At 44.3% G+C, this 144,179-nt stretch overlaps 1 protein-coding gene, 2 long non-coding RNA genes and 2 pseudogenes across 5 annotated transcripts; 4 read left to right on the forward strand and 1 right to left on the reverse strand.

Annotated features, from left to right (window-relative positions):
- Positions 1–10,581: 10,581 nt before the first annotated feature.
- LOC116579902 lies at positions 10,582–56,107 on the reverse strand. Of its 2 annotated transcripts, none has more exons than XR_004281447.1 (3): positions 56,024–56,107; positions 11,791–11,887; positions 10,582–10,746 (listed from the first exon to the last, which is right to left on the reverse strand). It is a non-coding gene; the product is annotated as an uncharacterized LOC116579902 (long non-coding RNA). The 2 variants fall into 2 exon arrangements; XR_004281448.1 differs by lacking the exon at positions 56,024–56,107 and adding an exon at positions 20,675–20,715.
- On the forward strand, positions 45,043–45,138 carry LOC116581375 (annotated as a pseudogene).
- Positions 53,383–59,477, forward strand: BHLHE40 (basic helix-loop-helix family member e40). The gene is made up of 6 exons (XM_032325834.1): positions 53,383–53,488; positions 55,229–55,572; positions 55,741–55,810; positions 56,066–56,173; positions 57,121–57,244; positions 58,555–59,477. Exons 2-6 carry the CDS (start codon positions 55,493–55,495, stop codon positions 59,409–59,411), a joined length of 1,239 nt encoding a protein of 412 aa, XP_032181725.1. The 5' UTR covers positions 53,383–53,488; positions 55,229–55,492; the 3' UTR covers positions 59,412–59,477.
- Positions 59,478–97,520: 38,043 nt separating this feature from the next.
- On the forward strand, positions 97,521–103,554 carry LOC116579906. Of its 2 annotated transcripts, XR_004281451.1 has the most exons (4): positions 97,521–97,935; positions 98,670–98,770; positions 102,297–102,464; positions 102,654–103,554. It is a non-coding gene; the product is annotated as an uncharacterized LOC116579906 (long non-coding RNA). The 2 variants fall into 2 exon arrangements; XR_004281454.1 differs by lacking the exon at positions 102,654–103,554 and having other exon boundaries at positions 102,297–102,575.
- An 889-nt stretch (positions 103,555–104,443) lies between these two features.
- LOC116589000 lies at positions 104,444–125,641 on the forward strand (annotated as a pseudogene).
- The last annotated feature ends 18,538 nt before the right edge of the window (positions 125,642–144,179 follow it).

The following is a 144,179-nucleotide window of genomic DNA, read 5'->3' on the forward strand; positions in this document are numbered from 1 at the left end:
TTCCATGAGCCTAGGTGAAGGCAGTATTTTAGACTGATAGTGTCAAAGTCCTTTGGGCTTGTAGGAGTTCATTTCCGTTTTCATTTGTCTGTCTTTGTAACACTGAATCCTAAGAGAAAAATCTGAAGTCTCCATTCTTTTTATCCCACCATAGAAGTTGAGTGCTGTGTATAATGTCTGGATGATGACTTTTCACTCCAAACTGTGCACCTGAGAAAACCATTCTAATTTTAGTCACAAGTGTGAGGGTTTTGCTGTGGCTGTGGGACATCTATCTACACGTGTCCACATATACACATGTACCTATGCGCAACACCTAGCAAAGACACAATGACAGCAAAGGACCCCATGGACAATTTGGGAGGTGTGTCTAGCCCGAGGCAGAATTTGCAAAAAAAAGGAAAAATAGATATTCTTGATCTGATTACAGTTCTAACATACATACCACAAGAGAAAGCCTGTCTTTCTTTTTTTTTTTAACTTTCCCTACAGTCAATCCTATTTCCTCAAGTTCATTACCAGATTGGGGAAACCACAGTTGCCTTTAGGATGAACACACATTCTTCCTTCATCACCAGCCACTTTATCTTATGCAAAACAGAACTGCTTTAAAACCTTAAGTTTTGCAAGGTGATATTCTTTTCAGACAGACGAGTACATTCTGCCTACCCTTACACAGGACTTTCAGTGTAGACATGCAGATATATGTGAATTTTGACTCATCAATAAGTACAAAAGTCCTATTATTGTCCCTCTTTTATTCATTATCTATCAACTCTCTGGTTAAGGACTCTTTTCTTACCACTGTACATAATCAAAGACACAGGCAGTTAAAATTTTTATAACAAAAGCTAGGCTCGTTTGTTCAGTTTGCAAGCTTATGTCAGAACGTCAACCTTGAAAGGCCACATTTGAAAAACCCATGCTAACACCAACTCTTTTATGCCATTATTTATAAGAGGCTGATGGCATTTTATAAGTGGAAGGACCATAGTGATCACCAGGGCACAGTGGAGGCAATTCTTCCAAAGCATAACAAATTCTACTATTAGAACAGATAAAGCAAGCAATGCTTAAAACAACAACAACAACAACAACAACAACAACAACAACAACAACCAAAACCCACTAGGTCCATGTAGTTTTCTGAAGCCACTCATCTGAACCAAACAAAAGCATTTCTACATCTGTGTGCCTTGTAAACGACTTACTGAACTATGACATGTATTGAGAGCTCTCCATTCTAAGATTATGGCAAAGCCTAGAAATAAATGAAAATTTTTAGCAGATCATCTGTATTCTCCAGAGGTCTTTTCTACTTAGCTGGGACCCTTATCTCTATGGCTGAAATCCTTCTGTATATCCAGAGAGGAAGTGTGAGCAATTATTAAAATTTTCACTCAAAAAAGTCTGACTATAATTTTTTTGGTATGGTAGATGTGACCATATGTATGCTAAAACAACGAAGATATTTAAATTCTGTTCTAGTCTGTCTCCTTGGTATCAAAAGTCGAAATCTGTTGAAAGGATGAGGTTAGCACTCACATTATACATACGTGCCTGAGCACATACACATGCCCACGTACATACGCACAAAGCTTACCAGAGACACAATAACAACAAAGTGTTCCACGAGCAGTTCAGAAGATGTGTCTGGCCTGAGACAGAATTTGGGGGGGGGGGAAAAAAAAAGAACTTCTCAACCTGCTCGGGGCTCTGACGTGCACATAAGAGAAAGCCTGTGACTTCTTTACTTTCCATATAGACTATTATACTTCCTCATGGAATCATTCCCAGATCAGGGATAGCAAGTGTATTAGCTTGCTAGGGCTTCTGGAATGAAAACCTGAGTGACTTAGACAACAAAAATTTACTGTCTCACAGTTTTTGGAGGCTACAAGCCTAGGTCTAGGTCGTAGCAGGGATGGTTCCTTCTGAAAGCTATGAGGGAAAATTTGTTCCAGGCCTCTCTCCTAACGTCTGGAGGCTTACTGGCAATCCGGCATCCCTTGGCTTGTATATACATCACCTCAGTCTCTGCCTTCACCTTCCCATGGGATTCTCCCCGCGTGTCTGTGTGTGTGTGTGTGTGTGTGTGTGTGTGAGAGAGAGAGAGAGAGAGAGAGAGAGAGAGCGCGCGAATGCACACATCTGTATCTGTGTCCAAATTTCTCCCTTTCAACCAATCATATGGGTTCAGGCCCACCCTAACGACTTCATTTTAACTTGATTAATTAGATCCATGATGACCCTGTTTCCAAACAAGCTCACATTCTGAGGTCTTGGGGGTTAGGACTTCGACATAGGAATCGGGGGGAGAGTGGGAAAGGAGAGATACAATTCAAGCCACAGGACTGAGAAAAAGTAACCCAGCTGCCCAACAATTTTCTCCAGTGATGGAGAATAAAGGGAAACAATAAAAAATAACATAAAACATATTGATAAAAGCAAAATAAATGTCCACTCATCACAACTAGTGTCCTGGTTCACAGGAATACTTACTGAGCGCCCACATGGAGTAGGCACTCTCTAATTATGAGATTAACTGAAATCCCAGTGTTGTGATTTTTAAGAGAAATAAAAGCGCCCACATGATATAGCTAATAAGTGTGATCTAGTATTTTTCACTAAATGAAAAGGAGTGAAACCACAGAATCATAAACTATGATTCTGTGAACTGAAGGGGACTCTAAAAACCATCTTTGAGTCATGGATGGCAGATCAGAAACTGAAATTTTGATCCCGGATTTTGATTTCTTTTTTTTTTTAGATTTATTTATCTTTTTTAGAGAGAGGATGAGAGAGAGCATGTGCGTGGGGGGGGGGGGAGGAGGCTAAGGGAGAGGGAGAGAACCTCAAGCAGCCTTCCTGTTGAGCACAGAGCCCAACGTGGGCATCACCACCACCCCAGCCAAAACCAAGTGCTTGATACTCAACCAACTGAGCTACCTAGTCACCCCCCTGATTTTGATTTCTAATGCAATGACCTTTTCACTGATCCCAGAGTAAGAAGCTGACTGTGACTCCAAGTTATAGCATATCACGTGATCTATTGCAAGCTTGCTTCTATATTTCTATTTGTACCAAAAAGTCGTCCAAACCACTAGTTGAAATTGGGATGTATAAGGAAGAAAAAAAGCAAACAGTGGTCTACCCCCCTCTCCTCCAAATCTAAGTCTTCACTATTTTCTCATGGTTAAAGGAGTGGCTGTTTCAGAGCTTGAAAGGGGAAAATGTACTTTTTCAAAGGACATTTCTGATGGACACCTCTTAAGTGATCAAATTTAATATCACAAGTAAGTGAAGGACTTGATATCATATGCCCACTGAGAGATATAACAAGCATATAGAATCACCTACTAAATATCCTTCCAAAAGTGTTCAACCTGGATCTAATCAAACCCTTAGATTTAACTTTCAAATTTACAGAAAACACTGAGAATAAAAGAACAGAGTAAACAATACCATGAGGAAACAAATCTAGTCTGAGAAACAAATCTGAGAGTTTGGGTCACTCTCAAAGTCAAGTAACCTAGTACCTTCAAAAAGTCAATATTACAAATATATATTTTATTATTTGTGTATTATTTCTATAAAATTTATATGGTAAAATGTATACAACAATGTTCTAGATAAAAGATATTTAAGAGAGATTAACAACCAAAATGCAGTATGTAGATCCTAACTTCATCGAATCAAGATCTATGCCTTGCATCTAACAGTTACATTAAGATACCTTTTCTTATATATGAATAAACCACCCCTTGGAGGAACACATCCAAACCTCCTGCTGTAGCTATGAAAAACCAACAGCTAACACTATTCTTTTTTTTTTTTTTTTTTAGATTTTATTTACTTATTTGACAGAGAGAGAGATCACAAGTAGGCAGAGAGTGAGGGGGAAGAAGGCTCCCCACTGAGCAGAGAGCCAACGCAGGGTTCCATCCCAGGACCCCGAGATCATGACCTGAGCCGAAGGCAGCGGCTAAATGCACCGAGCCACCCAGGTGCCCCTACACTATTCTTAATGGTGAAAGAAAGCTTTCCTCTTAAGATGAGGGAAAAGGGGGGCACCTGGTTGGCTCAGTGGGCTAAAGCCTCTGCCTTCAGCTCAGGTCATGATCCCGGAGTCCTGGAATCGAGTACCACATTGGACTCTCTGCTCAGTAGGGAGCCTGCTTCCTCCTCTCTCTCTCTCTGCCTGCCTCTCTGCCTACTTGTGATCACTGTCTGTCAAATAAATAAAGTCTTTAAAAAAAAAAAAAGATGAGGGAAAAGGTAAGGATGTTTGTTCTTACCACTTCTCTTCAATACTGCACTGGAAGTTCTAGTACAATTAGGCAATAAAAAGAAATAAAAGACAGATTGGAAGGGAACAAGTAAAACTTGTCTCTATTCATGGGTAACATGACTTATATATGGAAAACCCTTAAAAATTCATCAGAAACCCTATTAGAGCTGATAAACCAGTTCAGCAAAGTTGCATTACACAAAATCAATATACAATGATCAGTTGTATTTCCACCCCCGAGCAATAAACACTCACTAGGAAGGCTATTTAAAAAACAAACAAACAAAAAAAAAACAAAAAAAAACCAAAAAAACAAAAATAAAAGCAGAGAATAACAAGTTTGGGAGAGGATGCAGAGATATCAGAGCCTTCGTTCATTGCTGGTTGGAATGTGAAATGGAGCAGCCACTGTGGAAAACATCTTCACAGCTTCTCAACTAGTTCAACCTAGAGCTATCCCATAACCCAGCAACTCCACTCCTAGGAGAATCAATGGTTTATTACTTCTAACAGTCCTGTGGGGCATAGTTTCTCTCCAGTCTTTGTCCTATGACAAAAGCACCTTTATGAGTCCCAATGTATTAATGAAAACCAGGCTAAGGGAAGCTTAAGTGAGTTGTTCAAGGTCACCGGCGTTGGTGATGGCAGAGTGGTCATTCACACCCACATAGGCTGGCCCAGCTCCCGCTCTTCACCCTGACACCACCCTGCATTTATAAATGTCTGTTGTTGGTGATGGGAATGCAGATGATGATTGCTTTGTTCTTTCAAAAACCAAGACATACAATGGTTTTCATTCTATTTCTTGAAAAGTAATGACTGTGTAAAGAGAACAAAAAAGTCCAAATCAATCAACACTGCACAAACCATTACCAATGGCATTTTCCAAGGGAATATAAAAAAATTACAACAAGCACTATGGGGTGCTTCCTAGTTGGCAGTCGCTGTTCTAGGTCTTCCATATGTTGCCACGGTACAGATGAGAAAAGAGAGGAAATAGAGGTAATTAGACTTATCCAAGGTCACGCCGCAGGCCTTTGTTTTTGGACTCTTTCTAACGTGCTACTTCACAGAAGGAATTTAGTAAAAGAGCCACCCTTTTCCTACCATACCCTGTGAAACTAAAAATATTCTGAAGATGGTTTTCAAAACCAGCCAAGCACACGATTTTGGCAAACATCAGCCAAGTGCTCCTGTGAAGTCTTTCTCTCTCCCACCATATCTGTCACAACTTTTTAGCCTTCTGAGGAACAAATGCTTCTCTGAAAGTTTAAAAAACAAATTCCTCAAACCCTTTGTATCACCAACAGTGAAATCTTCAACAGTAATCTTTGGGATAACCAATTTTCATGGAAGCAGACAGAACAGTTCAGGGGACAGAAACTATTTCAGATTCTAAACCCTAGTCAGGAAAAACTGAAAGAAGTAAGAACAGTTTTGGGTAAAGCTGAAATAATTACATCATTTTAAAAATGGCCTGAGAGACTTTAATTCTTTTTAAAATAGAGACATTGATGGGACACCTGGGTGGCTCAATCAGTTAAGTGTCTGACTCTTGATTTCAGCTCAGAGCACAATCTCAGGGTCGTGAGATGGAGTCCTGCATCTGGCTCCATGCTGGGCGTGGAACCTGCTAGGGATTCTCTCTTTCCCTCTCCTTGTGTCCCTCTCCCTACCCCCACTTGTGTGCTCTCATAAAAATAAAGAAAAAGAAAGAAAGAAAGAGAAAGAAAGAAAGAGGTTCAGAGCCTTTCCAAATACAGTCATCACAGATAAAGCAAGGCATCAGCAGTATTAGGACAGGTTTTCCCTCCCACTCTGCTCCATAAAAAGGTTTCAACATTGGTCCAGCAGAAGAACTTTTATCTTCCAGAGAGCATTAAGTATTAAACTACATGCATAAAACTCACCCATATCTGATGCAACATGGGGGCTTAAGTGGGTAGGAGAAGAATAAATGAAACAAGATGGGATTGGGAGGGAGATAAACCATAAGTGACTCTTAATCTCACAAAACAAACTGAGGGTTGCTGGGGGGAGGGGGGTTTGGAGAAGGGGGTGGGGTTATGGACACTGGGGAGGGTATGTGCTTTGGTGAGTGCTGTGAAGTGTGTAAACCTGGCGATTCACAGACCTGTACCCCTGGGGATAAAAATATATGTTTATTAAATAAATAAATAAAAATAATAAAACTCACTCATATCAAGTGTACCAATGATTTTTATTTAAAATTTTTTTTAAAGATTTTATTTATTCATTTGACAGAGAGAGAGAGAGAGAGCACAAGCAGGGGGAGCAGCAGACAGAGGAGAGGAAAAAGCGGTTTCCCTACTGAGCAAGGAGCCCAACTTGGGGCTCTATCCCAGGACCAACAACTGAGCCATCCAGGTGCTCTGACCAATGATTTTTAGTAATTTTAGCAAGTGGTACAACCATAATCATATACCAGTTTAAGCATAGTTTCATCTTCCTAATAAGATAGATCTTTATGCCCATTTACCTATGATCTGCTCCTGGTTCTAACCCCAGGAAACCACTAATCCAGTTTCTGTCTTTATAAATTTGCCTTAAAAAAAAATATTTTATGTATTTATTTGTCAGAGAGAGATAGAGAAGGACAACAAGCAGGAGGGGAGCTGCGGGCAGAAGGAGAAACAGGCTCCCTGGTGAGCAGGGAGCCCAACATGGGGCTGGATCCCAGCACTCTGGGATCATGACCTGAGCCGAAGACAGATGCTTAACTGACTGAGCACCCAGGCACCCTGCAAATTTGCCTTTTCTGGATATTTCATACAAATACAATATGTGCTTTTTGCATGTGGCTTCATGTTTCTGAGCTTCATCCATGATGGGACGTGTGTCGGTAGTTGGATCCTGAAAAGTATTCCATTGCATGAATATGCCACATTGGGTCCATCCATTCATTGGTTGATGGATATTCAGGTTGTTTCCTTCCGGGCCTATTATGAATAAAGCTTCTGTGAACATTCACATGCAAGTCTTTGTGGGGCCACAAGTTTTCATTTCTCTTGGGTAGATACCTAGAAGTGGAATGGTTAGTCATATGATCATTTTATGTCTTAACATTTTGGAAAATTGCCACACCATTTTCCAAAGTAGTGTAGCTGATTTTCGACACGAGAAAGATTATTTGCTTGGAATTGGTCTAAAATCCAGCTGCTACTTCCTACACACCCCCAACCACAAACATAAGACTACAGGTACGAGGACAAGATGTAGGGACAAAACTCCTGTAGTCATCATCATAGCTTTCCCTGAGTTCAACGACATCCACCTAGGAAGAGCCTAAAACAAAGTCATCATGGGTATACAAAACTTAAAAGAACCAAAAATGATTCTCAAATTAGGTAGCCTAAAGTAACTGTTTAATGGGTACAGAAGTTTCCATTTGGGATAATGAAAACGTTCTGGAAGTGAATAGTGGTGGTAGCTGTACAACATTATGAACAGACTTAATGCCACTGAATTACACAGTTAAAGTGGTTAAAATCGTAAAATTTACGATATGTATATTTTGCCACAATCTTTTTAAAAAGAGAAGAAGAGCATCTGGTCACCGCATTCCTTTGCAGAGTCTCTTTGTGGTCTTGCCATCATACTCAGAATAAAACCCGAATTCCTTCCCAAGGCGTACACATCCTGCACCATCTGGCTCCCACCCCTCTTTGCAGCCCGTCTTGTGCCTCTGTCATCCCTAGGCACTTCACGGCAGCCGTTCTAGCCTCCTTTCTGTTTCTGGAACATGAAACCTTTCTTGCCTCTAGGCCTTTGGTCCTGCCGGGCCCTCTGTCTGGGAGGCTTCTCGTAGTTCTCCTGACAGCCTTGACCTCATCTTCAGGACTCCACTCACCGTCATCTTTCTTGGAGAGGCCTTTTTTGCAAGCAGCCACCACGGTCTTCTGTGTGTCTACCTTTCTCGCTCTCTCCCTCCCCCCCACACCTCTCTGTTGATTTCCTTCCTAGCACTTATTACAAGTAGTAATTATTTTTACTGTTTCATTGTCTGCCTTCCCCACTAGAATTAAGCACCATGGTAGCAAGCTTTTTCTCTGTTTTGTCTGTACTCTATCCCCAGCACAAACATGCTACCTGGCACAAAGCAAGCCTTCGATAAATACTGTTGAAAATGATGAATAAATAAAACAGCGCTTTCAAGTGTCAAGGGATGAGACTTAATTACATTATTAACTATGTTAAGCTTGCCTTTAAACATTCATTTTGCAATTGATTTTCTAATAAAAAATAATAGCTCCCATTGGCCTAGTTAGTTTCACATTAATGATTTTTACAAGACTCTTTCCCACATATAAGTACAATATGGGAAAATATAACCTAGGAAGACTTATTTCCCCTGTATCAGTTATTATTTTTTAAAAAACATTTATAAGAGGGAAACCTGGGTGACTCAGTTGATTTTGGCTCTTGATTTTGGCTCGAGTCATGATCTCAGGGCCGTGAGATTGACCCCCACATCCGGCTCCCTGCTCAGTGGGAAGTCTGCTGGAGATTCTCTCTATCTCCCTCTGTCTCTCCCTCTCTCAAAAATTATAAATAAATGAATCTCTAAAAATACTTATAAGACTTAGAAAAGACTAAGATATTTCTTAAGCTCCTTTACAAATTATAAAAAAAAAAAAAAAGATGACCATGGAAAAAGGCAGCATACACCCTTCTAACTAAATATTTTCCAGAACAAAACTGGTTCCTCTGCTGAAAGTCAAAAGAATGAATGCTAAATTCTAAAATTATAATGGGGAGTGGACAAAAAAATTCCTGTGAGAGATGGTAGAAAATTAAATTCACAAATTAAAAGTCTGTGATATATATGGAGCCTAACTCTTGCTGGCTATGTGATAAATGTACCATTTGTAACACAAGTGACAATTTCAGAATTACGTGTCTTCACAATACCCAGTGGCAGTGCCCCTGTTGGGAAAAACTGCAAAATGTAGAGAATTCCCTTCGTAGTTCCATCCTCTCTCCTCAGTGCATTTAGTTCCCCCCAATATGGCACCTTGCCCTGAACTGTCTCCTAAAACAGTATTCCATCATCTTATCCCAATTAAAACCCACCTATCCCAAGTCTAATCCTTCATGCCACCATCACAGGCAGAACATCTGATAAACTAAACCATAATGATGTGTTAATGGAAGCCAAAGCATTTATAGGCCAGCAAAGATTGTTCACTAACATATGTGTTAGCAGTGGCCTCTTAAAGAGAATGCCTTAATAAGAAGGTGTGGCTGCACGGCTTTAGTGGTGAAGTAGAGGAAGCCTGAAAGGAGACAAAGGTTTTAGTGGAACAATAGAGCCAGAGGTGCCTGGAGAACACTGGGAGAGGAGATGGCCAGGAGGCCTTCACATATTTGAGTCCGAAAAAGACAAGGTCCTAACAATGGGTTACAAGACCCTACAGGACCTGGAGTCCATTCATTCTCTGACCTCATCTCCTATTGTTTGCTCCTTCCCACCACAGGGGCATCCTTCCTGTTCTCAAACACTGCAGGCACATTCCTTGCCAAAGTGTCTGCACTGCTGCTCCCTCTGCCTGGAATGTTCTTTATACCACATGTCTCCACATGTCTCCTTCCTTAACTTTTTTTTGGGGGGGGGGGGGCTTTGTTCAAATGTCAAGGAGATGATTTCTGATTCAGATGATTCAGATTTTTTTCTGACCACCTTACTTTAAACCCTCCCCCCTACCTCATACTTGCTAACCTGTTTTATTTTCTTTTCTAAGACACATATTAAATTCAAGATATTATATATACATTTAAAAATTTCCCCAAGGGGAGGGAATTTTTGTTCACTAACGTATGCCATGAATCTAGAACAATGCCCAGATATCTATTAGTTGAATGCTGAATGAAATCTAAGAGAGAATCCTGAGGAACTCTAACATTATGTGTTAGGCAGAAGATCAATTCCCCCGAAGAGAAATTGACAAAGAACCTCCTAGAAGACAAAAGAAAGTGAGGAGGTTATGATTTAAACAAACAAGAGGGGGAAATGTTTGAAGACCAAAGAAATGGTCAACAGTGTCAAAGGCTGACCAATACTCAAATGAAATGAAGATTGAAAAACATCCAATGGATTTAGTAACAAGGAGTGCATTGATCTTGGTCAGACAAGTTTCAGTGACACGTGACTAAGACAAGTTAGAAAAATCTCAATAAACCTACTAAAAGTTAAGAGAAAAGAAGGTAAAAATTTAAGCCATGAAATCATCAAGTTTATAAAATACAGATATCAGATTTTATAATTTCTTTCAATTGTTGCTGCGTAATAATCCATCTCAAAACTTAATGATTTAAGACAGCAAACTATTTGATTATTGCTCAGGATTCTGTGGGTTGATTTGCTTCAGCTGGGCATTCTGCTTCCTGGATGTCGGCTGGGACTGTAGCCATCTTGGACAGGTCAGCAAACTTTCCTGTCAAGGGCCAAACAGTAAATATTTCAGGCTTTGCAGGCTGTAAAGTTTCTGTCATGACTATCTAACACTGCCACGCTAGTGAGAAAACAGCCACAGATGATATATAAATGAACATACATGGCTGTGTTCCAATAAAACCTTATTTATAAACTCAGATGGTAGGCTACATTTGACTGAAAGCCATAATTTTCTCACTCTAGATTTTGGACGCAACTAGGTAGTACATCTAAGATGGCTCACTCTTAAGAGTAATTTGGTATTCCTCTATGTTCCTAAATCCCTTCCACCATATTCTACAGGCTAAAGTGAGTCCCAAGGCCTGCTCAGATTCAAGGAAGAGGGCTATTCAAGGGTGTAAATACCAGGAGGCATGGTTCACTGGAGGCTATCAAATGTAAGACTACCACATAATTTTAAGAGTTTTGCTTATTAAAACTATGTTCCAGGGGTGCCTGGTTGGCTAAGTCAGTAGAGCATGCATCTCAGGGTCATGAGGTTAAGCCCCATGTTGGACATGGTGCCTACTTTAAAATAAAATAAAATAAAATTTAAAAATAAAATAAAATTCTTCCATAAAAAATAAAATAAAATAATAAAATAAAACTATGTTCTATTCCACATTCTGTTTAGAGACCCTTACCTAGGGAAAAGATTGAGTGACTTACAAAGTCATCCTTTCTCTCCAACAGTGATCCTTTCAGGAGTTGTTTTTGTATCATCAATTGAAAGAGTGTATGATTTGTTATTTTAAGACAGCCTGAGAAATTAGTTCCTTCCCATTAGCCTGAGAAAACTCTAGTCTTCTTGTACCCACCCTTGGAAATGCTCTTTCAATGCACTGTACTTAAGCTGTAAGGCATCCAACCCATTAAACTTAGATTATAAGCATGATAGAAAAGGAGTTATTAGCAGTAAGATTAAAGCATTCATACTTAACAACCTGAAGATCTATCAGAGTGATGTTATTTTGCACAAGTAAGGGAATTATAATCTATATGTAGTATATTTATTCATTTGCTCATCAATGTTTAAAGTACTTACTGAACACACTAATGGTGAGGCCATGTGCCAGGTTGTGGTGTACATAGCCATCTGTTTGTCTTTAATGTAGACTGTAACCCCTTATGTGATCATGACCCTACAGAAAAAACACTGCATGAGATCAAATATTTTCAGTGAGCTGAGAAAAAAGTGGAGGGATTTAGTTATCATTAAAGTATTGAATAGAAAGAAAATGAGTATATATACATATTTTAGGTTGACATTCTAATGAACCCCTATAGTTTAATTTATCCAGAGTATTTTAACCAAATACTATCTTTTACTGAAAAGAACGTAATACCAGAACATATGAAAAGAACTGATTCTATCCTTAAAAAGCGTGACAAAAAGTACTAAATGTGCTATCAGGGATATGCGGTAATATGCCAGGGCTACATGATGTCACCAGATAAATATAGCACACCTTATTCATATTAATTTTAATTTATTATTTTCAGAGTAAAAAGTTTAAACTTAGAAGTACTTTAAAACATAATTGTGATCTCAATACAATAAAACTACAACATATTTTGGGGTGCCTGCGTGGCTCAGTTGATTAAGTGTCTGCCTTTGGCTCAGGTCATGATCCCAGGGTCCTGCCTCAAGTCCCACATCGGGCTCCCTCCTCAATGGAAAGTCTGCTTTTCCCTCTGCCCCTCCCCCGTTCATGTTCTCTCACACACACTCTCTTTCTCAAGTAAATAAGTAAAATTGTCAAAAAACAAAACAAAACAAAAACAGGATGCCTGGGTGGCTCAGTGGGTTAAGCTTCTGCCTTCAGTTCAGGTTGTGCTCTCAGGGTCCTGGGATCAAGCTCTCTGCTCAGTGGGGAGCCTGTCTCCCCGCTCTCTCTGCCTGCCTCTCTACCTACTTGTGATCTCTCTCTCTCTGTGAAATAAACAAATAAAAATCTTAAACCACAACAACAACAATATATTTTAAAGGCCTTCAGAGGTGAAAATGAAAACACTCTGTTACACAACACTTAGGTGAAAGTGGAAGCAAAAATCACAAAAGCAGGATTGCCAAAAAATTGTAATAATGACAGCATTATATATAAGAAGTTATGAGATGCATCAGAGCAGTGGTCAGAGGAAAATTCATAGTCTTAAATACTTATATAAACAATAAAAGATGGAAAACAAGTGAACAAAACTCCAACTCATAACAGCTAGAAAACCAACAACTAAGTCAACCAAAAGAAAGTGTAAGGAAAGAAGTCATGCATATTATTTAGGATTAAAAACTCCAGAAAAACAATATAACTAATTGGTAAATGAAAATAACAGTTCCTTGAAATGAAGGAAAATGCTAGCTAACCTAATCAAAAAGACAAAAAAGCACAAATACATTAAAAAAAATGAAAAGTTTTAAAGTGAAGGAAAATTTTTAAATCACGAAGAGACTATGCTCACAATCCTTCAAAAATAAAATTGAAAATTTAGATGAAATGGATAACTTCCTAGAAATAAAATTTTACAAAACTGACCTCAGTAGGGAGAGAATTCTCAAGCAAATTTCCAAAGAAGTATTAAAGACTATTTCAGAGAACTACCCCATAAAAAAACCATCACACTCAGATGGTTTCACAGGGGATTTCTACCAAAATTTCGCATTTGAATAATCCCAATGCTATATGAATTATTCCAAAGCACAGAAAATAGAAACTTCTAAAAAAAAATAAACTTCTAAATTTTTTATAAAGTTTAACATTTATACTTAAACCTAATAAATATAGCTCACACCAAAAACCTAAAGATCAGTCTTACTTATGAATATTGATGCAAAAAGCCCCCACAAAACACCTCATTTAAAAATACTTCACGATCAAGTGGATTTATTTCAGGAATGCAAAAATGGTTTGATGTTTGGAAATCCTTTAACATAATTCACCATATTAGTATAAGAAAAAAGTTATATGATTGTTTCTATAAATGCCACAAAAGCTTTTGAGAAAATTCAAAATTCATTCCAATATACAATAAAATAGGAAGACAGATATTTCTTTAAAAGATAAAACATACTTAAGACCAAAAGCCAGCTTTTTATTTAGTTGGAAACACTAGAGATGTTATCACTACAGTAAGGTATAATATTGCAAGGATGCCAACTATCTCTACCACTATTTAATTCATTATTGGAGGTATCAGCCAATGTAATTAGACAGGTAGAAGCAACTTGATGTATAAGAATTGGAAAAGCAGAAATAAAATGATCTATATTTGCAGATGGTCTAATATCAATTAGACCTGCAAAACCCAAGAGGCTTAAAGATAAAACTTAAACAATAAAATAATTCAGTGATATAGCAGGATATAAAACTAACTCACAGAACTCAATAGATTCATACACACAAATAATAACCAGTTAGAATTTTTTTTAAAAACCCAACAATTAGAAGGGGTAATGAATACAAAAGCCTCACTGACAATAGTAATGACAACAAAGATAAAATACTTAGGTATTAATAAGAAATGTATAAAAGTTATAGGAGGAAATCCTTAAAATACTCCTGAAAGATGTAAAAGTATATTTTATGGAAAGATATCCCTCTTTTGGAAAGTATGACCCATCATAAAAATGTCATTTATCCTTAAATTATAAATGTAATTCATCCAATAAAAATACCAGTGAGTTTTTGTTTCTGGAGCTAGATAAGTTACTTTTATATTTCACATGTATTTTAAAATATTAAGCACGTGAGGAAGCAAGATGGCAGAGGAGTAGGAAACTGAAATATAATTAGGTCCCAGGACTTCAGCTAGATAGTTATCAAACCATTCTGAACACCTAAAAACTCAACAGGAGATAGAAGAGAAGAAAAGCAGCAATTCTAGGAACAAAAAATTGACCACTTTCTGGAAGGTAGGATGTGCAGAGAAGTGGATCTTAAGCAACGGGAAGATAGACTGCTTGGGGAAGGGCCAACTCCTGGCAAGTGGTGGAACTGCTGAGCACAAAATTCGAACTTTAAAAAGTCTGCTCCACTGAGGGACATCGCTCCAAAGGCTAAGCAGGGGTGGAGCCCATGACAGGACAGTGTAGTCTCATGATCCGTGGTGTCACAGAAAGACTACGGGTGTGTAAATGTGGCAGAGCCTCCAGGTATCAGAGTGGGGAAGCTGACTGCAGAGATGGAGCTGAAGAGGGGGCTCTCAGCTCAGGGCTACCTTAAACTGTAATCCAAGGCACAGGGCCACTGCTCTTTGGGCAGGGAACCCAAGGTGGCAGATTCAGAGAGATCCTCTCTTTCCTCCTCCAGGGGGAGTGACCCGGGAGTGTGGGGCAGAAATCTGCTGGGTTTGGAGACTCCAAACAGGGCCATGCGACAGAGATAGAAACACTCAGTCACAGGCCAGGTGAGCATGGAGTGCGGCGGGAGACCAGGGATAGACTGCCTGTCTCCGAGGGTGCAGTGAGGAGTGGGGCCCTGAGCTCTCAACTCCTCCAGGCTGGAGACTGGGAGGCTGCCATTTTCATTCTTGTCCCCCAAAGCTGTATGGAAAGCATTCAGGGAAAAAGAGCTCTCGAGAGTGAACCTGAGCAGATTACTTAGACTGTCCCCTGGCAAGGACGGTGCAATTCTGCCTCAGATAAAGACATTTGAGAATCACAGCACCAGGCCCCTCCCCCAGATCAGCAAGAACATCCAGCAAAGACCAAGTTCATTGATCAATGAGAACTGTGGAACTCCAGAGCTAGAGGAAAGCAACACATAGAATTCATGGCTTTTTTCCCATGTTCCTTTATTCTTGCAAAGTTAATTTTTTATTTTATTTTATTTTTTTCTTACTCCATTTTTTAACTTGTTCTCATTCTTCTTTTAAGATTTTTAAACTATTTTATCTTATTAATACCTTTTAAAAATATTTTTAAATTCTCATTTTTATACTCATATTTTATCCCTTCATTGTATTTAAGCTTACTTTTAGTACACATATAGGTTTTTTTTTTCTTTAAAATTTTGGGATACAATTTCTCCTAATAGATCAAAATATTTTCTAAATCTAGCACATGGCTTTGTTCTAGTCTCCAGCCTGATCACATTCTCTCCTCTTTTTTTTTTTTCAATGAACTAATCTTATCAATTCCTTTTTTAGAATCTTTTTAAATTTTCACCTTAACAGTCATATTCCATCCCTTCATTGTGTTTACCCTTATTTTTGTATATATATATAAGTTTTTCCTTCATTAAAATTTTGGGAGGTAGAGTCTTCTAAGAGATCAGAATACACCCATAATCAAGCTGGTGCCTCTGTTCTATTCACCAGTCATATATACATATATGACTGGTGAATAGATTATATATATATATATATATATATATATATATATATATAATTTTTTTTTACCCTTTCTTTTCCCTCTTGTTTCAGGTCTCTTCTGCTTTGGTTAGCATATATTTTTCTGGGGTCTTTGCCACCCATTTAGTATATTGTTCTCTCATTCATCTATTCTTATCTAGATAAAATGACAAGATGCAAAAACTCACCATAAAAAAAAAAAAAACAAACAAAAAAACAAGAGGCAGTACTGACAGCTAGGGACCTAATCCATACAGACATTGGTAATATGTCAGAACTAGAGTTCAGAATGATGATTGTCAAGGTGCTGGCTGGGCTAGAAAAGGGCATGGAAGTTATTAGAGAATCCCTTCCTGGAGAAATAAAAGAACTAAAATCTAACCAAGTTGAAATTTAAAAAGCTATTAATGAGATGCAATAAAAATGGAGGTTCTTGGGGTGCCTGGGTGGCTCAGTGGGTTAAAGTCTCTGCCTTCAGCTCGGGTCATGATCCCCGGGTCCTGGGATCGAGCCCCACATCCAGCTTTCTTCACAGTGGGGAGCCTGCTTTATCCTCCCTCTCTCTCTGTCTCTCTCTCTCTGCCTGCCTCTCTGCCTACTTGTGATCTCTGTCTGTCAAATAAATAATTTTTTTAAAAATGTTTTTAAAAAATGGAGCTCTTACTGCTAGGATAAATGAGGCAGAAAAGAGAATTAGTGATATAGAAGACTAAATTAAGGAGAATAAAGAAGCTGAGCAAAAGAGAGACAACTACTGGACCACAAGGGATCATTTACCATACTAATGAACGTCAAAAGAAAGTGGATCAAAAGAAAGCAATCCTTCTAACAGATAGGTTAGATTTTAAGCCAAAGACTATAATAAGAGATGAGGAAGGACACTATATCATACTTAAATGATCTGGACCACAAGGGGAGAATTTGAGAGATAAGTGATACCATAAGGTGAAACAATATTAGAATAATTGAGATCCCAGAAAAAGAAGAAAGAGAGAGGGGGCAGAAGGTATATTGGAGCAAATTATAGTAGGGAATTTCCCTAATATAGCAAAGGGAACAAGCATCAAAATCCAAGAGGCACAGAGAATCCCCCTCAAAATCAATAAAAATAGGACCACACCCCGTCATCTAATAGTAAAACTTACAAGTTCTTAGTAACAAAGAGAAAATCCTGAAAGCAGCTCAGGACAAGAGGTCAGTAATATACAATGGGAGAAATATTAGAATGGCAGCAGACCTATCCACAGAGACCTGGCAGGCCAGAAAGAACTGGCATGATATATTCAGAGCACTAAACAAGAAAAACGTGCAGCCAAGAATACTATATCCAGCTAGGCTATCATTGAAAATAGAAGCAGAGATAAAAAGTTTCCAGGACAAACAAAAATTAAAAGAATTTGTTAACACCAAACAAGCCTTACAGGAAATATTGAAAGGGGTCCTCTAAGTAAAGAGAGAGCCTGAAAGTAGTAGACCAGAAAGGAACAGAGATAATACACAGTAATAGTCACCTTACAGGCAATACAACGGCACTAAATTCATATCTCTCAAGAGTTACCCTGAATGTAAGTGGGATAAATGCCCCCAATCAAAAGACACAGGGTATCAGAATGGATAAAAACCCAAGACCCATCGATATGCTGTCCACAACAAACTCATTTAAGACCCAAAGACATCTCCAGATTTAAAGTGAGGGGTGGAAAACAATTTACCATACTAATGAACGTCAAAAGAAAGTGGATCAAAAGAAAGCAATCCTTCTGACAGATAGGTTAGATTTTAAGCCAAAGACTATAATAAGAGATGAGGAAGGACACTATATCATACTTAAATGATCTGTACAACAAGAATATCTAACAGTTTTAAATATCTATGCCCCTAACATGGAAGCAGCCAACTACGTAAACCAATTAATGACAAAATCAAAGAAACACATCAACAATAATACAATAATAATACTTTAACACCCTGCTCACTGAAATGGACAGATCATCTAAGCAAAACATCAACAAGGAAATAAAGGCCTTAAATGACACACTGGGGCACATGGACATCTCACATATATTCAGAACATTCCATCTCAAAGCAACAGAATACACATTCTTCTCTAGTGCAGATGGAACGTTCTCCAGAATATATCACATCCTGGGTCACAAATCAGGTGTCAACCGGTACCAAAAGACTGGGATCACTCCCTGCATATTTTCAGACCACAATACTCTGAAGCTAGAACTCAATCACAAGAGGAAATTTGGAAATAACTCAAATACATGGAGGCTAGAGAGCATCCTACTAAAAAATGAATGGGTCAACCAGGAACTTAAGAATTTAAGAATCCATGGAAACAAATGAAAATGAACACAACTGTTCAAAATCTTGGGATGGAGAAGAGGCAGTCTTAAGAGGAAAGTATATAGCAATACAAGCCTTTCTCAGGTCTCAAGTTCACAACCTAACCCTACACCTAAAGGAGCTAGAGAAAGAACAGCAAAAAAAGCCTAAACCCAGAAGGAGAAGAGAAGTAATAAAGATCAGAGCAGAACTCAATGAAATAGAAACCAAAAGAACAGTAGAACAGATCAATGAAACTAGGAGCTGGTTCTTTGAAAGAATTAATAAGATTGATAAACCCCTGGCCAGACTTATCAAAAAGAAAAGAGAAAGGGCCCCAATTAATAAAATCACGAATGAAAGAGGAGAGATCACAACCAACACCAAAGAAGTATAAACAATTATAAGCAACTATACGGCAGCAAATTTGACAATATGGAAGAAATAGATGCATTCCTAAAGACGTATAAACTACCAAAACTGAACCAGGAATAAATAGAAAACCTGAACAAACCCATAACCAGTAAGGAGATTGAAGCAGTCATCAAAAATCTCCCAACAAACAAGAGCCATGGCCAGACAGCTTCCCAGGGGAATTCTACCAAACATTTAAAGAAGAATTAATACCCCTTCTCTGAAAGTATTCCAAAAATAGAAATTGAGGCAATCTTCCAAACTCATTTTATGAGGCCAGCATTACCTTGATCCAAAAACCAGACAAAGTCCCCATCAAAAAGGAGAATTACAGACCAATATCCTTGATGAACATGGATGCAAAAATTCTCACCAAAATACTAGCCAATAGGATCCAACAGTACATTAAAAGGATTATTCACCATGACCAAGTGGGATTTATTCCAAGGCTGCAAGGTTGGTTTAACAACCACAAATCAATCAATGTGATATAATACATTAATAAAAGAACAAGAACCATATGATACTTTCAATAGATGCTGAAAAAGCATTTGACAAAGTACCGCATCCTTTCTTTTTTTAAAAAATATTTTATTTATTTATTTGACAGGGAGAAAGATCACAAGTAGGCAGAGAGGCAGGCAGAGAGAGAGGAGGAAGCAGGCTCCCTGTGGAGCAGAGAGCCCAATGCAGGGCTCGATCCCAGAACCCTGGGATCATGACCTGAGCTGAAGGCAGAGGCTTTAACCCACTGAGCCAACCAGGTGCCCCTACAGCATCCTTTCTTGATCAAAACTCTTCAGACTGGAGATAGAGGGTACATACCTCAATATCACTAAAACCATCTAAGAACAACCCACAGTGAATATCATTCTCAATGGGGGAAAATGGAGACCTCTTCCCCTAAGGTCAGGAACATGGCACGGATGTCCACTATCACCACTGCTATTCAACATAGTTCTAGAAGTGCTAGCCTCAGCAATCAGACAACAAAAAGAAATAAAAGGCATCCAAATAGGCAAGGAAGAAGTCAAACTCTCACTCTTTGCAGATGATATGAGACTTTACATGGAAAACCCAAAAGACTCCACTACAAATCTGCTAGAATTTGTACAGGAATTTGGTAAAGTGTCAGAATATACAATCAATGCACAGAAATCAGTTGCAATTCTATACACCAAAAGCAAGACAGGAGAAAAAAAAAGAGGAGTTGATCCCATCTACAACTGCACCCAAAACCATGAGATACCTAGGAATAAACCTAACCAAAGAGGCAAAGAATCTATACTCAGAAAACTATAAAGTAGTCATGAAAGAAATTGAGGAAGACACAAAGAAATGAAAAAACGTTCCATGCTCATGGATTGGAAGAATATTGTGAAACTCTATGCTACCTAGAGCAATCTACACATTTAATGGAGTCCCTATCAAAATACCATCAACTTTTTTAAAAGAAATGGAACAAGTAATCCTAAAATTTACATGGAACCAGAAAAGACCCCAAATGGTCAGAGGAATGTTGAAAAAGAAAGCCAAAGTTGGTGGCATCACAATTGTGGACTTCAAGCTTTATAACAAAGCTGTCATCCTCAAGACGTATGGTACTGGAACAAAAACAGACACATAGATCAATGGAACAGAACAGAGATCCCAGAAATAGACCCTCAACTCTATGGTCAACTAATCTTCGACAAAGCATGAAAGAATGTCCAATGGAAAAAGATAGTCTCTTCAACAAACGGTGTTGGGAAAATTGGACAGCCACATGCAGAAGAATGAAACTGGACCATTTCCTTACACCACACACAAAAACATACTCAAAATGGATGAAGGACCTCAATGGGAGATAGGAATCCATCAAAATTCTTGAGGAGAACACAGGTAGCAACCTCTTCCACCTCAGCCACAACAACTTCTTCCTAGGAACATCGCCAAAGGCAAGGGAAATAAGGGCAAAAATGAACAATCAGGACTTTGTCAAGATCAAAAGCTTTTGCACAGCAAAGGAAACAGTCAACAAAACCAAAAGACAACCAACAGAATGAAAGAAGATATACTCAAACAACATATCAGATTAAGGGCTAGTATCCAAAATCTATAAAGAAATTATCAAGCTCAACATCCAAAGAACAAATAATCCAATCAAGAAATGGGCAGAGGACATGAACAGACATTCTTGCAAAGAAGACACCCAGATGGCCAACAGACACATGAAAAGTGCTCCACATCACTCGGCACTGGGAAAATACAAATCAAAACCACAATGAGGGGGCGCCTGGGTGGCTCAGTGGGTTAAGTCTTAACCTTCGGCTCAGGTCATGATCTCAGGGTCCTGGGATCGAGCCCCGTATCAGGCTCTCTGCTTAGCAGGGAGCCTGCTTCTCCCTCTCTCTGCCTGCCTTTCTGCCTACACATGAGCTCTCTCTTTGTCAAATAAATAAATAAAATCTTAAAAAAAAAAAAAAAACACAATGAGATACCACCTCACACCAGTAAGAATGGCTCAAATTAATAAGTCAGGAAATGACAGATGTTGGCAAGGATGCAGAGAAAGAAGAACCATCCTACACTGTTGGTGGGAATGCAAGCTGGTGCAGCCACTCTGGAAACAGCATGGAGGTTCCTCAAAAAGTTGAAAATAGAGTTACCCTATGACCCAGCAATCACAATACTGGGAATTTATCCTAAAGATACAAATGTAGTGATCCGAAGGGGCACATGCACCTGAATGTTTATAGCAGCAATGTCCACAACAGTCAAACTATGGAAAGAATCAAACTATGTCCATCAACAGATGAATGAATAAAGAAGATGTAGTATATATGTATAATGGACTACTATGCAACCATCAAAAGAAATGAAATCTTGCCAGTTTCAATGACATGGATGGAACTAGAAGGTATAGTGCTGAGCGAAATAAGTCAATCAGAGAAAGACAATTATCATATTATCTCTCTGATATGAGGAATCTGAGAGGCAGGGCAGGAGGTTGTGGGGGGTAGGGAAAGAAAAAATGAAACAAGATAGGATTGGGAGGGAGACAAACCATAAGAGACTCTTAATCTCAGGAAACAAACTGAGGGTTGCTGGAGGGTGGAGGGTAGAGATAGGGTGGCTGGGTAATGGACATGGGGAGGGTATGTGCTATGGTGAGTGCTGTAAAATGTGTAAGCCTGATGATTAACAGACATGTACCCCTTTGGCAAATAATACATTATATGTTAATAAAAATAATTAAAAAATATATATAAAGCACATAAGAATACCTAGAAAAACTGAAAAAGAAAGGCAAGGAGGGTGGACTAGCTCTAGTGAACATTAAAACATGTTATAAAACCCCTATAATTAAGACCGTATGGTATTAGATCATAAATAGACTGGCAGATAAGAATAGGAAATCCAGAAATAGACCTCACTCCATAAGGAAATTTAGCATTAGATTATATATTCAGGATAAATTCACAGAAGTGAGATTTATGGAGCAAAGGGTAAATATAGCTATTTAAAAATATTTTAGGTACTTTTAGATATTTAGATACTTTTAGATATTATTGCCTAATTTACCATGGTCTCACCAACAGTGTGTGTTATCAAGTTTTCTACTTTTTTAAGATTTTATTTATTTATTAGAGAGAGAGAGAGTGAGAGAGAGAGCACAAACTAGGAGAGAGGCAGATGGAGAGCGATAGGCAGACTCCCCACCGATCAGAGAGCCCAATGCAGGGCTCTATCCCAGGACCCTGGGATTATGACTTGAGCTGAAGGCAGATGCTTAACCAACTGAGCCACCCAAGTGCCCACGTTTTCTATTTTTGGCATTTCAGTAAGTGAATGTAGCCTCTCAGTGCAGTTTTAATTTGCATTCTCTTATTATGAGTGAAATTTCATCTTTTCATTTAAGAGCTATTTTTCAAATTTTTTAAAATGTTATTTTAAATTCAATTAATTAACATTTGATGTATTATTAGTTTCAGAGGTTAGAGTTCAGTAATTCATCAGTTAGTTGCATATCACACCCAGCGCTCATTACATCACATGCCCTCCCTAATGCACATCACCCAGCTATCTCATCCCTCCGCCTCCCCTATTTCCCATATTTTTATATTTTTCTTTTTAAAGATAATTTAGATACATTAAAATGTACAGATCTTAAGTGTTCAGTTCAATGAATTTTGACAGTTGAATACACCTGTGTAACCACCACTCAGAACAAGATCTAGAACATTTCCATCACCCTAGAAAGTTCCCTTGTGTTTCTTTCAAGTCAGTTCTCTCACTACCTCCAGAAGCAACCCCTTTTTCTGATTTCTATCACCATAAATTAGCTTTGCTTGTTCTTGGACTTTATATAAACAAAATATACAATATACACGATATGAGTATCTAATTTTTGTTTGTGTCCGATTCTTTTGCTCAATGTATTTTTTGATTCAGCTGTTAATTCATGTTGAGCATTAGTTCATTCCTCTTTATTACAGAGCAGAATTCCATTCTATGAATATAACACAGTTTGCAAGATTAAACTTTATCTTCTATATGGTATCTCACTGTTGAATAGAATTGCAAATATGGAAAGGTAGAAGAATAGAATGAATCCTGTGGTGTTTAACTGCTACTGTGGTCCACAGAATGACCTCCTAGTTTCTAAAATGTATAGATAGATAGACATAGAAATAGCTCTAGGTATGTGTGGGCATACGTGTGAATGTGCATATATATACATACATGTATTCCTGGGTTCTCTCTACTGATAGAGGGAAGCAGTGTCATTCTAAATACTGACAAAAAAGAATCAGGGCATCTCGGAGAAATGCCCATTTCTAGGGCTAAGCAGAGAAAATACAAGGCCATTCTGGACTATCTTCTGACAGACAGTAAGGACACTGTCAAAAACTGATATGCTATCTCAAAAGGATAGTGAATCCACCATGAAGGGACTTTCACTGGCCAAATTTCAGACAATATGAGCATCACAATGAATAAAAACATGAATGGATTATAACACATGGAATTTTTAAAATCCACTACTCCATACAGTTACTAAAACTAAAAATTAATATTGGGTATAGAGAAAACTTTTTTTAAAAAAATATCTTATTTATTTATTTATTTGAGAGAGAGGAGGAGGAGGGGCAGAGGGAGAGGAGAAGCAAACTGTGCCAGCACAGGGCTCTATCCCATGACCATGAGATCATGACCTTGAACTGAAATCAAGAGTAGGATGCTGGGGCGCCTGGGTGTCTCAGTGGGTTAAAGCCTCTGTCTCCAGCTCTGGTCATACCCCAGGGTCCTGGGATCGAGCCCTCACCGGGCTCTCTGCTCAGCAGGGAGCCTGCTTCCCCCCCATCTCTACCTGCCTCTGCCTACTTGTGATCTGTCAAATAAATAAATAAAATCTAAAAAAAAAAAAAAAAAAGAATAGGATGCTTAACGGAGCCACCCAGCTGCCCCAAGAAAGCTTCTTTTTTATCAGAATAATACCAACTAATAAGTGTGGGAGAAATAACAGAAATCACCATTTTGCCATCACCATAGTAATAGCTGATTTAGACAAAAATCACCATAAGGTGGAAGGTTGCTGGAAAACAGGGTATTCACATGACTGCATGTGAATTACTCATTAATTATACACGGAAATGTACTGTTATAATGATAGACTTGGCAGGTACTGTATTAACCAAGTGATCAAAGAGAACATTGCCAATAATTGCACACACTGATATTGTGTGCCCCTTGAGGGGATGCACTGAGAAGTACATGGTATTCCATCCAAAAATGTTGCATCTCATCATAAGGAAAGACTCAAAGTTCCAAATTAAGGTACATTTTGCCACTGGAGCTTGGGCTCCAAAAATATCAATGGCATGAAAGATAAAAGAGAAGGAGTCTTCATGCTTGACGAGATCCCAGAGGCAGGGGAAACATGCTATAGGACATTACTGAGACACTTGGGGAAATCTGAATATGAACTATATGTTAGATAATAATATCACACCCATGTTAAACTTCTTGAGTATAATAATCAGCTGTGGTTGTGTAGGAGAATGTATCCGTTCTGTGAGGGATTAAGGACATCATATCTGCAACCAACTCTTAACTGGTGAAGAGGGGAAAAGGAAGCATTTTTATTTGTGTGTGTGTCTCTACCTTTCCATATGTACGTGTGCAGGGAGAGAGAATCAAGTGGGATGTGGAAAAATATTAACGAGTTCATCTGAAGGAAAATGGATGTCGGTTATACTGTTTTCTCAACTTTTCTGCAGGTTTGAAATTTTTGAAAATAAGAATTGGGAGAAGAAACATTACTTTTGCATCACATGGGTATAATACAGTTCACAAAACTCTTTGCATTTGAACCAGGGGACTTCCAAAAGTTTCTTAAACTGAGTATACCCGCTTTGAGCATACTAGATGCCAGGAAATAAAAACTCATTATCTCGAGGTTATTTTAAGGTGAAAGGTCCTGCAACAGTGAGGTTTCAGAGCTTTGCCTGCGGGGTAGGCTGCATCCCTCTGGGGCTAGCTGGCTCCCTGGATCTTAGAACAGATCAGGGTCATGGCTGGGAACAGACATGGATTTCAACCCCACAGCCATCCCTTCCAGGCCTTCTGGAACTGCTGGAGGCCTTCTGGAGTCACCGTGCCTTCGAGGAACCCTGCTTCCCACTTCATGTGCTTCCGGTAGCTTGGTGGATCACAGGATTCTGTCCCTACCCAAAGGTGGATTGGCAACAATACACTCCAGCCCTGGGGCCACAGTGATAGCCCAAGGAAGGGTAGGTGACTGAGCTGGGCTAATCAGGCTCCTACCTGATATTTTCTTTGTGAATGTTGGGGAAGAAAATCTCTTACTCTCTTGGGATCCTCTGGACAAGACAATATAAGCCTGGTGCTGTCTGTAATCAGCAAGAAAAAGAGTGCAGCCTATTAGGGTCAGGAGCTACCGGTTCTACAGGGAACATGGGAAGGGGTCCACTCGGCTTCGGGCTTCTTCAAGTTACTGCACCCTGTGGTACCAGTCCCCTCAAGGTGATCGTCTGGCTTCTGGGTTACCCGGTCTAGGATACAGGCCACTTCTTATACCACAGACCAATCTCTATATTGTAGACCATGTGGCACCTACGTACATACAAGCGCGTGAGCGCACACACACACACACACACACCACTTTGCATAATGTCTTCTTATTTGCCAATGCCTTGCCCTCTTGGAGGTCATTTATTTTTCCTTTTTCTCAGTAAACATGGAAGCCAAGCACGAGAAAGACGTGGAGCACAGCACCGTGGGGCAGGGCATCCCCGCCAGCGCACTGGTTGTCAAAAATCTCCCCGAAAGCCTATAAACACTGCTCACAGAGTCCATTTCTGGAGATTTTGAAGAGAATCTGTATTTTTAATGACAGAGAGCTGGCTGAGGAACACAGAGCTAACTGGAACTAATGGGACGCGGTGTCATGCTGACAGGAACTCCTGGGGTTTCTCTTCTAGTATTCGTGCCTGCTTTGTGGCTCAAAACAGAGCCCTCAGAGGAAGGACCAAGTTGACTCTCATACGGCACGTTCACAGGGGAGACTGGGGCAATCAGGCTGTTTAGGGAACTGCTGCTGTGTGCCTTTTGAGGGAAGGATGGTAAGTGTGGGGGGGGGGATGCACACGTGGGGGTGTGTGCACTTGCGTGTGTGTGTGGTATGTATTTGGGGGTAGGGCTGGGTGTGTGTTTTGGTGTGTGTATTGTAGAGTCTGTATGTTGTGTGTGTATGGTCTATGTGTTCTGTGAGTATGTGTGGTGCATGTGTGTGTATGTGTGTGTGGTGTGTATTTGGGGGTAGAGCTTTGTATGTGGTTTGGCGTACACATTGTGGAGTCTGTGGCATGTGTGTGGTTATGTATTGTGTTGTATGATTGATGATTGTATGTGTGGTATGTGTGGTGGATGTTTTGCAGGGTATGTGGTGTGTGTGCATTGTCTGTGTGATGTGGTATGTATGCTATCATTTGGGGGTAGTGCTCTGTGTATGGTTTGGTGTGCGTACTGTGGTGTGGGGTAGATGTGTGTCATGTATTGTGTGGTACAAGTCTGTGTGTGGTGTGTTGTATGGGTGTTGTGTGTATAGTATGTGTGTGGTGGGTGTGGTACTGTGTGTGTGTGTGTGTGTGTGTGTGTGTGTGTGTGTAGTCTTAACCCAGGGCTCTAGGCCTACATATGTTCACCCCAACGTTTCAAAACCATGGTCTCAACGAGGAGAGAACATGGATGAAACCGACTGAAGCTCTAGGTGACCTTGGTCGAATCAGTGTGCCATTTCTGGCAACTTTGCAGATAAAAAGCGCACTGAATTGTAGTCATAATAATTGCAGTTTATTGACGTGCCAAGGAACCCAGCTGGTATTTGTACCTTCTCCCTTCATCCTCTCAAGAACCCCATGAAAAGAGGCCTTTATCCTTATTTTACAGATGGGGAAATGGAAACTTACAGGCATTAGTATAACTTTTTGTTCTTTCTTTTAAAGAATGTTTAAGTGATCTCTAATAGATACTATCATCAAGGGTACATCAATTAAGTTGTAAGGCTTTCCCTCAACTATCATTTATTTGACAAACATTTATTGAGCCTCTCTTCTGTGCATAGTCCCTGCTAGGTGTTACAGAAAAGACTGAAAAATATCATCAATAGCTCTTTGCCAAGAAGCAACTAATTTACTCTGGAGGTGTAATCATAAAAGGACATTTTTGTGAGCTACTTTCCTCATTTATCTTACTCCTTTATAGCACTTGTCGAATTATATTTGGACTTATGCCCCCTTCTTAGTCCCTTAGGGGTAAAGAACTCTATTTTATTCACCTTTGTTTCTTGTTTTTCATTTTTTTAAAAGTAGGCTCCATGCCTAGTGTGGTGCCCAACATGGGGCTTGAACTCACAACCCTGAGATCAAGATCTGAGCTGAGATCAAGAGTCAGATGCTTAACCGACTGAGCCATCCAGGCGCCCCTATTTCACTTACCTTTTTTTGTATCCCTAGACCACAGTAGGTGCCTAAACAATCTTGGTTGAATAAATAAACTGATAATCTGGGAACTGGAAGGTCTGAATAAACATTGTCACCTCCCCTTATTTGGATGCTGGAAGATTTAGTGCAGCTTACCAATGAACCCAAACCCAGCATAAAAAATAGGTATTATTCAGCAAAGTTTTCAAAATCAAGTATGTTCCATATGCAACCATTCTGAGGCAGTTCTTAACCAACTTCCAAAAAGTCCCTTGAGATGTTAATAAGTATTTCTTTAAAAAGCAAAAAGAGTGTCACAAATACATTCGGGAAATGCAGGTTAAACAGGCTTACAGGATTTCTTTCCTGCAGGAGAATAAACTATGCACTGAGTACAAACCAGACAATACAGATGGGGAACTGAAGAATACACTGTATATGGTGAGTCATATTTTCTAAACTGATTTGCCAGTGGATTCTTTGGGGAAGGAATGGGGGAAATTAAAAAAGAAAAGACTGATTCACTAGGGTAAGGCAGGTGAGGCACCTGGGTCCAGCAGGTAAGAAGGCACCCGCTTGCACAAAAGCCCTTGGGCAGCCAGGGCTCAGGAGCAAGTGCCTCCTTCAGTTTCATACCCGAGGCACATCGCTTGCCTCAACCCAGCCCCAGACTGGAAATAACACCTGCTACCACCACCAAAACACATCTGCCATGAACACAATCTGGGAAAGTCTCTGTGGCCACTCGTCAATGGCAGGGTTTAATCAGGGGTCAGCATTCTGAATGAGGATGACAAACGTTTCTGGATCTTCTCCTACACATTTTGTAGATTCTGGCTCCCACGTTGGAGTCACGGAGTCTTTTCCTGGCCCAACCCGAGAGCCAGAGCCTTCTCTGGACATCTGGCCAAGGGCACTGGCAGCTGGTTGGTGTTCTGAAAGAGCCAGGCTGCCCCTTTGAGCTAATTCAGGGAAAGGAAGTTCTAACGGGACTCATCTGTTCCACATACCAGAAGTCCCACGTTTTTGTTTCTTTCATTCTTGAAAGCAACAGAAAACAGAAAGTCAGTGAAGGATTCCTTAACGACAGTTCCCAAAGGACAATTTGTGGCACTCAATACATTGAATGAATGAGTGAGCGGATGTATGCGTGGAAGAGATGCCAGGGAAAGAATTTCGGAATTAACGGGTAAGAATCAGATAGGGGCCCCTGACCTCTTCTTAGAGTTCCTCTTCTGAACCAGAACTTCTTCTTCTTTTTTTTTTTTTTTTAAAGATTTATTTATTTATTTGACAGACAGAAATCACAAGGAGGCAGAGAGGCAGGCAGAGAGAGGAGGAAGCAGGCTCCCTGCTAAGCAGAGAGCCTGATACGGGGCTCAATTCCCGGACCCTGGGATCATGACCTGAGCCGAAGGCAGAGGCTTTAACCCACTGAGCCACCCCGGTGTCCCTGAACCAGAACTTCTGCTTAGATCTTTGCTCCTTTCCATTTGTACAGTCTCCATACTGATGTCCCTCCCAGTGGAAAGTCCTATTTCATCTTAGAGCTAATGACTGAAACTGGGTGGGGCAAAAAGCCTAAGCACAAATCATTTGTTCAAGAAAGTGTGTATATTCTACAAAATCACTTTCCTCCCCTCCCCCTTTTTCCTTCCTCCTTTTTCTTTAAATCCATGAAAACAATTGTCTAGAAGGAACATATGCACAAGTGCACTTAGTATACTCCTGAGTTCAGTGTCATCTTAAATCCTGGGCTTTTTTTTTTTTAAGTAAAAACACTTTCAAATAATTATTGAAAAATAGACACCTTTTTTATACTCAGTTAGTCAACATAATACATCATTAGTTTCTGATGCAGTGTTCAATGACCCATTAGTCATATGTAACACCCAGGTCTCATCACATCACATGCCCTCCTTAATACCCATCCCCCCACTCCCCCATTCCCCACCCCCTCCCTTCTGTTTGTTTCCAGGAGTCCAGAGTCTCAGGGTTTGTCACCCTTTCTGATTTCTTCCCATTCAGTTTTCCCTCCCTTCCCCTGTGGTCCTCTGTACTATTCCTTATGTTCCACAAATGAGAGAAACCATACAATATACAACTTTTAAATACCACATTAGGGTGGGGGGGCACCTGGATGGCTCAGTCCATTAAGTGTCTGCCTTCCATTACGGTGTTGGTCTCTGGGTCCCGGATCCCTGCCTCCAACTACCCGCTCAGTGGGGTTTGTTTCTCTCTCTCCCCCTGCCCTTCCCTCCACTCCTGCTCTCTCTCTCTCTTTCAAATAAATGAATAAGAGAGGCGCCTGGGTGGCTCAGTTGGTTGAGCGGCTGCCTTCGGCTCAGGTCATGATCCCAGCGTCCTGGGATCGAGTCCCACATCGGGCTCCTTGCTCAGCAGGGAGCCTGCTTCTCCCTCTGCCTCTGCCTGCCACTCTGTCTGCCTGTGCTTTCTCTCGCTTCTCTCTCTATGACAAATAAATAAATAAAATCTATAAAAAAAAAACAACAAACAAATAAATGAATAAGATCTTTATAAATACATACACACATACATACATACCACATTGGTATGGTAACCATACTCATTCAGACGACATACTGATATATTAGGTAATAAAGTTTCATTTGGTTGTTTATTAATCTACTTAGGCTCTAATACAAATGACTGATAGTAAATAGCTTTACATTATAGGCTAGTTCATGAAAGAATTAAAAAGCAGAAAGGGCTTATTTGTAGAATTAAAATCTTTATTATATTTACTAAATATCTCCATCCTCCCCATGCAATAACTGGGGTTTCCTGAGAGTTGGCACCAGGAGGTTCACACTCTAGGTCCCGACAGCTGAAAGAATCGTGTTTTTCAGGATTTAATCTGAGTGTAAATAGGGTATACATTTGTGTAAATGGGGGCTACCCCTGCATTGTTACAGGAAATGATTGATTTGTCTTGCCTCTCATAAATTCTCAACTATTCTCATAAATTCTCATAAATTCTCTTTTCAGTATTTGCATATTATTAGATCAGTAACAATACACATTCTCCCTTGATGACGACACATTTCAACTAGCACTGCAATGTTAGTAAGACACTCAGTACTTTCGATAATCAAGTGGTTGAATCGACAAGGATCCATGCAATCTTCCCATCCTTTAAAAGTCACTACACCCACAGGGTGCCTGGGTGGCTCAGTGGGTTAAAGCCTCTGCCTTTGGCTTGGGTCATGATCCTGGGGTCCTGGGATGGAGCCCTGCATCCGGCTCTCTGCTCAGCAGGGAGCCTGCTTCCTCCTCTCTCTCTGCCTACTTGTGATCTCTGTCAAATAAATAAATAAAATCTTTAAAAAAAAAGAAAAATAAAAGTCACTACACCTTACCCTCCAGGCTGCAGACAATGGAGGTTAAAAGCTGTCCGTTTTACATGCTGTTTTTTTAATCTTATCATTGCATATTTCTCAGGAATCTTTTCTCTATAACACATAAAGGAAATGCCTTCCTGGGTGAGGAGGAAATGGAATTCTACTCCTGAACACCTGGTGATGTCAGGCAGGGAAAATTATTGAACTTTACCAAAAGGCCAATGAAACAAATATTTTCTACCTCTCAAGGATGTCATCGGCCTAACATCAGAGTTGGAGGCCTCCTTGGGCTCTTGTGCCAAGGCAAAAGATCTTTTGCAACAAATGAGGAGGGAAACATGCCTGTTGGGTAGGTTATAGAGGGAGGCAATAGCTTGGGTTTTAATCATACATGGGCTACTTTGCTGCCTCAGATCTACTGTGTCACACTGCAACTAAACTCCAAGTGAGAGGGTCAGCTTTTAAGTGGTCACACCTTTGTGCATGGCTGCGGATCCCTAGCTATCTCAGCATGGTGTCTAATTTTTTTTAAAATTTATTTATTTGAGAGAGATAGAATGAGAGAGAGAATGCAAGAGTTGGGGGGTAGGGGGAGAGGGAGAGGCAGACTCCCCGCTGAGTAAGGAGCCCAATGTGGGGCCTGATCCCCAGGACCGAGAGATTCATGACCTGAGCCCAAGGCAGACGCTTAACGAACTGAGCCACCCAGGTGCCCCGCATGCTGTCTAATATTTTAAAGATTTGGGTATTACTGCAATAATGAAAACCTGCCTCAGATAACTGATTGGGCTTAACTCATCCCATGCTGGTGATGGCACAGACTATCTTCAGTCTTTCTAAATCACCATAAGAGGTTAGGTGTCTTGGTTTCAGAAGGTATCCCTGTAGGCAAAGTGAACTGAAGAAGCTGAATTATCCACACACATTTACAATATTGTAGGTGACTGGGCTTAGCTCACAACAAGTGACAAGGTACCAATAAACACCTCAGCACTGGTATGAACAAAACCAGAGAAAATCAGATAATCCAGCCCTCAGCTACCACTATAATCCCTTGTGTCTCTCACTGTTCAGTCATGACTCTTAAATCACAATAGCCTTGCATGTGATCTTAGAACATGGCAGCCCTTCCCCAGATCAGGGCCTTTGCCCCTGTAGTCCCTTCTAGGGAACACCTTTCTGCTGGCTGGTCTCTGCTGGCTGGCTCCCTCTCATTGCTTGGTCTCAGCTTCAGTGTTCCACTGCCAGAAGGCCCAGTTACCTCCTCGTCTCTCACTTTGTCATTTTCCTTCTTGAGTCCTGTTCATTTCTTTTATGGCAGTCATCACAGCAGTCATCATGTTCAGAAACCAACTGACTGTTTATTCATTTGTTTCCCCTTCCTCCGGGAGAACAAGGATCATATTTGCATTTCTGGTCCCAAACACAAGAAGGCACTTGCTATGGACTAAATAACGTCCCCTCCAGATTCAAAGGATGAAGCCCTCACCCCCAGCATAACAGTGACTGGAGATGGGGAATTCCAAAGTAACAAGTAATGTTACTTTGGAAGTAACATTAGATAAGATTGTGAGGGGGGTGCCCTCCTGATGGTATTAGTGCCTTTACAAGAAGAAACACCAGAGAGCTTGCTGTCTCCCTCTCTCTGCCCTGTGAGAAGGCAGCTGTCTGGAAGCCAGGAAGAGAGTCCTCACCAGAACCCAATCCATGTTGGCACCCTGATCTCAGACTTCCAGCCTCCAGAACAGTGAAAAAATAAATTCCTGTTGTTTGAGCTGCCCAATCTATGGTATTTTGTTATGGCAGCGCGAGCAGACAAATTCGGAATTTAAGAAAGCTGTGTTGAATGAACAACTATATAATGTCCTATATGTGACCAAGAGTTAACTACATTTTGTAATCTGAATGGTCTTGAATGATTTTTTTAAAGTGTCAGTTGGCCAAGGTTTCATACTCTATTTGTTAAGAGCTTTATTAAACACAACTTGTCTATTTTTCTTTGCTACTCTTATTACAAATCCCTCTTATTGCTAAACTATTTAAAAAGATACATCCAGGCGAAGTCCATCCAGGCACAGCTGGCCACCGGAACGGATGTCTCAACTAACCAGGCTTATCTGTCAAACAGCTTTTATTTTATTTAAGAAAAATACTGGCCAATTGTTTGGATTGTTCAAAAGTTTCACCCCCCTGTAGACAAAACCGCAGAGCTCTGAACACCTTCATGGAACTGCCTGACTCTGTGGAATGAATTTATATAGGCTAATTCTAAAAATTTCCACGACTTTTCTTAGATTCTAAGGGAAGATACTTTTAAAATGGGTCTAATCATTTTTTTCAGACCAGTCGCAGTTCTTATAAACATTAATTCATATTCCTCAGAATCATTTATTTTTTTATACACCAAAATCTAAAACTTAAGATTTCCTTTATTTGGTAACAACAATAACAGAAGCCTATCAGGTTATTCTAGAGACTATCATGCTGGGGAAGGGCAACAGAAGGCGAATGTTACTTTTTATCAGGCAAAAAGTTCAGGACTCCCAAACTGTTACCTTGCTGTTGGTCCCAAAAGCAATGGACAGTTGGAATTCCACTCTTAGAACCCAAGGTCAATGTCAGTACCTTTTGCAGAGAAAATTCTAGTTGAACTGCTAATGTCCAAGTTATAACTATGTGACTAAATGCTCAGATATGCTAAGCAACTATTGGCATTCTACTAATAAAAATAAGTAGTACTAACAAATACTGAGTCATTAGTATGTGCCAAGCACTGTGATAGTCTTTTAAACACATTATTTAATTTGATCCTCACAAGGACCCTGTGAGGTAGATACTATTGTTACTCCATCTTACAGATGAGTAAACTGAGGCTATAAATAACTCCCACAAGTCTCTTACCCTCCTTGGTCTTACTGCACCAAAGCACTGATTCTACCTACTAATAATTTCATTCTGCTTTCTTGAATCTATTAATCTTATTTATTATTTCCCATTTCATTAAGTCCTTCCTCTTTGAGAACACTGTCCTAACTGGCTAGTGGTCAGCCTCAACTTTATCTGTGCCATTGACTGGAAGGGGCATTGTTCAGGAAAAGGAATAGGGTACATTACATCTGAAGAAATTTGATTTAAGTACTTAAGAGAATAAATTATTTACCTGTTAAATTGCCCTTGTTTGTATACAGAAATCATGGTGATTTTGAATAATCTTGTCTACTCATTAAACAGTTGCCCTAAGGGAACTGAATGCAATAATTAGTTACCTAGTCCAAGTTACTTACATGCTTCAAAGTAATAAAATTGCCATCTATGAGATTTGTAAGCACCATAGAGCACATCATGAAAATTTCATTCACGTAGTATGTGTCTGGTACATAGAAAACTCTCAGTAAATATTTTTGATGAAATAAATACTGCAATCCCTTAAAATTTCTTTGACTAGGATGCCATCAAAACTTTAGACTACCTCCCTCCACATTTCTTTGAATGAAGTTTTATTAAACTGAATCTTTATAGTCAGCTGGTTTATTACGATTTTTCAGAGCTCTCCATGCTTTCTTCTAACAAGGCAATCTGGACCATAATCATCTTTTTGAGATTAGTACTGCATTACTAAGTACAGAAAATGAAGGAAATTTTATTTTCTCTTCTATTGGTGCATTGATTAGTCCTGTAAATAATATAGGACCAACAGTTGATATCAGAGCCATGAAATTCCAGTTGGTAAGTCTCTTCTTTGTGAAAACAAATCCATGTGGTTTTGTAAATCATTTGTAACCACTTGATGAATATTCTCTGCAATCCCCACCACTCCATATACAGAGCCAAACTCTTGGCTGGGCTCCTAGAGAGCTACCCTAACCCTCTCCATACATCCTTTCTCCTTCCTTGCAATGCTCTTACTCTAGCTCCCAGGATGGCAGCTTCCCACCAGCCAACAAACTTACATCCCCACCAAAGGAGTCAGTTTGATGACTTGTAGGCTTGCCTCTTGCTGGAGCTCCTCAACAGGAAATGCTTCCTCAACATATATTTTCTCTACATTTGGTGTGTCTGTAAACCGCATTCTATCGACTTCATGGGCATCCTGGACTGTTCATTTTACTTGGTTACTCAATTAAAATCCTTCCCCTGTCCTTTATACTGTAAACTCACCTCAGCACAGACAGTTAAGTTCTATTGCTATTAACCACCTAAAAATGCAGGTATCTGTACTTGAGGACCTCACTATGCCTAGATCATCAGCATGATCTGGGAGCTTGTTAGAAAGGCAGCATCTCAAGCCCAGCCCTGGACCTGCTGAGAGAGAATCAGAACTTTAACAAGAAGCCCCAGTGATTTGCATGCAGAGTAAAATGTGAGAATCACTGCTCCAAGAGAGACAAATGAGGGAGTGGACATTGTCCAAAGAAGACACCAACATAATTATGTGCACTGTCCATTCTCTGAAAGTACCACTTGCTGGCTGCCAAAGCATCTCCTTTTTGCCATAGTCTCCTCTCAGTCTTGTGTGTGTGTGTGTATATGTGTGTTGTGTGTTATGTGTGATTTTATCAGTGCTTGATAGGTTACAATGCCCCTTTGCCCTCCCCTATTTTGTCAGATCCCCACACTGGTGTCATCTTTCAGGTTTTCAATTACTGCCAATCCACTGGGTTCCTTAATATCCCTGACCAGGTTTTCATCTCTGGTAAGAGTTATCCGGGGGAACTTCTGTTTATAGGTCACATAGGTTATAGGAGAATGTCACTGTTACCCTAACAACTAAAAAAGTCAGGAAAGCACAAAACAATCATTGATCTTTCCCTTTCTTTCTTTCTTTCTTTCTTTCTTTCTTTCTTTCTTTCTTTCTTTCTTTCTTCTTTCTTTCTTTTTTTTTTTTTAAGAGAGAGAAGAGCACAAGCAGTGGGGGAAGAGCAGAGGGAGAAAGAGAATCTTAATCAGGCTCCATGCCCAGCCCAGACCCTGAAACAGGTTGTGATCTCATGACCCTGAGATTACGACCTGAGCCAAATCAACAGTCGGATGCTTAACTGACTGAGCCATCCAGGTGCACCAAAAATATCTGATTTTTAAAGATTATTTATTTATTTATTTATTTGACAGAGAGAAATCACAAGTAGACTGAGAGGCAGGCAGAGAGAGAGAGGGAAGCAGGCTCCCTGCCGAGCAGAGAACCCGATGTGGGACTCGATCCCAGGACCCTGAGATCACGACCTGAGCCAAAGGCAGCCACTTAACCCACTGAGCCACCCAGGTGCCCCAAATATCTGATTTTTAAAACCCATCAGAGAACTGATGGAATAAAGAAATCTAACCATACTGAACTCAAAGTGACTAGCTTTACATGGAAGAGAGGAGACCCATGGCCATTGTCAGCTCTAGTGGAATGGCGGAGCAAAGCATGTTTTGTGATCAGCAAGGGTGAAGAGAAATGTTAATAGACTTGTAAAGGCTGTCTGTGGGCTGAGGGGCCATAGTCACAGAGCAAGTCTACAGACCTCTCTAACTCTTCCTCGCCCACATCCTTACAGAGGGATGGAAACAGTTTGCCAAAGTTGGAGGCAGGGAACAAGGGCCAAGGAGTACTCCTTGAGTCATTTTTGTCTTTCACGAAGTCCAGGGATTTGCAAAGGACTGAGAAGGATGAATGGGCTGGGGGAGATCTCTAGAGGGGCAGAAGTAGGGGTTAAATGGCAAAGAGAAATCAGAAAGCTATCAGCCGGGCAATAGAACAGGAAGAGACATCCCCCAGTTCTCATACCTGCTAGCTTGGTTTTGAAGTACAGGTCGGTCTCAAGAACCTCATCAGTGCTCAGATCTCAAGCTCTACTGAAGGGGAAGTCAAATCTCACCCTGAACACAGCAGGGAAAAGATTCCAACTAAATCTATAACAAATCCTGGGCCCAGCTCAACTACAGTTAAGACTGACTCAGCCTCTCATGGAAGAAGAGGATTTCTCTTTTTGAAGGTAAATATTTACGTTGTATTCTACTTTCCTTTCCTTCAAAATATGAAGCACACAATAAAAAAAAAAAATCTAAAATGGTCAGAAAAGTGACAAAATGTATCTTGCAGTTAATACAGGAGGTAAAAAAAAAAGCAACAGAAGCAGATCCAGAAAGAGCCTAAAAGTTGAAATTATTGAGGAGGCATACTAAAATCCAAAATACCTATGATACTAAAAATCTTAAGAGATTGCACGGAAAGGAAGGCAACATGTATGAAGAAATGGGGAATTTCAACACAGCAGTGGAAACTGGAAAAAGAACCATATGGAAATTCTACAAATGAAAAACACAATATCAAAAATAAGTTCATTAGGGAGAGGAGTCAAGATGGTGGAGTAGCAGACTGAAATAACATCAGGTTGCAGGAGTTCAGCTAGACAGTTATCAAACCATTCCGAACACCTACAAACCCAACAGGAGATCGAAGAGAAGAAGGGCAGCAGTTCTAAGAACAGAAAATCGACCACTTTCTGAAAGGTAGGGCGTGTGGAGAAGTGAATCCGAAGCAATGGGAAAATAGCAGGGGGAGGGGCCGGCTCCCAACAAGCGGTGGAGCAGCAGAGCACAAAATTCAAACTCTTAAAAGTCTGCTCCACTGAGGGACATCACTCCAGAGGCTAAGTGGGGGGGGGGGGGAGCCCTCATGGGGATAGTGTGGTCTCAGGTCACACAGAGTCACAGAAGGATCAGGGGTGTCTGAGTGTAGCAAAGCTCACAGGTTTCAGAGTGGGGAAGCCAAATACTGAGATGGAGCTAAGGAGTGAGCTCTTAGCTCGGGGTTACCTTAAACTGTTATCCACAACACAGTCGGACCACTGCTCTTTGAGCAGGGACCCCACAAGTGGCAGATCTGGGGAGACTCACCTGTCTTCTCAGGAGGCAGGAATCTGCTGGGTTTAGAGACTCCAAATGGGGCCATGCGCCAGAGAGAGAAAGGCTTTGGTCACAGACTGGGTGAACACGGAGTGCGGCCAGAGGCCAGGGAGACGGGAGTGGTTGAGCATGTTTCTCCGAGGGTGCATTGAGGAGTGAGGCCCCGAACTCTCAGCTCCTCCGGGCTGGAGATTGGGAGGCCGTCATTTTCATTCCCATCATCCAGGGCTCTACGGAAAGTGTTCAGGGAACAAAAACTCCTGGGAGCGAGCCTGAGCAGATTACTTAGCCTGCCCGTGGCAAGGACAGTGTAATTTCGCCTAGGACAAAGACATTTGAGAATCACTGCAACAGGCCCTTCCCCAAGGAGATCAGCAAAAACATCCAGCCAAGACCAAGCTCATTGACCAAGGAGAACGGCATAATTCTAGAGGAGGGGAAAGCAATGCATGGAATTCATGGCCTTTTCCCCATGGTTCTTTAGTCTTGTGAAATTAATTTGATTTTTTAATTTTATTTTTTCTTATTCTAATTTTTTTAACTTTTCTTCTTTCCTCTTTTAACATTTTTTAACGAGTTTACCCTAACAATACCTTCCTAAAAAAAAAAATCTTTTTAAACCTTCATTGTTACAGTCATATTTTATCCTTCATTGTACCTAACTTTATTTTTTGTATACATATAGTGTTTTTTCTTAAAAAATTTTTCAGATACAATTTCTTCCAATAGATCAAAATATACCCTAAATCTAGCACAGGACTTTGTTCTAGTCTCCAGCCTGAGCAAATTCTCTCCACTTTCTTTTTCCAACCAACTTATCTTATCAATTCCATTTTTAGAATTTTTTCTTTATTTTATTTTCTTTACAGTCATATTCCATCCCTTCATTGTGTTTGCTCTTATTTTGGTGTGTGTAAATATATATACATATATATATGTATGTATATATTATATATAATTATATATTATTATGTATAATAATATATAAATAATAATATAAATATATAACGTATTATATAATAAAATATAATTATACATATTTAATATAATATACTACAATATATTAATATATCATACATATTATAATAATATATAGTATAATAATGTATTTATAATTACAAATAATATATTCATATATAAATATATAAATAATGTGTAATATTACTTATATATTATAATATTAAAATATATTATTTTATATATAAATATAATATATATTATAATGTTATAACATTATACATATTATAATAATATATATAATTATATATTATTTATATATACATATATATACATATATCATATACATATACATACACACACCAAAATAAGAGCATATTATAATATATATTATATATAGAATTATGTATATAATAATATAGAAATATATATATATATGTATACTCCTTCTTTAAAATTTGGAAGGTAGTTTCTTCTAAGAGGCCAAAATACACCCAAAACCAAGTGGGTTCTTCTGTTCTATTCATCAGTCATATATATATAAATTTAAATTATATGTATTTTTTTTAATTTTTAAATTTCTTTCTACCCCCTTTTTTCACCCCACAATTGCGGGTCTCTCTGATTTGGTTAGCGGACATTTTTCTGGGGTCTTTGCCACCCTTTTAGTATTTTTTTTTCTCCTATTCTTATCTGGATAAAATAACAATGTGGAAAAACTCACCACAAAAAAAAGAACAAGAGGCAATACAGAAGGGTAGGGACCTAACCAATAAGGGCATTGGTAATATGTCAGCTCTAGATTTCAGAATGATGATTCTCAAGGTGCTAGCTGGGCTTGAAAAAGGCATGGAAGATATTAGGGAAACCTGTCTGGAGAAATAAAAGCCCATTATGGAGAAATAAAATAACTAAAATCTAACCAAGCTGAAATCAAAAAAGCTATTAATGAGGTGCAGTAAAAAATGTAGGCTCTTACTAGGATAAATGAGGCAGAAGAGAGAATTAGTGATATAGAAGACTAAATTAAGGAGAATAAAGAAGCTGAGCAAAAGAAAGACAAACAACTACTGGACCACCAGGGGAGAATTCAAGAGATAAGTGATACCACTGGATGAAACAATACTAGAATAATTGGGATCCCAAAAGAAGAAGAAAAAGAGGGGGGCAGAAGTTATATTGGGGTGAATTATAGTGGAGAATTTCCCAAATATGACAAAGGGAACAAGCATCAAAATCCAGGAGTCACAGAGAATCCCCCTCAAAATCAATAAAATAGGTCCACACCCCATCATTTAATAGTAAAACTTCAAGTAAGTGACAAAGAGAAAATCCTGAAAGCAGCCAGGGACAATAAGTCTGTAACGTACAATTATAAATATATTAGATTGGCAGCAGACTTATCCACAGAGACCTTTCTGGCAGGCCAGAAAGAACTGGCATGCTATATTCAGAGCACTAAACGAGAAAAACGTGCAGCCAAGAATACTATATCCAGCTAGGCTATCATTGAAAAGAGGAGAGATAAAAAGCTTCCAGAATAAACAAAAACTAAAAGAATTTGTAAACACCAAACCAGTCCTACAAGAATTATTGAAAGGGGTCCTCTAAGCAAAGAGAGGGCCTAAAAGTAGTAGACCAGAAAGGAACAGAGACAATATACAGTAATAGTCACCATACAGGCAATACAATGGCACAAAATTCATATCTTTCAATAGTTACCCTGAATATAAATGGGATAAATGCCCCAATCAAAAGACACAGGGTATCTGAATAGATAAAAAACAAAACCCATCAATATGCTGTCTACTAGAAACTCATTTTAGACCCAAAGACACTTCCAGATTTAAAGTGAGGGGGTGGAAAACAATGTACCATGCTAATGGACATCAAAAGAAGGCTGGGGTGGCAATCCTTTATCAGATAAATTATATTTTAAGCCAAAGACTATAATAAGAAATGAAGAAGGACACTATATCATACTCAAAGAGTCTGTCCAACAAGAAGATCTAACAATTTTACATATTTCTGCCCCTAACATGGGAGCAGCCAATTATATAAACCAATTAATAATAAAATCAAAGAAACACATCAACAATAGCAGAATAATAGTAAGGGACTTTAACACCCCACTCACTGAAAAGGAGAGATCATCTAAGCAAAACATCAACAAGAAAATAAAGGCCTTAAATGACACACTGGGGCACATGGACATCACACATTTATTCAGAACACTCCATCCCCCCAAAAAAGAATACACATTTTTCTCTACTGCACATGGAACTTATTCTCCAGAATAGGTCACATCCTGGGTCACAAATCAGGTCTCAACTGGTCCCAAAAGAGTGGGATCATTCCCTGCATATTGTCAGACCACAATACTCTAAAGCTAGAACTCAATCACAAGCGGAAATTTGGAAAGAACTCAAATACATGGAGGCTAAAGAGCATCCTACCAAAGAATGAATGGGTGGACGAGGAAATTAAAGATTGAAAAAAATTCATGGAATGGGCGCCTGGGTGGCTCAGTGGGTTAAGCCGCTGCCTTCGGCTCAGGTCATGATCTCAGGGTCCTGGGATCGAGTCCCGCATCGGGCTCTCTGCTCAGCGGGGAGCCTGCTTCCCTCTCTCTCTCTCTCTCTGCCTGCCTCTCTGCCTACTTGTGATCTCTGTCTGTCAAATAAATAAATAAAATCTTTAAAAAAAAAAAAAAAGAAAAAAATTCATGGAAACAAATGATAATGAAAACACAACTGTTCAAAATCTGTGGGACACAGCAAAGGCAGTCCTGAGAGGAAAATATATAGTGATTCACGCCTTTCCCAAGAAACAAGAAAGGTCTCAAGTACACAATCTAACCCTACACCTAAAGGACATGGAGGAAGAACTCAAAGAAAGCCTAAACCCAGAAGGAGAAGAGAAATAATAAAGACCAGAGCAGAAATCAATGAAATAGAAACCAAAAAACAGTAGAACAAATCAATGAAACTAGGAGCTGGTTCTTTGAAAGAATTAATAAGATTGATAAACCCCTGGCCAAACTTTTCAAAAAGAAACAAGAAAGGACCCAAATTAATAAAATCATGAATTAAAGAGGAGAGATCACGACCAACACCAAATTAGTATAAATAATTATAAGAACATATTATGAGCAACTATACACCAACAAATTTGACAATCTGGAAGAAATGGATGCATTCCTAGAGATATATAAACTACCACAACTGAACCAGGAAGAAAGAGAAAACCTGAACAGACCCATAACCAGTAAGGAGATTGAAGCAGTCATCAAAAATCTCTCAACAAACAAGAGCCATGGCCAGACAGCTTCCCAGGGGAATTATACTAAATATTTAAAGAACAATTAATTCCTATTCTCCTGAAACTGTTCCAAAAAAATAGAAATGGAAGGCAAACTTCCAAACTCATTTTATGAGGCCGGCATTACCTTGATTCAAAAACCAGACAAAGACCCCATCAAAAGGGAGAATGACAGACCAATATCCTTGACAAACACAGATGAAAAATTCTCACCAAAATACTAGCCAATTGGATCCAACAGTACATTAAAAAGATTATTCACCACGATCAAGCAGGATTTATTCCAGGGCTGCAAGGTTGGTTCAACATTTGCAAATCAATCAATGTGATATAATAGATTAATAAAAGAAAGAACACGAACAATATGATACTTTTAATAGATGCTGAAAAAGCATTTGACAAAGTACAGCATCCTTTCTTGATCAAAACTCTTCACATAGTGGGGATAGAAGGTACCTACCTTAATATCACTAAAACCATCTACGAAAACCCCACAGCGAATATCATTCTCAATGGGGAAAAACTGACATCTTTCCCCCTAAGGTCAGGAACACAGCACGGATGTCCACTATCATCACTGCTATTCAACATAGTTCTAGAAGTCCTAGCCTAAGCAATCAGACAATAAAAAGAAATAAAATGCGTCCAAATAGGCAAAGAATAATTCAAACTCTCACTCTTTGCAGACAATATGGTACTTTATGTGGAAAACACAAAAGACTCCACTACAAATCTGCTAGAACTTGTACAGGAATTCGGTAAAGTGTCAGAATATACAATCAATGCACAGAAAGCAGTTGCATTTCTATACACCAACAGCAAGACAGAAGAAAGAGAAATGAAGGAGTCAATCCCATTTACAACTGCACCCAAAACCATAAGATAACCTAGGAATAAACCTAACCGAAGAGGCAATGAATCTGTACTCAGGAAACTATAAAGCACTCATGAAAGAAACTGAGGAAGACACAAGGAAATGGAAAAACATTCCATGTTCATGGAATGGAAGAACAAATACTGTGAAAATGTCTATGCTACCTAGAGCAATCTACACATTTAATGCAATCCCTATCAAAATCCCACCCATTTTTTTCAAAGAAATGGAACAAATAATTCTAAAATTTATATGGAACCAGAAAAGACCCTGAATAGCTAGAGGAATGTTGAATAAGAAAGCCAAAGTTGGTGGCATCACAATTCCGGACTTCAAGTTCTATAACAAAGCTGTTATTATTGAGACAGTACGGTACTGGCAAAAAAAAAAAAAAAAAAAAAAAAAAGACACAGAGGTCAATGGAACTGAACAGAGAGCCCCAGAAACAGACCCTCAACTCTATGGTCAACTAATCTTTGACAAAGCAGGAAAGAATGTCCAATGGATAAAAGACAGTCTCTTCACAAATGGGGTTGGGAAAATTGGAAAACCACATGCAGAAAAATGAAACTGGACCATTTCCTTACACCACACACAAAAATAGACTCAAAATGGACGAAGTACCTCAACGGGAGACAGGTATCCATCAAAATCCTTGAGGAGAACACAGGCAGCAACCCCTTCCACCTCAGCCACAGCAACTTCTTCCTAGAAACATCACAAGAGGCAAGGGGAACAAGGGCAAAAATGAACAACTGGGACTTTGTCAAGATCAAAAGCTTTTGCACAGCAAAGGAAACAGACAACAAAACTAAAGACAACTGACAGAACGGGAGAAGATATTTGCAAATGACATATCAGATTAAGGGCTAGTATCCAAAATCTATCAAGAATTTATCAAACTCAACACCCAAAGAACAAATAATCCAATCAAGAAATGGGCAGAGGACATGAACAGACATTCCTGCAAAGAAGACACCCAGATGGCCAATAGACACATGAAATAGTGTTCCAAATCACTCAGGAAAATACAAATACAAAATACAGGAAAATACAAATCAAAATCACAATGAGATACCACCTCATGCCAGTCAGAATGGCTCAAATTAACAAGTCAGGAAATAACAGATGTTAGTGAGGATGCGGAGAAAGAGGAACCCTCCTACACTATTGGTGGGAATGCAAACTGGTGCAGCCACTCTGGAAAACAGCATAGAGGTTCCTCAAAAAGCTGAAAATAGAACTACCCTACGGCCCAGCAATCACACTACTGGGTATTTACCCTAAAGATACAAATGTAGTGATCCAAAGGGGTACATGCACCCAAATGTTTATAGCAGCAATGTCCAAAATAGCCAAACTATGGAAAGAACCTAGATGTCCATCAACAGATGAATGAATAAAGAAGATATGGTATATATATACAATGGAATACTAAGGAGCCATCAAAAGAAATTAAATCTCATCATTTGCCACAATGAGATGGAACTAGAGGGTATTATGCTGAGCAAAATAAGTCAATCAGAGAAAGACAATTATCTCATGATCTCCCTGATATGGGGAATTTGAAAGGCAAAGTGCGGGATTTGGGAGTAGGGAAGGAATAAATGAAACAAGATGGGATTGGGAGGGAGACAAACCATAAGAGACTCTTAATCTCACAAAACAAACTGAGGTTTGGGGCAGGAGGGGGTTATGGAGAGGGTGGTTGGGTTATGGACAGTGGAGACGGTATGTGCTATGGTGAGTGCTGTGAAGTGTGTAAGCCTGACGACTCACAGACCTGTACCCCTGGGGTATATGCTAATAAAAAATTTTTTAAAAAATAAGTTCATTATACGATACAGAGAAGATTAGCATGGCCCCTGCGCAAGGATGACACGCAAATTCGTGAAGCGTTCCATATTTTATGCGGTTTCGCCGTGAGCTGCCGCACTTCGCGGAGGAAACGGTATTGCTCAAAGTGAAAAAAATAGTAAAAAAAAAAAATAATAATAAGTTCATTATATGAGCTTAGTAGCAGTCTCAAGAGCAGAGGAAACTGAGAATTTGACCGGGTTGGGGCTAATTTCAAAAACCTAATGTGTAAATTGTGTCTCAGAAATAAGAGATAACATGACAGAAGAAATCATTGAGGCTTTGTCAGCTAAGACTTAGCAAAACTGATGAAAAATATCAACTTACAGAACCAAGAAACTCAGCATACCCCAAGTAGAATAAAAACAGAGAAAGCCACACCTAAATAAATCAGAGCAAAATTGCCGAAAAGCAATGGGAAGTGGTAAATCTGAAAGGGGATAAATAGATAGAAGCTTAAGGGGCTGATGATAGAAATAACTGCTGACTTTTCACTAGAATCAGTGGAGGCCAGAAGACAATAGAATACCCTTAAAGTGCTAAGAAAAACATCATCAAACTAGAATTTCATAACCAGTGAAAATATGCTTCAAAAATGAAGGTGAGATAAATTCATAAATTCATTTTCAGACAGACGAAAGTTGCGAGAATTCATCTGCAGCAGACCAATACTACAAGAAAAGCTAACACGAACATTTTAGAACAGAAAGGATATCAGAAGGAAACTCAGATCTGCAAAAGGTGAAGAGCACCAGAAAGGGTAAATAGATGGGTAAATGTTAAAGACCTTTTTCTTTTTTTTTAAAGATTTTATTTATTTATTTGACAGACAGAGATCACAAGTAGGCAGAGAGGCAGGCAGAGTGGAGGAAGCAGGCTCCCTGCTGAGCAGAAATCCCGATGCGGGGTTCGATTCTAGGACCCTGGGATCATGACCTGAGCCCAAGGCAGAGGCTTTAACCCACTGAGCCACCCAGGCACCCCAAAGGCCTTTTATTTTTAAAAAAATGTTTAAAGATTTATTTATTTTGGGGGAGGAGAGAGCACAAGAGAGATCACAGAGGGAGAGGGAGAAGCAGACTTCCCATTGAGCAGGGATCCCGATGTGAGGTTCAATACCATGACCCTGGGATCATGACCTGAACTGAAGGCAGATGCTTAACCAACTCAGCCACCCAGGCACCCCTTTGAAGCCCTTTTTAAAGTAATATATCTACATCTATATCTTTTTATCCATATGCATGATATTTAAAAATACTATTTAGTGTTTAAAGCTATATATAAATCTTTATAATTTATGCAGAAGTAAAATACAAACAACAAGAGCACCAAGGTTAAGAGGAGGAATAAATAGAATTATACTGCTGTAAGGTTCTTACATATCTGTAAAATTATATAATAGTATTTTTCAGCATATTATTTGAACGTAGATAGAGATAACTTAAAGATATAGAGTATAATCTTTAGGGCAGAGATCACCAAAGTATAGTACCCAGACATACATCATTAATTGCATCTGAGAACTTATCAGACATGCAAGTTTTTGACCTCTGTCACAGACCTATTCAGTAAGAAACTTTGAGGATATGGCCCAGAAAACCATGTTTTAATAAGACTTCCAGCTGCTTTGTAATACATGTAAAGTTTAAGAACCATTGCTCACAAACAGCCACTAGAATATACTACAAAGAAGTATACTTTTAAAAAGGAGATAAAGTGGAATGATTTTAAAATGCAATATACCCAAAAGAAGGTAGGAAAGTAGAAACAGAAACAAAGAATAAATGGGGTATGTAGAAAAAATAGATATCAAGATGGGAGATTTCAACCCAACTATATTAATGATTACCTCAAATATAAATATATTAAACTCTGTGATAAAAAGGCAAAGATTGTCACGATATAAAAGCAAGATCCAACAACATGTGGTTTTATAAGGTACAATTCAATTATAAAGGCATAGGTTGAAAAGCGTAAGAGTAGAAACAAATGTTTCATGCATAAGAGTAGAAACAAATGTATCATGCAAACACGAGTATAAAAAAGCCAGTGTAGAGGTAGCTGGCTGGCTTAGTTGCTAGAGCATGTGATTTGATCTCAGGATTGTGAGTTCAAGTTCCACATCAGGCAAGGAGCCTACTTAAAACACAGCAATAACAACAAAAGCCAGTGTGGCTGTATTATTAATATCAGACAAAGAGAGAAGAAGAATACTGGACTTTAGCATAAGAATAATGCTATAAGGAAAGAGGGAAAAATTTAATGATAAGAGAATAAAATCATCAAGACAGGTCAATCCTAAATGCACTTGCAACTAAGAACAGAGTTCCAAAATGCATAAAGAAAAATGACACAAATGGACAACTCTTCATTCATACTTGGAGAGATTTTAATACTTCTGTCTCTAATTTTAGGATGCAGAGAGGGGAAAAAAATTAGTAAAAGGCATATGTGAACAGCACTGTAACCAACTTGATAAAATACCAACTTAATAAAAATATTGCATCCAACCACAGAATATGCATGATTTCAAACCCACAGAGAACATTCAAGATAGACTATATTCTGGGTAATGAAAGAGATCTTAATAAATTCAAAGAATTAAAATCCAATAGATTATATCTTCTGACCCAATAGTAGTAAATTAGAAACCAGCATGAAAAGATACCTGGCATTATACACTTATCTGGACAAGATCAAGTTAAAAATAGTGACAATAGCTGGGATGCTCCATCAGTTAAGTGTCTGCTTTCATCTCAGGTCATGATCCCAGGGTCCGTGCATGGAGTCCCGCAGGGGGCTCCCTGCTCAGCAGGGAGTTTGCTTCTCCCTCTGCCCCTCCCCGTGTTGGTATTCTCTCTCACACACAAATAAATAAGAATCCTTAAAAAAAAAACAACAGTAACAATAGCAAATGTGGGTACAGATAAAGAGAAACTAGATCTTTCATAAATTGCAATTGTGAAGGTAAAATGGGATAGCCTCTCCTGTAAACAGTTGGTCAGTTTCTTTGCAAATGTACATTATCATATGGTGCAGGATTTATTTCAGAGAAAAAACATGTCCACCCAAAACATGTAGAAAAGTGTTCACAGTAGTTTTATAATCACAGAAACCTAGAACAACTCCACTGCCCTTCAGTGGGTGAATGGGTAAATAAATCATGGCACAGAGACATCAAGGAACACGACTCATCAAAACTTACTATTGATACATGTGACCAGTTGGATAGATCTCAAGAGATTACGGTGAGTGGAAAAAATGTTTCAATCTCGAAAGATTACGACTATATGATTCCATTTTTACAATATGCTTAAAATGATAATATTACAGAGATGGAGAACAGATTACTGGTTGCCAGATATTAGAGATAGGAGAGGGGAAAGGAACTGGTATGATTATAAAGGGGTTTCATGATGGGACTTTGTAGTGTAGGACAGTTCTGCATCTTGATGGTGACAGTAGTTACAGTAATCTACACATGTGATAAAACCGCATACAACTATACATATACAGACACACACAAGTGAGTGCAAGTAAAATGGGTGAAAATCCAAGAACTATCTGGATTGTACCCATATTCATTTCCTTGTTTTAATATTGTATGATAGTCATGGAAAATGGTACCACTGGGGGAAACTGAGTAAAGGGTACATGGAACTTCTATTATTTTTGTAACTTTCTACGATTCTATAGTTATTTCAAAACAAAAAGAAAAAGGGTTTCTAGAAAATTTGCACATATTTGGGAATTAAACAATACCTTCGAAAATAACCCATGAATCAAAGAAAACTGATAATAACTATTAGGACATATTTTGACCTGAATAATAAGTAAAATACAAATACCCCATATTGTGGGGTTCTGTGAAAGCAAGGCTTTCACAGGAAAAATCTTAGCTTTAAATACTTGTAAGAAGAAAGGTTTAAAATCAGTGTTATTACCTTATACCACAAGAAACCAGAAACATCAGAACAAATTAAATGCAAAATAGCTAGAAGAAAGGGAATAAGAAAAATAAGAAAGAAAATTGATCAACTTTAAAATGAACAATTGAGAAAATCAAAACAAAATCAAAATTTGGATATTTGCAAAATGAATACAATTAATATAACTCTTAGCAAGATGATCAAGAAAAAAAACCCACACAAATTAACCAAAGATATTTAAAAGAATAGAAAGTGTTTATATCTTTAGATTATACAGACATTAGAGGGATAAAACTTTTTACCAATATATTAACAAATTTCAATGAAATAGACAAATTCCTTAAAAAACAAAAATTACCAGAACTGAGAAAAGAATAAATATTGTATTTTTATTCTTTTAAAGATTTTATTTAAAAAAAATTTTTTTTAAAGATTTTGTTTATTTATTCATGAGAGACGGAGAGAGGCAGAGGGAAGCTGGCTCCCTGCAGAGTAATGCAGTACTCGATCCCAGGATCCCGGTATCATGACCTGAACCAAAGGCAGACGCTTAACCATCTGAGCCATCCAGGCACCCATGATTTTATTTATTTGAGACAGAGAGAGAGAGGTTGCATGGGGTGGGGAGAGGGGCAGAGGGAGAAAGAGAAGCAGACTCCCTGCTGATCTGGAGCCAGGGCTCCATGCTAGGACCCTGGAATCATGACCTGAGCCAAAGGCAGATGCTTAACCAACTGAGCCACCCAGGCACTTTTTTATTCCCAAAAATAAAAATTTTAAATGTCTAACTTCTGTTACAGAAAATGTATACATAGTAAAAACCTTACCCTGAAGAAAATTCCAGGCCCAGCCAGCTTTTCCTATTGCTTAGGAAAGAAATAGTACCAAATCCTACCTAAGCTCTTTCAGAAAAAAGGAGAAAAATTTCCCAACTTGTTTTATAAGGCCAGCACTGCTGTGACATGGAAACCTAACAAAGACTACAAGAAAAGAAAAACTACAGATGTATACCCTTCACAATCATAGACACAAAAATCCCTAGCAAATACTACCAGATCAAATCTAGCAATAAAAATAAGGATAATACATTGATCAAGATAGGCTTATTTTCAGGAATTCAAGGTTGGTATAACATTGAAAAGACTGTAAGTCATGATGGTAACAAAATGAAAGAAAAAACATGAGTGTTTATTTGATGCAGGAAAAGCATTTGACAACTTTAACATCTTTTCATGATAAACTCTCTCAGAGATCTAACATTAGAAGAAAACATCCTCAGCTAAATGAAGGAACTACATTTCTCCAACATATAACATTATATGTATTGATGAAACTCTGAATATTTTTCTTCTACATTTGAGCATAAGGCAAGGATTAATAGAGACATTAATAACATTGAATTCAACCAGGCCAGCAGTCTTATTTAACTTTTTTTTGAAGATTTTATTTTTTTATTTAACAGACAGAGATCACAAGTAAGCAGAGAGTGAGGCAGTATGGTGGGGGGAAGCAGGCTCCCCACTGAGCAGAGAGCCCGATGTGGGGCTCGGACCCAGGACCCTGGGATCATGACCTGAGCCAACGGCAGAGGCTTAACCAACTAAGCCACCCAGGTGCCCCAGTCTTATTTAACATTTTTATAAGTGATTTTAAAGATCTTCAAGTGTACAAATGCTATTGATTTCTTTCTGGTGGGAACAAGCTAAAAGTACAACACTATCTCTAGTGGAGAGAACACGTTTTCAAATTGTAGGTCAGGATTTACTGGTGGGTTGTAAAATCAATTTATCAAGTAAAGACCAAAATATATATTTTAAGATTTTTATATATTTATTTGAGAGAGAGGGAGAGCATGTGGGCATGCAAGCAGGGGAAGGGGCAGAAGGAGAGGGAGAATGAGAATCCTTAAGCAGTCTCCCCACTGAGCCCAGACCCTGTCCTGGGGCTTGGTCCCAGGACCCTGGGATTATGACCTGAGCCAAAATCCACAGTTGGCCACCCAACCAATTGAGCCACCCAGGAACCCCAAGATCAGAATATTTTTAAATAAAATTGACTAGACTAGAAAATATCAGAATTCACATATCAAGGAGATATTATTTTATAAAAATTTTTTTGAAGATTTTATTTGAGAGAGTGCATGCATGCACTAGAGCAGGAGGGAGGGGCAGAGCGAGAGAGGGAGGAGCAGACTTCCTGCTGATCAGGGTGCCCATGCAGGGAGCCCATACTGGGCTCTGTCCTAGGAACCCAAGATCACAACCTGAGCTGAAGGCAGACATTTAACCAACTGAGCCATCCAGCTCTGTTTTATAAACTTTTTGCCTGAAATGCATTGAGCTGACTTCTTCCTAAAAGGTTTGTTTTTCTTTAAGTGATCAGTGGTTACCCAGGAGTAAGAGAGAGAGGGTAGTGGTGGCTTATTGCTACAACCCCATCAGGACTTGGCTGCCCTATCCTTAAATGCACTTAAATTGTATGTGTTTGTGTGTGTTTGCTGGATCATGATATATAAAAATGTGATATGTGAAATGTGATAAAAAAATTTCCTGAGGATCCATAAATAGGCAAAAAATGCTATCTGAGCAAGAAAGGTATGGGTACATGCAGGGGGCGGTGAGCTCTAACTTCCTACATGGGAAGGCACCAGGTAACACTATAGACTCTCCCCAACACACAGCATCAGACCTTCAAAATCCTGAGTCTCAGTAGGAAAAGAAAAGGAAAATCCTGTCCTTCCTGTACAAAATTATGTTCTCTCTATACTTAAACAAAACACAGAACAGGCTACAAAACATCAGAATTACCCAGTGCAGCGGCTCAGTGCTAAAATGCACAACTCTAGAGGGTGCTCTCACAGACTATGATGTGAATGGCTCCCCCTGGAGTTGAACAGTGCACAACTCATATAACCTTACCAGGCAGCCAAAAGTATAATGATTAAGAGTACCAGCTTAGGAGCCAAATAAACCTAGGGTCTAGTTCCAGATCTAATCTCAGGCTACATAACCTGGGGCAGGTTAGTTAACCTCCCTGAGCCTCAGTTTCCTTAAGAGAACACATATACTCCAAGGACCCAATTCAGCACCTGGCACATAGTGGTTCTCAATAAATGTGTTAAATGATGTAAAAATGACTAATACCTGCCTTATAAGGTGGTGGTGAGGACTAAATGAATTAACATAGACAAAGTTTTTATGGACAATCTAAAAAATAAAACAGCATTAAACAAGTATCTACAAAGATGACAGTGAAATTTTAAGACTCTTCAGGGTGGAAAGATGCAGGTTGGGAAGGAATTATTTTTGTTTAAATTAATGAAAAAATAATCACAAGCTACTGAGAAAAGAAAAATGGACCAGTTGGTATAAAATATATAAAATCTGGAGACAAGAGAACTTTGATAGGGTGGAGATTCTTTTCTTTCTTTTTCTATTTAGAGGTGTTTCTTGAAGCTTGAGAACACATTTGAAACAAAAAGCAGGAAAGGCAGACCTTTTGTTATTTCCAATTGTAGAACAGGTAAAGACAAAAAGTACTGATAACATCAAAGCATTCTAAGAATGACATTGGGCCATGGGAGCCGAAATGTTTGCGTTCTTGTCTGGCATGGGAGGGAGCAGGGTATATGACAGTTCAGGGACATGTGTTCCTTCCTCCCACCGTGCTTCTTTCCTGGTGGAACTGGGGTTTTGGTGCAGTCATGACAATCCTTCACCCTTATTTAAGTCGCACAATGAAGCAGGTCGCCCTAGATTGAAAGCACAAACCCGGACCGGCGGGTCCCCTCCTTCCCCTGTGGTTCTGTGCCTACCTCCCAGCAGGAAGTTGCGGTGCAGTCATTCCCTCCCTAGAGATGGCTGATAACAGAAACCAGCAAAAGTACATTCTGGGAGGGAAGAATCCCTGAGCCCCCAAGAGAGGTCACACCAGTTAGCACTTAGAAAAGGAGGCATTTCTCACACTTGCTAATGAGTTCGACGCTTGTGAAACATAAACAGGAAGTGGGAGCTCTCCAAAGCGACCTGAAGGAAATCCACTCCCAGTTTGGTCAAAGTGTGAATCCCAGTTCTCTAGGTTGTCAAGGTCACTGCCAATTAAGACTGACAGCCCCCAAATTGCGCCCGAGGCGAAGCTTCACCCAGTCCCAGGGGCGACCCCATTTTGGGTTTTTTTTTTTTTTTTAATTTTTTTCCAATCCTTCCCCACAGCCAGGCCACTCAGCATCGGGGTGACTGACCCGAGGCGCGGTGGGAACCGCTTACAGTCATCTCTCAACTCCCCGAACTTGCAGGGCAGGGCAGCGCAGAGGTCAGTGAAATCCCCAGCCAGGCCTTATTTTAGTCATGAATTTCCACTGGCTCCCTCCTCTGACTGCATCAGCGCGGCTCACACCGCGGGCTTGGAGTTTCAGCTGTTTTCCCTGCTCCAGGCTGAGTTAGAAGGTCACACAGACCGGACTCTGCCGGGGGAGGTAAGTGCCCCCCCTCCGCGCGCGCCGCCACCCCCCGCCCGCGCTTTGCGGAGATCTGGGGCTGCTTGGGGGAGGCGTTTCTGCCCCAAGCTCAGGGCAGTGGGTTAGCTTCTTCCTCCTTCTCTTCCCACGCATTTTAGTCCGTATTAAATAAATTTTGAAACAAAACAAAGCAAACATCTTTTTTTTTTTTCCCCTGTCAGCCAGTGGCATCTATATAATTTTCCCAGGGCTGTCTTCCCCTCGTTGCCCAATTTATGCTCTTGCCAGAGGTTCCTGTAAATTCAAGGGCAGAATCTGTTTGATTCCCCACAGTAGCTCTAGCAACGGTCACTACGCCCGGCACCCTGGAGGGGGCTCAGCTGATGTGTATCCACTGAATGAACGCTAAAATTTCAGTATGATGGACAGATAGTTTTTTCTAGACTCTCTCCTCCCTCCCGCCCCGGGTGCAGACCGCCAACAGCGCCGCCCAAGTTCCTGGTAGGCGAGGAGACAGCCCACCACGGCGGGCACAGTGCGTCCCCGGGGCCTGGGTCCCACCGGCGGCGGAGAGGGACTCGCAGGCGGAGGCCCTGTGGCCCGAGCTGTGGCCACGTGAAGCGTCACGCCCCGTGCTGCTGCAGGGCAGGCGTCGCCGCCGCAGTTGTGTAACGTTGCAGCCGGAGGGGAGGCGACCCGGGAGCCTCTGCTCTGGAGGGGACAGGGTAGGGAGGGGAAACGCAGGGCACCGCGCCCGGTGTCTTTCGGTGCCGGACTAACCCAAGTGGGGTTAAAGTGGGCACTGGGATACACGGGGGCGGGGGCGCAAGAGGGCACCCGCCGGCCAGCAGGCTTTAACCAGGAGCGGAGCGAGGGGGGAGCGAGGGGCCGGTGGCGCACACGCTCAGCGGTCAGGTGCGCGCAGCGTGCTCGGCGGCGGCCTCGGCTGCCCCTGCGCTTGGCTGCCAGCCCGCTTCCCATGGGGTGACATCCGCCCCGCCCCTCGGCCCCTCCCCACGGCGGGCAATTCCTGGACGCCCGGCTGAGGGGTGGGGGCGGGGAAGCCGGGACGGAAAGAAACACCAGCCTCTGGGGAGGGCAGGGGGGCCGGGCGACTCCCTCCGCTGCGCGCTGGTTCCTCGGAGCCGGCCGGGCGGGGGAGGAGGAAGAGGGTTGGGCTGGAGCGAGCGAGGGGATATTCCTCTCCCGGCTTGAGTCAGACGCGGGCGGATCCGTCCTCCCCCGTTCCCTCCCAGGAGACGGGAACTTACTTCATTTCCCTGGGGCAGGTTCGCCCACGTTACCAAACCTCCCCCCTACCCGGCCCCAGCGCCTCCCCGGCCCCTTCCAGCTTCCGCGCCCCCCACCAGGTTGGGCAGGACCCAGGCCATGCTGCCACCCCCTCTTCGGGGAAAGGCAGCCGCAGCCGCAGACACCTGGGGGCCGGGGTTGGGGGGGGCTCCCTCGCAGTCGCGGGAGCGTTGTCCAACACGTGAGACTCATGTGATGAAGCCGGGGGAGGGCGGGCAGGTCGCTCCTTCCCTCCCTGGCAGCGGCCAGACGTGCCTGGAGTCACAGGGTAGAACACGTAGCTCCAACCCACCCACTCGCTCCCATTTAACCCAGCCCGCAGCCTCTCTATTACTCCTCAGTTCGCCCCCCCATCCCCCCTCCGCCCTAGCCGGCCCCCCCCCCTCCGAGCTCCCTCCCGCCTCCCCGCCCGCCCCACTTCTCATTCACTTGGCTCGCACCGCGCAGACGGCGCAGGGAGCACACACCGCCAGTCTGTGCGCAGAGCTGGAGCCAGAGGCCGCGGGGACACCATGCACGCCCCCAACTGAAGCAGAACCTCAAAGCCGCAGCGCCCGGCAGCTCAAGCGGATTTCAGAGAGCTCAGACTCAGAGGAACCCTTGAGGAGAGACACCCCCCATCACCCCCGTGAAGCCCCTTGCAGGACCGTGCTCACCCCGACGTTCCGCTACTGCAGACAGGAGTGCACAGTGGCCCCGGCTCGCCGCGCCATGGAGCGGATCCCCAGCGCGCAACCGCCCCCCGCCTGCCTGCCCAAAGCTCCAGGACTGGAGCCCGGAGACCTACCTGGGTAAGTTGGTACTCCCCGGCCCCTTCAAGCCTCAGCTCCAGCCCTGCGTTCTGCGCCGCTCTCAACTCAGAGCCGTTCTGGGCGCATCCGGGGGGCTTTTACTCGCCAGGGCTCTTGCAGCCTATGCGCACGCAAAGTCAAGACCCTACCTGGCCCCTCTCCCTGCAGGATGGATTTTGCCCACATGTACCAAGTGTACAAATCGAGGCGGGGAATAAAGCGGAGCGAGGATAGCAAGGTAAGAATACCGCGCCCCTCGGGACCCCAGCCCCTGGCGCGCGCTGTTCTAAGAAAAGTTTTCTCACTTTGAGCTTCGCCGGGCAATGCAAGGGGTGGGTTCGGTGCTTCTATGAAATGGCTTGGACTAGAAGGGGCAGAAAGTGGTTCTGCGTGTGACTCCGCGGTCCCAACTCTAAAGGAGTCGCGGGTGGGGGAGAGAGGGGCTTCTCACCCGCTTCCTCTGGCGCCCACCGCCCCGCCGTGCGCCTTGCAGGAGACCTACAAACTGCCGCACCGGCTCATCGAGAAAAAGAGACGTGACCGGATTAACGAGTGTATCGCCCAGCTGAAGGATCTCCTACCCGAACATCTCAAACTTACAGTAAGTGAGAAGCTGGCCCCTCTCCAAGCCAGCTCTTCTGCCCAGGGAGAGGGCGGGGGTCATTCATTCGCCGCCTGCAGGCTCCACTGGGAACTGCAGGCCAGATGGGCGGCTGGGAGCTTGCGGGTGGCTCTCTTTTGGGGTACCCTTCCCCAGCCCTGGGATTTTTCTGGCAGCCTCATGCAATGAACTGAGAACTGCTTGGACTTCTCCAAGTTGGCTCTAACCCCAACTAGCCTTCGTTTTCAAAGAGTTTAAGGCTTTCCTTTCTGGTGATTTTCAGGGTTCTTTAGTTTTGCTGACTTTGGTAAATGGTAAACCAAGCAACACGCAGATTTTATTTACCCCCTTCTCTCTTCCCTGCCCCTTTTGAAAAATAAAGAGGACTTGTTTGGGTGCGTGATTTTTATGTCCTGTTCTTTCTTGGCAGTAGGCAACAGCTTACTGGCTTGGCAGCCTTTGGTTGGGGAAAGGAAAAATAGTATTTGAGGAGGAAGTAAAAAGCCTAGATGAGCTGAAAGTTATGAAAGGGTGTCAGGAAAGAAGCTAGGGGAAGCCTCTTGGCTGCCAGACACAGTAGAAGTCCCTCCTCAGGTTGACAGCACTGCAGAGAAATGTTATCTCTGGATTCCCCTGAGTTCAGGTCAGCAGTGGCTGCTGGAGAAATGTATCTGTCAGAGCTTTCTCCTGATGTAGCTGCCTCTTCCCAAATGCCTCTAAAGATAAGTGACACTTGTTTTTTATTCTTTAATCAGAAGTGTGTGGATGTATGTATACAAACACAAACTTTTTAAAAATGTCATCTCCAAACTTAAAAATGAATTGTTGTCAGTCAGGAAAGGCTATTTCTCCCCCGCCCCCCAAGAGATACTGCTCATTGCTAATAAATGTCCCAGAAGTGGGACTTCTCTGACCTCCCTGCTGACTAAGGCTCTTTTTTATTCCAGACTTTGGGTCATTTGGAAAAAGCAGTGGTTCTGGAACTTACCTTGAAGCATGTGAAAGCACTAACAAACCTAATTGACCAGCAGCAGCAGAAAATCATTGCCCTGCAGAGTGGTTTACAAGCTGGTGAGTGCCGAGTCTGGTTATCATCACCTGAGAGTTGTAGCACAAATACCCTGTGGGCTCAACATCTGGTATAAGAAACATTCTTAAAACAAATGGCTTGTGCACGTTAGTTGGGGGAGATGTCATTTTATCTTTCCTAAAAGGTCAGACTTTTCATTTGGAATGCTGCTGCTTGCCACCTGGCATGAACACGTATTAGTCAAGTGGTAAAATATTTCTGTGGCATTTTGGTTTAAGGGTTTCTGGGTTCTGGGACATGTTCCCCCTCTTGTTTAAAATGCCAGGGCACCTATAATTTGTGTCGTGGGTGTTTTATAGTTGGTTGTCTTAGTCCTCTTTCATTGGAGAATAAATCATGGGTATGCCCCAGTGTCTTCCTGTTTCTCTACTTCCTTATCACTCTGTGTGTGGTATGGTCCTGGCAGGATGACAGCAGGAGCTTTTCCTGTATTTCATGTGGTTCCCTGAATAGCCACTAGGTATCTTGGTGAATTGCACAATCTAATGAAACCGGTGAAGTTTCATCATTAGTTTCTGTCGACTTCCAGAGAATCACAGTCACCTTGTAACCTTCTAGTTTCACCCCTTCCAAATAATACTGTACAGACCAGGGAGAAAATCTCCTACCCACTCCCTCATTCCATTCTTCTTGCCCTTCTTTCCAAGACTAGTATGATGAGAATCAGAAAAATGTAGCAGGTGCTTCTGCCAGTTTCTTCATTGAAAATAGGAAGATGATGATACCTGATTACTTGGGGCTTGTGGATAGAACACGCGGAAAAGGCTTAGAAATAGCTTTGAAATTTGAAGCGTCCAGCGCAACTGCAACTTTTTCAATCGAAAATAAGCTTACTTGGGTGACATCGTTCTTTTATTCTTTATCTCATTCTGTGACTGGTCTTTGTCCAGTCTGGCTCTGGTAAGACAGATGTTCTACAAATCCACTCTAGTTATAAACATACAAGGATGTTCTGTGTCATGTATAATGAAAACTCAGGAACAAGCTATCAATTCAAGAGGGGAAGTAGTCCATCTCTCTTAATTTTGTTCTGTTTCTGTGATGGGATATTATGCTACCATTATAACTCCTCTATTTTACCTCCGAGTGGTAGGATATTTTGTTCTATTATTTATACTTTTCAATATAATCCAAATTTTTTCTGATCATACTACTTTCGGAGTTAGGAACACAAATCAGTGAGGGCCAGTAGCAAAAAGAAAAGCTCCCACCCAGTCTTTGAGGTGTAGGTATCCGGGTGAACCCCACGGGGCCTTCTGAAATGTCTTCCTTTGGATGTGTGTCGATGCAGGTGAGCTGTCGGGGAGAAATGTTGAAGCAGGTCAAGAGATGTTCTGCTCAGGCTTCCAGACGTGCGCCCGGGAGGTGCTTCAGTACCTGGCCAAGCATGAGAACACTCGGGACCTGAAATCTTCACAGCTCGTCACCCACCTTCACCGTGTGGTCTCAGAGCTGCTGCAGGGGGGTACCTCCAGGAAACCGTCCGACCCAGTTCCCAAAGCCATGGACTTCAAGGAGAAACCCAGCTCCCTGGCCAAAGGCTCTGAAGGCCCTGGGAAAAACTGTGTGCCGGTCATCCAGCGGACTTTCGCTCACTCCAGTGGGGAGCAGAGTGGCAGTGACACGGACACAGACAGTGGCTACGGAGGAGAATCCGAGAAGGGTGACTTGCGTGGTGAGCAGCAGTACTTCAAAAGCGATCATGGACGTAGATTCACCATGGGAGAAAGGATCGGTGTTATTAAGCAAGAATCTGAAGAACCCCCAACAAAAAAGAGCAGAATGCAGCTCTCAGATGATGAAGGCCATTTCACGGGCAGTGACCTGATCAGCTCCCCGTTCCTGGGCCCCCACCCACACCAGCCTCCCTTCTGTCTGCCCTTCTATCTGATCCCGCCGTCAGCAACTGCCTACTTGCCCATGCTGGAGAAGTGCTGGTATCCCACCTCCGTCCCCGTGTTATACCCGGGCCTCAATGCCTCAGCGGCAGCCCTCACCAGTTTCATGAACCCAGACAAGATCTCAGCCCCCTTGCTCATGCCCCAGAGACTCCCTTCTCCCTTGCCTTCCCATCCAGCTATCGACTCCTCTGCCCTGCTCCAAGCTTTGAAGCAGATCCCCCCTTTAAACTTAGAAACCAAAGACTAGGGGACCCTGCTGCTCTGCTCTCCTTCCTCCCTACTCCCCCGCCCCTCTCCAAAAAACAAACAAACAGTGTGACCGCAGCAAGATTATTCTAGCATGTATGCTGAGATAATCTGAGGCACGGAGAGAAGATCTGGGGTGCGTGTATGCACGCGTCTGTGCACGTGCCTCGGTTGTCGCTATAGGACATGAAAGCTCCTTTTGGCCTAGGGAAGATATGAAGGATGGCCTGACATCAGAAGATTCTGCGGGGGGGATTGTAGCAGATCTCTGGGCTTTCCCCCATCCCAGAGAAGAGCCCCCTCAGATACAGAAAAAAATCAGCTGGATTTTTCAAAAGCTTCAAAGTCTTGGTCTGTGAGTCAGTCCTCATTTTGGGAGCCAGGTCTGTGGCTTTAAGAAAAAGGTACTTTCAAAAGAGGGCTTTCCAGAATGCCGTTCCTAGCCGGCTCTCACGACCCCACCCTTCTCCCTTTTATTGTTGCCCTGACTCACCAAACGGGGGAGAGGGCAGCCGCATGGAGCTTTCTGCTAAGTGGTGAGGTAGCAGACACTGGCATAGCACGGTAGTGGTTTGGGGAGATTTCTACAGGTCTGCTCCCCACCCCCTGCCTCCGATGAATAAAGAGAATGTAGTTCCCTACTCAGGCTTTCATAGTGATTAGCTTAATAAGGAACTGAAAAGGGCCCGCTGGTAAAGCTGAGCTGCCAGGGAATGAGGGAGGAGTCCCTTGGGCCTCTGGTACCTGTTTCTAAGTCTCACCTAGAAAACAATCATGCTGTCCCGGGAACCAAAGCAGGGTCTGAGAAACGCAGGTGCCTAAGTTCCAGTCACCCCCAAAATGCATAAAGCCAAGTAACAAATTGCTACCTTCAACAAGCAGAGCTAGACTCGGTTTGCAGTTCTATCCTAAAACTCCTTTTCACCAAGCTTAGCTTAAAGGCCTAACCAGCTCTTGGCACAGCAAGATCCTTTCTGCAGGCTAATGCCCCTTGCCCAATGGCATAGGGAGTGTCCTTATTGCTAAAAAGGATTCTGTCTCCTTCAAAGAAGTTTTATTTTTGGTCCAGAGTACTTGTTTCCTGACTTGTCCAGCTAGCCCTGCACCAGCTTTTCAAAATGCACTATGCTTGATCGCCGATCGTGTTTTAACTTTTTCTTTTCCTGTTTTTATTTTGGTATAAAGTCATTGCCCTTATTTGTAAAACTGTTATAAATATATATTATATAAATATATTAAAAAGGAAATGTTTCAGATGTTTATTTGTATAATTACTTGATCTACAAAGTGAGAAAAATGAATGTATTCCTGTTTTTGAAGAGAAGAATTTTTTTCTCTAGGGAGAGGTACAGTGTTTATATTTTGGAGCCTTCCTGAAGGTGTGAAATTGTAAATATTTTTATCTATGAGTCAATGTTAAGTAGTTGTTTTAAAATACTTAATAAAATAATCCTTTTCCTGTGGAAGAGAAAGATGGTCTTCTGCATTTTTCTTCTAAATACCCCAGTCGTGTAATAGGGCTGTCTTCCTGCCCTCCCCTCTTGGCTGGAGGCAACAACTAGTTAATCTTGGTGTCACCTCATTCAGCTTTTTATGTGCCTTGTATTCGGTCAGACAAAATAAACTTGGTCAATTTTGTAGGTAAATATTTATTTTTTTAACGTTTGCTAAAAGTTCATGGTCACGCTGTGCCTCCTTCCAGAGTTAGGCAAAAAGTACATTGTCCCCCCACCCCCTGCCCCAGCCTGCTTTTCTCATGGTCCTTAGAACCTGACAGAAAATGAAATTATGGAATTGTTAGGCCATAGGGTCTGGGGAGCTTGCTGGAGCGGTAGGCACATGGAGAAAAGATTTAATGGATTATTATGCAATAATTGCTGCTGGGGATAGCACCTCTGCCAAGCCAGTCTAACTTTTTTGAGTCTAGCAAAGTCTAATGGATTTGCCATATCCTGTCTTACTGCTGCTGAAGGCAACATTCCATAATTATTTTCTACATCCTTCCTGGACTTCCTCTCGTTGGGTGTGTTTGTGCATGAATGAATATTGGTGTTCCTTAGTCAAGTGCTCTTACCAAAAAAAAATAATAAATTCCGTGGGAAATGACCTGGTCGAGTATTTTTGCCTTTCCCCATCTTCCCGTGAGGGATGTCCTGATGGCCAGATACCTGCCATGCTTCAGATCCCAAAGTACCTGGAGTCTTCCAGAACACTCTGGTCCATCTGGAGCCTAAGCAGGGCACCTGCCCCCAGGGAGTTCTCAGCCACCAAAGACACCAACCTGCCCATCATGACTTTGCTTCAAACGTCACCTTCCCTGTCTCCCAATGAGCCAGTAGGTGAGGTGAGAGTGAGCATTGCCGGGCTGTGGGAGATGCAGAACACATGCTCTGAAAGACACAGAGATCCCGGGGCAGCATGGAGTCACGTTCAGAGCCCCGCACCAGGATTCTGGAGATGAACTGATGGCCTGTCATCCCCTTCCACGCCTGGTCTTGACTAAGTAAAATAAAGATTCTGAGCCCTTGTCACAAGTCCTAGAGCAAGCAGATGGCAAATTCTGGAAGTCCCTCCTCCTAGCTCTTGAGGGTCTCCAGGTCTCCCGCCTGCGAAATCCTTGAAATGCCTCCGTGAATGGCTAGGCTTTTCTGGTAGACTTTTTCGGTAAAAACTTAAACAAGTCAAGTTTCTCCCAGGGATGGAACATGTGGTTGAAATCAGGGCAAAAGGCCTTTTGCATGCCCCTCTTTCCTGGGCCGTAACTCAAGGACTAGCGTGGAGACTGAAGGAAGAGGTGCAACCTGAACTAAAAAAAACATCTGAGGGTTCAGTCACGGAACAGTCGATCCAGAGTCCCCCTCCTGGAGTCTGCCCCGTCACGCACCCGTGAACGGAGCCGCTGTCCCGCAGCCCCCTTTGCCCTTGCCTTTCCTTCTAGCCCATTTGCTGCAGGTTCCAAGTGGCTCCCAGGGAGACGAGAGGAGGGGCTTGCACCCCAGCCCGTAGCCCATTCGGGACAAAGAGGACCTCTGTTTAAAAGGGGTGTGAGTGTGACGGGGTGAAGCGCTGGCTTTGAGGCCGGGGAGAGGTGGCAGGAGGTAGGGGAGCTGAGGCTGGGGATCTGGCCGCCTTCAGACAGGGCGTGACCCTCCGGGCCTGCCGGGATGGTCTCACCCAGCGCTGACCTGCCTCGCCTGTTGACACAACGTCACGTTTCCGACTGCAGCCCTTTCATGTGCGGCCCGCGGCTAAATGCGGCTGCCGGTTCCTGGAAGCAGACGTGCCTGGCACCGCGTCAGCAGAAACCTGATCCCCGGGGAAGCTTGGCACGGCCACGGGATCGCTCGGCCCCCAGAATAGGGCCTGGCAGCGGGCGCCCGGTAGCGCTGCTCGCCCCCCCGCCCCCCCACCAACCTCGCGCCCAGCAGGAAGGAATCCAAGCGCTCTCCCGAAGGGGTGGGGTAGGGAGCTGGATTTAGGCAGGGCATTGGGACAAGGGCCTAATTAACTACAAGCTAGAAGCTTCCCACGGGTCATCGCTTGTTAATGAAGCCTAACAACCTAGAAGCACCATTATGGGTAGTATTACAACTCGCGTTTTGGAGAGCAATAAAAGCGGGCTCAGAAAGGGGAGGTAATTTGCCCAAAGTCACACAGCTTCCCAGTTGCTAAGCCATCAGTGGAATGGTGAATAGGTTGCACTGTGTCTCTCCTTAATCGGATTCAAGGTGAAGGCTTTCAGAGTTTGGTTGTTAATAATAATGATAATAATAGCAACAGAACTACTGCTGTTAACAGCAAACCCATGCCTAGCACTTAAAATTTGCCAGGCATTCTTCTAAGCACTCACACACAATTTAATTCTCGTAGCAATTCCATGAGATAGCTATAATTATTAATCCCCTTATATGGTTTTAAAAGATGTAGGCACAGAGAGGTTAAGTAACTTGCATAAGGTCACACAGCTCTATTGGTGAAGTAAATTCAAACCTAGGCAATTTGGCTCCAATGTCTATGTGCTTAGCTACAAAATCACATTGCCCTTGTACCTCAATGATAGTAATAATAATAAAAGTAAAAGTAGTAATAATTACAACTGTTACTACCATATTTTGAGTACTTTCCCCGTGCCATGCACTATATTAAGCACTTTGTGTGAATTATCTCTATTTCCTCTAGCAACTGTGACAGATAAAAGATATTAATATGCCCATTTTACAGATGACACAACTGGAGCTCAGAGAGAGGAAATGCCTCATCTAGGGTGATACATCATTTAAAGACAGTGAGTGTCATGCCCTTTCGCTGGTATGGAACTGCTTCTAAACCAAGCTTCTGTTGGGCTTGGACATGCCATGAACTCATTTAATCCTCAAAATAGCCCTATGGAGTACGTATTATGCTCCCAAGTGGGTAGATAACTGACACCCGGGGTAAAGTTATTTGCTTACCTCTTTGCTTTCTTACGAATGCCCCCACACACCATTCTACAGCAAAAAATGGGCCCATTCTCTAGTTAAAGAACTAACCCCCTATGCATCTGGGGTCACCTGGGGGCGGGGGGTTGGTGCTAGAGACTGACTACGCTGAGAACCAGAACCTGGGTTTGAGGAAATTCTGTCATATTTTCTGGAGTGGGACTGGAGCTATCACATCTCTCCTCAGGTTAGGAGAGAGACAGGTAGAGAGGCCTGGAGGAGGAGCTGCATGTAGACCACTCAGGTCAAAGCAGCTCTGCTGAAGGGAGGGAGGCAGATAACTCAGTTCCATGCTCTCTCGCTGGAAGGGAACCTAGGCAGGCGCAGAGACCAGGCCACTGCAGCTGCTGTCTCTCTCCCTTTCTTCAGCCCTCCCAATCCCTGGCCCTTCTCTCTAGCCCTTGGCTGGTGAGGCATAAGCAAGAGGCCACTTTGCTTTGGGGAATGGGCATGGTATCTCAGGTGGGAGCTTGCCTTGTTGAGGGGTTTCTCCTCAGGCCTCTAGAGCCCACTGCAAGACTCAAAGAGATAGAATGTGTTGAGTTTCCAAGTGCTCTCATATAATGACTATGTGTTAACAGGATCGGCGTGTTCTCCTGAGACCCAGAATTCCCAGAGGTGCCACGTGGCGTGGAGGGTGGGGAGGCTCTGGGTTTCTCACTGCCTCTTCAGCTGGAGCAGCTTCCTTTTTCCTCTGTCCTATGTCTTGTAATGATTTGTTTGAACAAGAGTTCTACTGCTAAAAACATCCCACACGTGTTTGGAAGGCACCAAACTATAGCCCCTTCCTCAGGCATGGCTTCACATCTCCTGCCTCTTTCTCTAGGATCCCGAGAGAGGCTGAGGCCACTCAAAGCCACCGCCACCCCCCCAAAACCAGCACCACCCCCCTGTTTATCCCAAGCCATCTGTTTGGCCCGACTACCACAGCAGAACATGAGCCGGGCGAAGCCTCTCCCATTGGCTATGGGAGGCACTGACATGCTTGTCTCGCGGCTGGGCCATCCAGTCTTGTGATGTGGCTGGATTTGGGCCCAGAAGGTTTCTTCTGCTGTCAATGGGACCCTCCCTTCCCCTTCCCAGAGGAATCTTAAGAAAGTCACTGAGGTGGGACATGAGGGAATGAATCACCAGGCTGCTAGGTAGTGGGGTCAGCCTAGGGCTGAGGCCAAAGTGATGAGGACAGCCAGCCTCTCTTCCTTTAAGTCCCAGCCCAGCTCTCTGCGTCTCCCACTCACCTTTGAGAAGGAGAAAGGGAAGAAACGTGCTTATTTATTTGTATGAAGGCATCAGCTTTTTCTGAAATTGCATTATGAATGGCATATGGAGATAGGGATTATGCAAGGGTCCCTGGGGAATTCAAGTGGGGAGGTGGGAGGAGGAGGAAAAAGTACTCTCCTTCCAGAAAGTAAAAAAAAGAAAGTGTTTCTAAAAGTTTTAAATACAATATCTAATATTTTTGTATCTTTTTCTTACTATGGAGAATTTAAAACATATATAAAAGTAGACAGAAACAACAAAAAGAAAAATGACCCAATTTAAAAATAGGCAGAGGACTCGAATAGACATTCCTCTAAAGAAGATACACAAATGGCCAAGAAGCACATGAAAAGATGCTCAACATCATTAGTCATCAGGGAAATGCAAATCAAAACCACAGTGAGATACCACTTCACACCCACCAGGACGGCTGTAATGAAGAAAAAACAAAACGGAAAATAACAAGTGTTGTCGAGGACGTGGAGAAATTGGAACCTTCATACATTGCCAGTGGGAATGTAGAATGGTACAGCTGCTTGGGAACAGCTCCTCAAAAAGTTAAATATAGAATTACCATAGAACCCTGCAGTCCCCACACCTAGATATATACCCCAGAAAATTGAAAGCAGGTACTCTAGCAAATAACACAGGTGTACATGTTCACAACAACCAAGAGATGGCAACAGCTCATGTGTTCATCAGTGGATGAACGGGTACACAAAATGTGCTGGGTATATACATACACACACGTATATATATTAGACTAAAAAGCAATGAAGGGCTGATATATTTTACGGTATGGATAAGCATCAAAAACATTACACTCCATGAAAGAAGCTGGACACAAAAAGCCACATATTGGATGATTCCATTTATGTGAAATCTCGAGGATAGATAAATGCACACGGACGGAACACAGATTGGTGGTCTCCAGGGGCTGGAGCGTGGGAGAAATGTACTCAGTGGGTACAGTGGTTTCAGTTTGAAGTGATGTAATTATTTTGGAACCAGATAGAGGTGGTAGTTGCCTAAGTTTATGAACCTGCTCGGTGGCGCTGAATTGTACACTTTAAAATGGTTAATTTTAGGGGCACCTGGGTGGTTCAGTGGGTTAAGCCTCTGCCTTTGGCTCAGGTCATGATCCCAGGGTCCTGGGATCGAGCCCCACATCGGGCTCTCTGCTCAGCAGGGAGCCTGCTTCCTCCTCTCTCTCTTCCTGCCTCTCTGCCTACTTGTGATCTCTGTCAGATAAATAAAGAAAAAATCTTAAAAAAAAAATAAAATAAAATGGTTAATTTTAGGGTGCTTGGGTGGCTCAGTCAGTCAAGCATCTGCCTTCTGCTCAGGTCATGATCCCAGGGTCCTGGGATTGAGCCCCGCATTGGGCTTCCTGCTCAGCGGGGAGCCTGCTTCTCCTTCTACCTCTGCTGTTCACCCCCTTGTGCTCTCTGGCTCTCTCTCTGTCAAATAAATAAATAAAATCTTCACAAAAATTAAAATAAAATGGTTAGATTTGTGATTTCTGTTTGGCTTGGTTGGTTAAGCATCCCACTCTCCATCTTGGCTCAAGTTTTCTTTACTTTTCTTTTCTCTTCTTTTCTTTTCTTAAATTTATTTGAAAGAGAGAGAGCACAGAGGTAGAGTGGGAGGGAGAAGCAGATGCCCTGCTCAGCTAAGACCCCGATGTAGAGCTCAATTCCCAGGACCCTGAGATCATGACCTGAGCCAAAGGCAGACATTTAACACCCGACCGAGCCACCCAGGCACCCTCACTTCAGTTCTTGATCTCAGGGTTGTGAGTTCAAGCCCCGTGTTGCTTTAAAAAAAAAAAAAAAAAAAAAAAAAGGTTAATTTTCCATGAATCTCACTGATATAAATTATTTTTTAGAAAATATCCAGCATAGCATAACAAATCCTCTTTGTACCACTTGCTTGGGTTTAATAATCCTCAACTCACGCTCAGTATCATCTGTAATATATGTACTGATCTGCTTCCCCTGCTCATATATTATTTAGAAGCAAATCTGGACATCATATAATTTCATTTATAAATATTTTAATGTATATCTCTAAAAGGTAAGCATTCTTTAAAAATTACAATAGCATTATCACACCTAAAACAACTTACCTATACTGAAAGATAATTTTATTTGTATTTTTTTATAAAATTCGATAAAAAAAAATAGTATTCTAACTGTACCGTCACCAGAAGCACACAGTTACCCAAAATGCACACATTTCACTTACTGTCTCCTGGAAGGCAATTTTTAAAGACTAATTTTCTGAGTACCAGTACAGAATGGTTTCAAAACTAAAAGCATGAAAAACGATCAGTGAAAAAAATTATTCTCCTGTCCCAATTCATCCTCTCTCACCCAGTCCCTCTCTTCACCAAAGTCACCTACAAGTAGGCCGCTAGGCATTGTTTTATTTTAGAGCTTATTTATATTTATGTGTGCAAATAGGAACATGCACTACCATTTGTAGTCTTTTCTCATACAAAAATAACATGCTATCTATGCCATTCTGCCCTTCTTTTTCATTTACTATATCTTGGCAGCTATCCCCATGAATATATAGAAGGGCTTTTAATTCTTTCCCCAACTATGTAGTATATTATTGTATATATTATCATTTATCTGACCAGTTCCTTACAATGGACATTTGCGTTATTTCCGAGCTTTGGCAATTAGCAACAGGGCTGCAATGACTAATTTTATACACGCATCATTTTGCATGTGTACAACCATACAACCATACTTTGGGATTGCTGCATCTGTAGCACGAGGATCTATTGTTATGATGGGTATGACCGAAGCTGTCTTCCATGGGGCTGTGACAGTTCATATCCCTTTAGTGACGTAGCAGAGTTGCCTGTCTGGGAAGTAGTTTGCAAGAGAATTTGGAAGCCTGGGAACGTGTATATCTTCAGACCAAGAGATTCTACTTCTAAAAGTTATCCTAAGGGAGCTGTGAATCCGGTGTTCAAAGATTTAGCTACAAGGATGAACATCTCTGTGTCATAGTAAAAAAATAAAATAATAATCATCAGAAAAATTACCTATAGGAGCCTGGTTGAGTAGCTGAGTAATTGATGGTATATGTAAATGCTGGAATACTACACAGTCATGAAAAAGTATCTGCAGAAAGTATCATTATTATTTATTTCTTATTAAGGGGAAAAGTAGGTCACAAAACCGTATCTTCAGAATGATCCCATTCTTTTTAAATGTTCTCTTTCTCTTCCTCAATTTCCACTCCTATAAAATGAGGGCAATAATAATCTGCTCACTGAGTTGCTGTAAGGATTTAAGTTAGTTAAAATGTCTAAGATGCTTAGAGCGGTATCTGGCACAGAGGAAGTTCTGTGTCGGGGTTAGTGAAAGTCAGTGAAAATCACCATCTTTCTTATCATTATTAATTGTATTATCATTGCATAAGAGAAAGCTCTGGCAGACAATATAACAAAATTTTAACCATTTAGCAGGACTTAGAGTGATTATTACTTTGAGAATTTTTGCTTTTCTTCATTTTTTAAAAAAAATAACGAACATGTATCATTTCTGTAATATATATTATAAAGGCAAAAAAATAAAAAAGGACAAGAATGGAATAATGGAATTCTTCTGAGGTAGTCTTGGAAATCTGTACTCGGCAGAACCCCAGTATGATGTGGAAAGAAAAGACTGGACGTTTTTTTTTTTGGTTTGTCAGCTCAGCCTTGGGCAGGGCCAGCTCCGCACAGTAGGAAGAAGGCAACTCCCTCTGACAGTCAGCTGGAAGGAAGGGGAAGGCTCTCCCCGCCCACATGCACAAGCTTTGAAGGGGACTTGAACAATGAGAGCAGTGACAAAAGGTACAAATACACACATTGGCCTGTCAAAGTCTTAAGACGGGGGTCCAACTCCTTCACTGCTGTGTCCCTAGCACCTCTCCTGAAAGAGAGCAAAAATTCAGCCGATGTTTCCAGCATGAACAAGTGAACCGAGGCTCCGCTGTGTGACGTTGGGAACCTTCTTTCACCTTCCGAGTCTCAGTCTCCTCCCCCACCCAATGAGGGTATTAGCGATCTTGTAGAAACCATTGGGAAGATGAAAAGAAAAGTCTGTACGTAGACTAAGTAGCACCTGGCTCAAATTGGGCACGCGGCAGGTGCCCAAGCATTTGAGGAATAAATATGAATGAAAAGAACGAAGGGCACTGACAGGAGCTTATTCACATTAAAGCACAAATGACCGATGACATTCTTCCCTGAGAGAAGCTTTGGAGGGGATATAGGGAGAAGCTGGGGGACATCTAGCCTGTACCCCAGACTTTCTGCTCAGTACTGTACTAGGCACAACGCACGCACTACCTTGTATAATTTCCATTTTGCATGTACAGAAATTGAGACTCTGTGAGATCAAATGACTTACCCAAGGTCACATGGCAGGCAGATGGCACAGCCAGGATTTAAGCCAACATATGACTCAAAAGTCCTTGCCAAAGAGCCTTGGATGACAACGCAAACGGTGTCCTGAGGAGGGAAGAGGTTCTGGGGCACCCACCAGAGACAAGCGGCACTCTGTGCCTGGTGCCGAATTACCCAAAAGGCAGGTGCACAAAGGGCCCTGGGAAAGCAGCCTGGCTTCCTCCACGGCCCCGGATACTGGAAAACCATTTCTTTTTGATATTTCCAAAGAAACCATTGAGATAATCTCGTGAAGCAAATCAAGACCTTATTGGGTTTTTCTACATTTATTTTGTTTAGTGTTGTTTTCTGTTTGAATTTCCTCTGGGGAGGGAGCACCATGACATTTATGCCTCAGGATATTAGGGCTTAATTCCCCCCTGGAGTCTTAGGACCTCTCTAGACCTTCCCCAGTGTGTGCTAGGCCACACTATAGGAGTTTGGGGGTGGCGGTGAGGAGGGCCCCGCACCCTGCTTCCCTCGGGGCTCCTGAGGCCGCATTCGGGTGTTTCCCAGGGCAGTGGCCTGGGCTCCCCTGACCCATGGCTTCTCACGGACCAGCCCTTCAGACAAGGCACTCACTGTCCAGGCATGTTCCAAGCCACCGGCTCGAGTCTGAGCCAGCGCAGGCCTGTTGCAATGAGTCAGCCTTTCACTGGGGAAAAACGTGGTGACTGGCCGACAAGTCACTTTTTCCAGCTTGGCCCTAGTCCTGGGCTGGGTTTTGGGAGGGTTTCTTTTTTCCCTTTGGGATTCTGCTGCCTAGGGCATGCTCCTGGGGGGTCCTGGGAAGCATGGGGGCTGGAATTCTTATGCTGGGGGTAGGTCAAGTTGCTTTAATCCGGCAGGATGAAGGTGTCCCTCCCCTACAAAGAGAACATGGAGGCCACAAATATTGTATCTGCATCTCCTACACAGGTGAGCTCAGAATGGCCGCTAGGGAAGGGGTGTACGCAAAGACGTCCACCCTGCACCCTTTGCATGCCATAGTGGCCCAGCACCTCCAGGGACCCAGGGCTTGGGGTCTACTTGGCCCCTTACCAACTAGAATGCTTTCCTGAAGATGCTGCTGCCTAGGGCCCCTGGAATCTTAAAGCCTGCACCGTTACCTTCGGTGAACCTGCCCCTGCCCCAGCTCAATGCCAGGGGTTGGGTTTCAGAGCTGTTCACTTTACCATCCCTTCTGACTCCCCTCCAGCCTCCCTGAGGTTTGCACAGCTCAGCTGACACAGATTCTCCCAGTGTAACTGGGGGAGGGAGAGGCGATGACCATTAGTCAAAGGTGGGAAGGGTGTGTGCAGGTGGGGTTTGGCCCCTAGTGACTCGGGGAGCAAATTCTTTCTCTCTGAAGGAAAGACTATGCTCTCTGCCTCTCTGCCTCGGAGGCTCTGGCTTACACCACCTCATCGTTTTTGTGATTCACAAAGACTAACCTCTCTCACCAGACCATTCATTCGAGCACAGATATTTACCGGTATCCTTTACTGTTAGCCCAGATTCTGGGCTTTGGGGTGTAGCAGTGTAGAGAACAGTCGAGCTCCCGTCTTTGTGAAGTGGAGAGTCTGAGGGGGGACACAGGTACTCGCCAGATAATTATCTGCACAAGCAGATACCAACAATCCGCGACAGAAAAAGAGTATGCAAGAGAAGCCATCAGGGCCTGGTGCCAGAGAAGGCTTGCCAGAGATAGAACAGATAAGGAGAAGTAGTCTGGTTGGAGTGGGGAAGAAGGTGACACTGGTGCTTCTTATGGGTTGAACTGTATCCCCCACCCCACCCCCTGCAAAAAAAAAAAAAAAAAAAAAAGATGTTGGAGTTCTAACACCCTGATATCTCCCAGTGAGAACTTATTTGGAAATAGGGTCTTTACAGAGGTAAGCAAGTTAACCTTGCTTGAGGTTATTAAGGTGGGCCTTCATCCAATAAGGTGTCCTTACACAAAGGACAGTGTGGACCCCGAGACAGACATGATACAAGGAGGAGACCATGTGAGGACGAAGGCAAAGATCAGAGTGATGCATCTCTCAGCATCTCTTAGGAGCCGATTCTCCCTCGACGCCCTCAGAAGGAACCCCTGCCGACGACAACTTGATTCTATACTTTCTGGTGCCTCGCAACCTGAGAACATAAATTTCTGCTCTGGAAGCCACCTAATCTGTGGTCCTCTGCTACCTCTGTTGCGAAAGCCTTGAAGGTGAGGGGTGTGAGGCCAATTTGAGAAAGCAAGCTACCCTGGTTGGAATGCAGAGTCACCAATCCCTTTATCTCTAATGAGAGGAAAGTGGGTCAGTGAGGGCGCCTCGGGCAACTATAAAAAAATAATAAAAATAATAACCACCTTGAAGATGGGTAGAATGCACGAGATAAGCTCAGGGAGGCAGGAAGTGACTGGGCTGGGTGGAGGTTTCCTTGTGGGGATGAGGACCAGAGCCGTAACCCTAGGAGAGAGAGAAATCTATCAGACTCACAGGGCAGGAGACCTGGAGTCTTGGAGCTGTGTGACGTTGGGCAACTTGCTTTCTCTGTGTTTTAGCTCTTCAAGCTCTTTCCTTATCTGGGACATTCCATGACCATGTGACTAGCAGGGTGCTTGATGCTGACACCCTGTGTGTGACCGGCAGGGTGAGAGCGAAGAGAGAAGAATGAAAAATAGTATCCAACCTCATTTTTGTTCTTAGGGAGCTTAGAGTCTACTTGAGGAAATGGCCAGTATACAATAAAAGTGTGAAGTGTGGTAAGAAGACAGTATCAGCTATTCTCAGGGGCTGAAGTAGGGGTTTCCAGTATTGGTGTGGAGGGGTGGTCCTGATACCTGGATCAAGGCCCCCTGGTGGTTACACCTGTGCTGTGCAACTCCATCTCTCCCACCCCTCCATTGGCTATTGATCCAGGGAATAAACACATGACCTAAACTGGACCAATCAGAGTCTTTCCCTGGGATTTTGGATCTAGGAAAGAAAATTCAGTTTCTTTCTAAGGAAATAAGATTTTTTGGTGGCCACGTTTCCTGCCACATAGAAGGGGCCAGTCTGAGGGAATGAAGCTGACAGGCAAAGTCAGAGAGAGCAGCAAGTCTGGGGACAGAGAGGGACAAGCAAACTCTGCAGTTTGCTTGTCCAATGCAGGGCTCATCTCAGGACCCCGATATGGTGACCTGAGCAGAAAGCAAGAGTCAAGTGCTCAACCAACTGAGTTACCCAGATGCCCCCAGAATCCCTTTCTTCTTAAATCAACAGAACAACTGCTTTCATGAATTGAGCGCATTCTCTGTGGCCTGCACCCTTCTTACCTTATCTCCAGAATCGTCTCATCTTCTGGTGTCAGAGCCTTGTCTAATCACCCTTTGGGACTCCTTCCCCACCCTCCACCGCCCCGCCTGGCAGTTGGCAGTCTAGAGCAAGGTCAGCCTCTGTGGCTGTTCTTTTCAAAGCCATGCAATCTTCCTTGATAATGACCAACATTTTTAAGGCAAAAATTGACAAATATTTAGGACACACACGGGCTTCACGAGCTAAGGAAGCCCAGAACTCCGACCTGTGAGTTGGACTAGCTCCATCCAGGAGGGTGGATGAGCCACAGTGGGAATGGCAGAGCCCAGGGCCATCGCTTCATCTGCTGGCTGCCTTCGCCGGGGGACTAGATTTCACTCGCTATCTCTGCTGGTGATCTCTCGAGCACCCGCTTCACCCTGGTGTGGGAACCCGCTGCTTATTAGTTTGAGGCCAGGCCAACGAGACAAGAAAAGGCACATCCCAGTTTCAAAGGGCTGCTGCAGAGCTGGGCAGAGGCTGGTGCCACCTCCCCCCACCCCCCACCCCCGACCTGCGGTGAATCCGGCTGCACCAGGATCCAGCCAGCACTAGGCAGGAGGGGGTGCTGCTCTGCGGGCTGGAGGGCTTTCTAAGTTGCCAACAGATCTGATGGAAATTCATTTTCCAGGCAGCCCCATCTTTCAGGAGAACAACCTCTGAGGTCTTTTTGGGAAGTCCCAGGGATAAAATTCCTTTTGGAGAAAAATGGCCCTTAAAAAAATGCACCCTCACTCTTAGACACATGAACTCTTAAATAACTTTGGAGCATTTCTTTGTTCCTGGTACTATGCTAAGCACTCTATATACACGGGACCTCTCTTACTCCTTAGGACCCCTCATGCAGAGAAGATGACTCCCCTTATCACATGACCTGGGGAAAACTAATGGTCAGATTTTTTTGGAGGTCATATGCTAATAAGTGACAGAGCCGGGGTCAAACTCGGGTCTGACTTCAAATTCCTTGCTCTTAACCATAGTACTGTGTTGGGACCTATTATGCATACATTCATTGAAACCTAGATGTTTCCTTCTTGTCCCTTCACACAAAGTGTAGTTCCTAAGGACCTACTGTGTGAGGAGTACACAGTACTTAAATAAAACAGACACAAACCCCTGCCGTCATGGAGCATAAAATACATCAACAAAATTGGAAAGCAGCATTAAAAGTCAGGGATCAGGGGCGCCTGGGTGGCTCAGTGGGTTAAGCCTCTGCCTTCAGCTCAGGTCATGATCTCAGGGTCCTGGGATCGAGCCCTCGTTGGGCTCTCTGCTTGGCAGGGAGCCTGCTTCCTCCTCTCTCTCTGCCTGCCTCTCTGCCTACTTGTGATCTCTCTCTCTCTGTCAAATAAATAAATTAAAATCTGTATTTAAAAAAGAAGTCAGGATGGGGCGCCTGGGTGGCTCAGTGGGTTAAGCCTCTGCCTTCGGCTCAGGTCATGATCCCAGGGGCCTGGGATCGAGTCCCGCATTGGGCTCTCTGCTCAGGAGGGAGCCTGCTTCTCCTCATCTTTCTCTCTGTCTGTCTCTCTACCTATTTGTGATCTCTCTCTCTGTCAAATAAATAAATAAAATCTTTAAAAAATAAATAAATAAATAAATAAATAAAGAAGTCAGGGATCATTGTCTCCACTTGGTAGACGAAGTAACTAAGACAGGTGTTCAACATGGTCTACGTAACCTCCACATCCATTCCTTCCTGCTTTGCTGTCCAACAAATATTCTTTGACAGGCTACTCGGGGTCAGGCGCTGTGCTAGGCACTGGGGCCCCCGGGGGGCACCGAAACGGATGTGGTCCTGCTGTTACGGCATCTACATTCTTGTCAGATTGCTCACTGTCTTCCTAACCTGTAGCTGCTGCTCCAGGACCCAAGCTGTACTGGTTTCTGCCCCGAGGCTGTTTCTCAGAAAAAACGTAAAGCAGAAGGGGCAAGGCCAGCCCTGTGTCAATAACCAAGTGAGTGTAAGTGCTGGGACTGTAGATGCCCCTTTGTTCTCTCTCTCTTGGTGGTGACCCCTGACCCAAGGTTCGTTGGAATCAACTCTAGGGCAGAAGTCATAGCCCTGGGTCTTAACCAGCTTCCTGGCTTTGAGCCAGGCATCTAAGCTCTCCAAGGCTCATCCCTCATTTATAAAGTGGAAAGAAGCCTTTGACCTATCAGTAGATTTGCAAGATGGTGATGAATTCAAATGAAATAATGGCTCCATGAGTGTGTGGGTTTTTTTTGGTTTGGTTTTTAAGGTTTGATTTATTTGAGGGGCACCTGGGTGGCTTAGTCAGTTAAGCATCTGCCTTCGGCTCAGGTCATGATCCTGGGGTCCTGGGATCGAGCCCCACCTTGAGCTTCCTGCTCAGCTGGGAATCTCTTTCTCCCTCTCACTCTCCCTTTGTGCTCTCCCTTTCTCTCTATCATGTAAATAAATAAAATCTTTTAAATAAAATCCTTAAAAAAGAGATTTTATTTATTTGAGAGAGAGCACAAGCTGGGGGAGGTTACGTAGACCATGTTGAACACCTGTCTTAGTTACTTCGTCTACCAAGTGGAGACAATGATCCCTGACTTCTTTTTTTAATACAGATTTTAATTTATTTATTTGACAGAGAGAGAGAGATCACAAGTAGGCAGAGAGGCAGGCAGAGAGAGAGGAGGAAGCAGGCTCCCTGCCAAGCAGAGAGCCCAACGAGGGCTCGATCCCAGGACCCTGAGATCATGACCTGAGCTGAAGGCAGAGGCTTAACCCACTGAGCCACCCAGGCGCCCCTGATCCCTGACTTTTAATGCTGCTTTCCAATTTTGTTGATGTATTTTATGCTCCATGACGGCAGGGGTTTGTGTCTGTTTTATTTAAGTACTGTGTACTCCTCACACAGTAGGTCCTTAGGAACTACACTTTGTGTGAAGGGACAAGAAGGAAACATCTAGGTTTCAATGAATGTATGCATAATAGGTCCCAACACAGTACTATGGTTAAGAGCAAGGAATTTGAAGTCAGACCCGAGTTTGACCCCGGCTCTGTCACTTATTAGCATATGACCTCCAAAAAAATCTGACCATTAGTTTTCCCCAGGTCATGTGATAAGGGGAGTCATCTTCTCTGCATGAGGGGTCCTAAGGAGTAAGAGAGGTCCCGTGTATATAGAGTGCTTAGCATAGTACCAGGAACAAAGAAATGCTCCAAAGTTATTTAAGAGTTCATGTGTCTAAGAGTGAGGGTGCATTTTTTTAAGGGCCATTTTTCTCCAAAAGGAATTTTATCCCTGGGACTTCCCAAAAAGACCTCAGAGGTTGTTCTCCTGAAAGATGGGGCTGCCTGGAAAATGAATTTCCATCATTCCAAGCCTGACCTGGGGCTTGATTTCAGGACCCTAGGATCATAACCTGAGCTGAAGGCAGCCACTTCACCAGCCGAGCCACCCAGGCACCCCTCCATGAGCACTTTGGATTTTTCTTTTGGGTCCTACATTCTGCACTAGTGCCTTCCAGTTTTCACTTCCTGTTACCACAATGCTTCAGAAAGGATTTTAGGAAGTCATGCACCTGAAGGCATAAGTAACTAATGAGCTTTCAAGTTTTCCTTTCGAGGCCTTGAAAGGAAGGCTTTGAGCCTTTCCCCTTAAAGAAAAACCAATTCTGGACAAAATAGAGTAACAGAGGCCAGATCTACTCTCCCATCTGAAACAGTTAAAAAGTGCCTTCACTGTGTCCTGACAAAACTCGATAGTTATTCATAAGAGTGAAAAAATATCTAGCACCCAGCAAGACAAATTCCCATCTACCATCCATTTGGAAGAATTTCCGGTGGAAATATCTTGGACAAGAATATAAGACCCCTGAGGGCAGGGATTTTTGTCTGTTTTATTCCCCGGGTCCCAGAAAAATGTCTGCATTTTTCATCGCAGGCCTGCAATAAGTCCTTGCGGAATAATGAATGAATGACAGGGGATGACAAGCATCCGTCTGGGCAGGGGTCTCCCAGAGTCCAAGAAACCACCCGCTGCTTACAGCCTGCCCGACTGACCCAGTCCTCAAATCAGCCCACGTGTGGGAGATGAGACCCTCTGAACAGTGACAGCTTTTGCGGGAGGGAACGTCTGCCCTGGGAAGCCCTGTCCTCATGTCCGGAGGAAAAGGAAAGCTTTTACTCAGTGATAACCATCGCTGTGAACTCCTCCCCACAGCTCCCCCTCCCTGCAAGCCCCCGCCTGTTTACTGGAAGACACGACCCTGTGCTCTACATCCTGAGCTCTGAGAGGTTTCATCACTGGCTCAAGGCAAGACAGAGAAGCTGGGTGTCAAGGTGACAAATCGTGTCAGATCTGGGATGGTTGGGGTGCTGTGGGGGGTGGTGCATATGTTGACGAGTCTGCTCATTCATGTGTTAATCCTTTCATTCCGCACAAAGGGATTTGGGTCATGCCTCATGTGTGCATGGGGGCTCTGGAGACAAAAATGAAAATGGTGGTGATGAAAATCATTATAAAAGTCATATTTTCTGGAAAGAACCAAGATGCCCTTCAACGGACGAATGGGTAAGGAAAATGTGGTCCATATACACTATGGAGTATTATGCCTCCATCAGAAAGGATGAATACCCAACTTTTGTAGCAACATGGACGGGACTGGAAGAGATTATGCTGAGTGAAATAAGTCAAGCAGAGAGAGTCAATTATCATATGGTTTCACTTCTTTGTGGAGCATAACAAATAGCATGGAGGACATGGGGAGTTAGAGAAGAGAAGGGAGTTGAGGGAAATTGGAAGGGGAGGTGAACCATGAGAGACTATGGACTCTGAAAAACAATCTGAGGGGTCTGAAGTGGCGGAGGTGGGAGGTTGGGGGAACCAGGTGGTGGGTATCATAGAGGGCACGGATTGCATGGAGCACTGGGTGTGGTGAAAAAATAATGAATACTGTTATGCTGAAAATAAATAAATTTAATTTTTAAAAAAAGCCCCCCCCAAAAAAGAGTCATATTTTCTAAATGATTACTTCAAAAGGCAATGTGCTGGCGTGGCCAAGAGCGTGGCTGTAATCCAGTCTACTTGGGTTCCTAATTTCAGCCCTGCATCTTACCAGCCCTGGGACTCTGGGCAAGCTACCTAACCTCTCCAAGACTCCATCTCCTTGTCTCTAAAATGGGGTTGTTGTAACGAAATGAGTTTATATATTCTTCGAACAGTATCTGGCATTTCTTTGCCTGGCATCCTGTTAGACACTACCCCAGGCTTATGCTGGGGTAGCCAGTGTCTTCGTGGGGGGTGGCAGCAGGGGAGTGCGGAGGGCTGGTACTGCGGTCATGAGCTCTGAGTTGGAAGCTGGGTACCCCCTTTCTCACTGTGTGACCTTGGGCAGGTCCTTACCTTCTCTGAACCTCCCTTCTCTCACCTGGCAGGTGATGCAAAGTAAACTCCAGGAGGTCGGAGAATTCTGTTTGTTCACTGCTATCTCCTCAGGGCCTTAAACCATGCCTGACTTAATAAATACCTCTTGAATATTTGGATGAATAGCTCATAGTCAGGTCCAGCTCCATCACTTGGAGAGCCCAGGGTAAAATGAAAAGGTGGGGCTCCCTTAAGACTTGATTCAAAATTGATTCAAGATGGCGATGACTGAGTATAAAACCAAGCATGGGGCCCTTGGAAGTGCGGGGTGGCCCTGTGTGACTGTGTGGGCCACACGCCCATGAAGCTGGCTCTGACGCTAGCTTTCCCAGGCTGTTGACACAAGGATAAACTGAATTAATGCCCGTGAAGCAATGAGCATGTGCCTGACCCAGAGCAGGGTCTCAGGACATGCTGATATTCCTCCTATCCTGATTTGTGTTTACCCACATCCCTACGAGAGCACACAGGTGTTTGCCCACTTCACAGGGAAGGGAAGCGGGGCTTGGAGAGGTGATGAGGGCCCTTGCCCACTGTCCCACTGGTGAGGAGGGTAGGTCTTATACCCAGGTCAGGCCAATGCTGACTCTACCACGAGAGCACGGTGAGTGGAGGCAGGAGAAGACGCAGAAGTTACAGGAGGCCAGGTTCGAATGGCTTCCTTAGGCCTGACTGTCTGATCACAAAAGTTTGTTCCTGTTGTTCACAGGAACAAACAGGAACCCACAGGCCTACGGATCTACGAGTGGAGGGGTCATGGCCAGCAAGGACCCAAGGGAGTCAGGACTGAGGACTGGGCCAAAGGGGCAGAGTCTGGGCTGGCCATGGAGGCCTGAATTTATGGATGAAAATCCAGCCTCTGCTACTGACAGCCCCTCACAAAACCACGCCTTTCCTGCGGTCTGGAAGGCTGCTGTGACCAAGACCCGCTGCCCCCCCCTCCCGCCTCCCATGCTTCCCCTTGCTCACCTCCATCCCTCCTTGGACCTCCTAGAAACCCACCAGGTTCTTTCCCACCCCAGGGCCTTGGCTCTCACGGTTAGTCCTGCTGAGAGCAGCCTTTCCCAAGTTCCTTCCCACCCATCCCACCAGAGCTCTTATGGTACCTCTGAAAACAAAAGCCTTCCCTTACTGTTTTTGCTAAAACACCACCATGCTCGTAATCTCTATTTTCTTGCTTTGCTTGCTTCCTATCGCCATCTATAATTGCTCTCCTTGGTGATTTGCTTCCTTGTTCACCTTTCACTAGAACTAGAACATACACAAATAAACTTGATAACAGGAGCTGTACTCAGAGTTCTATTCCTCTCATCCATGACAGTGGCCATCACATGGGATCGATACCTATTTGTTGAGTCCATGGACAAATGAATAGCTGTATGACAGTGGGTGGGAAAATGACTTATGCTCTTTGAGCCTTAGTTATCTCATCTATAAAATGGGATTAATACCTATTTCTTGGGCGGACATGTGGATTAAAACAAGGCTCCCTGTGTGTCAGTCACTGTACTAGATACATGAAGCCTGGCATCTAGAAAGTGTTTGACTAATGACAACTATTACTTGCATTACTACCAGTGTTAACTACTACCAGACCCCACAGGTCGGGCTCCCTGAACTGACAAACTGAACCCAGGATCCTGAGACATCCTCCAGGAGGTTTCATGGAGTCTCAAGGTAGGGAGACAGTCCCGCAGCCAGAGGGGAAGGTGACACTCTGGGAAGGAAAACTAGTCTGAAATTCTCTGGGGTTCCTTCTTTTTGGATTTCTCTTTTCTCTCCTGACTATCCCATTCCACTCCACCCCTGTTCAGCCCCGCCCTTCCCAACCACACACCAAGAATAAACCTCACACCCTGGGTGCCTTCGTGTCACAGTTTCCTGCCTTTATGGTCACGGGCTGCTTGGGCTCTAAGGGATTTTCCAGCTCAGGGCAACGCTAGTGGGACCCGGGGCAATGTGACATAAGAGGAGCTCTGATACAGACCCAGAACCAGGAAAACCCCCAGCAGGCACCGACAGAGAACCGGAGTGGGGCCCCGCAGAGGGCGCCTGAGGCGGCAGCCTCCCCCCGCCCCGCCCCCTCCCCGCTCCCCACCCCCAGCCACGGGAAGGGGAACCAAGCCTTCTCTCTGCCTTTACCCTCTGCCTCACAGCAGGCCGTCAGAGGCTTGCTGGCAGTGAAGGCTTTCCTGGCTTATGGCCAAGGGTCTCCAGACTGACCAGGCCCAGAACCAGAAATTGCACTTCGTGGCTGAAAAATTCATGGCCAGGCTGGATCCAGATGGATTCCCATTTAGAGACCCACCCATTCCTTGAGGAAGTCCTGTTTTCTCTACCTTCTCTTCCCCTTCAGATAGTTTCCAAGGACTGTCCGGTGTCCTGCGCTAACCCCTAGCAGCCTCAAGGATAACCATCACCCTCAGATACCATCTTGAGAGAGCTATTTCCCCCCTTGGTCTTTCTCTTCTAATCTCCACTCCTGATATCTATCTACTTCCAAACCTGTCAAGGGACCTGGTTTCCAGTCCTGCTCTGGCTCTGACTCATTCAGTGACTTTGAGCAATTTCCAGCCTTTCTCTGGGCCTCCATGACCCATCTGTAAAATGAGGCCCTACGTGGTCCATTTCAGCTCTGACCTTCTAGGGTTTGAAGTTTAGAGATTCAATCACCAGAATATTTACTGGAAGGTATGCTGCTCCCTACAGTGACTCCATACCCTTAGGATTTGAAAGATTCACACACAGTATGACCCACTCCCTGCCCACCTTCTTGGCAATGTGATCATGGCTGCTGTCGAATGGACAGACGACAAGGTATTTGGAAGACTAAAAAGGCAAAATGTCTAACACAGTGCTTCCTAACACCTAGCAGGTGTGCATTAAAAGGAAGCCCTTATGAATTGAGTAGAAAAGAACAAGAGGACAGAAAGTCTAAAGGGAAAAAACACGGCCAAAGAATAATCCAGTCAACAAACATTTGGAGCATGTCCTATGTACACCGGGGTTACAGAAATGAATATGGAACTCAAGAACTCAGAATTCAAGGTACTGAAAGTAGAGGAGGCAGATTTTTCAACAGTTGTTCTATAGCACTCTGATTTCTCTATTTCCCAGAATCCAAGTCCATTGTGTGCAGTTGTACACGTTGTCCACTGCACAAGGGTACAGGCTCAGAGTTAATGGGTGCTGAAATTCAAGCCAGGTTCCATTTTCTAAGCATGGGTCTAGAGGGCTGTGTCTTCCTTGAAGGGTGCTTTCTCCTACTTCTCACAAATGTGCCATATGAGCTAGCTAGCTTATGCCCAGCAGCATCCACATTTGCCCAGCTGGGAGCCATTCAAGCCCCCATAACCAGAGAGATCATTTCAGGTTTAAAAGAACAATGTTACCTCCTCCCCACCACACTACCTCATGAGTACCTCATCATCCTTAACTTGGCCTTCAAGCTTCTTTGCTGTCTGCCATAGCTCCTTCTCATCCAGCTCTACGACCTCCTCCCTGCTCATACTCCTTAAGACTACAGAATCCACACTGTATTCCTTCACTTCCTTCTACGAAGCCAGAAGGCCTTTGCTCGTGCTGATTGCTCTGTCAGGAATAACCTCTTTTCCCTGTTTGACCAGCGAATGCCTCAAACCTCCAGCTCCCAGTTTAGACACTATTTTCTCCAAGAAGCCTACTTTGAATCCTCTGCATGCCCCCACCCCATCAGACCTCATTCTTCCTTATGTGCCCTCACAGCTGCCACACTTCTCTAAAGCACTTGTCAGACTCATAATTCAACCATTAATACTGTCAATAGTTTATGATTGCCTTTCTCCCCTAGGAAGTTAGAAGCCCTTAGAGCATGGGTACCAAGTCTGTTCCATGCTGTGTATGTTTTCTATGCCCTCTATCCTCTGTCTATCTGCTTGCTATGTGCTATATCCCCAGTGCATATAGTTGGTGCTCAACCACTGAGTAAATGCCCGACCACAGCTGAACAGAATGAAGGCCAATAGAGAGGTGAGTTCTTCTTGCCTGAGGAAGAAGCCATTACAAACAAGGAAGATTGTAAACAGGAGGAATCCTTGTTTTGGAGGGAGTCTGGAGGGACACATGGAGCTCCCAGGGCACCTTGGGTGAAGGCAAGGGCAGAGGGCACTAGGCCTCCGGGGGCCTGTGGAGAGGGGCCACTCCAGATAACTTGGCTGTTGTGTGGAGGTCAGAGATCTCGTCTTCCCTAGTTTCCTGGGTGCCCCGGACATGTACAGCCCCTGTCCCTTTGCTAGCACATTGATAGGAGACTCCCCAGATGTCCCCACTGGGTGAATATGAACCCTGCATGGTTCTAAGCCCTGGCACAAAACCACAGCGCGGCTTCGGGAACCCTCTCTCGCATCGCCGCTTGGCTGGTGGGTTGGGGGCAGAGTGCTCTCTTGGATGCAGGGAGGGCCCTTGTGGTCCAAGGAGAGAACCCGGAGGCCATAATGATGCCTGCTCCAGGCGCCCTTCAAGTTCTTTTAGCTGTAGGACAGGGTGACACAGTCCCCGCCCCAACCCCCCCACCGCCTCCACTCTGGGACAGGGCCTTTCTGGGGGCCCCTTTGCTTTTCCCGAGTTAATTACGCTTTACACACCAAATGTAAATTACGTTTTGAAATGACCGGGGACATTTCAAACACGTTCGCAATGGGAGAGAACCGTGTAAGGAAACTCCCACCCAAGACCCAGCTTCAAGAAATGCCCATTCCTGCACCATTTTGCTCTATTTATATACCCTCCCCCTGCAATTGGATTCGTTTAAATAAAATTCCAGACAATGTATCATGCTATCTAGAAATGCTTCGAGAGATTGCTCCCTTTGAAAATGCAAGTAATCTGGGACGCCTGGGTGGCTCAGTGGGTTAAAGCCTCTGCCTTCGGCTCAGGTCATGATCCCAGAGTTCTGGGATGGAGCCCCACATTGGGCTCTCTGCTCTGCAGGGAGCCTGCTTCCTCCTCTCTCTCCGCCTGCCTGTCTACTTGTGATCTCTGTCTGCCAAATAAATAAATAAAGTCTTTTAAAAAATGCAAGTAATCTGCGTTGTTGACAAGGGGGGCAATGTTTTCCATTAAGAGAGGAAGAAAATGACACACAGCCCATCACCTGGTGTTTATTTAAATGGGGTGGCTCTGGCAGGAATCACTCAGCATTGGGTTTGAAACTCTGCTTTGCTGCCTGCAGTAACGCGACCCGGACCAGGTGCCCCTGCAGGCCTCCGCTTCTGTGGGTAGAAAATGCACAGAGGAAGCATGTGTGTCTCACCTGGGCTTGTTGTGAGGAGGAAAGATGTGCTTACCATCGGCTCGTGCTCAATCAGTGCTGAGTCCAGATGGAGCACCCTGCCTGGTCTAAGACCTGCGACGTGCTTGGCATCAGAACTCTGCAGAAGGCACAGCTGCTTCTCCCACAGAATGGGAGCAGGATCGCTCAGGAAGGGAGGCGGCCCAGTGTGGGAGGGAACAGTACTGCTTGCCTGCAGGGTCTAGGAATCTCAGATCCCCAGGCCATCTTCAATTGCTTCCAGAGGCTGACCTCCCGGCTGGGTTATTCACGCATCCACACACCATCTGATCAGGGTGACATTTGCCTTCAAATTCTATACCCTCTGGAGGGAAAGGAAGAGGAAGGGCTGAACGGAGGTGTGGTCTAAACACGTCCACTTTGCAGATGGGAAAACTGAGGCCTGCCAAGGGGAGCCACCAGGATCCCAGAGCAGCTAATGGCAGAGCGAGGGCCAGAGAGGCCAGGCTCCAGCCTCAGTCTTGCACCTATAAAACGGAGAGGCTGAAAGCCTGAGAAATGTCAATTCTCATGGGATCCTGAAGGCATAGCAGGCAGAGAGGGTCCACCCCTCTGAACCGGCAAGAGAGCAGCTGAGACGTTTATGCAGTTGGGGTGAGGGCAGCTTCTAAGAATCAGGGCCATGTGTTTTTTCCCAAGAGACTTTTGAAAGCAAAGCTTGCAGGGACCCTTCTCTTCGAGACAGGAGGTCATAGCCGAGGTATCTGGCCAGATGCAAACAACTTCCCTCTCTGTTCTTGTGAACGCTGATAAAAAGGCTTCCTTCCGCATTCTCAGGATTGGCTTTTCACCCCTTGCTTTGGCCGACTCAGCCACCAGTCCCCTTCGTGTCACACTATCCTCCCACTGCCCCCACCCTCTCGCCGCCCTCCACTTGACCTTGTCCTAGACCGTCCTTTTGGCAGGATTTGGGGGCCGCTCGACTCTCTTCACCTCAGCTGCTTCCTTCTCTTCTTTCTGACACTGGTGGGTTTGTGTTTCACTTCTCCACGGGGGCAAGGGGTGGAGGCCGGCATGGTGATACGCCGCCTTATTTCTGGCAGCTGTGGTGGGCCTCGGGGGCAGAAGATGTCTAGTTCTGGTTCTGCCGGCAGACACGCCTCTCCACCTGGCCAGCTCTGGTTTCCTCTTTTGCACCCTGGGGATGGTCTTGTCTGCCTTGTAGGGTTTGGTGGTAGAAACTGGTGCTAATAACTAAAACAAACTGAGCACCTACTATGTGCCAGGGACAGCCTGGGACGGACCTCATGGAAGCCTCGGGGCAGCTCTGTTGTACAGACGGACTTGCCCAGCATCATGTAGGGAGTGAGGGGTGGAAGCAGGATTTGGAGCCAGCTTTGAGTCTCCAGGGCATGAGCTCTGTATCTCATCACTGCATTGTCTTCCTAAAAAGTAATATTTGTATGATCCACCTGGAACTACTGTAAGCAGAAGCTGCAGGGTTTTTTTGTGTGTGTGTTTTTTTTAAGATTTTATTTATTTATTTGACAGACAGAGATCACAAGTAGGCAGAGAGACAGGCGGCGGCGGGGGTGGAGGGGCGGGAAGCAGGCTCCCCGCAGAGCAGAGAGCCTGATGCAGGGCTCGATCCCAGGACCCTGGGATCATGACCTGAGCCGAAGGCAGAGGCTTTAACCCACTGAGCCACCCAGGCACCCCAGAAGCTGCAGTTTTTACAAAGCATAAAATATCTCCTCCATTTGCATGCCCACCGTATTTCAGTGACAACTGTAGACGGGATCCCCCACCACCCTCTCTCACTAAGTAGAAAGCCTCTACTTTTACTGGCTCTATCCCATTGTACTGATGAGGGAAGCGACAGCTCAGAGTGGTTAAGGGACTGAGCAAGGTCATATAGCTAGTTGGGGGGGCGGGGAGCAGCAGGGAGAGGTGAAGGCATCCTGATTCATTCATTCCATTATTGAGCTCTGACTGTATACCAGCCTGTGTGTCCAGTGCGGTTCCAAAGTGGGGTCCGCAATGGGGTTCCTGCCCTTTCAGGGCTTACACTTGAAGAGGTGGGTGGGTAATAATCTGGTGACAGATCTTGGCAGCGAGGCTGATACCACTCTGCAAGGCTGTTTCCCTTGCACTGTCCACATTGAAATCACGAAAACACTCAGCAGCCAGCTCACCATTCATTGCCAGAATGGACGGAGCCCCCCAAGCCACAGAGCTCTGGAGCTAGACCCTGTGGCCCCAGGTCATCTGCAGTGAACTCGAACGTCCTGCTGTGCCCCTGCTGCCTTGCTCTCTCCTGATAACATCCAGCAGCTGCCAGGCTGCAGGGGAGAGGCCCCCTGGGGCTGGCAGCCCGATGGGTGGGGCCTTGACTCTCTGCCACCAACTGTGCTCCATGGGAACATTCCCCTTCCCCCTCACCAGAACACCCATTTGGAAACCAAGGTGAAAAGAGGGTGGAGCCCAGTCCGGGATTTGAGCCTAGGCATTGACATCTGTGGTCTTTCTCCTTCCTTCCTTAGTAAATACACATTCATTCGAGCAAACCCCACCAGGCCCAGGCGGCTGTCCCAGCCTGAAGCTGCTGAAGGGTCACCTTGCATTTTAAAAACTCTCTGTCACCCCCTCTTCTTTCCTTCCCCCTCTCAACCTCCCCTCCTCTGGCCACCGACTGACTCCCGTTTAAGTTCCCTCCTCTCTTTCCCCTCTGCCATGCATTGCCCTTCATTTTTGGCACATGTTGTGGGCGATGAGGACTATTTTCTCCAACCCCATATATTTTCTCCTTGTTTGTTTGTTAAGAAAAAGTTGCCTCTGGGCACCTGGGTGGCTCGGTGGGTTAAGCCGCTGCCTTCAGCTCGGGTCATGATCCCAGGGTCCTGGGATCCAGCCCCGCATCGGGCTCTCTGCTCAGCAGGGAGCCTGCTTCCCTCTCTCTCTCTACCTAACTCTCTTCCTACTTGTGATCTCTCTCTGTCAAATGAATAAATAAAATCTTGAAAAAAACAAAGTTGCCTCCCCCCGACCCCGTCTTCAAATATTCCAAGACTGCCCTCTCCCTTCAAAAGACATTCGTTTCATATACTTCGATCCCAGTCGCTGGCGGGATTGTTTTTGTGACACATGTCCTTTGGTCATCCTGCTCTTGCCGAACAGAAAGACACGTTTCACCTGTCAGGCTGTTGGAACGGAAGGCCTGAACCCAGACCAGCTTCCCCATCGGCACGCTGTCTGGTGAGAGGCTTCAGCCCCACAGCAGGTTTTCTGACTAGGACTGAGGCACAGGCCGGGAGTGGGGAGGGAATGGCATGTCCACTGGAGCCTGAGTCTCCCTGCTCCGGGCCCTCGGACCTCTGTCCACAGGCCTGTTGTCCATCCTCAGCAGAGTGCACAGAAGGCACGGGGCCTGGCTTGTCGGGTTCCTACAAGCCACGACCAAAGCAGTTACTGAAAACATAGTTTTCCACCACAGGGTGTTTGTTTATCCTGGTGGGTAGGCCAGAGGGAGCGGAAGAGCAGGAGGAGCAGGAGGGAGAAAGAAAGGGAAGCAGAGACATGGCAGGAGAGCAGAGACGGTGAGAAAGTCCAGCCAGAGAAGGAGCGTGAGGAAAATGGACAGAAACGCCATTCGGGGACAGGCACAGGAGACAGCAGTGATAGAGGCAAAACCTCAAAGGAGAAAAGACGCAGAGGGAGAGAGTGGGAGAGCCAAGGGAGCCCGCCCAAGAGTCAGAGAAGGGACAGGACCAAAGGAGGGGAGCCCGGGGGCGGGGGGCGGGGAGACGAACAGGGAAAAAACCACAAAGAACCATAGATTTTTAGAGCTGAGAGGGGCCTTGAGAGTTGCTTCCTGATTTGGCCAACACAGAGTCTTCTAGACCCAGACTGCCTTGGTTGCCCACGTCCTAGCTGTGCCGTGGAGAGGGGTTACTAATGCGTCACGCCTCGGTGTCCTCAACTGCAAAATGCAGACAGGAGTCTCTACCTAAGGGTGCTTGGGAGGACTGCCGAGTTAACACACTTCACAAATGGTCCAGAAGGCCAGTTCTGGCGGTTACCATTGATGGAGCATTGATGTGGCAGGAAGTGTGTAGTGTGGGATCCAAAGATGCCCCAGAGCCCTGCCCTATCGTTGGGGGCGGGTGGGAGTGGGGTCAGGGGTGGGGGGATGTATGCTCTGGTTTTTTCCTGGGCTGTCTAGTTGGATTTGTAGGTAAAAATAACATCCCCCTTTCACTCTCAAAAGTGCCCAGATTAAGAAGATAACTTATCTCACTGGATTTCTGGGGCAGAGGGTGTGAGCTAATTGGACTGGGTTGGGCCTGCCGCAGACAACGGCTGGAGCCTGTGGAAGGTGATACTGTGCGGGTACCAGGTGCCGGTGATGATGGTGGCTTGGGTTAGCACAGTTCCTAATTTTCCAAGAAAAGCTGGAGATCTAGGTTTTTATGTAAAATCATCCTATTTTTTTTCACAGACTTTATTTTTTTAATATATTATTTCATAGCTTTTTTAAAGAATTGCCTCCCATCAAAATGTTTCCAAACTCCCTTGTAGTCCACTTAAAGCACACCTGTGGTTTGGGCCAGCAAGCGGTCCATTTCCAACCTCTGCTAAAGGAAGTGACAGTCTATTGAGACTAGTAAACAGACCGTTACCACACAGTTGATAAGGGTGGTGACCGAGGTGAGCTCAGGGTGAGTCAGAACCCAGAGGAGGGGCAGCGACCTCAGTGGGCAGGTGGGAGTCAGGGAAGGCTTCCTGAAAGAGGTGACAACGGAGCTGATTCCTGAGAGATGAGTGGAACAGTTCCCAGAATTGATAATGATGACGGGAGTCTTTTGTCTTGCTGCTTTCTAGATGTTTGGCACTGTTGCTAACAACCATACAGGAATCACCCCACTTAACCAGCACATATCACCCTATAAATCAGGTACCTCTATTATTCTCATTTCCCAGAAGAGAATGAGGCACAGAAAGAGTTAAGTAACTTGCTGCAGCGCACAAGGTCAACACGTGCCATGTGATCCATCATGCAGGCTGTGAAGCCATACTCCAGAAGATTCCGTGGAGAAGCAGAAGGACATGCCCTAAGAACTGTCAGCCACGCTAATGAACCTGAAGGTGGGCCATGGCAGCTGAAGCTTGAGATGTGTTTATAACACAAGGCAAGGAAGTGGACGGCGAGCTGGGACACAGGAGGCTGCCCGGACTGAAGCGTGCCCCTGCTCAGGAGCCTGGATTCTTGAAGACTAGAGGGAAACGCTAGAAGATTTAAAGATCAGCATGACACCCCCCCCCCACTTCCCTCTCTCCATTTTACAGAAGAGAAAACCGAGGCCTAGAGCTCTTCCCTCACTTCCCCGAGGCCACACAGGCTAATCCAGGGGCCAAACCTGGGCTCCTGACTCGAACCGGACAGAGCCCCGCCTTAGGGAGTGTCGAGTGGGAAAGGAGAAGGCCCAGAACCGTGGCTTTCAAGACTTTATACCGAAGATTAAAGAGTTATCTAACAGGAGAAGTTAATCTGCTTGGGTTCTGTTCCCTTGCACGCCCTGGGTGGACCCGGGTTGTTCTTTAGGCCTCACCCTCCCCACCCACCGGCCTCTCGGGGAGGGAGAGCCTTCTCGAGACCAGGGCTCTTCCTTAGAAATCCTGGGTCTGGGCTTTCTCAGGGCCCGCCACTACGGAAAGGCGGTGGATCAGATGGACTGCAGCCAGCCCTTTGAAACCACTCCTGGGTGGTAAATAAAGTCCTTGGAAACCGAAGCAGCCTGATCTGTGAGAGGCCTGCCAGGGTGTGGCTGGCCAAGCAGGCAGAAGACCGACAGCCCTTCAGAGACAATTCCTATCTCTGCTCCTGGGCCTAATGGCTGCCGCTGATAGATCGACTCGCGTGCAACTGAGAGGGCGACCCGGCCTAGACGAGTCTGTCTCGTCCCAGCCTGATCGCAGGGCGGAGCAGTCTCAGTGCACTCTGCTGTCCTCTCGGGCCGCCGAGCCTGGGCTAATTTGCATGGATGGATTCAAACCACCTGGCTGGCTCAGGGGGTTGGGGAGATCCTCCGGGGATACTGCAGAGGGTCATGCATGCTAGAGCTGTCCTAGGTGTCCTAGAGTGCACAGCAGGCACTGTCCTAGGGCCCACGGGTGGGCGGCACCCCCCCTCCCCCCCCCCCCCCCCCCCCCCCCCGCCCCGGGTCTCATGGGACTCGCATTCTAGGAGAGGGAACAAAAACAATGAATGGGCAAGTAATAAACAACGTCAGAGACAGTGGAGATGACTCTAGACCAGACTTCTGCAACGCTGGCACTACTGGCATTTTAGTCTGGATAATTCTTGGTTGTGAGGGGCTGTCCTATGTATTGCAGAATATTAATATCTCTGGCCTCTGCCTATTAGATGTGAGCAGCAACACCCTCAGATATGACAACCAAAAATGTCTCCAGACATTGCCACGTATCCCTTGGAGGGCAACATCGCCCCTGCGATGTAGGCAACCCCTACTCTAGACTAGAGCTCTTCAATGAAAATATACTGCAGGCCACATGCATAATTTAAAATTTTCTAGGACTCGGGCGCCTGGGTGGCTCAGTGGGTTAAGCCTCTGCCTTCAGCTCAGGTCATGATCTCAGGGTCTGGGATCCAGGCCCGCATCAGGCTCTCTGCTCAGTGGGGAGCCTGTTTCCCCCTCTCTCTCTGCCTGCCTCTCTGCCTACCTGTGACCTCTCTCTCTCTCTCAAATAAATAAATAAAATCTTTTAAAAAAAAATAAAAAAATAAAATTTTCTAGGACTCACATGAAAAAAAGTAAGAAGATGCAGGTGAAATAAATTTTAGAATATATTTTATTTTACCTGGTATATCTAAAATACTATGATTTTAACGTAATTCATACAAGAAGTTTTTAGAGAGAGATTTTACATCACTTTAGTTTTACTAAATCTTCAAAATCTGGTGTATGTTTTATACTCACAGCACACCTTAGTTCCTTTTTTTTTTTTTTTTTTTTTAAAGACGTATTTATTTATTTGAGAGAGAGAGGGTGCCTGGTTGGGGAGGAGCAGAGGGACAGGGAGAGAATCTCAAGCAGACTCCCAGCTGAGGGAGCCTGATTGGGGTGGGGAGTTGCTCAATCTCAGGACCCTGAGCCTGTGACCTAAGCTGAAACCAACAGTCTAATGCTTAACCTACTGAGCCACCCAGGCGCCCTTTCACGGCTCATCTCAGTTCTGAGAGCATAATGCTAGACTACCCATCACTACTGCTTGGGTACTGAGCTTAAATGTACTCTCTCCCAGGCTCATGGGAAAGGCAGCCGCAGAGACAGCCTGGCTGCTCGGAGTGTGGTGCCAGACCAGCAGCGGTGGTGTCACCTGTCCTGTCAGAAATGAATCTCAGGCCCCTCCCAGTACCTGCTGAATCAGAACCTGCGTTTTAATGAGCTCCCTGGGTCGTGTGTGTGTACATTAAGGCATGAGAAGCGCTGGTGAGGAAATTGAAGTGCCTGGTGTCAGGCATCTATCTTGGAGGGGACTGAGGTCCATGAAATAGTTTGGTGAGCAGACACTGCATGTTCCTATTAGCTGACCTGGGGGGTCTCAGTTTCCTCATCTATGAAATGGGGATTACAAATGCTCTGGGTTGAGGTGGCCCTAAGTGGGAGCTGTGCCAGACCGCCTTTCCTCAGCCCACAGCTCCCCTGCCCAAGGGCCTTACCTGTAGGCTGGAGAGGAGTGAACAGAAAGTGATTGCTGCTGCTAGTGGTGGTTCCCCAAAAGGGGAGACCCTGAACCCCACTGCAGGGCTTGCGTAGGTAGGGAACCCATGTAGAGGGACCTAAGGGGCTTGATCCTGGGGCAGGCCCTCACTCCAAACCAGGTTTATGGCACGTGCAGGAAGACTTACACACTCTCACACCTCTCACACACACTCCGTGAGCTGTCATGGGGGAGCCTGGGAGTGGTGGAGATTTTGAGGGTGTTGGGGGAGACTCTGCCCACCGATGTGGACTTCCTGTCCCCAAGGCCAGAACTCTATAAAATGATTATTAAGGAGCTAGCGGTTTACTGTTTTCCAAGTCCTTGTCCTTCCTCAGGAGGGCCATATGCTAGGGGTTAACCTGGCTTCTACCTGGGAGACTCAGCCCCCCACCCCCAGCAGCCCAGGGTCTGTTCTCTCTGCTGAACGTCAACTCCTCTGGATTTCTAGTTACAACACGTCCAAGTGAAAGGTGCTTATCTCAAAGCCCCAAGGCAGTCTTCACTTGGTGCTCACTTCCTTTCTCTTTCAGGAGGCCTCTGGGCGGACTCTGAGAGGTCAGGCAAAGGCCGGAGCCAAAACCAGTGCGAGAGGGTGTTCCTGCAAGTGCCGGACCTCCGTCAGGGTGGAGATCAGCCAGCACGGAGGTGTGAGGTGGGCACTGAAAGAGTGCTCTCTGCCTTGATTTTCCCCTTCCCAGTGAACTACAACTTAATCTTGGGCAAGCCAGAGTGCTGCAAAGGGGCTCATGGCTGTGGGTTCCTTTGGGGTGCCGTATTTGTGAGGATGAGTGCTGTAAAGAACCAATAAAGCCCCAGTGCTTACCCTGCCTCCATTGTGATGCGTGAATAGTGCCCTACACCAGGTCAGGACTTTAAAAAAAGGCCGGAGAGGGGCGCCTGGGTGGCTCAGTGGGTTAAGCATCCATCTTCGGCTCAGATCATGATCCCATATCCAGCTCCTTGCTCAGTGGGGAGACTGCTTCTCCCTCTGCTTGTGGCTTCCCATGCTTGGGCTTTTTCGCTCGCTCTCTCTGACAAATAAATAAATAAATATCTTAAAAAAATAAATAGAGAAGAAAAAAATGTTGGGGTGGGGGAGAAGGAAGGGAGAATGGAGAGCGGGAAGGGAAGAGGAAGAAGGAAGGAAGGAAGGAGAGAAAAGAGGGAGAAAGAAGGAAAAAATCAGGACCACATGAAGTAACCAAAAAAAGAAAGAGGAAGGGGGCACCTTGGTGGCTCAGTGGGTTGAAGCCTCTGCCTTCGCTCAGGTCATGATCCCAGGGTCCTGGGATCGAGTCCTGCATCGGGCTCTCTGCTCAGCGGGGAGCCTGCTTCCTCCCCTCTCTCTCTGCCTGTCTCTCTGCCTACTTGTGATCTCTGTCTGTCAAATAAATAAATAACATCTTAAAAAAAAGAAAGAAAGAAAGAGAAAGGAAGCAAGGGAAAACAAGAGTGGAAGAAACAGACAAAGAGAACTAGATCTACTGCCTACTTCATATTGTTATGGGCATTTTACTATTATTTCTCCTTTTCCTCTTCATCTTCCTTCTACCCCTTTCTTCTCCATCTCATACCCTTTTGCAGGCAAGGAGAGGGGGACCCAGAGAGCCCACTTTGAGCCAGACTGCCTTGGGCTGAAGTGACCCTTACTAGCTTAATGACCTTGGGTGGGTCACTTAATCCCTCTGGACCTCAGCTTCCTCATCTGTAAAATGGGATAATAATAACGACCTTGCAGATTTGTTGAGTAAACAAGATAACACACATAATGCCTAGCAACTGTCTCATGTTCAAAACATGGTAGTTATTATTAGCTTGATTACTTTTAAGGAAATTGTCGGAGGCCAGAGAGCTAGTGGAAAGCCAGAGTTTTGACTTGGGGCTGCTGAGTCCAGAGCACAAACATTTCACCCCACCAGACTGACTCACTGACAAACTAGGAAAGTGGCACCTCAATTGTAAACCCTCTCTCCCACAGGTGTACATTTATGCCAGGGGAGTATACACCTATTATTTTTGCCTGCCCAGCAACCATTACCTTTTATTATGGAAACAGCAGCTACCTTTTTCTCAGTCTGTGAGGTTCTTAGTCTGCAAGATAATTTTTTTTTAAGATTTTTATTTATTTATTTGATAGACAGAGATCACAAGTAGGCAGAGAGGCAGGCAGAGAGAGAGGGGGAAGCAGACTCTCCGCTGAGCAGAGAGCCCAATGTGGGGCTCGATCCCAGGACCTTGAGATCATGACCTGAGCTGAAGGCAGAGGCTTAAACCACTGAGCCACCCAGGTGCCCCAGTCTGCGAGATAATTTTATTGGGAAGGAGGATTTCTTTAGAATGAGGTCTTAGACCTGTAGATGTAAGCCCAGAGCTATTGGAAGATTTTTTGTTAACTTTGTGGGCTTATGAAGGCAGAGTTCAGAGTTCTAGATCAACAGATCCCTAACATTATCATTTGGGCACCTGGATACAACTGTGCCTGAAGCCATCATTTGGATTTTTCCCGTCCTAGGTAATCTGAATGCATTTTTATGTCCCTTGCAACCTAGTGTCTCTGCCTAATACAAGGCTTGTCTTATGCTAAGATTCATGTACCTTAAACCATACCAGGTTGACTCAACACTATAGAGACCAAAGAGGAAAAAGACAAAAGAAATAAATCAAAAACTTTCTCTTTCTCACTCTCTTTCATTTTATATGCATGGTACCTCTGCTAATGGTTGCTAGATGAGTGTACAAACATGTCCAAGAAAGTCCCTTCACGTTACCACTTATTAATAACCTAATGACCTGCATAATAAACATCATGGTTCTTTGTATTGATACCAAAACTGTCCACATGAAGCCTGTGTCTGTTCCACAAAAATATATCAAGCTCTAATTCCGATGTCTCTTTGAGAAAACCGGAGTTGGTAAAACCTAAAAATATATATGTTTTACTATGAGTTTGGGATTGTCCTTGTGGCTGAACTCCTCCAAAGTAAGAATCATTTACCGAATATTTACTGTGCTCTTCCATGTGCCACTGTCTCAGGGTGTCTTAATCAGGATAATCAAGATAAGTAAAACAATTCCATCATTTCTTAGATATTTAGCATTCCAGCAGAGAACAAGCTCTCTCCTCTCCCTTCCCAAGGATGTATGTCTCCCCTCTTTTGCTTATAGACCATGACTTGGCAGTCCAGGGTCTCGACCTCAGAGCTGGCTTTGGTTACCAGAGCCTTCGTGAACCCATCTGCTGGGGTGTTGAGTCAGAGAGTCATAAAGAGGAACGTTTCCCACTGAACCTCACACCAGGGCAGCTAGACTTGGAACTAGGCTGGCTGTTGACTTAGCTGCCCTGGAGGGGAGAAGATGGGAGACGTGGGAGGTAGGGAGCCTGCTCGAGGCAGACGGTCACCCCATGATGACCTCACCTGCCAAACCAGTGACTCACCCCCAGTCCTCCCCCCTCCCTGCCAGATCTTGCTCATGTGGAATACCTGAGGGGAATACCAGGCTCCTGTAGTTATCGAAAAGGCACAACTGTGAGCTATTTTTAAAAGTGTGACGTTTTCTTACTTTCAAGTGGAGGCAGCAACCCCTGCAAAGTCAAGAAATGGGTCTTAGGTTAAAGCCGTCTTAATAAATGCAGGAGAATCTCCTTTTAAAAGACAGAGTAGAAAGGAACGGAGAGCACTGGGGTGGTTGGTTTTCTGTATATGTTTTTTCATTGTGGCAAAATAATACATAACAAAATTGACCACTGTAACCATCTTATATATATGTATACAAGTATACACGTGAGCGACCTTCAGTACATTCACCATGTTGGGCAACTATCACCACCATCCATTTCTAGAACTAGTGGCCCCTCCTGAGCAGAAACTGTAGAGGTATTAAACAATAATCCCATTTCCTCCTCCCCCCACCCCCAATGCCAGCCCCTATAACTTCCATTTATTTAACTTTCTGTCTTTATAAATCTGTCTGTTCTGGGTACCTCATAAAAGTGGAATCCTACAAAATGTGTCCTTTTGTGACTGGTTTATTTCACTTAGCATAATGTCTTCAAGTTATCCATGTTGTAGCATGTGTCAGAATCTGTTTTTTTTTTTTTAAGGCTGACTAATATTCCATTGGGTGTGTATACCATATTTTATTTATTCATTAATGAATTGATGGACATTTGGATTGTGTCTACTTTTTGGCTATCGTGTGTGGTTTAGCTTTGTGTCCTTGAAGTCCACTTTTTAAAAAGTGGTTAAAAGGTTTTTTGAAAAGAAAAATTTGCGTGTAAATTGGGGCTAGGATGACCAGGTCTTACTACTCAGGAGTGTTGTGGAGATGAAGTTAGGTTCTGGGGAGCAAAGTACTTTGTAAACTCCAAAATGTCCTATAAAAATATTCTCACTTTGTTTCTAATATTTGCTTAGCAACTCCCCCCCCCGCCCGTGGAGAAAAAAGGAACCGTACCCTAGCCTGTCTTCATATTATAAGAAATCTTAGGTGGAAGAGGCACAAATGAATGAGGTTTGGGGGATCTTATGTGCACTGCCCTCTTCCTGTTCTTTCTAAAGCAGAGTGCAGTTGTATTGAATGCTTATTATGGACCAGGATTTGATTTTATTAGTTACTAAGTATTAAACTACTAGCTGTAGGACATAGACAAGTTACTTTACCTCTTTGTGCCTCAGTTTCTTAGCAAAGTATGAATCAAAACAATGAAACCCACCTCAGAGAATCGTGGATATTGAATGTGGTAAAATGACTATAGAGGATTTAGCAAAGTGTCTGACATTGGGTGCGCATTCAATCACTGTTAGCTGCATTTATTTAGGTTGTTATTGTAGATTTCTTATTCTTTCTTTAGGATTATTGCTGCCCTGATCTTCTCAATCATTACTAACACATAATTAAAGACTTAATGCCTGGTCTCTGTATAGTAAAAAAAAAAAAAAAAAAAAAAAAAAAAAAAAAAAAAAAAGCGTCAATTCAAGGCACAGGCTAGATGCTCCATATTAAGCTTGCCCAGAATGACTTAAAACAAACACTGTACCGAAGGTGGATGAAGCCAGGGAATATTCTAAAGAGAATCGTAAGAAACTGCTCCAAAAAGATTAAAAAAACAAAAACAAAACAAAACAAAACAAAAAAAGCCCCCAAGAATTCAGAGTATTGAAAAGTCTATTTTGCCAGGCACGTCCTGTCTTGGGGTTGTTCTTTGTGTTTCGATTTGCGGGGTGGGGGGAAATGTTTCTTAGCCAAGGGTTGCGTGAGAGTGCTTTGAGTCCTGATAATCCTGCATAAAAATAAAAAGAAAGGTGGCCCTGCAGGGCGTCCCCAGGGGAGCAGGCGGGACCTGCAGCCCGTCTCACTGGGCCGGCACCGAAGAGCCCGAAGAGCTCGCGGTTTCCCAGAGGAGGTCCGGGTCACTTCTGAGGCAGATTGGCCTCACCAAGACTGCCAGGATGCTGTCGTCTCCATGACTACAGAGTGCGAACCGGAGACGCAGCTCGCCAGTGGTGTCATCCTCCGAAACCAAAAGCCCCCGCCCCCACACCGCCCCAGCCGCTGGCCGCAGGCAGTGGAATTCTTCTGGGAAGGCGGCTGACGTCGCTGGCGGCCACTGCCCCAGCCCTGGCAGCGCTGATGCAAGCACAGCCCCGCGCCTGCAGGCAGGCAGCCCCCTGGGAGAGCTGGCGCAGCGCTCCGTCTTGTTCTCTTCCGGCCACCCCGCCCGGTTTTCCCTGCGAGGAGTCAACAGCTCCGGGTGGTTCCTCACCGAAAGGTCCAGTGCGGGTGGGGGTGGGAAGGTGTCTTTGCCTAAACGAGTTCTTCCCCCTCTGTTCTTCCCAGACTTCCTTGGAGAGTCAGAGCATCCCAGTCTGACCACGTGTGGGTCAATATGAAGGGCTCTCGGGCTCCCAGCCGCTCCCGGGACATGGCCCGGGTTGCCTGAGACACCTGGTGCCAACTGGTGCCAAGGCAACCGCCCGGATCACGAGGGGATCTTATGTCTGAATAGGGAGGTGGTGAAGGGCCGGTGAAGTGCAAGGTGTCCACCCAGGGCTGGTCTCCATCGCCCTCTGCTGGGCAAATGAGAGAGTTACTCTAAAGTTCCCGCTGGGACCTCCCGCGCACTTGGGGTGGGGGTGGGGGTGAGGGTCCGGTGGGGAACGGGGATGGGGCTGGAATAGTAGAGATCACGCTCCTTATGAAACAGACCAGGAAACTGAGGCTGAGAGAGGGCACGGGACCTATCCATCGTCCCGCTGCTAGGACCAATTTGGGACCAGGAGTCACATTGACATCCTCTCTGCACAAACTCTATGTTGTTTCAAGTGAGTGAGAAGTCTTCCCACAGAGGACTCATCATAGAGGACGTGTTTCACGTCCGATTTCCCTGTGACGCATTTCCTCACCACGGCCTCCCAGCACCGGTCCTAGCGGCCTGGGGACTCCGACCCTTCCAAGGTATGCAAAACCAAAACCAGCTTCATGACGGCATTAAGCGGCTCTTTGCCATTGTCCCTGTTCCTCTCCGCAGTGTGCAGTAGAGTTTTCCAAAGACCGTAAGACAGGCGGTGCAGCAACAGACTGCAGAAGCAGGTAGGAGAATACAGCCGTCTTCTATGAAGGCAACGTTGAAAGAGAGATGCAAACAAGCGCCATTCTGCTCATGAATTTTTGTTTCGTTTTGTTTTTAGAAAGCATAGCTACTCCCACAAAAAGTATCTTGGGGCACCTGGGTGGCTCAGTGGGTTAAACCTCTCCCTTCGGCTCAGGTCATGATCCCAGGGTGCTGAGCAGGGAGTCTGCTTCCCCCTCTCCCTCTGCTACTCCCCCTGCTTGTGCTCTCTCTCCTTGTCTCACTTTCTGTCAAATAAATAAATTCTTTAAAAAAAAAAAGTATGTTAATATGTAATATTTACTATGTTTCAAGGAGTTGACAATATTTAAAACATTTCTTTGTCCTATCTTCTAGAATGGCAAGTACAGATAGGTAGAGCTTCCATGAAAAAAAGCTCATTAGGGTCCTTTGGGATCATGAAGACTGTAAACAGCTCCTGAGACCGTAAACTTTCAGAGAACAGTTGCTGCCTGGAAGGTGGCCTCTTCCTAGTCACTGTCCCATCCCCCTCTTTTATTTCCTTCCCTGTCCTCTTCACTGAAGAAATGACCTCGTTTCTTATTTATTTATGACTCATGGTGGGGGGTCTTGTTAAAATTCAAATTTGGATTCAGTAGGTCTGGGCTGAGGCTGAGGGGGTCCTCATTTTCCAACGGGTTCCCAGGGACCACACTTTGAGAACTTCTGCCTCAGTCTTGCTCTGCCCTTTCAGATGGTGCGACGCCCGCCTCAAGACAAAACAAATCAGATGGTTATTCAGTGTCATCAGTGAGACTGTTTACGCAGGTGGGACCAGTTTGTGTCTGCTCCAGGGTAAGGACTGTTGAAAAAAATTGAGGGTCAGCTAATATGCAAATTGGGAGAGGGAGCAACAGTGAAGTCAGGCCTCAGAGGCATTGGAGCTACCGTTGAAAACAGGCGTGGAGCTTTGAACAGTAAACTAAAGGCAATCGATGAAGGAGCATTAAATCAAAGATGCTAGGGGCTACGTTGCAGCAAGCTACTCATAAGACAGAAACGGTGCTTCTTCAGCTACAATTCTAGAATCAGCTAGAATCGTCCCCAAATCTCAAAGCACATGGTAGACAGTTGAATAATGGGAATTTTAGTTGTCATAAGGAAAAAAAAAACCTTTACTGTGAGAGGGGGAAAGAATCTAAATATGCTGTATAACATTTTTGCATTGGGGTGGAAAATGTATTTAAAACCAAACTGCATGTAACTGTTTCTGCTATCTAATTTGGGGTGGTAGTATAATTTACATCAGTGGAAAAATGAATATCTCTATACTGGGTCTTTCCACTTACAGAAGGGAAGGAAGAGGACTGACGTAAAACTTGTGCCAGTTGGGTTATATCGCCAGAGAAGGGATTACAACTCAGATGCTTCCAGAGGCCAGACTTTTGAGTCACACAAACCCAGGGTTCTTCTGGTGGATTCTGGTGAAGAGTAACCGTCTCGCCTGGCAGAAGGGGCAGCTTGCTGCTGCCACGTTTGATCAGGAAGCAACCCCCCCCCCCGCCATGTTGTCACGTCCTCCCTAGGTTTTTGAAAGAAGACGGAGACCAGGGTTTTAGGCGAAATGCGTCCATTTTTTTAATATCGGGGAAAGAAATAAAATCGAATACACTATTGAACAGGTTTTTGTGCTGAGCCAAACAGAGCAAATCCTCCAAACTCTGAGGCAAATGAAGTGGGGAGCCAGGTTTGGTGGGTCTTTCTTCGGCTGAGTGCTGATGTTCAAGGCAGATAATATCTGAGGGGAGTGTGTGTGTGTGTGTGTGTGTGTGTGTGATGGTAAAGTGTCTTGCCTAATCAGATGGGGGAAATTTCAGTATTTCTGTGGGAAAGGAGCAGCTCAGAGGGAGGGCAGTCTTGGGGAACAGAGGAGCAGCAAGTGTGAGGAATAAAGGGGGTGGGGGAGATGGTGAGCGTGCAGGGACGGGGCGGGCATGGTGGTGGGGACGTATGTACCTCTGTTAGGTGAGGGAGTTTTTGAGGGGGTTGGCGTGAGGATGAAGGAAAGGAAGCTGTGTTCCACCTGCTGTTGGAGCTGAGCAGATAGAGGTTATGAGCCGCCTGAGGTGAGATGCAGCTGAGATAAAATAGTAGGAACAGGATTCAGCCTGGCGGCTGAGAGAACACGGCGTTCCAGGAACTACCAGAAAAAGTTGGGCTTGCCTCCGGGGATGGATAGGGGCCTTCAGTCACTTTTATGTCTGAGGAGCAGGCAAGACCCAGCAGGTAGCCTCTGTAGGGTGGTGAACTAAGGGACCGACCCTTCGAGCCACTGATTGTCTTATCTATAATTTGGGTAAAGTCATTTAACTTCTCTGGGTTTCGGCTTCCCTTTAAAATGAGTAATAATAACATCCGTGTCACCTCCCAATAAGGTTCCTGTAGGAGCAGCTAAGATACTATACGAGAAATGTTTGGTAGAAAAAGAGAACTAGGGACATGTGGGTGGTTCAGTCGGTAAGCATCTCCCTTAGGCTCAGGTCATGATCCCAGGGTCCTGGGATTGAGCCCCGCATCCGGCTCTTGCTAGGTGGGAAGTCTGCTTCTCCCTCTCCCACTTCCCCTGCTTGTGTTCCCTTTCTCGCTGTGTCTCTCTCTGTCAAATAAATAAAATCTTTAAAAAGAAAAGAAAAGAAAAGAAAAAGAATTAGAATAAATGTGAGGTGTTGGCTGACAATGCTAGTGATTATGGACAGTCACTGAGCACCTACAGTGTGCGGCTCTGCCACACTAAGCGCTTCCCGTGCATGGTCTGATTGAAACTTCCTAGCACTGGCAGAATACCTCGATATCCCCATTATACAGAGAAGAAAACAGAGGTACAGAGAGATAAACTAACTTGCCCAAGGTTACTTAGCTGACAACTGGTAGAACTAGGTCGGAGTGACTCTGAATATGACCTTTGTAATTGCTCGGTGACAGGCTGCCTTGACGAGCATTCCTAATTTTATGTTGGCCTGCATATTGGAGAATATCAATCCTTTGTGCTTTTCAACACTACTATGTTGGTATATACAGGAATACAGGTTCTTCTTCTTCTTCTTCATTATTATTATTATTATTATTATTATTGGTATATACACGTTCTTATTCACTAGAACTTTAAAATATCATTTTGGTCATTCATTCAATCACGGATCTAGTGAGTGCCTCTCGTGAGTCAGGTGTAGTGTTACTAGTAAGAATACCTCCACAAACCAAAGACAGTCTCTTGCCTTCCTGAAACTTACAAAGTAACTACAGAGAACAGAATTCAATGGTTACAGATACCAGGTGGGAAAGGCAAGTGCTTTGGTTTGAGGAAGGAGAGGACATCCTAGATAAGGCCTAAAGAATCAAGAGGAGTAAACCAAGGAAAGGTGTGGAGCAGAGACAGTGTCCCAGACAGAGAGAATCTAATAAGAGAGAAAGCCTGGAGGTGAGCAAGTGCTGGGGGCCATGGAGGGAAGGAAGGTCAGACTCTGCCCAGCATGGAGGGTTCAAGGGCCGGTGGTGAGTGACGATGCTGGGAGGTGGTCAGGGACCCTCACATCACAGAGGGCCTTGAGAGTCATGTGAAGGTATAGATAAATAGATCTACATACATATGTTTTGTGTATGTTTTCATTTTTTCCCTTAAAAACCAAACCAGAATCATGCCTAATACAGTATTTTTTTAAAAGACTTTAATTATTATTTGAGAGAGAGAGAAGATTTTATTTATTATTTGAGAGAGAGGGAGCACGGGCACATGAGCAGAGTGAGGGGCAGAGGGAAAGAACCTGACTCCTTGCTGAACAGGGAGCCCAGGGTGGGGCTCGATCCCAGGACCCTGAGATCATGATCTGAGCCAAAGGCAGATGCTTAATGGACCGAGCCACACAGGTGCCCCTAAGATTTTGTTTTTAAGTGATCTTTACACCCAATGTGGGACTCAAACTTATAATACTGAGAGCAAGAGTCACACACTCCACCGACTGAGCTAGCCAGGCACCCCATAGTTTCGACATTTCTGTACACCTGGGAAACCATCACCACAATCCAGAGGATCAAGAGAAGGGTTACTTATGCCCTGATAATCTCCCTCCTGCCCCTTCCAGCCACTGGCAACTGCTGATTCGCTTTCTGTTACTAGCAGTCTGCGTTTTCTAGAATTTTATCACTTGAATGTCTCAAGTCAATGGACTCAAACACTGTGTACATTTTTATCTCTCTTCTTTCACTCACATACGTATTATGAGACTCATCCATGCTGTTGTGGGTAACATGCTTTGTTCCTTTTCATTCCTGAATAAAGTCCTCTCCTGTTTTAAAACCTCCGTTTTTCTCTTAATATATCAAGATAGCTGGCTCTAGGTCAAATATCAGAATTCGAATATCAGCCGTGCCTTTAGCAAATGGACAAGCTTGGGCGGAGACCTCACTACATTACCCAGTTTCCCCAAACCTCAAGGACCATGTCCCTTACAAATGGACCTTAGCAGCACTACCTTGGTAGGCATGTTGAACGGTAAGTGAGAGGATGTGTGTCTCTGTGCCTGGCAATTGTTCAATAAAGTCATCAGGCGTAGTATTGCTACTATTACTGTTAGGGTTCACACCTGCTACATTTTTTTGTATTTTGGGGTTTTTGTTTGTTTGTTTTTAACTTTTGAGCTTCAATTTTTAAAAATTTATTTATTTACCTATTTATTTTTAGTTTTCTTAAGGAATCTCTATACCCCATGTGGGGCTTGAACTCATGACGCCGAGATCAAGAGTCCTCTGCTCTACCAGGCGCTGACCCAGTCAGGCGTCCCTACGGTACATTTTAAGAGGACATCAGACACAACCATGGAATGCTGATGTGCCCCTGAAGCTAGAAAGCAGGGAGCAGAGACTGAGTTCCCTTCCTGGTGAAAGCATGAGCTCCAGGGTGGACAAAGCCAGTGCCTTCACCTCTCTGCTCCCCAGATTCTCTTCCTCAAGCCCACTGGCATCCGAAGTGGGGTTCGTGATGTGAGAGAACTTAGAGGTTCCCTCCGGGTGAGCAAAAAAGGGAAGCTGGGTTAACTACAACCCGTTTAGTCACGCAGACAATCATGCCTATCGTTCCAACCCCAGAGCCCCACGTCTTTTTTGATTGCTTGCTCAAACAGTACATTAAATCATCTCTAACATGCAAGAACTATGTTATGTTGAAACAGAAGCGTCTCCAAAAGACAAATACTGTATGATTTCATTCATATGTGGAACCTAAAAAACAAAACAAATGAGCAAACACAACACACCAGAAACAGACTCATAGATAACAAGAGAACAAAGTGTTGGTTACCAGAGGGAAGGGGGCAGTTGCAGAACAGGAGAAATAGTGAAGGGGATGAAGAGATATAAACTTCTAGTTATAAAACAAACAAGTCGCTGGGATGTAAGGTATAGCATGGGGAATAGAGTCCTTAATTTTGTAATGACTTTATATAGTGACAGATGGTGGCTAGGCTTACCATGGGATCATTTAATTATGTATAAAAATATCAAATCATTTTGATGCACACCCCAAACTACTAGGATATCGTGTGTCAGTTGTGCTTCAGTTAAAAACACAAATTAATGGGGCACCTGGGTGGTGCAGTCTGCTTTTGTTAAGTGTCTGCCTTTGGTTCAGGTCATGATCCCAAGGTCCTGGGATGGAGCCCCTGCTCGGCTGGGAGCCTCCTCCTTCTCCCTCTCCCCTAGGTTGTGTTCCCTCTTTCACTGTCTCTCCCTCTGTATATAAATAAATAAATAAATAAAATGTTTTAAAACACACGTGCGCACGCGCGCGCACACACACACACACATGCATTACAAAGAATTTTCTCCAAGGCTTACCTGCTGTCCTGACCACAGCGTTATAAATAAAGCCTGCAAAAATTTATCTACACTTTGCTATCCTTTCAGTGTCATTCTATCATCTCCCAGGGCTGGATGGCCAACAGCAAGGACAGCCATGTCTTCTAATAGAAATATACCTAAAACCCCGAGCTTTGGAGTAGGTGAGAGTGGTGTTCAGATCCCAGTCTTACCAAATATTGATTCTTAAACTTGAGCCAGGTACTTTAACTCCTCTGGGCCTCATCCTTCCCCAGTTCATGGAGGTGTTAGGAGGGCTGAAGGAGAAAGAGAAGGTGTGTACAGCCCTGTGCAGTGCCTGGCACAGGGAGAATGCCTACATGGCAAGTGATGGGGGTGCCATAAACCTGTGTGTGTGTGTGTGTGTGTGTGTGTTTCAATAAACACTTTCTCGAAGCCTTCTGTCTCTCTGTCCCTCCTTAAATCACACCTTGTACAGCAGTCTGCCTATTTTAGGCATCTCACCAGCTGGACATGAGGTCCCACAAGGAACAGTCGGAAGGAACGAAGGCTGCCTAAGCCAGGGACTAAGTGGGACATGAAAATTGTCTTTCAGGAAGGGCTGCCACAGGAAAGGTGTATTTAATTAGCCTGTTTCAGCCCAAAGGACTCAGACCCATGGCTGAGTGTTACCAGGAGGTGATGAGGAACCATGTTGCTATCAGAGAAGTCTGCAAAAGGAAGTGGACCGCCTCGAGTTGTCCTCAGCTGCCGGCTGTGGACATGTTCAGTGGTGGCTTGAGGACCAGGTGTCAAAGATGCGGTCAAGGTGATTCCTGATGTGGGAAGTTGGACCAGATGGTTGTTTTCAACTGGATGCAAGGGAGGTGGACAGAATCAGAGATGGTAGGCGGGGCTGAGGGGCCCTCACATTCTTGCAGCTACACCAGCACTTCCTCTTTCATCAGTTTTATATATGTGGGTTCCTGAAGATTGAAAAGAAGATCTTGCTACGGAAAACCAGAGCTTTTTTGTGTGTGTGTGCTTGTTTGTTTGTCAGCCTGCTGTCCGGGATGACCTTTTGAGGTCTCTTTAAAGACATCTAAGTTGATGATTCATAATTGCCTGTGACCCTGGCAAAGAGACAACTTGTCAGAACTCTTTTGGTTGCAAGTGTCAAAACTCTTCTCAACTTTGCTAAAGCGAGATGAGGATTTAGTGACTTGAGAAACTTGCAGCGCTGTTGAGGTAGTTCACAGAATTGATTTAAAAAAAAAAAAAACACCCCCAAAACAAAAAGAGCTGTGACAACCGTGACCTCAGGGGCTAGACCCAACAATGCCGTGCTGCCCGAACTCCCTCTCTGTTCATCTGACTCTCAGATCTGCTTTTCTAATTTCTCCCAGGGCATTGACCTCTGGTGAACATGGCTGCCGGCGTCCTCAACTGTGAGGAAGGGACAGCTCACAGCATCTATATGTGTTTCCCAGGCCATGGTTATCATTGGCCATCTGGGAATCCATAGCCCAGCCTTGATGGGGTTGGAGTACTATGGTTGGCCAGGTCTGGGTTACTCCGATAGCCAGGGCAGGGATGAGCCTTCACGGACTAAGGAAGGCCCTCCGAGAAGACAAAACACAGTGGGGCCTTTCCTCTTGGCAGGCTGTAAGAGAACATGTACAGAAAACTTTGGGGAAAACTGCCGACTCCCCCTCAGAGAAGGGATCTCCAATTAGAAGAGTTCCTATGTACTGAGTATTGATTTTAGGTCAAACACATTAGATGCATTACTGTTTTAAAGGGTCACAAGGGTGATCTGAACTAGATTTTTATTTTCATTTTACAAATGAGAAACGGAGGCCCAGGGAGTTAATGAACTTTCTCAAGACCACACAGCTTAGAAGTAAGGGAGCTGCGGGGTTGCTCAGGCCGTCCCTGCGGGCCTGCCCTTCGAGCTCTCCGTCACTCTGACAACACAGAAAATGCAGACTTTCGTCAGGGGTTTGGACATACTCGGAATGCATTTCCTCCAACACACATGCTAAGACCGGGGCTCACCATCTGGGCTGGTGAGAAAGAATGCTGGACAGGGAGCCGGAGAGACTTGAATTCAAGGCCCAGCTCTGCCTGTGCTACTGATAAGCCATCGGTCAAAAGAATCTTCTAAAAATGCAGATCTCTCTCCGGGTCATTGTGCTGTTTGGAATGCTGCTGTACCCTCAGGAGGATGGCCACGTGTCTCACGAAGGCCAGCGAGTTCCAGCACGCCTGCCTTCCTCCGCAGCTGCTCTGTATCCTTGTCCCAGCTTTCAGGCTTTGTTGCCAACACAGACCCTTGTGTTCGGAATTAATCTGTTTCCTCCACCCGTTCTGAGCCTTTTTCTTTGTGGCCGAAGCTTTCCTGCACCCCCTTTAGGTGAAGCCCTCCCCGATTGCCGGTGGGTCACACTCCTCTGGCAGACGCCATGAATGGAACAATCCCCTTTCGGTGGCCACAGGACTCTAAGATCTGTGAGGGGCAGAGGCCGTTGCTGCCCTTCTCCTCCATGCCCGCAAACCCAGCCTGCGGTTCGGTGCACCAGGAGAGCCCAGCGAGTGTCTACCGAAGGGCTCAATGAAAGTCTGAGCACCCACTCGGGCCCCCTCTTCCCAGTCGTGAATGTCATCTTGTGTAGGTGTCAAATTTTGTGACTTTCAGAGCACCTGGGTAAAGAGGGAGCTAGTGTCAGTGGGTGGAATCTGGTTACAGCCCAGAGAGTGCTGCATTTTATTTGAAGCCTGTAAAAGAAAAGGCTAGCGGGGGGCCATCTGGTCTGGTAACAGGTGGACTCCAAAATGAAGAGGAGAAGTTCACTGAAAAAAGCAGCCTTGCCTGTAAAAAACTCACACTCCTTCCCAGGAGAAGGCTGTCACTTGGTTCCTCTCTCTGGCTCTGACATATGCTTCAATCCCTCGCTCCTAAATATGGTTGATATTCAGAGTTTGCTGCCATGTGAGGAGAGCCTCTGTGAGGACGGAAAACAGCTCCTCCAGGAGCCAGTTATCAGAAGGGAGAGCTCAGTGTTGTCTTCCGGCCCCGAGCCTTTGCACAGTGTCTCCCTGGCTCAGATCTAGACCCTCGCGGCTCTGAGCAAAGATAGCCAGATCTCCCGCTGTGTCGCTGAGGGACAGAGTCCTCTGAGGCTTTGGCTGTAACCACGAGTCTGGGTCTGCCGAACGGAAGGGCGTGTCTTGGCTTGCGTGCCGGACAGACTCTGGAGCCAAGCTGGATTCGAATCCTGTTCTGCCCCCTCAGTAGCTAAGTGATCTTGGGCCTCAGTTACTACATCTATAAAATGGGCATAGCAACTGTATCTCCTTAGTATTGTAGTGAGGATTAAATGAGTTACTTTGTGTGGAGTTCTTAGGGTTCCTGGCCCATATTAAGCATCATAGAAATGTTTCTAGCATTACATTTTTATTTATTTATTTATTTGACAGACAGAGATCACAAGTAGGCAGAGGCAGGCAGAGAGAGAGAGAGAGAGAGAGAAAGCGGGCTCCCCGCTGGGCAGAGAGCCCAGATGCAAGGCTCGATCCCAGGACCCTGGGATCATGACCTGAGCTGAAGGCAGAGACTCAACCCACTTAGCCAACCAGGCACCCTCTAGCATTACATTTTTAAAAAAAATCTTCTCAATGCCTGCTCTGGCATCAGGCAACTGGACTAATATTTCTCATAGAGGGGTCTGCAGGCCATCTGCATCAGAATCTCTTGGGTTAGAGGTGGTATTCAAAACCTTTAACACCAGAAAAGGCAAGGACTTCAGAACTGAGGCTCTTATGATCAGAGAGGCCCATCTGTGCCAGGCTTTAACCCCATAATCTCTGAACCATGGCAGATCTGGGAAAGATCAGGGTTAACTGGAGGGATAGGGGATACTCAGATGTGGTAAACAACTGTTGTGCTTTCCCCAGATGTCAGACTTTCACTGCTGAAACTGGAACATTCCCAGGCAAACCCGGGACAGTTGGGTACCTACACTCAGGGCGTCTAGGAGCAATGTATGTTTACCGACCGATTCGGAAATAATGTCAGTATTTTAACATCCAGTGGGGCCATGCCAGTGCCTACTGACTGAAAGTCAGTCCTGCCTGGGACCTTATGTAAATACAGATTTCGGGGCTTTACCCCCAGAATCAGAATCGCCAGAGCTAGGAAATCTGTCCTTTCAACATGTACTCCGGGCAATTCTGAACCTTACTCAGATCTGATTTGATTCTTTAGATTGTCAGTTTCTGGAAGATGAGGACTGTGTGTGTCTTGCTGGGTGTCCAGGGCGGGCTAGGGGCAGGTGCTCAGTCAATATTTGTTCAAAGGATGGATATAGGTCGTAGTGTCGCAGGAGGCTTCGACTATAATGATTAAGGGCATGGGCTCCGCACCTGGACTGGACTCAAATCCTAGTTCTTTTATTTATTAGTTGGGTGATCTTGGGAGAATTAATTGACCTCTCAAAGATTCAGTTTTCTTCATCCAGGAAAAGAGACAGTAAGAGTACTGCTTTATATAGATGTGTGTTAACTGAAGGAACACACCTAAGGCAATTAGCCATAGTGCTTAGAGCAGAGTAAATGCTCGATAGAAAATAGCTATTGCCACTGCTGTGGTTGCTATTGTTAATAATTCAGTTTCCTTTTTAAAAAAATTTAAATTCAATTAATTAACATAATGTATTACTGGTTTCAGAGGTAGAGGTCAGTGATTCAGCAGCCTCACACAACACCCAGTGCTCATTCCATCATGTGCCCTCCTGAACGCCCAATACCCAGTTACCCCATTCCTCCCACCTCCTCCCCTCCAGCAACCCTCAGTTTGTTTCCTGTTATTAAGAGTCTCTAATGGTGGGGCACCTGGGTGGCTCAGTGGGTTAAGGCCTCTGCCTTCAGCTCGGGTCATAATCTCGGGGTCCTGGGGTCGAACCCCGCATCGGGCTCTCTGCTCAGTGGGGAGCCTGCTTCCTCCTCTTCTCTCTCTCTCTCTCTCTCTCTCTGCCTGCCTCTCTGCCTACTTGTGATCTCTATCAAACAATAAATAAAATCTTAAAAAAAAAAAAAGAGTCTCTAATGGTTTATCTCCCTCTCTGATTTCCTTTTGTTTTATTTTTTCCTCTCTTTCCCTATGATCCTCTATTTTACAGTTTCTTAAATTCCACCTATGAGTGAGATCATGATAATTGTTTTTCCCCGGTTGACTTACTTCACTTAGCATTATGCCCTCTGGTTCTATCCTAATTCAGTTTCCTTTAATTCAGCAAGCAATTACTGAACTGTGTGCCAGGCACACTGGTAGGCATTGGGGTTTTCAAGATGGATAAGAAATGCTGCGTACTCTAGAAACACATCTGAGAACGATGAGGGTATAATGTGCTAGGCACAGCAGTGGTATGGTCTTTCTCTATTTATCTTGTAGGTGTCCCAAGAGGCCAGCCCAGGTGATAAAGCACCAGGCTGGGAATCAAGAAATCGGACAGGTGACATCTGAGGACTGGGAATCCCTGGCAAGAACAGAAGAAGCACTTTGTTTAAAGATGTGGCCATGTGAAAGGTCATGCTTTATCAGGAAAGGGCCAGCCCATCAGGGTGGCTAGAGGATGGAGCTCATGGTTTAGGGACAGTGAGCGGCAGGTTATGAGGTGCTGTGTATTTCTAGTTGGTAAAGGACAATTTGTAAAAACCACCAGGCCTATCCTGGACTATGGGCACCGCAGCTGAGGGAAAATTAGAACCAGCCTGAAGTCCCTGGTAGCATTTGGTTGAGTGACTTGAAGTTCATCTGTTCTAAAACACTGCAGTGTTTAAAAATGAACTGATGGGTTTATTATATGGCAATATCTCCGAGATATGTTTTTGAGCAAAGAAAGCAAGATACAGAAGACTTCGATCCTATTTTTTGTATTCATATAATAAAAGACTATTTCATTCAACCAAGCACTGCCGTGTACTAGCTGTGTGATCCAGGACAAGTTCCTCAACTTGATAGTGTCTCAGTTCCTCAAACTATAAAATCACGATAATGAAAGTCCCTGCTCCACCGAATTAATGTGAGGATACAGGAAATAATGGTCCACAGACAGCACTGAACCTAATGTTTAGCTTGGCTGAGACACTCAATCAATAATAGTCATTATTAGCTGTGCAGAGAAAAAAGTCCAGATCACTGTACCCCACAATAGTAATAGTAACTCTTTGTATGGTTGAATGATGCAAAATTTTTGTTTATTTTCTTTGTGTCTGTATTTTCTAAATTGCTACAGGGAACATAAATTACTCATGTAAAAAAGAGAATGAATCTTGATGGCTTCCCTGGGAAGTGCACAGTAAATACTTCTAGAATAACTGAATGCACACTCATATTCCCAGGTTACATAGTTTAGGAGACTTTAGTCACATCAAAGCATAGTTCTTTAATTTGCCAAGGATTACCTCACTTAAAGTTTTAAAAATAAATGGTTCCCTAAATTCTTTCAGTATTGTTTCATAAATCACTTACAAAGAACTGAAACTTTCCAATTTTTAAGTCTTTTTCCATTAAAGATTAAATTAAAAAATAAGGCTTTATGGGGCATCTGGGTGGCTTAGTGGGTCAAAGCCTCTGCCCTCAGCCTGGGTCATGATCCCAGGGTTCTGGGATCGAGGCCCAGAATGGGCCTCTGAGAAAGGCCTCTGCCCTTTCTCTCTGCCTGCCTCTCTGCCTACTTGTGATCTCTGTCTGTCAAATAAATAAATAAAATCTTTAAAAAAAAAATTAGGCTTTACACTGATAACGGCTATATTAGGGAGGGGGTGAGGGATAGGCAAAATAGGTGAAGGGGGTTAAGAAATACAAACTTAAAGTTATATGATAAATAAGTACAGTTTAGGTAATATTGTCAATAATAAAGTAATAATTGTAGGGTAACAGGTGAGCATTTTTTAATATACGTAATTGTCAAATCACTATGTTGTATACCTGAAACTAATATAATATTACATATCACCTATACTCTATTAAAAATTTAAAAGGACACCTGGGTGGTTCAATTAGTTAAGTGTCCAACTCTTGATTTTAGCTCAGGTCATGATCTCAGGGTTGTGAGACGAAGCCCCATCGCCCCCCTCCCCCGCTCCCAACACCCTCCTGGCCCCACCTGCCCCAGTGAGCTCTGTGCTGGCATGGAGCCTGTTTTAAGATTTTCTCTTCCTCTCCTGCTGCCCCTCTGCACCCACTCTCTTTCAGAGGCCCGGGATGATGCACGTACTAGATTTAAAGATGAAAAGGTGTCATGCATCCAGGTACGCAGGTGTCCTCTCAAGGTGAGAAAACAGATTCTCCCTTAGAGCCCCCAGAAGGAACAGAGCCCTGCAGACACCTTGATTTGGGAGACTAATTTTGAACTTCCAACCTCCACAACTGGAAGGTAATGCATTTGTGTTGTTTAAGCCACTAAACGTGGAGTAACTGGTTGCAGCAGCCAGAGGAAACTAATGCAGATAGACACTACGAACCTTCTATACCGAGGAAGACACACAGTCATAGACAATTTCAGTGCCTTGCCTGAAGTTACACTACATGACAAAGTCACAATTTGAGCTTGAGGGTACTTGGCTTTAAAGCTGGTGCTCTAGGGGCGCCTGGATGGCTCAGTGGGTTAAAGCCTCTGCCTTTGGCTCAGGTCATGATCTCAGAGTCCTGGGATCGAGCCTCACATTGGGCTCTCTGCTCAGCAGAGAGCCTGCTCCCCCCCCCCCCTCCACTTGTGATCTCTGTCAAATAAATAAATAAAATCTTAAAAAAAATTAAAAAAAAAAAAAGCTGGTGCTCTAGGGCGCTTTGGTGTCTCAGTCAAGCGTCTCATTTTGGCTTAGGTCATGAATCTGGAATGCTGGAGTCGAGTCGTGTGTTGGGTTCCCTGCTCAGAGAGTCTTCTCCCTCTGCCCACACTCATGCTCTCTCTCTCTCTCTCTAATAAATAAATTTAATTTAATTTTTTAAAAGTCCATGCTCTTACCCACTGCACTGTATTTTTTGAGTGCCAAGTATATGATACAATGTTGGACTGCAGAGGTCACAAAGACGCACAAGAACATAGTGCTTGGCCTCGGGGAATTTATGAACCTGTAGAGGCTCACACAACCCGGCAGTACTAATAATTACCTTTTACTGGAATGACTGAGTGCCAGGCACCTGACATATATAATCTTTGAATTATTACCATTATTGTGGAAAGGAAAGACGTTTACCATCTCTTCTGGGCTGACTTGGCCACCCACCCCCAGCCCCTGAATTTGTAGGGTGAAGTCCCAACCCTTAGTAACTCAGAATATGACTGTATACGGAGATAGAGCCTTTAAAGAGGCGATTAAGGCAAAATGATGTCGTATGGGTAGGCTGTCACCCAAAATGACTGATGGTCTTATAAGGAGAGGGGGTTACAGTACAGACAAACTCAGAGGGGAGACCGTGTCACCCACAGAGAGAAGGTGACCAACTACAAGCAAAAATAAGAGGCCTCCCAATAAGCCAACCCTGCTAGCACATCGATCTTGAACTTTCAGCCTTCAGTACTCTGAGAAAATAAAGATCCATTGTTTAAGCCAGCCAGACGTAACATTTTGTTATGGCAGCCCTAGCAAACTGATACATTGTAAATGAAGGGACTTACTCTTAGCCAAACTTTATACATTGTGACTGAGATTTGTCTGCTTTGTGTTTAAGGGGCTAGTTCTTCTTCTTCTTTTTTCCTTTTTTTTTAGATTTACTTATTTATTTATTTTTGTGTGAAATACAGCTAGTGAGAGAGAGCATGAGCAGGGGGGAGGGGCAGGGACCGAAGCAGGTTCCCTGCTGAACAGGGAGCCTGATGCGGGACTCAGTCCCAGGACCCTGGGATCGTGACCTGAGCGGAAGGCAGATGCTTAACCAACTGAGCCACCCAGGTGCCCTTAGATGGACAGTTAACTGAGGACAGAGGAATTTAGGGGCAAGCTGTCTACTCTAGTCAATCCATGTCCAGCCACTTAAGTAGGGCTTGGGTCTCAACACTCCAGGAGCCCAAAGGGACCTCTCTGAAACTTTCCTTTTCTTATCTCCATCTTCCAGGCTCCCTACTTCCATTCAGATCATGGCTCCCATGCTTCTCCCCACAGGGTCTAGCCCTTTGTTTCATTTAATCTCTAGTGTGGCTTTTCTATCTAGCTCCACCGAGGGATGAGGCATGATTCTTAAAGGCATGGGGATAAGAATTCTGTACAATAGTCTGGTCTTAGACTGAATTATTTAGAAATGAATCAGACTTTTCACAGCACAAAGGCTAACCTTTTGTTGGTAAATCTGTATACCTCCTATCACCTTCTCTGTCAGAATCCCTACTCTTTTGTTTGAATGTATCAGTTTGTATCTGTTAGGAAAGCCTAGATTGGGTGGCAGCAACCAATAACCCCCAAATCTCATTGTTTAACACTGTCAAGTCTATTTCTTGCTCATGTTATGTGTGTAATGTTTGCTGCAGGAGCCTCTGTTCCTCATAGTCACTGGGGAACCCAAACTGGTGGAGGCTCCATCTATATTTCAGCAATGGCCCAGGCAGGGTAAGAGTGTGGAAAATCATACTGGCACACACAAGTCTTTGCCTGGAAATGAGACATAGCACTTCCTCTAACTTTGCGTTGACCAAAGCATACCAAATATGTATCCCTTATGTCAAAAGGGGTAGGTAGGGAAATGCAAGCCTGTCATGTGCCTAGAAAGCGAAAATGCAAATAATTGCAAACAGCCGTGATAACCATGTTGGAGGATACATTTGACCACCAATAACTGTCCAGAGGTGGCTAAAACAATGAGATTTGTTACTTTATGTAACAAGGAACCCAAATGTCAGGGAGTTGCTGGGCAACTCCCTGCGCAACTCACTGGGCAGACATCATCATCCAACACCCATGTTCCTTTTGTTTTCTGCTCTGCTGTTCTCAGTTTGTTGACTTAACTTTGTAAGATGACTCTCTCATGGTCTAAAGATGACTGTCTTTGGACGCCTCGGTGGCTCAGTCGATTAAGCATCTGCCCTCCGCTCAGCTCATGATCCCAGGGTTCTGCGATCAAGTCCTGCATCGGGCTCCTTGCTTGGTGGGGAGCCTGCTTCTCCACCTGCCTATTGATGCTCCCCTTGCTTGTGCTTGCTCTTTCTCTGACCAATAGATGAAAAAAATCTTAAAAAAAAAAAAAGATGGCTACCTTTTTTCAGTTACTGCATACAGATGACAATGCTCAGAGGTAGAAAGGGACGCATACCTGTCTTGTATCCCTTTTTAAAAAACGACGAAAACCTTCCCAGAGGCTCCTGAGCAATATCTATTCCCCATTTCCTTGGCCAGAACTATATCATGCACTCTTGTCTAAACTACCTGTCTGCCAGAAGGATCAGGACTGGCTTAAATGAAACAAGATTCATTCCCTAAGACTACCTAGGGGGCCAGTCCTCCTGTCTCTGCAAACAAAGAACATTGACCACTTAAAGGAGAGCAAACCAAACTAGGATCTTGTTTCTGAGATCAAAGGAGTACAGAATCACAGCTGAGTAGAAAACTAACAGTGCCTACTGCCCCAGGCTCCAAGGAAAGGAGACCTGAGTGTGAGGAGTTGAAAGAAAACTGTTCCAAATCTTCACATTAAACTTACGAGACAGGTTTTCTTGTCCTGTTTCAGAGATAAGAAATGTGGCATTAGGTATACATCAGACTCCAAAGTCTAAACTGGGCCTGTCTGTTTATCCATCAAATTCACTTAGAGAGTGGAATGTCAGAATAAGTTTTTTTTTTTTTTAAAGATTTTATTTATTTATTTGACAGACAGATCATAAGTAGGCAGAGAGGCAGGCGGAGAGAGAGGAGGAAGCAGGCTCCCCACTGAGCAGAGGGCCCGATGCGGGGCTCGATCCCAGGACTCTGAGATCATGACCTGAGCTGAAGGCAGAGGCTTTAACCCACTGAGCCACCCAGGCGCCCCAGAATAAGTTTTTTAAAAAGTCCTTTGGGGAAAGCAGAAGAAGTTCATCAACCATCAGTCCTGGTACAAATAGGATTTCCATGATCCAACTGGCTACTCACTGAATTCCTCACTGACGTCAACTAAAGATCCCTTTTTAACTAGGAAGAGTGCCCACTTTGTGAAGGAGAAAAGAGCAGGTGTGCTAATCTGCAACTATATCCAGGACTAAATTTACCTAGAAAAGGAGTGTGGCCAAGCTGTCTTTGAAGCAACTCTCCATTACTGTAGGGTCGAGGTAAAATGTCTTATGACTCTTACACTACCAAAATTTTTTTTAGCCTCATCTCCCTAAAGAATAGTGGCATCAATTTAAAATTCAGCCCTTCCCTCAGCCTTTGCTGATAGCCACACTGATAAATGTCCTAAGAGCCCAAACTTAAGAATCCAGTTGGTGAGGTGGAAATACGGGGCAAGCAGATCTTAGGAGGGCTTTCAGGGTAGAGCACAGAAGTGTCCACTGACATGCAGTACTTTCTGCCATGTTGGACTTCATAGCCTGCTCCAGTAGCTCGCTGCCCAGCTCCTGCCTGGACCATTCTCTTCAGACCTGGGCAGATCATAAAGACAGCCCAGGGTCTGGTCCTGCCTATATATATTAAGTGGCACTACCTTTTTTGGAGGCCTTCTTAAAGTGCCAAGCACGGAGTTAAAGACATTGCTGATACCTTCACACATAATTCTTACTCCAACCCTTGGAAGTAGATGCCTTTCCCATGAATGAAGCTCAAGGAAGCTAAGCCACCAACCCAAAGGCATAAGGAGGTGGTTGACTGGGATTTTATCCTGGGTCTGACTGCAGACTTAATGGCCTTCACTGGTCTACCCTACCTTGTCTGTTCACTTGAAATACTGGAATGTTTTTTAAACCCCATGAGAAGTCTACCATGTGGATATGGACACGACTATCTTATATCAGCTCAGAGAAATTTAAAAATCTTGCCTTAAGTTTTCCAGCTAATAAGGAGGGGAGCCAGGATTTGAACCAAAGTTTGAATGGTCCCCACCCACAATCCCCCATGCATGAAATGCTTCCTTCTGTACATGAGCTGCTGATCCTAGCATCACCCCTTCCTGAGTGGGCTACCACCTGGGTAGCCAGCTTCTTTATAATCGAGAGTTGCCATAGTTTTAAAAAAATCATGAAGGAAAGGATTTTGTTTGCCTTTACAAACTGGTTTTGAGAGTCATATATATATATGCGTGCGTGTGCGTGTGTGTGTATAAATTTTTTCTCTCTTTGAAGTCACTCCATGTTTTCTAAAGGAGTCTTCTGCTATTAAACATGCCCCATCCACGTTCCCCAGGTCTCTTCAGGTCAGCATATTTAAAAAAAGAAAGATCTGAACTTGTCATTCAGCTCTCACTCTGTATGAATCATAACGGGACTGTACGTGGGAAAACAGCCTAGTTCTAGGAACTGGTAATAGAAGCTGGGGTTTGCCACCTTCATGGGTGCATCTCAGATCCCACATGGGTGCTTCTGGGGCCCATGTGATGGTACACCCTTGACCCAGGGGGAACGAACTGAGCAGCTGGGTCGTGGCCACCTCAACTGACAGATGGCCCGGTCACACACACACCTACCTCAAGGACCAGGCTCTGGGCAGAGGCCAAAGAGTAGAGAAGAGTCTTCAGAGGGATGGCCTCTCCCTCCCTTTAGAATGATATTTTTAAATCCGGGCTAATAATATAACAACAATAACAACAGCAGGTAACGTACATGGAATGCTTAGCTACCACTGTCCTCACTGGGACTGATGCTACTGCTTGTCCATTAAGGAACTAATTTAACTGTGGAAGTACTCAATAACTCAATAACATTTATGAGTATAAGTAGCGATTATTCTTGCAATAATGTGTGTTTGTGTGTGTGGCGCTTAAGAGATCAGGCTACAGGGACAAAGAGACCTGAGTTTGACACCTACTGTCCCCTCTCCCTGGCCATGTGGGTCTGGGAAGTTACTTCGACTTGCCTCAGTTATCCTCATCTGTGAAATGGAGGCAATAAAAGTAACTGTTCCCATAGAGCTGTTGGGAGGATTGGATAGGGTCCTATAGGCGAAGCGGGCAATAGTTTAGTTGCTAGTTCAAAATGGGGTCTCAGTGACCAGAGGGGATAATTAGCGATTCGTGCCATTTCTGCGCCTTCCATGAGAGCTGGACTTCCAGGGCCAAGTATTCTCGGCCTGTACCCTGCGAGCACCTGCCAGGACCTGAGCTTCCCAACACTGATGATACAGGAGGAAAAACAAACACTGAAAAAAATCTCTAGAAATAAACTGATGTCTTGCCCACAAACCAGAAACTGGTGCTCAGGTGTCTGGTTTGGCGGGTGTTAGCTCGGCAGGGCCGGTTCGTGTGGCGTTGGGGGGAGCATAGTGGAGTATGTCAGGAGGTGGAGAGCAATCTATTTTTCAGCTTTCATTTCTGTCCGGAATTTCGTACCAAATAGATTTCCTCACCAACAAGATCAAAGGGATGGCCTACCTGACATCACTCACGGCCTCTTGCTGGACAGCGGGGAGGAGAGGGGAATAAATCTGAGTATTTGTGACCACAGTCATTTGCGTCTGAGGAGAGAGGATGACATCAGTCTTCACTGTGAGCTACGCCTTGAAATAGGGTGAGAAGTTGCTGCAAAATGAATATTCAGTCAGGAATGTTGGTGGCCTGCTTTTCTGAAGAGTGGAGTTAGTCTATGGATCTGATGATCTTTGAGGACAAACCCAGTAACCCAACTCTGAGTTTGGGGATTCCTTCCCTCTTCCCATCCAGTTTCTTTTCCACTGACATCTACTGAGGGCGAACCCTGTAGCAGGCACCGGGCTACCTAGCAGGGGATACGGGGTAATGGACTCCATGTCGCATCTACCCTAGGAGCGTCCCGTCTAGTGGGAGAGAGGGACACGGGGCCAAACCCTACACCAACGCTAACTGTAATTGCATGACATGTAAAGAGGCAAAAGGCCAGAATTGATAAGGGTAAAACGAAGTGGGAGAGCCCCGCACCTAGCCTGGGAGTTCAGGGACAGCTTTTCTGAGGAAGTGATGTTTGAACCGAGACCTGACGGGTGAGCAGCAATTAGCCAGGCAAGGAGTGGGTGGTGGGGATGTGGGTGGGGAAGCTTCAGATTTTCGAGAAACAAGGAAATGGCCAGTGTGGCTGGAGCCCAGAACACAAAGGGAAGAGTGACGTGATATGGAGCCGGTAAGGGAAAAGAGCCAGGGCTGGCCTACTTTCCTCTTATTTTGTATGGCTCCTGTTTCGTTTTGCTATGTCCAGTACCTAGAGGGGAGAAGGCAGGCCCGCCTTTCCTGTGCTGGGGCCACAGGTCTGTAGGCCAGCAGAGTACTCTCCTGGGTCTGGCTGAGACCTCCTCCTCGTGCATTATGATGCCCAGTGGCTGTCCAGCCCCTCCGTTCCCTTCCCACCATGGTGGGCTGGTGTGGCTTTCATCTATTTGTTCCACGGCCTCCAGGCGCTGACGCCGATGCCTTCCTTGCATTGGTTTAAGGTGTTTTAAGGAGCCTTGCTATGAGGCTGATCCGGTTTCCTCTTGTGAACGGTACTGCTGCCTGTGATCTTGTGTCCCATGTAGAAACCAAGTCTCCATTTCCTACCCCAGCTCCCGTACCTGGTTCCTTTTCTCTGTATCATCCTTACAAGACCTTCCCCGTCAGTGCATACAACTCCGGTGATCTGTGCCTGCTTAGCATCAAGCACTCCTGGGGAGAAAGGGGAAAAACCTAGAGAGTCCTACTCTTGAGCAGCTCATGGACCCCACCCGGCACTATGCTAAGCACCTTACCTATGATCTCATCTCATGCCCAGAACCACCCATGTGATAGAGACTATCCCTAGTGCCCATTTTATAGATGAGGAAACTGATCCAAAGGGAAATAATACAAATGGCCCAAAGTCACACTTATCAGCGGAGGGGCTGGGATTTGAACGTACATGAACCCAAGGCCCAGATTTTTAACCAATTACCTCTATCATCTCTACTCATCTCTCTGCCTCTCTCTGAATTTCTAGAAGGGTCCTCACGCTGTGATTCTTCAACAGCGGGGGCCTTGTCTTGTGGGTAGAATCCTGCCATGCACCCCTATGTTTTCCTGTGGCCACAGCTCACCTTCCTGTTCTCGCACACCCTATTGTGTCTCATAGGGCCTCTCTGTCCGTGTCATGTGTTGGCCTAGTTTCCTGCTGTCACTATGTGTTTCCCCAGTACTGTGTGCTCTTTGGAGCTGGAGTTTCACCAACTGCCTGAGGTTAAGCCTCAAAAGGGCAGGATTGTTCTTTTCTGAAGCTAATGCCATTTCTTCTGTTGCTACCCCTTGGATTCCCAGCTGGGTGGTAGAGTACAGATGGGCATTGCAGTGATCACCCCTCTTAAAGTCTGAGAGACCTGAAGTTCTCCTAAGAGCTGCAACTTTTAAGGACGTGCTCCAAAAAGTGGATAGTACCATCCTCGGGGATGTTTCCTTGTGAGGGCACTTTTGTTTTTTGTAGGTATTGCAGGGGTGTGAAGGTGGAGATGGGGAAGGTCTCATGTCCTACTGGTTTGGGGCACCACTGCGAGGCAGGCGTGTTGGGCAAGAGTTGTCCTGTGTCCCCTGAGGATCTGAAATGTCCCACTGAGTTACACCTGGGGAACTCAGTCTGTTAAGCATTGGTCTTTGACTCAGGTCATGAGCCCAGGGTCCTGGGATTGAGATGAGCCCTGAGCCCTGGGTCGGGCTTCCCGCTCAGTGGGGAGTTTGCTTCTCCCTCTCCCTGTGCCCCTCCACCCAACCCATGTGCTCTCTCTCTCTCTCTCAAATGAATAATAAACTCTTAAAAAAAAGAAAGAAAGAAAGAAAGAAATGTCCCACCATATATTTACAACAGGTGAGAACTTTTTTTCATTACCTTACCATAGATCCTCACCCTTTTTCTCCCATATAAACATAAAGACTGGTATTATTTTAATAGCCACCAAGCTTCCCAGAATACTACTGCATAAATGAATGCAGGCCTCTACCATTTTACTGAGAGTTGTCTGCCATTTTGGAAAATGACGTCATTAATGGCAGTACCATGCTTGGGATCTGAATCATTAATGCCACACAATCGCATCAGGCTTTACTTACGGCTGAATCATGTGCGGAAATTTTATGTATGCTTCTTTAGCCCTTATTTGGAAGTAGCACATACAAAGCAAAATGGTCAACCACTTTCTGTTGTGCATTAGTCTCACTCTTATCAAATCTTGATGTATTCATTAAAAGTAGGAGCAAACACCTGACTTCTCCTGTCTTCTTGAATCATCTGAGCACTTTCATATTGAAATGCATATTGTACTGTAAATCCTATCTTTTGTTTCTTCCTCACATGACATTTAGAGCCATGTACTGATGTTTAGAAATGTTTTGTAGGTATTGTACTCTCTATGAATTTCAGTTCAGTATAGTGAAGACAATGTAAAGCCAACAAAAATGTTTTAATTAAAAGGGGTTGTGATAGAACTAAAAACTCCAGTTTTAAGGAAATGAGAATGACTTTTTTTTTTCTGCCAGAATTTATATAGCAGATAAATGATAGTCTCATCCAAGCCTTTTTGGCGACCAAAGACTTATTTTATTGGCTATTTTTTCTCCAAAGGCTTTTGGTATTCTCTTGGAACAATCTTCAGAGGCAGGCACAATTTTATTTGTCCCGCCCCTCCAAGAGAATTTTCTATGGTTTTGCTTGTTGAAAAAGATTTTGTTTTTTGAAAAGAGCCAACAGTTTTCAGAACAAATTGTTGAGACCAAGGTCAGTGATCAAGCTGACTGGTGATATTCTTGGGCACAGACTGTGAGGTTTGGGGGCAGGAATTGTGTTTTATCCATCTCTGACCTTCCACAGCACTTGGTACGTGGTATACAGCGGATGCTCAGTAGGGGGTTGAAACAGATTTTGTCAAATATGTGATGTAAGCTTGGGGTAAGAGAATTGAATCAATGCTTCTGTATTGTACTGAATTTTAAATGATATAGAAGTGTGTAATATAACAAAGTAAAACCTCCTCTGGGTATCAGTGAAAACATTCTAAAGATGGTATGGCATGAGCATAGTCTAGTAAGAGGGAACACTGGCTGTGACCAGTGGGTAAGCCCACTTGGGTGCATTCCAGTTGAATATTAGCCCTGCTCCTTCCTCTTCCTGCCCTTAGAAATCCCACTTCCCAGAGGTAACTCTTAGGACTAATGGCGGGTTTTGAAAATTCTCATCTCCTTGCAAAAAACACTAACAGTTTAGTGAACCTCTCTCCAGAGTTAAAATATATCCGTGGAAGAGATATGTGTGTGTGTGATGGGGCTATGTTCATGGAAAGTGAGAGATATTTTCACATATGCCTTTAATTTGAAGAAATTGGATTTTATCAATACTGTTCTAAAATGTGCTCTTTTCTTTCTTTTTTATTTTTTTTAAAGATTTTATTTATTTATCAATACTGTTCTAAAATGTGCTCTTTTCTTTCTTTTTTATTTTTTTTAAAGATTTTATTTATTATTTATTTGTCAGAGAGACAGAGAGAGACAGAGAGCACAAGCAGGCAGAGAGGCAGACAGAGGGAGAAGCAGGCTCCCCATCGAGCAGGACCCTGGGATCATGACCTGAGCTGAAGGCAGTGGCCCAACCAACCGAGCCACCCAGGCGCCCCAAATGTGCTCTTTTCCATTTCTGTATCACAGCCCATTTCAAACCATGTCACAGTCAAGTGTTCGAATAGCTTAGTTCTGAAGGAAATTCAGAGCAAGAATGCCAAAGGGGTTTTGAAGATAGGAAGACAAGAGGGCAACTTCAATGGAAAACTAGCTTTCCTATATTTGAGTTCTTATGGATGCATTTTTTCTTCTCTTTTGGAACTGGAACTTAGGAGTTGGTTTGATTTGAGTTCAAATTCCAGTGGTGAAGAAGAGCTTATGGTGTAGTGTGGGAGACCAACACCAAACTGGGAAACGAGTAAGGAAACAGCATCCGTGTCTTTTACATTGGGGTACATGTTCTGAAGGATAGAAATAGTGTGATGGCTTAGGGACTGGAAGGAGAAAGCCACTTTAGATAAAGTCATCAGGGAAGGCCTCTCTGTGCTGATAAACCCTGAGTCAAGACCAGAGATCACGCAAAGGCCATGAAGTAGGAATGGGCTGGGGGTACTTGAGAAGCCCCATGAGGAACATCCAATCGGAGACCACAGAGGAGAGTTCTAGGAGGTGAAATCAGACAGGCAAGCAGGGACCACACCTTATAGGGTCTTGTAGGCCTACAAGAACTCCAGGAGTTTGAGTTTCATTCTGAAGGGAGTGACTTGGGACACCTGGGTAGGCTCAGCCAGTTAAGCGTCTGCCTTCGGCTCAGGTCATAATTCCAGGGTGCTAGGATCGAGTCCCGCATCCAGCTCCTTCCTCAACGGGGAGTCTGCTTCTCCCTCTGCCTGCCATTCCCCCTTGCTTGTGCTTTCTCTCTCTGTCTGACAAATAAATCAATAACATCTTAAAAAAGAAAAGAAATTCTAAGAATTTCCTTTAAATAAATAAATAATAAATGGAGTGACTTGTTCTAATTTGATTTTAGAGAAGGACAAAGGTCAAAGCACAGAGACCAGCTAAAAGCCATTGCCACTGCCCAGGCAAAAGAGGGTGACAGCTTGGATGAGGGAGGTGCTGTGGAGATGGAGAGAAATAAATGGACTTGAGATGTCTTTCACCAAGATTTGCTGACAGAGTGATGTGGCGTGTGTGCGTGTGCGTGTGCGTGTGTGTGTGTTTATGCGTGCATGCCTGTAAGAAAGGGATCACGAAAGGGCCAACGCCTAGGGTTTGGGCCTGAATTACTGTGTGGGTGATGGTGCTATTTATAGAAATAGGGAACCACGCGAAGAACAAGTCTGGGAGGCAGAAGGGTCAAGGAAATGAGAATTTCTTTTCAGTCAAATTCATTTTGAAATGTCCCTTTGAGTCTCGAGTGTGGTATCAAGTTGACAGATAAATACAGAGAGGTTCTGGGATGGGTCTGTCTGGAGGTGTACATTTCAGAATTATCCACATGCGGATATATTTAAAGCCAAGGGAGTTGACATTCAAAGGTAGCTCTCTGTATTTTCCAGTTTGTAAACATCTTTATTGCCAAGTTTCTAAGTGATAAGAAAAAGAATGTGAAGAGAGGGGCCGGGAGCGGAGAAAGAGAAAGCATGCACAATTCCAATGGTGTCTATAAACTATGTCTTGCCGCAAAGTAAGTGTATGGTCACACATGTGTGTGCGCACACACACAGGCACACACACCACAGCTGCAAACTGCAAGCTGCATACTCAAGTCATGTAGAAGATACACTCACTCTCAGTCCTGACCCCAAACAGACCCTGCCTCCTCCTCAGCTCCTGCTAAGTCCTGGACAGGCAACTTCTACCACATTTCCATCACCTATCCGTGCCTGGAAGGCAAAGACATGGGGGCTCCTCTGCCGTGGGTGGATCCGACTCCAGAAACTCCTGGTGTCCCGGCTGATCGGAGAGCGGGACTGGGGTCAGCATCTGGGCAAGTCTCATAGGCTGCTGTGGAAGAGGATTCAAGAGTCTCCATTCCTTCTGGCAGCCAAGGAAAATGACCTGCGCTTCCTGGAGAAACTTCTACTGGAATGAACCTGCAACTTGATACAGGAGGAGCCCTGGGGGAGATGGCACTGCACACAGCAATCCTCTGGGACGGTCTCAGGGCAGCCACAGTACTGACCGAGGCTGCCCGGGAGCTGGTCAAGGGGCCCACCATGGGTAAGGCGTCTGTAGTCGGACTGCTGGGCACACAGCCATCGTGAACCAGAATGTGCCCTCGGCGTGAGGCCCGGTTGCCCACAGGGCAGTGTCTCTGCAAGAGCTACAGGCACCGCTTTCCACCACAGCCCCTGCAAGCTTATCTACTTTGGGGAGCACCCTTTGTCCTTGGTGGCCCATGTGGGCAGCAAGGAGATTGTGAGGCTGCTCATGGAACACGGAGCCAGCATGTGGGCCCAGGACTCCCTGGAAAACACCATCTTGCTCATCCTCATCCTCATCCTCCATCCCAACCAAACCTTTGCCTGCCAGATGTACACCCTGCTGCTTGCTGTCTCCGATGGTGCAGCGACCACCCACAGTCCTGGACCTCATGCATGCCCAGTCACCAGGGTCTCACCCCCTTCAAGCAGGCTGGAGTGGAGGGCAACACTGCAAGTTTCCAGCATCTGATGCAGAAAACAAAGCACATCCCGTGGAATTATGGGCCACTGACCTCCACTTTCTGTGACCTCACAGAGGTCAGCTCCTGGGGAGAGAGCCCCTGTCTCCCCCAGAAGCAAGGGGCTCACCAGATCCCGGAAGAGACCCCAGTGAAACAGCTAGTGAGCTTCAAGTGGAAGAAATATGGGCAGTGGCACCTCTATGTTCTGAGTGCCTTGTTCCCCCTCTGTATGATCTGCTATGTCTACCGCCCCCTCAAGTTCCATATTGGTAATGGCACAGGTTCCTGAGGTAACACCAATTTCCAACAGAAATCACCCAGGAGGCCTATGTGACTTGCCCGGCTAAAATCTGGCTGGTGAGGGATTTGGTGACTGTCCTTGGAACTGCGGTCATCCTGCTCCTAGAGATCCTGGGCATCTTCAGTGTTGGTGTCTCTTGCTATTTGGGACAGTCCTCTGGGGGCTCTTCCACGTCATTGTCATCACCTATGCCTGCATGGTGCTGGTGAACGTGAGGATGGGGCTGTCTAACATGAAGGGAGAGATGGTGCCCATGTCTGTTGCCGTGCTGGGCTGGTGCAGTGTTACGTGCTTTGCTGGAGAATTCCAGACGCTCTGTCCTTTCACCGTCATGATCCAGAAAGATGACTTTTGGCTTTATTTTGCTTTTTCTTTTCTCTTATTTCTTAAAATAATCTCTACACCCAAGATGGGGCTTGGACGCATAACTCAGAGGTCAAGAGTTGCATGTTTTACAGACTGAACCAGCCAGGCACTCCTTAAAGATGGTATTTGGAGACCTGAAGCCTTTCTGCCAGCTGGTGGCCTTGTTATTCTGAGATTTGCCTCAACATTTATGTCCTTTTCCAGACACAGGACCCAGTCAAGCTGGGACAATTCCAATGCTGCTCCTTTCAGCTTTTCCTCACCATCATTGATGGGCCTGCCAACTATGAGGTGAACTTGCCCTTCACGTCTGGCATCATCTACTTTGTCTTTGCCATCATCACCGCACTGCTTATGCTCCACCTGTTTATTGCCATGAAGGATGACACACACGGGAAGGTGGCCCATGAATGGGCAAGCTCTGGAAGGCCCAGGTCTGGCCACCACCATGACGTCGAAGAGGAAGATTCTGCACTTCCTGTGGTCTTGCTCTGGGATCTGTGGCTGCCAATATGGGCCGCAGGACTACTGATTCCTACAAAACAAGAACCACCGTGATCAGAATCCTTTGTGGGTGCTTCATTATGTGGAAGGTTTCGAGAGCTCAGATAAGGAGCATGAACGAGAGCAACTTTCTGGGAAATAGTCCTCTGTTTCTGAGATTGAAAGTGGGATCCCAGACAGAGCCTCCCTGGGCCTCACAACCCATGCCTGTCCCCGATCACATCTCACAGCAAGAGCAATTACCAGGGCTGGGAGATCCTTTGTCACTACACCCTGGGACAGGTGAATCTCAGACTGGATCTTGGCGAGGGCGATGGAGAGGAAAATATCAATGATGAGGACCCCTGTTACTGTGGACCTGACAAACAGGGAGCCCTGGGTGGGGAGGAGCATTAAATTTCATGCCTATTAATCATGGGAGGCAGTGGACAGAATAATTTTTTTTTTAAAAGATTTTATTTATTTGAGAGAGAGATTGTGCACACAAGGGGGGCAAGGAGCAAGAGAGGGAGAAGCAGACTCCCCACTGAAAAGGGAACCCAATGTAAGGCTCGATCCCAAGATCCTGGGCTCATGACCTGAGCTGAAGGAAGATGCTTAACTGAGCCACCCAGGGGCCCCCAGAATAATTCTTAAAGGCCATGCGTCACTGTTCACATCAGCATTTCTGGAGATGTGCGATGGACATCTGTGGTTCCACGTATCTTCTGAGTTCCTGAAAGTCCACATCTTGGGAAAAGAAAGTATCTTTGCAAGCAAAGTTGGACGTGGCCATCAAAGGTGTGAGGTAGGGATGCTAGACTAATATCTACCCCATCTTTCTTTCTGCCTCACGCAGGCACTAGAAAGTAGGAGGCTTTCCCGGTTCAACAGAGCTTAATGTGGGTAGAGCCAGACATGGCACTGAGGTTGTAGCCCTTCCCTTTTGTCTATACTCTTAGAGGATTTTCTCCCCACCTAGCAACCAAATGCCAACTAGAAAACTGCAAGAAGAAAAAAGATTCTTTGGGATGCCTGGGTGTCTCATTCAGTTAAGTGTTTGTCTTCAGCTTCGGTCATGATCCCAGGCTCCTGGAATCAAGTCCTGCATTGGGCTCCCTGCTCAGCAGGGAATCTGCTTCTCCCTTTCTCTCTCTGTTCACATGCTCGCTCCCCCCGCCTCTTGAGTAAATAAATAAAATCTTAAAAAAGAAAGGTTCTTTGCCCTTTCATTCATTCATTCTTTCTTTCTTTATAAAATTTTATTTATTTACTCAAGAAAGAGAGATAGTTAAAGAGAGCACAGTCTGGGGGAGAAGGAAAAGCAGGCTCCCTACTGAGCCTGGAGCCCAATGCAGGGCTCGATCCCAGGACCCTGGGATCATGACCTGAGCTGAAGGCAGATGCTTAACTGACTGAGCCACCCAGGAGCCTCACCCTTGTTTTATTTTATTTTTTTAATTTTATTGTGGGTAGATACACATAATATAAAATTTACCATTTTGGACATTTCTAAGTATACAACTCAGTGGCATTAAGTACATTTACATGCCACTATTCGTGTACAAGTCTTTTCTATCTTTCCAAACTGAAACTCTCATACCCATTAAACATTAACTCTTCACTATTCCTTCCCCACAATCCCTGATAACTTTCTATGAATTTGACTACTCTAGGTACCACCTGTAAATGGAATCATATAATATTAATCCTCTTGTATCTGGTTTATTTCATTTAATATGTTTTCAAGATTTATCCATATGGTAGCAGGTATCAGAATTTTAATCCTTTTAAAGGCCAAATAATGTCTCTTTCTTTCTTTGAGAGAGAGAGGGGGAGAGCCTGTGCATACACATACCCATACCCACACATGACAGGGGGAGGGGCAGAGGGAGAGGGAGAGAGAGGATCTCAAGCAGACTCCTCTCTCAGTTCAGAGTCCTATGTGTGGCTCCATCTCACGACCCTGAGATCATGACCTGAGTTGAAATTGATTTGGATGCTCAACCGATTGAAACACCCAGTGCCCCCAAATAATATTTCATTGTATGAATGTATCACATTTTATTTATCCATTCATCCGTTGATTGACACTTGGGTTGTTTCTACTTTTTGGCTATTGTGATATCACTGTTAATCTTGGTGTACAATGATCTCTCCGAGTCCCTGCCTTCAATTCCTTCATGTCTATCCCTACACGCTGAATCTGGATCTTATGGCAATTCTTGTTTAATTTTTTTGAGGAACTGCCACACTGTTTTCCACAGTGGCTGTGCTATTTTCCATTTCCTCGAACAGGGCACAAGGTTTCCAGTTTCTTCACTTTCTTACCAACACTTGTTATTATTCTGCTTTGTTGTTTTCTTTTCTTCTTTTTCTCTTTCTCTCCTTCTTTCTATGGCCATCCTAACCAGTATGAACGGGTACCTCATTGTGGTTTTGATTTATATTTCTCCAAAGACTAATGACAATGAACATCTTTTCATATGCTTATTGGCCATTTGTTTATCTGTTTGGGGGGAAATATCTGTACAAGTCCTCTGTCGAAACAAACAAGTTCTTGGCTTCTGCTAGCAGTGCCTTGAGATGGCCCAAGTTATGAGACATAGGACACGCACGCCACCTGCTGGCCATTTCTTAGAATTTCCCAAAACACCCTTCAGGGCAAAAAAAAGTTTTTAGTTCAAGGAATTACCAAAGAAACCAAGGTCAATGTCACCGCAGATCATAGATGCCAAGGGTGTGTTCTGACAGTGGGAGGAACTTGGACTTGGAGCAGAGAAATCCAGATTTGAATCTTGCCTTTGATTAAGCAAAGGGCAGGACTCTTTGCCTCTAAATCCTAGGGCAGTGTGTTCAGTAAAAGAACAAGTCACTCCACACCCAGGTCTTCATGATGATGAAAGTGTTCTAGATCTGTGCTGTGCAATGGGGTAACCACTAGCCACATATGGCTGTTGAGCACTTGAAATGTGGCTCTTGTAAATAAAGAACCGACTTTTAAAACTTAATTGCAATATGGGGCACCTGGGTGGCTCAGTCAGTGGTTAGGTGTCCAGCTCTTGATTTTGGCCCAAGTCATGATCTCAGGATTGTGAGATCAAGCTCTACATCAGGCTCCATGCTGCGTAGGGGAGTTTGCTTGAGTTTCTTTAATTACCTTAACTGTAAGTTTCAATAACTGTCCATGGCTACTGACTACCGTATTGGACAATGCAATTCTAAAGACTCAGTTTCTTCATCTGTACAGTGGGGATGGGAATAGCTCCCGGGGCGGGGGGCGGTTTATGCAAGCAAAATGAGATAATCTGGGACAACATCTAACACAGTGCATGCTTGTAACAGGCAGCTATAATATGTGTTTGGATAAACACCCCATGGAATCAGTAGAACATTCCACCAGCACCTCTCCACCCCTCACTAAATTTTTCATTAATCTCCTGCTGTGAATTCAAAAGGAAAAACAGGGAATATTCATTAGTACCACAGGTCTGTCTCTCTTAAAAAACATTCTGTTTGAAATGAATCAGTAAATGTGGTGTTTTGTATTTTTCCCCCCTTTCTCCGAGACGGGAGACTGTATCAGCTTATGGTAAGAAAGCCATCCCAGTCAATGAATAATCAGAGGCAAAGCCAAGCAGATGATAAATCTTGGCCTCCATCCTGTGAAGCCACCCACTAAGCAACGTTGAATAAATCTGTTAAGCTTAGCATATTTTTCAGGGTAATTGGTTGCAGTTTTCACAGACTCTTTGATTTTTAACCTTATCTTGGGCCTATTCCAAGCTAATGAAACAGAGAATGAAGTAAGTTCTGATTTTGGCTTAAGTTTCAGGGAGGGGAACAAAGCATTAGCCTTGACAAGGCTGGGAGCAAAAAAGATGTTTGTTCATGCTTCTCTCCCCTGAGTGCAGGCAACTTCTAGGCTTCTGGTTTTTTGTTTGTTTGTCCCCCCTTCTCCCCAGATAATTCCCTTCTCCTTGGAGAAGGTTACAGGTGACTTAGAGAGAACATCACAAAATACTATGTAATTAAGCTGATTATAGCTTTGTGGATGCAAGATGCTAGCAATTATTTAAATCACGGGGTTTGGAGGCCATGAGGACAAACAACAGGTATTCTCTAGAAACGGTTGACTGTGTAGGCAGAGGGTCAGGAAATCTAGGTTCAAGTTCCAGCCTCTCCATTTGCCCACTGTGTGACCTTGAGCAGGTACTCAAGATCTCTGTCTTCTTGCCAGTAAAACAGAGTACTAACTCCGTCAGCCGATGGCTGTGAGGAGAGATAAGATTATGCCTGTGAAGTACCAGCACAGTACCTGGGGTGTCATGAGGACTCAGAACTCCTCCCTTCTTCAGTGGCACATAGCAGGGCTTTTGAGAGAAGAAAATCCATAATGTGGCTTTTTTGTGTTCCCGGCTGTTAGGGGTTGTGTCATACGCCCCTCCTCCTAAATGTGTGTGTCGAAGTCGTAATTCCCAATACCTCAGCACGTGACTACATCTGGAGATGGAGTCGTTCAAGAGGTAATTAAGGGAAAATAAGATCACGAGGGTGGGCCCGAATCCAGTATGACTGCTATCTTTTTTTTTTTTTTTAAGATTTTATTTATTTATTATATATTTACTTATTTAAATGAGAGAGAAACAGAGAAAGCATGAGCAGGGGGATCGGCAGGCAGAGGGAGAAGTAGGCTCCGCACTGAGCAGAGAACCCGATGCGGGGCTCCATCCCAGGACCCTGAGATCATGACGCGAGCTGAAGGCAGACACTTAACCGACTGAGCCACCCAGGTGCCCTTGGTGTCCTTCTAAAATGAGGAACTTTGGACACACATAAACAGACAGAGAGGAAAGACCATGTGAAGACAGAAGGGGAAGACAGCAATTTGCAAACCCAGGAGGTAGGCCTCAGAAGAAACTAACCCTCCTGACACTTTGATTTCAGACTCCTAGCCTGCAGAACTGGGAGAAAATACACTTCTGTGGTTGAAGCCCCCTGCTCTGTGATACTTTGCAGGAGCCTCAGCAAACCCATACTCCCACTCTGCCTGGGCCTCAGTTATTGATTTTTTTTTTTAAAGATTTTATTTATTTGGGGGGGGGCAGAGAGAGCGGGGGAGGGAAAGAATCCCCACGTGATCCCCTGACCCTGAGAATGACCTGAGTTGAAATCAAGAGTTGGACACATAACCAACTGAGCCACCGAGGTGCCCCCTCAGTTATTGATTTTTTTCAGTAAATATTTTTGTGCTTATTGTGTTCCAGGCTCTGAGGACACAAAGATGAATGACACAAAGTCCCTACACTCATGGAGCGTATATCCTAGTGTAGTGCACAAATAAGATAATTCCCATCAGCCATGGAAAGGCCCCAGAGTAGCACGGAGCTCGGAGGGCTGAGAGAAGAGAACGGAGACATGCACTGAAGTGGGTTCATGACATAGAAAGGCTATAGCATAAAGTGGGGAGACAAGCAGAGCAGACCCAGGTCAGCAACCTACGAGTTTTTGTGTGACTAATTTATGGAAAGCCAGCCCTAGAACTCAGTCCTTCTGACTTCCTGCCCACTGTTGTCGTCATAAACCCCATCACGATTCTTACTGAGTGGATCCACAAGCGTGGTGGGCTCTGTGAGGCACCACTCAGAGCTTCCTTCAGGAAAGAAGGGTTCTTCCCCCAGGAGTTGGGAATGAGGCTGGAAGACAGGCTTCTGTCATCACCCCACATTGGGGACTGCATTAACTGAGGAAAACAGCCTTGCCTTGTCATGCTTCCTTCCTAGGCCGTGCTTCCTTCTGGAGCGGCTGCAACTCGGGACAATTCAGAAGGAACAGAACATCTTTAAGAGCTGCCCGTGACCTTTGTTGAGACCGCCTTGCAGGTCAGTGCTCCTTCTGTCCACTCCTATTTCTGTCCTTCCCTTTTACAAGGGTTGTCTCCACAAGCACTATCTAGCAAACACCCTGCTGCTGATCTCTGTCTCAAAATCCGCCCCCTGAGCGCGCCTCCTGTGACAGTGGCCCTACTGAAAATCAAGCATGGACGAACTAGCCCATGTAGAAGGTCTTCAAGGCTGCCGAAGTGGAGGACGGATGTGCATCGGGCGACGGAGCCTCGATGAGAGGTGGAAAATGACTTTGGGAGGGGACCGTGACTCCACTTGGAGTGCTCATCATACTTGCATAGTCCCTTCTGAGGGGTCCCTCAGGCTTGGGCTACCGCCCTGCATCTGTGGTTCCAGGTGACTGGACCATTGACAGGGGCCTGACTCAAAGGCAGCCTCCATAGGTGGGCCAGCAGTGGACAAGATGGTCTTCTGCGAGTGCTCCAACAGATGGCATCTGTCTCCCTCTCCAGACTCTTCCTGCAATGGGACCTTCTCCATCTTCCCTTTCCAGGCACGCCGGCTCCCTGCAGCTTCTCCTTCCCTAAGCCATTTCCCCTGCTATTTCCTCTCCCTGAAGCACGTCCCGCCCCCAGGCCTCTACCCTGCTTTTCCAGCAGATGACTACGCGTCCCTTTTATCTCCTAAAAGTCCCTTCATTTAGGAACCAATCCCTTAACACTCTCCAGCTTGATACTCTGGGTGGCTTCCTTCATGATGCTAGTCCTGTAAATCAGGTTTAACAGATGCTGTTACACCTGGACTCCAGGATGGGTGTCTGTGCGCTGCACTAGGCTGTTAGTAACGCGTGCATGCACTCTGGTTCTGTTTGGCTCACCTCTGAGAGCATCGTGCCAGGGAGCCCCCAGGAATATTTGCTGAGTAACTAAAAAGCTTTTCTTATTGAATGGTGGCTGAATTAGCCAGATCTGTTCCCGCTTCTTTAGAAGTTTATATTAGAAAAATATCCAGAGAGTCAGAGTTGATGAGGATTAGAAGGGAGCAGCGATTCTCAAAGTATGGTCCAGGGACCCCTGGACCTTTCAGAAAGTTCACAAAATCAAAACCTGTGTTCCTCCTATTTCTGAGGTAATTATTTTGCCTTTTATCACTCCCATTCTCTCGTGAGTATTCAGAATATGAAAAGTTCATTTTTATAGTTTCAGATTCCACATTGTTAACTTATCTTTAAGAAAGTACCCCTTGGGGGCGCCTGGATGGCTCAGTGGGTTAAAGCCTCTGCCTTCGGCTCAGGTCATGATCCCAGGGTCCTGGGATCGAGCCCCGCGTCGGGCTCTCTGCTCAGCGGGAGGCCTGCTTCCCTTCCTCTCTCTCTGCCTGCCTCTCTGCCTACTTGTGATCTCTGTCTGTCACATAAATAAATAAATTAAAAAAAAAAAAAAAAGAAAGAAAGTACCCCTTGTCAGGATGCCTGAGTGCCTCCGTCGGTTAAGCATTTGACTCTTGGTTTTGGCTCAGGTCCTGATCTCATGGGCTGTGAGATAGATTCCCATGTCAGGCTCTGTGCTCAGAGGGAGGCTTCTCAGATATTTGGATATTCTGTCTCGCTCTGCCCCTTCTCTCTCTCTCTCCTTCTTCTCTCTAATAAATAAATAATTTTGGGAGGGGGTGCATCTGGGTGGCTCACTTGGCTAAACATCTGTCTTCAGCTCAGGTCATGGTCTCAGAGTCCTGGGGTTGAGGCACACATCAGGCTCCCTGCTCAAGGGGGAACCTGCTTCTCTCTCTACCTCTGCCCTTCACCCCCTGCTTGTGCTCATTCTCCCTCATGCTCTCTGTCCCTTTCTCTAAATAAATAGATAAAAATCTTTAAATATAAATAAAGGGGTGCCTGGTTGGCTCAGTGGGTTAAAGCCTCTGCCTTTGGCTCAGGTCATGATCCCAGGGTCCTGGGATGGAGCCCCGCATCGGGATCTCTGCTCAGCGCCGGGGAGCCTGCTTCCTCCTCTCTCTCTGCCTATTTCTCTGCCTACTTGTGATTTCTCTGTCAAATAAATAAATAAAATCTTTTTAAAAAATAAAAAAATTAAAAATACTTTTTTTTTTTTTTTAAAGGAAGTAACCCTTGGTAAGTTTGGGTGTGATATCAAAAGAGAATATTCATAACTCCCTGAAAAGTTTATTAAAATATTCCTTTCTTGGGCGCCTGGGTGGCTCAGTGGGTTAAGCCGCTGCCTTCGGCTCAGGTCATGATCTCAGGGTCCTGGGATCGAGTCCCGCATCGGGCTCTCTGCTCAGCAGTGAGCCTGCTTCCTCCTCTCTCTCTGCCTGCCTCTCTGCCTACTTGTGTTCTCTGTCAAATAAATAAAATCTTTAAAAAAAAAAATAAAATAAAATATTCCTTTCTTTTCCAATGATACATAGTTCTGTGAGGTGTGTTTTTTTTTACACATTTGAACCAAAACAACATATGGCAATATATTAATATAGAAGCATGTTTGAGAATTCAGCTATCTCCTACTAAGCCGGACATTGCCCAATAACTGAAAAAATGTAAAGCAGACCACGTTTCTCACAAAAGATATTGTTTTGGAAAATATAGTTACTTTTCATAAAAATGTTATTTCTATTAACATATGATGGGTTTGTTATTAGTTTTACTAAGTAGCAATTTTTCAAATTTCCCAATTTTAATTTCTAGTATGATAAATATCAGTATAAATAATTGACATAAGTAAAAGTTATTTGGGGTCATTAATAAACTTTGAAAAGTGCAAAGGGGTCTTGAAACCCCAAAATTTGAGACTTAACTAGGATCATGTATTTCTCAGAATTCTTTTGGATGCAAGAGAGAGACTCAACTTGAATACCCATAAGCCAAAACTTGTCTCTCTTCATCCCTTGTTCCTTCTCCTGTTCATGTTGGCTTCCTGCTCAGCAGGGTTTCCTCAGGAGGGAGTGACAATGACCATCACTTCTCCTCTCATTTTTCCACACCAAGGCCAATCACCACGACTCTGGTCATGGGCTTCAGTTCATCCCTGGGGAGTGAGCTGTGTGTGGTCTGTCCTGAATGAACCATGTGGACTGAGAAAGATACTTCATCAGAGGAAACTTGGAAAGTTTTTACTATGAGAAAGAAAAATGGATCAGCAAATAATATCTTTCAGTTTGGGAAGATATGAGGATAAGACTGAGGTGGTCAGAAGAGTAAGTTCTATCTGAAGAGAATTAACAATGAACAAACTTTAAGGGATTTAAGATCCTTAATAAATACATACCCATTCTTTTCTCCTCCCTCAAATCTTTTATCTCTACTAACATCTGCAACAGTTGGAAGGAACATTCTAGAAAAAGAAGACAATAGATAGAGGTGACTGGATCAAGGAAAGCTGGGCTCAGTGATACATGTTGGAATAGAATGGGTAGAGGGAGGTGTTCCTGGCTTCCTAGTCCTTTCCCAGCTGGGTGACCTTGATGATAATGGAGTAGTTGCGCTCCATGCTAATTGAATATACACATCTCCAGTATTTTGGGATCTCTCTTGCTGCGCTCCAACACAAAGTGAGTCACTTCTCATGCCCTCACCTCCAAACCTGGCTATCTTGAGTCCTGATCCCTCCAGACTACGCTCCACATAGAGACACACCAAAGACAATAAAAGAGGTCAGTCTGGGAATTTAGAAGGAAGACTTGGGGCTGGGAGTCCCCAAATAAAAACATGGATAAAGTTGCCTGTTACTGCACCAAAGAAGAAAACTGCCCATGGAGAACTAATCCTCCACAAAGACCATCTTCTCCCTCTGTCCCTTCATGGACTGGCCTTCATTGTGGATTTTTACATGTGAAAGCAAATTAGACTTGTTCCGTGTGGATCCAAACAGGGCAGAGGACCAGGGGTAGAAAAGAGAGGTGGATAGATTTTTGTCTCAGTGTAAAGGAAAATGTTCAACAGAGTGGTCCAGAGCTGAAATGAGCTGCCTCAGGTGTGTATTGTTGGGGGGGAAGGGTCACTTCTGGGCTAATTCATGGCCTCATTTTCTTCAAGATTATCAGTCTTGCAGGCACGAAAACCAGAATATAAGACAAGCACAAGATAAATTATTATTTACTCTGGAGGGTTCCTCCTCTCTCCCTCTGTTTCTCCCTCCCTCCTTCTCTCTTTTCCTTCCTTCTTTGAGGGTCAGTATTTTGGTGTCAAGACAGGAATCTGGTAAATACATTTTTCTGAAATTCTCTTGATTCTCACTCACATTGTGGAGACCCTTCCCCCATGTCCCAGTCCCATCAGAGCTAATCTGTCCAAATTCCAATACTTATAAATTACAACAGCAATACAAAAACAGGAGAAAAAGAAAACCAGATGGAGAAGTTAGCCTACGCCAGCCATGTCACTTGCTCTGGATGCCTGAGGTGCTGAACTGGAGCTTCTGTTCCCTTTTTTTCCTCGTTCTTTCCTCCTTTTTCTTCAGGGAGTGGGTCTGAAGCAGCTGGTGGGTCCAGGTTCAGGTTCCTGATGTCTGCTTCAATAGCCTGGCCCGAGGGATCTTGGAATTGGACAGAGACACGGTCTAAATTATCAGTTTCCCCATCATCACTCCTGGGGGCAACAGGAGCCAGGCTGTTCTCATCTTTCTTTGTACTAGTTTTGGGCCAAATATCTGCTTTTGATTTTTCCAACCCTTGGCATCTAGGCAAAGGAAGGGAAGGGAGAGTCTTCTTTCAGCCTCCTGATGCCAAACGAAAACTGCCCTGAGGCCACAGGGGACATGTGCACTCTAGACTTCTGCTAGAAGGACAAAGGGAGAGGGCCCCAGGGCTCAGAGCAGAGCGGAAGAAGCAGGTACAGGAATCAAAGACAGGAAACTTGATTCTTGATTCTTCTGATGACTTGCCCTGTCCTCTGTTCTTCTCCATGTTACTCCTGTGCACTTGGCAGAATTCCTCCCAAGCCTATTGGTGCTGGCACTTTCTCTTCTCAATGTCACCCGAGAATATCTCTGGGGTTTCCACAGAAAGGGCCCCATTTCCTGAGGCTCTGTTGGAGAACAGCCCTGTGCTTAGAGATCCCCATGTCCTCACATCCCACACGACCTCACCTATACATCTTGGAAACAGCAGCTCCCATTTCCTCTGCACTGAAGGACCCCGGGCATTGCTAAGATGTACTAGTGCCCAGAGGCCTCTGAGTTCCTGGTGCCTGAGTCTGCTAGGATCAGTGATTCCAATTCCAAAACCCACAGCCGGTTTTCTAAGGTCCTAGTATCTAATTTGGAAAGCCACCTGTATCCCTAAGTTCCGCTGACCCTCTGGAAAGTGACTGATTACAACAAAAACTTGCAAATTGATCTCTCTAATATTACCATCAGCATAGGTAAGATGATCACTTGTAAGATGATGCCAGTAAGAATAGAAGTCTTCATCAACTATCATATGATCTCCCTGATATGAGGAAGGGGAGATGCAATGTGGGGGGTTTGGAGGTAGGAAAAGAATAAATGAAACAAGATGGGATCGGGAGGGAGACAAACTATAAGAGACTCTTAATGTCACAAAACAAACTGAGGTTTGCCAGGGGGGAGGTGGGTAGGGAGCAGGTGGTGGGTTTTTGGACACTGGGGAGGGTATGTGCTGTGGTGTGTGCTGTGAAGTGTGTAAACCTGGTGATTCACAGACCTGTACCCCTGGAGCTAATAATACACTATACATTAATAAAAAATTAAAAAAATAATAAAAAAAAGAATGGAAGTCTTCATTTCTTGAATACTTAGCGTCTTATAAGAATGAGCTCTTTTACTTCTCTCAACAACTTTATGCCTTAAGTACTATTATTATGCCCATTTTACAGATTAGGTAACCAGGGCCCTGAGAAAGTTAATTGAACATCCCAAGAGCACATAATGTAGCATTAAAAATGGAATTCAAGGGGCACCTGGGTGGCTCAGTGGGTTAAGCCCCTGCCTTTGGCTCAGGTCATGATCTTGGGGTCCTGGGATCGAGCTCCGCATTGGGCCCTCGGCTCAGCGGGGAGCCTGCTTCCCTCTCTCTCTCTCTCTGCCTGCCTCTCTGTCTACTTGTGATCTCTCTCTCTGTCAAATAAATAAATAAATAATCTTTAAAAAAATGGAATTCAAGCCCTAGTCTGCCTGATCCCAATGTCCATCATCTTGACATTATACATACCCCTTCTGGATATTCCTACTCATCTCCCTATGAGTTGTAAAGAAAATTAAAGCATTAGACAGGGAGATGAACGTTGGCCTCTGTATTTGTTAGGGAAATGCTAGCTGCTATAATGAGCAAACCCCCAATTTCAGTGATTTAATCAGTAAAAATGTCTGTGTTATTCATTTAACAATCTGATAAAAGTGTTCCTGGTGGCCTTCCTCCATGTAGTGCTTCAGGGACCCAGGTTTATCTCATCTCATGGCTCTGACATTTCTTAGAGACTCGGAGACCTCCGCATCCAGAAGGAAGGGGAAAGAGAAGAAATGGCACACCCTCTTCTTAACTGCCTTGCCTGGAAGTGACACACATCACTTCTGCTCAGGTTCTATTGGCCAATACTAGTCACGTGGTCCTTCACTGATGAAAGGGCTTTGGGAAACGTATCGACTCCCTGCGTAGCACTTTTTAGCGGCAACCCTGCACCATGGAAGAGGGAGCATAAAGTGTTTGGTAAAAAGTTAGCTATTTCTGCCCCAGCCTCCATGACCATAAGTTCATTCTATCCCGTAGGTCTATGGTTTCATAACTTCATTGTTCTGTGATGCATGGAAATTTGATGAAAACTTAAAAGTCTTTTCAATATGATGGTATTTGTGTGAGAAATGATCAAGACAGAAAATGTCTGTGGTAAATACACTCTGTGGCCTGATGTCTTCCGCGTCCGAAAGTGAGTACCTGGATCGTCTTCTCAGCTCCAGGCAATGTGTTGCGTTACAGGAGGGCAGAATGGATGACTCTGGCGGCAGCAGCCTCGCTTGGGCTCCATGACTCATTGGAGAGAGGGACTCAAAGACATGGTTTTTACATAATGTTTAGAAATAAGCATCTGAGAAGTGTGGAAACATGCCGTCCTGATTTACTCAGCTCTGTCGTTAAGTGCTGGCATTATCACCATCTGCCAAATGTAGAAGTTGTTTAAAAATGAGTCACCTGGCACCAAAAACCATTTCTGCACAGAACGTCCCCCACCCCCATCCCATCTCTTGGTATCAACGCAAAGTCTCTTCTGCTTCTAAGTTCTAAGAAGGCTGAGAGCACGAGTTCCCCCAAGTGGCATTTGGTTATTGATCCTCCAATGCAAAGGTATCAATTTCCTTGAACTTGTACACTTGGTTTTCAAAGGATGCTGAATTATGTCACATGGACAGTATTTCTAAGTTATTATTTCTAAGTTAAATGAGCATTGTTTCTAAGTTAAATGAGCACTAGCTGAGTCTCATTCCCATCTCATATTCATATTTTTGATAGCTGGAAATTTAACCAATGAGAAATGCTATGGTTGAAACATAGTACAATTTGCCTCATTGATCCAAAAACATGCCAAGTCTCTCCTAAATAAAGTATCCAGAGTGCTTTTATCCACTTTTTGAGTGATCATTTATTTTCTAAATCACACCGAGTCTTTGATATTCTGTAACTTAAATACTGAAATATAAGGTTTACTACTATTAATGTATCTTATGTTAGATGACAGGGCAATGGAAGAGGGGAAAATTGGTTTGTATATAAACAAATATAGTCACATCAAAGTAAGGTAGAATGCTCATGACTGTCCCAGTCTTGGTTTTTGCAAATGACCACATGGTCATAGCTGATATTTCTAACTGTCGGCCTCTGCTCATTCCATATTCCCTTTGCCTTTAGCAAGAATGTTGGTGTGGCCCCATGGCAGACCTCAAAGCTTTATGACTCACCCTTTCTGTTTAACTCCCAGATCTGTGTCAGTCTTATGCAGGGCCCAGAACATCAGAAGCCTGACGCAGAGGCTGAGGCAGCCCATGGGATGGTGTTTGAAGTGTCCGCTGCAGAGAGATGTTTGGAGCTGCTCCCCATGGGCCTCCATAGGTGATTCACAGCAGAGGATCTTAGGATCCAAGGGCAGAGCTGTGTCATCCTCTGAAGATAACCATTCTCCTGTTAAGAGACTGTTTGGGTTTGTTACTGGTCCTCAGGGGAGACTGAACATTTCACCCTGATCCACAAAGTCACCTCGTGACCTGAGCCAACCATAGGAATGAGGTGTGGTGCCGGTCGGCTCTTCATCAGCTGTGAAATACCAGAACACGCGCTAACCTCTCCGAGCTCCGCCGGTTTTTATCACAAGGATTTCTGGAAAAGTTTCCAGGCGACCCGAGTTATGATTGTAACAGGTGCTGCCAGCAGCTGTGGGACGTGAGCATCCACGTTCCTCATCCACAGAGTAAGGGCACGACACTCCCTGAGAAGGGCCGAGCAAACCTGGTAGAGGGCAGGGTTCAAAAACTGGGGCTGCACAGAAGTAGATTTGCTCCATATGGGTTTCTCCCAAAGAATTGCTAAGTCCAGTTCTGCCAGTTGCTCTCGCATGATTTCTTAGTATCCTTGATATTCCAACGTGCGTGAGGTGAGTAAGTGAGTAGAACATCTGTGGGGAGAGCATATGGATTGTTTCCCAAACTTCCATATGTATTTTTACAAATCATATAAATGTAAGTATAAAAACTTAAAAAAAGAAACCATTTTTATTCTAGGCACCTAATAATACCACCTAAGACAGGCTTCCCTGGAATATAGGGTAGAAAATTCTGTTATTGAGGGGACCTGGGTGGCTCAGTCCGTTAGGTGTCTGATGCTTGATTTCAGCTCAGGTCATGATCTCAGGGTTGTGAGATCCAGCCCCGTGTCAGGCTCTGCTTGTCCCTCGCCCTGTGCTCCTCCTCCCACTCCGCTCTTGAATGCTCTCCCTCTCTTGCTCTCGAACAAATAAATAAAATCTTAAAAAGATATAATTCGGTTACTGAGTACTCTATAAAAATGACAGACAAGTGGCTGTTAAAATTGGTAAATCCAATGTCTGGCTTTAGGGTTTTTCCAAAGAATATGAAGGCTTTTTAAAAATTTATAGGAATGTCATCGTACATTGGTCCAGATCCATAGAACATCCGACACCAAGAGTGAACCCTAATGGAAGCTATAGACTTGGGTGATAATGATGTGTCAAGGGAGGTGCATCAGTTATAAGTAAGGCACCACTCTGGGGTTAGGACATTGATCACAGGAGAGTCTGTAGGTATGTGAGGGCAGGGGGATATGGGAACCCTTTCCACTTTCCATTCCATTTTGCTGTGAGCCTAAAACTGCTTCAAAAAATAAAATCTATTGATTAAAAAAATTCCAGGGCACCTGGGTGGCTCAGTGGGTTAAGCCTTTGCCTTTGGCTCAGGTCATGATCTCAGGGTCCTGGGATCAAGCCCCTTATCGGGCTTTCTGCTCAGCGGGGAGCCTGCTTCCCTTCCTCTCTCTCTGCCTGCCTCTCTGCCTACTTCTGATCTCTCTTTCTCTGTCAAATAGATAAATAAAATCTTAAAAAAAAAAAAATTCCAACCGAGTATACTCTTTCCAAGACTGCTGCATACCCACTGGGTATACAGTGAGTAACAATGGCATCATGAGAATAATGGAGATAAAGGAGGACACAGGCCTAGGTGGGAAAAACAAGACAGCCAATTATTGTCTCAGACAGTATTAGATTTGGGTATGAGACACAGAGCCCCAAAATAAGGGTGGCTGAACCAGGAGCAGTGCGTTTCTGTCTCATGTAAAATCCTCTCTGCTCTCATCTTTAAAGTGGAGATGATCATTGTGCTTGCTCACTTGGTTTTATGAAGATGCAATGAACTAATGCATGAGAACCTCCTGACCAAGGGGAAAATCCTGCTTTGGACCGAGTAGCACCAAGGCTGATTGTGTTAAGAGAATTAGAATATTTCCTCCTGCAATCTGTTATTGTTTCCCATTAAAGGAAAAAATAGAGACATTATATGAGACAATACCAAAAGTAAAAACAAAACAAAACAAAAAAACCCATTAAAAAAAAAAAGTTCTTAGCATGGTAGTTAGCATATAACAAATATTTCTTTTATCACAATTAACATTATCATCCTCTTTCCTTACTTCCCCACACCCCCTTGCCTCACTCATTGTTTTGATTCTGTTTCTATGGAAAATGAAGCCTTCCAATGATATGCTAATCCAGCTCATGATTCTTTTTTTATTCCTAAGTCTTTCGGTAGCTGTTTTTGAGGATGGAAACACTGGGCAACCAAAGAGAGATGAGTGATAAAAAGAAAGTGGTAGAACAGCAGTGGTGAGCATTTATTTGGTTAAATGCTTTGTGGGCCTAGCATTTCCCAGTATTTAAAGTGTCCAGGGGCACCTGGGTGTTGCAGTCAGTTAAATGTCCATCTCTTGGCTTCCGTTCAGGTCGCCATCTCAGGGTCGTGGGATTGAGCCCCAAGTCAGGGCTCGAGACTCTCTCTCCCTCTCCCTAAGCCCTCCCTACCCTTTTCAAATAAATAAGTGTTTTTTAAAAATGAAGCATCTATTGTCTATTTCATTTTATTCTTTAATTGAAGCATAGTTGACATGTAATATTATGTTAGTTTCAGCAGTTCAACATGGTGATTCGACAATGATATGCTTTACAATATGCTCACCACAATCTACTGTCTGTTTTAAGGGATGAGAACATTTTGCTTCTGTCTAGTTAGAACATGCCTACGTCTTCCGTGGTGGTGAGCATGTACCTAGTGGTTGGCTGGAGTCTGGGGGTCCGGGGTTGGGGGCAGGGTGGAGGGGGAATGCTGCCAGAACCTTCCATCAGACAGAACTCTGATGGAATAAGTTAGATCATACTGGATGTCAGCATGCACCAGCCATGTCCCCAGGGCCATGATGAATTCTAAACCGCCTCTCTGTCTGGGAAGCAGAAAATATAGAGTGACTGGACTTAAATCTAAAATCACTGAGAAAACCTACACCTGATATATTGCATTTTTCCAGGCAGCAGGACAAGGGCTGGGCAGAGATTAAGTAAAACTACGGACAAGTAAAGAAAGGGCCACCTGAGGCTTGCAGGCTACTGTGGCTGTGAGAATTTATACTCACCATATTGTGAGAGTTTTTAGGAATAATCGCAATGTAAGCTGAAACACGCAGAACTCAGCTGTATGCCAGGCCCTAGCTAAGTGCTTTAAGTAAGGGATTTCATGGAATCCTCCCTGTGTTCCTGGAGGCAAGTACCATGACTCACATTTTATAGGCCAGGGAAACTCTAATGGGTTCACAGAAATGAAGTGATGGCCCCAAGGTCACAAAACTGGAGAATGAGGAGCTGGTTTCAAATCCGAGACCACCTGATGTGGAGGTCCTATGTCCCTGTTGGTCTTCATTACCTAAATCCACCACTTTTAACCTATCTTGCCTTCTATGGTGGTTAGTTTTAGCATGCCTTACTTTTCCAACTAGATTATAATATATTTGAGGGCAGAAGCATATTTATTGGGCACCTGGGTGGCTCAGTCGGTTAATCAATTGCCTTCGGCTCAGATCATAGTCCCAGGGTCCTGGGATTGAGTCCCGCATTGGGCTCCCTGCTCAGCAGAGGGTTTGCTTCTCCCTCTCCCTCTACCCCTCCTCCCCACTCATTCTCATTCTCTCTCTATTTTTCTCAAAAACAAACAAACAAAAAGAAGTCTATTTATCTTTTAAAATTTTTTATTGAGGTATATAACTTACTTTAAGAAATATCAAGTGTGTATAATCAAGATACTTAGAACATTCTGGCACCAAAGAAGTTTCCCCGAGCTTCATCTCAGTCAAAATCATGACAAAGAAAACCACTATTCTTACTTCTATATCATGCATTATGTTTGTCTGTTCTTGAATGTCATATAAATGGAATCATATAAATATATTAATATTTTATTTCCTTACATGACTTAGCATACAGCTATTTTGGTTTAGTTAATGTGCTTAGATGTTAAATAAATGTTTAAGAAACGCAGGAAGGGCTCTTAACACCTGGCAGCACACAAAAATTTCTGCAAGCATAGGAATGCCTGGGTGGCTCAGTCAATTAAACATCTGACTCTCGATTTCAGCTTGGGTCATGATCTCAGAGTCCTGGAATTGAGCCCCATGTCAGGCTCCACATTGGGTGTGGAACCTGCTTAAGATTCTCTCTCTTCCTCTCCCTCTGCCCCTCCCCCCACCCCACCACTCTCATGCATGCTCTCTCTTAAAAAAAAATGAAGTCTTTATTTTGAAAAAGAAGATAAATTATATGTTGATCAGTGACTTTTCTCTGATTGTCAGTATAGTTCATTGAGGGCAACTTTTGCAGACAACTCAAACTTGCTTATGTACTATCATCCTCAAACAAAGCTTATTAAAAAATAATTGGAAAGGTGTACTCATTTGAATTTATTTAGACAAGTGCTCTCAACTTTTTTGATATTTTACCCTCTTAGAAAAAAATTTTGAGTACATGCTCCCAATGTATATATACTCGTATATACATATATATATTCATTTATTTGTGAATTATACACAGACTATTCTACTTATACTCTATAAAACCTAATATATACCTAAAATGGAATTTTAAAAGAATAAAATAAATATTAACATGTTTCAAATTATATATTTTAATTTATTATTAAGGCTAAAAATCTATTTCTTCTCTGTGTCTGATGGGGAATTCATCCAGTAAAAGAAGACTCAGCTTTGCTATTTTCTTACTGTCACGCCTTTGCATTCTCGGTTTGTCCACAGTCAGTAGCTTTGTTGCAGGAATCTTTTAAAAAGCATTTACTCATTATGTGGAAGTTAATTTTATTAAAGTTGAAGGACAAAAATCTGTAAATCCCCATAATCAGGAACACAGTAGAATACTCCAGAAGCAAATGTCTTATTTGGATACCCCCAGAAATAGGGCCTGGTACAAAGTCTTGCTTGCAGCTAGTTCGTTTAGGAATGGGGTCCCAGGGAGCAGTGATACAGGATGGGGAAGAGAAAAAGGAGGGAAAACCAGTACAAGAATCTTTTACCAAGTCGCTCCT

This window comes from Mustela erminea, chromosome 1, assembly GCF_009829155.1.
Source record: "Mustela erminea isolate mMusErm1 chromosome 1, mMusErm1.Pri, whole genome shotgun sequence".
Lineage (NCBI taxonomy): Eukaryota > Metazoa > Chordata > Mammalia > Carnivora > Mustelidae > Mustela > Mustela erminea.

Excerpts from the sequence above, each read along its gene's own strand:
- BHLHE40 (XM_032325834.1), top strand. The coding sequence starts at position 55,493 with ATGGAGCGGATCCCCAGCGCGCAACCGCCCCCCGCCTGCCTGCCCAAA. Across the intron at positions 55,573-55,740 it reads GAGCCCGGAGACCTACCTGG|GATGGATTTTGCCCACATGT; the intron begins GTAAGTTGGTAC and ends CTCTCCCTGCAG. Across the intron at positions 56,174-57,120 it reads CCGAACATCTCAAACTTACA|ACTTTGGGTCATTTGGAAAA; the intron begins GTAAGTGAGAAG and ends TTTTTATTCCAG.